This window comes from Ascaphus truei, chromosome 11 (assembly GCF_040206685.1).
Source record: "Ascaphus truei isolate aAscTru1 chromosome 11, aAscTru1.hap1, whole genome shotgun sequence".
Classification (NCBI taxonomy): Eukaryota; Metazoa; Chordata; class Amphibia; order Anura; family Ascaphidae; genus Ascaphus; species Ascaphus truei.
Genome location: NC_134493.1, coordinates 38,945,138 through 39,089,316, shown reverse-complemented (window position 1 = coordinate 39,089,316; position 144,179 = coordinate 38,945,138). Strand labels below are relative to the sequence as shown.

The 144,179-nt window shown below is 41.9% G+C and overlaps 5 protein-coding genes and 1 long non-coding RNA gene across 14 annotated transcripts in view; 3 read left to right on the top strand and 3 right to left on the bottom strand.

Annotated features, from left to right (window-relative positions):
- CIAO3 (cytosolic iron-sulfur assembly component 3) overlaps window positions 1-2,624 on the top strand; it is a 12,972-nt gene extending 10,348 nt beyond the window's left edge. The window contains exons 9-11 of the mRNA XM_075565768.1: window positions 55-192; window positions 802-959; window positions 1,522-2,624. Of these exons, the coding sequence (XP_075421883.1) occupies window positions 55-192; window positions 802-959; window positions 1,522-1,760 (535 nt within the window). The 3' untranslated portion in view covers window positions 1,761-2,624. The remainder of the gene's footprint in view (window positions 1-54; window positions 193-801; window positions 960-1,521) is intronic.
- A 150-nt stretch (window positions 2,625-2,774) lies between these two features.
- LOC142463256 (uncharacterized) lies at window positions 2,775-4,296 on the bottom strand. Its single transcript, XR_012787397.1, has 2 exons — window positions 4,144-4,296; window positions 2,775-2,909 (listed from the first exon to the last, which is right to left on the bottom strand). It is a non-coding gene; the product is annotated as an uncharacterized LOC142463256 (long non-coding RNA).
- A 3,928-nt stretch (window positions 4,297-8,224) lies between these two features.
- On the top strand, window positions 8,225-21,002 carry LOC142463254 (hydroxyacylglutathione hydrolase, mitochondrial). 5 transcript variants are annotated; one of them, XM_075565766.1, is made up of 11 exons: window positions 8,987-9,071; window positions 11,190-11,325; window positions 12,486-12,673; window positions 13,423-13,487; window positions 13,774-13,891; window positions 14,109-14,217; window positions 14,685-14,788; window positions 14,998-15,099; window positions 15,458-15,537; window positions 16,417-16,501; window positions 20,816-21,002. In XM_075565766.1, the coding sequence occupies exons 3-11, from the start codon at window positions 12,569-12,571 to the stop codon at window positions 20,834-20,836; spliced, it is 789 nt and encodes a 262-aa protein (XP_075421881.1). In that variant the 5' UTR covers window positions 8,987-9,071; window positions 11,190-11,325; window positions 12,486-12,568; the 3' UTR covers window positions 20,837-21,002. The 5 variants fall into 5 exon arrangements, with proteins under 5 accessions (XP_075421882.1, XP_075421878.1, XP_075421879.1 ...); XM_075565767.1 differs by lacking the exons at window positions 8,987-9,071; window positions 11,190-11,325 and adding an exon at window positions 8,225-8,249; XM_075565763.1 differs by lacking the exons at window positions 8,987-9,071; window positions 11,190-11,325 and adding an exon at window positions 8,510-8,916.
- Window positions 21,003-23,485: 2,483 nt separating this feature from the next.
- FAHD1 (fumarylacetoacetate hydrolase domain containing 1) lies at window positions 23,486-27,236 on the top strand. 2 transcript variants are annotated; one of them, XM_075565761.1, is made up of 2 exons: window positions 23,486-23,542; window positions 25,983-27,236. In XM_075565761.1, exon 2 carries the CDS (start codon window positions 26,098-26,100, stop codon window positions 26,758-26,760), a length of 663 nt encoding a protein of 220 aa, XP_075421876.1. In that variant the 5' UTR covers window positions 23,486-23,542; window positions 25,983-26,097; the 3' UTR covers window positions 26,761-27,236. The 2 variants fall into 2 exon arrangements, with proteins under 2 accessions (XP_075421876.1, XP_075421875.1); XM_075565760.1 differs by having other exon boundaries at window positions 23,529-23,609.
- On the bottom strand, window positions 27,082-51,534 carry MEIOB (meiosis specific with OB-fold). 4 transcript variants are annotated; one of them, XM_075565758.1, is made up of 14 exons: window positions 51,416-51,534; window positions 49,788-49,863; window positions 47,016-47,073; window positions 44,708-44,839; window positions 44,119-44,191; window positions 43,590-43,785; window positions 39,070-39,170; window positions 38,419-38,471; window positions 36,763-36,858; window positions 36,343-36,444; window positions 35,167-35,320; window positions 28,997-29,186; window positions 28,603-28,689; window positions 27,082-27,853 (listed from the first exon to the last, which is right to left on the bottom strand). In XM_075565758.1, the coding sequence occupies exons 2-14, from the start codon at window positions 49,854-49,856 to the stop codon at window positions 27,743-27,745; spliced, it is 1,422 nt and encodes a 473-aa protein (XP_075421873.1). In that variant the 5' UTR covers window positions 49,857-49,863; window positions 51,416-51,534; the 3' UTR covers window positions 27,082-27,742. The 4 variants fall into 4 exon arrangements, with proteins under 4 accessions (XP_075421873.1, XP_075421871.1, XP_075421872.1 ...); XM_075565756.1 differs by lacking the exon at window positions 51,416-51,534 and adding an exon at window positions 51,333-51,412; XM_075565757.1 differs by lacking the exon at window positions 51,416-51,534 and adding an exon at window positions 51,307-51,387.
- Window positions 51,535-73,098: 21,564 nt separating this feature from the next.
- Window positions 73,099-119,464, bottom strand: HS3ST6 (heparan sulfate-glucosamine 3-sulfotransferase 6). The gene is made up of 2 exons (XM_075565755.1): window positions 118,556-119,464; window positions 73,099-74,628 (listed from the first exon to the last, which is right to left on the bottom strand). The coding sequence occupies exons 1-2, from the start codon at window positions 119,326-119,328 to the stop codon at window positions 74,010-74,012; spliced, it is 1,392 nt and encodes a 463-aa protein (XP_075421870.1). The 5' UTR covers window positions 119,329-119,464; the 3' UTR covers window positions 73,099-74,009.
- Window positions 119,465-144,179: the final 24,715 nt, after the last annotated feature.

The window sequence follows — 144,179 nt, the reverse complement described above, 5'->3', positions numbered from 1 at the left end:
CAAAGAACGAAGCTAGACACACATTTTTATTTTTTTTTGGTCTCCTATGCACAGGTTCAGCAGCGTGGTGGAAGAGGAACCGTATGGACACAAGGGAGGTGGCTCCGGCGGGTATCTGGAGCATATTTTTAGGCACGCAGCTCAAGAGCTCTTTGGCGTCCATGTGGATGAAATTACATACAAGCCTTTAAAGTAAGATATCCTGGATGTGTCTGTGTGCAACATCATTCCGGATACCAAACATCTGGAGAACATTGTTACCCAACAGCCAGGATTGACTCCTAACCTCTGAAGTTGTATTCTTTTAAATGTGTGCTCTTTTGTTCGCACCTGTGTCCACTAATTCCCAGTTGTTGCCAAGCAAAGCATTCCCAGCAGCAAAAGGGTTAAAAAAAAAAAAGACTGATTATAAAAAGCTGGAATAGGGTTTCAAATAAATTGATGTGGACATTAATTGGTTTCCATCCGTAAACCATTCAGTTTATCCATTTTAAATTATGATTTGCTAATTGGTGTGTTTAGACATTTTGACAATGCTGTAATAAGCCGGTTGTCGAGAATGCATAATTTGAGGGGTTATGTCTCCCAGGGCAAAATGGAATGCAAATAATGGCTCTGTATAGATCACAAAGACACAAATCCTAAATAAAGTTCTGGGGTTTTTCATTGGTTCTGTTTTTTGGCAGCTGGAAGATTTTGATAAAATCCTCCCCTAATAAACCCCCGCCTCCCCCCCCCCCCATATATTTACACAATGGCTGTTTTTCATTTTACTCCATATGGGTCAACTTATTCGTTTAGGAACAAGGACTTCCAGGAGGTGACTCTGGAGAAGGACGGCAAAGTTTTACTGCAGTTTGCTTTAGCTTACGGGTTTCGAAACATTCAGAACCTGGTGCAGAAGCTGAAACGCGGACGCTGTTCTTATCACTACGTGGAAGTGATGGCCTGTCCCTCAGGTGCGTAAGCATCACTAATAAAATAACACCATATAGTAACACAGGAGAGAGAGGGAGTAGGTATGATGCCTTTTATTGGACCAACAAGTAGTTATGTTACAAGCTTTCAACCTCACGAGCCATACGGTTCTGCCACACCCGATGATGGACCCTGAGAGTTTGGAAAGCTTGTAACATATCTACTACATGTTGGTCCAATAAAAGGTCTTCCAAAGGTTGGTTCAATACCCCCTACTCCCTCTCTTCTGTGTTACTACATGGAAGAAAGGACCAACACAGCGACCCACCCTTCTTTGCCTAAGATAACACTTTGTAATTCTCCCACTCGCTCCTGTTTGACTGAAATTCCCCACTGAATTCCTTGGGGAGTTTTGGCTAAAAATGGCCAATCGGCCACGTTGACAAATATAGAATAAGCCACGTAGGTAACAAAATGACATTGATTTTTGTTTTAATATATTCGGCAATTTCTGCATATCTTGTCCTATTATTATCTCTTGACAAATGAGTGTAACTTTTTTTATATATTTATTTATTTATTTATTTGATCCCTCTTATTTAGGTTGTTTAAATGGTGGAGGTCAGATCCGAGCAGAAGGAGAACCCAGCAAAGTTTTACTCCAGAGGGTGGAGCAGCTGTACGATACAGCGAGGACAGAGACGCCGGAGGGGAATGCTGGCGTCGAGCAGCTTTACGAACACTGGCTGGGAGGCAGGGACTCTGCCAAAGCAAAGCAGGCTCTGCACACACAGTACCTAGCGGTGGAGAAAATGAACACTGCACTGAATATCAAGTGGTGAATGAATGAAAGACAAGTGACACATTTGCCCAGAGCCACCTAAATACAGAAAGGTCACCTCACGGGTGCTTTAGCAGTATGTCCAATGCAATTCATGGTCTGTGTTTCCTCTTGGTCCCTGTGCGTTGTGAAAATGTGTGTTTCATACAAGTGCAGCCTCAATTACGCGGTCAAAATATATGCATACTATATTATCATTTTCTTACAAATTTCCATCCTGATCACAAGCGCCGTTGTGCAGTTTTTTTTACCCGTCTTCTGTTGTGAAGAGATATTGAAGGAGAATACTTTATTTTGTCCTCTTAAAATTTGCTGGCACTGGGTTTTCTAAGCACAATCCACGAGTATATTTTTGTGATACCTGCAGCTTGCTTTTGTTGGTTATCAGCCCCAACCGTAGGCCGATTTTAATCCTGTAGATTTTATTATCGTACATTTTTAAGCCATTTATCCTCATTTACATTCTGTAAGGAATATATTCTGATTTATAGTGAATGTTGCAAATATGTTGCTCTACATTATGGAAAAATAAATGTTCTATATATATATATATATATATTATATATATACAGTATAGATATATATATCCCTCTCTCCCCCTGCACCTGTAACCCCTCTTATGCATAATGGGAATTAGCTGCTCAGTCATTGAATAGATTAAAGGTTGCTGCCTGTTTGCAGTGAAGTAGCTGTTCTGTAATCTGTCAATGCCTTAAAACCTGATTACTACCTCTGGGTACGCGATGTATATATTTTATGGAGCATTTAAGCTCATTGACAGTCGTGACCTTTTCATGCAGCTCTACAGAAATATTTGGATCTTGTAAATAAAAGAACATCTATTTTTCAGCCATTGGCATTTAAACTGTGACACATTTTCTCTGTTTTGTATTAATGAGATCTTGGCCTTACTGCTACTTGGACCATCTAATTAACACAAAGTTAGTCATTCAATTAGTATGTGTTTATTAAAGGAGGAGGAAGATTGGTCAATTGAAGAATGTCTGAGCATTAGTTTCTTATACATTGCGGTTTTATTAACATGTTAAGAAATAAGAAACCGCTTAACACATCAATAACCAGCTCCAGGTAAAGTACAAGGCTTAAAAGCAAATGTTTGGGTTGTATGCAGCTTGGACAATGCAAACACCTAGAAAATGATAAAGGGAATAATGGACATTACAATAGAAATGTACAAACACAGACAGCCCCTATAAGAACCCAAAACCCACCACACCATATGTGTCAAATTTATTTTTGGAGGTTTGTGACCCCCTCCCTCGTTTCAAGCTCGCTCATCCAACCTTTTTAATGGCAGTTCTTGCTACAGTAAGTACCTGTGACTGACCAGTCTATTAAGACAGTTCTCCCTCCAATAGAGAGGTTAGGAGAAGCTTTTGCGAGTTCAGTAGTATCAGGAGTTGCCAATGAGGGCGTGGTTTGCAAAGCTTAAAATGCTTTGGCCAAAGAATTTAACGAAGTGACCCTCACTTATGAAACGAAAATCAGATAAGTATCTAACTATATCATTTGACACATTGGATGTAGCACTGAGGCTTTTTGTCTTGTGTTATATTACATTACAATAGATAAATGCATTTACAGAAGAAAGAAAAAATCCATTCATGTTTTGTAAATAAACCCTCCACTGACCTGAACAGAAGGGGCATCTTTTCTGGATCACATGCAAACAAATACGAACGCTCGTGTACGTAACCTTGGATAAAATGTGTTCTGTTCTGAAAGCAGCATCCCTCTGCAACGGGCATTAAACTGTTAAATGAGCGTTGGGACTTTGCTGTGTTGTAGAAGTAGGTCTATAAGGAACTTCTCTGCTATAGATTCAGTCATTTCAATAGTCTCTTTATTATCTTACACATTACAAACCAGCAAACCCTTTTGATTTGATGGTTTGGAGTTAATATTGTTTGAATGTTATTCTCTTGTTCAGCGGTGCGCAAACTGGGGGGCGGGATATTTGTCTGGGGGGGTGCGGGCGGTTGCAGAGGTTCCGCGCTCCTCCCCAAAGCATTTAAATTAAATGCCGGGGGTCGCGTGAGGCCTCTGCAACAGTAACACTTACCGGGATTCAGACGTGTCTCCATGGCAACGCAGCGTCAAATGACGCTGCGGGGTCATGTAACGTGACTGGCGTCATTTGACACAATTTTTGGCCAGGTAGGGGTGTGGGGTGGGAGGCCAGGCAGGGGGGCGCCGCTTCAAAAGGTTGCACTCCCCTGCTCTCACTCATGCTTGAAGAGAGAAGGGGGGGGACAGGAAATCCAAGTACTCAAACCACTGGGCAATCTTTATATTTTATTAAAATCCACCGCAGAAATCATGTAACATACATTTAATAAGAAGGACTTAATTATTACACATACCACGGTGGGGGGGGGAAGCGACTATCCCAGCATGAGAAAGAAAGGGAACTTCAAGTGGTGCTCAAATAAAGGATTGCTAAAAGACAAAAAAGAAAGCACTCAATTATTATTCTTTTTCATTGAACCATGGATTGCTGCGCAGTAATGTCTGTGCTTTTGTGTCTTACGGCTCAGAGCAGCGGTCTTTAAAAAGCATCACAAGTGTTTGCTTTCATCTAGTACTCCCTGTTCAATGATAATCTTTCCCTGTAAAATGTGCTTCAATTTTGTTTAGCTGTAGCAAGTCTTCCCACCCCCCCCCCCCGCTGTCATTCTCTACGTCCCAATTTTTTACATGCTTATATTCAATTAGTGCAAAGTAATAATAATGTGGTTATGACGGAACCTGCCCAAAACATCGGTAGTGCAAATCTAGCAACATTCCAAAGCTGTGCAAAGTCAGTCCCTTTTTTTTTTGTTTCAATCTTTTTTATTGAGTTTTCAGAGATATACAGATTACAACAGTACAGTGGGAGCATTACATTAGGAACGCAAAAGTATACATCGTATTATCTTATCCTATTCCAATGGGAGAGACAAACATCAACCTTTGAGATTTAGCATATGTTAACACTATAATCGAGCGATCTGCTGGCCTCTTGAGTCTGTTCGCTCCTTTGTTTTACAGTGAAGATCTCAATATCAGTAACCTCTGAGAGGAGTTAAGAGTGGAAAGAGAAGAGAAAAGCAGAGAGAGGGGGGGGGATAGGTGGAGGGTAGGGGGGAGACATGGGAGGAGACATAGCGTCCCCTCTTTTCGATCAGGCAATCAAGCCCCTGAGTGGTTCAGTACCCTTATGTGAAGGGGTCCTCATCTTTTATTTATTAAGTAAGGGTTTTTACCATTTGCTATTTTTTATATGTTTACCTAGCTCTGAAGCCATGGTTCCCACGTCTTATAGAACTCTGCTGTAGTTTGTTTCAGCTGGGCTGTTAGTTTTTCCATGAACATAACTTCATTTATCCTTTTAGTTAGTTCTTCTGGAAGGAGTGTTAATTTTTTTTCCATGCCACGGCTATGGAACATCTTGCTGCAGTTAAAATGAAGTCGATTAGCCGCTTCATGGGTGGGGGGAGATTTTCGACTAGTTTAGCCAACACATATTTAAAACCCGAGACAGAACATGAAACACAGACAGAGCTCAGTGCTACATCCATTAACACAGATGCCTATATATATATATATATATATATATATATATATATATATATAGATATCTTTTTAATAAAATTGTCTTTTAGTTTAACTCTTTGGCCAAAGTGTTGTAAGCCCTTGAGCCCCTCCAAGGCAGACCACACAAAGATCAGTGGGTCTGGAGGTATTCTTATTTCTGTGGCGTCCGTAATTATGCTTTGAATTGTAGTCCAAAACTTCGGCACAACCGGACATGTCCACCGGATATGGGCCATATCTCCTCGAAGACCGCACCCTCTCCCGCATAGATCGGGAGTTCCCGGGAAGATCTGGCTCACTAGGACTTAGGTACCATTGGAATAACATTTTGTAGATATTTTCCTTCGTTGTCGTGCAAATTGAAGTTTTAGCTGCTGATTCCCAGATATCCTCCCAGTCGTTCCTATCTATCTCTACATTGAGGTCTTCAGCCCATTTTAACATATAATTATGGTCCGGTGTATTTACTGGCGACTCTACAGCAAAGACGGTCTCTTAAAGTGCAAAGTGAAGCAAACTTTGTTTAATTTAGATTTTTCTTATCCATGGTTGGAGGCTTTTGCATTCTTTATACCATGTATTTTTCAACCCTGTGCAATGCTTCTGGGCAAGTGAGGGTCAGAAATAGTTAAAGTAATAATAGTAATGTCCTTTATGTATCAAAGTACTTGTAATCTATCAGAGTATCTTAACTCCCCCTGTAGTGACTGCCCAAAATTATATAAACCAGCATGCAGAATGAGGTTTTTAGCACTATTTTGTTGCAGGGGGTGACTGACAAAACCAGGGGCCTGCAGCCTCTCAAAGAAGAAGAGCCATTTTATAAATAAAAAATGTCTTTCTTCAAAATATTCCGAGAGCCGCAACACATGCATGAATATTACACCCCCACACACACATATACTGTACACACACCAATAGACATATACTGTATAAGCATTACCATACAACACATGCATGAATATTACACCGCCACACACACATACATATACTCTACACACACTAATAGGCATATACTGCATAAGCATTACCATACAGCACATGCATGAATATTACACCCCCACACACAGATACTGTACATACACTAATAGGCAGTGGTCGACAAATCACCAAAAAATCTACTCGCCACCTAGTACCAAACATGTGCTGCTTGGGCCAATAGGAGCTCGCCACTATGTTAGATCCACTCGCCCGGAGCGAGCAAATGTATAGGTTTGTCGAACACTGCTAATAGGTATATACTGTATAAGCATTAACATACGACAAAATATGTTTGGGGAATAAAATGCATCTCACAATAATGAGTCCCTTTTATTTAGTTTTTTTTTTTATTGTTTTTCTGCGTGAAACAGTGTCATTTACAAATACACAATACATACATACATACATACATACATACATACATAAACACACACACACACTACCGCCCCCACCCCGAAAAAAACACCTACACGACCCCCCCCAAATACACACACAACCCCCCAAATACACACACACTACCCCCCCAAATACACACACACTGTACCCCCTAAATACACACACACTACCCCCCCCCCCCCCACACACACACACACATCTATAATCAAAAATGAATAGACGATACCGTTCTGTGGCTAACTAAATGCTTTTATTTATGTGAGCTTTTGAGATCTCTGATCTCTTCTTCCAGCGATGGTACATTGAATGAAGCAAGGTTTAACTTAAAAACAGTGCATATAAGAATGTTATCTGTGCCTGAAACCTAACACCCCCCTCTGTGTAGTGTGCGATTTACGACTTTAGGTGTTAAATAGTCCCTGAATGTTAGTGATGAGAGAGTGTGTGTATGTACACACACATATACACTTACAGTGAGCCTCTCTTCCTCACTGTCCTGCCGGTGGCTGCGGGGAGAGTGGGGGAAGGGGGGGGAGTTGACGCTGGTTGGGCCTCTTGTTGCCGCCGGGCCCGTCTCCCCAACTGCTGGCCTGTCTCTCTCCTGTACTGTCCCACGCCGGGCTCTGTGACGTTGGCTCGCGCCAGAAGTGCGTGTCCACCGGCATGAGAGGCCGGCCCAGCAGCTGGGGAGACGTCAGGCCCGACCAGCGCCGACCGGGTCACCCTGCAGCCACCGCCTGGTTAGTGAGGGAGGCAGCAGCTGGAGGTCGGCAACCTGCAGAGAGCCGCAAGTAGGAGTGGAAAGAGCCACATGCGGCTCGGGGGGCGCAGGTTGCCTACCCCTGGGCTAAACACTGTCAAGCGAGGAGCGCTGGGCCTGGCACTCGATCCGTTGGCTTTTTGAAGTTCTCCTTTTCGCAGAAATTTCATAACTTCCACCGGGTCCGTCTGACCTCTAAATTTCAGCATGAACTCTGCCCTGAAACTGAGACCAGCACAAATATTAAAGCCCTTGATATTTTTACCACCATTTCATCTTCTAGAACTGGACTTCCCAACTCCACTCCTCAAGAACCCCCGACAGGTCAGCTTTGAAGGATATCCCTGCTTCAGCACATGTGGTTCATTCAAAAATGACTAAGCCAGGGAGGGAGCCAGCTGTGCTCAAGCAGGGCTATCCTTTAAAAAAATTCCATATACACACACACACACACAACACACAACACACAACACACAACACACACACCATTAATAGAGTTGTCCCTACACACATCGCTATCTCAACACTTGGCCCCTCTCCCTATTTCCTGGAGGGGCTCCCACATGCCTGAGCTGGGTAACCTGCCATTGGTTCGCCCTCCCTCACACCCCCAGTGCATGTCAGTGACAGATAACAACACATGGCAGGCCAGAGAGATGTGCTTATCAGTAAAGACACGCCCTCCTTCGGCATCATGTGACTCCAAGTCGCGTGCCAGCCGTTGCCCCGGGGAGACCGTTGAGGTCAGCACCCGTGGTGGGTTCTCTTTTCTCTCCCGCTGCCCGGAGGGGGGCGGGACGCTGGGCGGACTCGGGAGGCGAGCACTGCCGGGAGGGGGGGGGGCGGGGAGAGATATTAGGCTGACAGAGCAAAGTCCAACGACGCTGATTGGCTCCATTGGACCCAGCCCCCACTCAGTGTCAACCACGTGACGGAATTGGACGTACATGCGGCCATTTTGGATTAGGGCAAGATTCCCTATTGGTTCGTAAAAAAAATAATTAAAAGCGTAAATAGCACAAAATCCCACCTTAGTTACCCGCTGTGCCTGAGCCCAAACCAATACGTACGTGTTTTATTTTCTTTCAGTGTACAACAGGTTAGCGATTGATGGTCTTGGAAGAGCAACTTGCTATGTAGGGAATATGTTGCCTTTATTTATGCGTTCTTACCCATTTTTTGACACTTTGCCCTTCTTAGCACCCACCAATGGGTATTTGCCCTGATTCAAAATGGCCGCTATGTGCCTCGGACATGCATTCTGCCCATAGAAATCCCGTTGGTTGACATTCTGCAGTGCTCATCCCTGATTGGTTACTCGGTATGGAACGTTCCAATGGTTGGCAGCGTCGCCTCCTGGCTGTCCTTGCGTCCCTTGGTTGGCAGTCCTCGGTTCTCGATGCTGATTGGCTGTGTGATGCAGGTAAAGCTTCTCTGTATTAGAGACCCACCCATTCAGTGAGTGGAGTTCCTGTTGTGTAATTTGCAGCCAGCCCCTTAGGATGATGCTCTTTGGGTGCAGGAGGAGGCTGTGGTGCGCACTGTCCTTCCTGGGAGCTGCGGCTGGGTGCAGAGTCGGTATGTGGTGTCATAGGACAGGAGGTGACAGGTCCCAGGAACTCCATGCAAAACCTTCCAAGCTTTAAATGCAACACATTCACACATTCTACAGGTGCAAAGATCAGGACTGGAACAGCAGGGGTTAAAGGCAGACAACAGTAACCCCCTCTTAAGGGGCAAGAGGGGGTCAGCACCTCAATGCAATGCTCCCCCCAAATATTGACACTTCTTGCACTTGCTGACATGCAAAGGGTTTCAGGCAGGCAATATTGTGACTGGTAGTGAGTGCAACTTAATGCAAAATCAATGTGACATAACCAGCTATGATCAGTTTAAACAGGCACCATTAACCCCCTCAGTGCCAGAAGAAGGCTGAGATTTAGTGCAGAGCATCCACCTCTACAAAAAATATTCACATCCAAAAGAAGTAATGACAGATGGGAGGCTTGACTTTCCAAAGTGTTGTTGGCCCCTCTGGCACTGAAGGGGTTAAATAATGCCGGTTAAAATTGTCGTAAAACTAATGATTTCATTGTCTGCTCGCAGTGAATGTCATTGTACATCTGAGACGAGGTATTAAAAAAAATCTGCCTTTTTAGCGCAGTATTTGACATTTTAACACATTTGTTATCAAAGGAGCATTGTAACATTAAAGGAGCCAACCATAGAACAGATGAGTTTGCTGTGTAAAGTTAAGTGATGGATGTTCTCCCAGACTTGAGATCTTCTAGACTTCCCATGTATAGCTCGCATCTCTTGCATGTACAAGTGCAGAAGTGATATCTGGTGCCTCTTGAGGATGGGGATTGAGCAGGTGCTCTGACAGAGATGCCTTTATATCGCCTTGAAGACAAGTTACTCGCTCCCTTTTGTACACAGGCTCCTGTACTGTACCACTCAGTATTCAGGGGTCTCCTGGTTTTATCCATACGTTTCTGAAATGTAGTTAAAGTTATTCTGCCCAGAACCCCCTAAAACAATGTGCAACTACTGTTTTTTCCCACCTTTTGAAGTGTGATGTCATGGCTACTGTAATATTCTCCATGAAATCATTGATCCCTGTAGAGTTTTCCTGGAGGAGTGAGCAGCAGGGCTGCTCATATCTGCAGCTTCACTGACCTGAGGCTGTCCCTAACACTCACTTTTGGAAACTTGTGTACAAAACTATTGTAAATGTTGTGACGGGAATTATAGGGCAAACTTGCAGACTGCAAATGGTGTCTGTGTAACGCAGATAAATGGGTAACTAGCTGGCATGATGTCTGGTGAACGCCCTCTGTGCTGATAGACAGTCGCTGTCAGTGAAGCTCTGTGTTTTATAATTTTACAATAAAACGACAAGTTCTGAAACAATAGCATAGGCTTTTATGTTGTAAGGTCTGGGCGCATACTTACCCTGTCTAAAAGTCCCCCATTGTTTAAAGATGTGATTACTATAAGCCTGAAACATGTCTGTTTATTGGTTCAGCAGGACATCAGTTGTGAATATCTTCTTTTAACACCTTTTGTGGCTTTGGTTGCCAAGCTGGACAAATATATATATATATATATATATATATATATATATATATATATATATATGTATGTATGTATGTAGTTGACAAATCACCAAAAAATCTACTCGCCACACAAAAAAATCTACTCTCCACCTAGTACCAAAAGTGTGCTGCTTGGGCCAATAGGAGCTCGCCACGATGTTAAATCCACTCGCCCGGGGCGAGCAAATGTATAGGTTTGTCGAACACTATATATATATATATATAATTATTATTTTGTTAAATAATTTGTTGTTGCCTACATATTGCAGAACAATTGCCTTTTGTCATTAAGAGTGCATCTTCCAGTTGAAATCCTTTCGTTTGTTGACCTGTTTGTAGACTTCTGTTGCTTGTAGCTACCAAACAACTAAAATATATAGCTAGAATTGCAACTTAAAATGCTTGTGCATATCCTCTATTCTTTCAGTATTCGCACCTGTAAATTGTCATTTTCAGATAAAGAGAGAATGGCCACCTTGGCAACTCCAATTATATTTGTGTGGTAACGTGATAGAAACACTGGAACGTTTGTGTTATTGTGTATGCCCCTGACCTTGAGACTGGCTTTTAATTCACATCTCCCTCTTTCTTCAAATAGCGAATTGAGGCAGACGGGATGTGACCGGAGCAAATGCATGAAGTGGATAGATAAAGGGTTATAGGTGGCACAGAAGTTGTCAGAAGAGGGGAAAGTGCTGAGTGCATCAGAGGGGACAGCTCCCTCCCTGTCAAATGTTAGCAAGGTTTTTATATCCTGGAAATTAGATGTTGTACACAAGGCTGTTCATAGTGCCGTGTTTTTCAACCAGGGTTCATAAGGAACCCTTGGGTTTCCTGTCATTTTAAAATTGCACCAAATACAGAACAATTTCCAATGCATCTGATTTTAAACTCGCTGTTAGAGTGCTTTGGGGTTCCGCAGAATTTCATAGGGTTCATTGACCAAAAAAAGGTTGGAAACCACTGGATTAGTGCATTGCCGATACAAATAAATGTACACAATGTATCTGTTTTGTTGCACTGTTTTAATTATAATTGCAATACAACCTAGCTAGGTTCATGATTTACCTTTTTTTAGATGCAGTATTGATGGTAATACTGAATACTATGTCAGGGTTTCCCAAACTTCTCCTCGTGTTCTATAAACAGAGCAGGGTTTGGGGATTACCAATAAATATATTGTCCACGTACAAAATAGATGCATTCCACTGTCCTGGCTTATGCTTTGAGTATTCCTGCAACCTAGTGTGACACGTGATCCCTGATGAGGTCTTTGAGGGGAGAAAAAAAAATATATATGTACTGTATGTGTAGATGCATCTTAAAATATCCCTTGATACTTATTCAGCACGTTGCCATGTTACAAGCCCCTCAGGCAGCAAAGTGGTTAATAGTAAAATGGGAATGGTATCTTGGAATATCCCAATTTCTGTGAGTTACATAAAGTTTATTTATAAATGTTTTACCAGGAAGTAATACATTGAGGGGTTGTTTTCAAGTATGTCCTGGGCACAGAGTTATGATGACAAATACATAGTTGCATTAAGTGAGCAGGGTTATACATTATATACAAGACATTGCACGCACAGTTAGAGATAATATGTTATAGGTGTACGTAACAATTACAGACTAGATTAAAATGAGACCGCTTTAGTTTTGAAAGAACTTAGACTGGTGGCGGCAGTGAGAGTCTCCGGTAGGTTGTTCCAGTTGTGGGGTGCACGGTAAGAGAAGGAGGAGCGGCCGGATACTTTGAGCCTTGGGACCATGAACAGTCTTTTGGAGTCTGATCTCATATAAGTTCTGCATGTGGTAGGGGTGAGGCGCTTGTGGTAAGCATTGTTGGTGAATACTGACTTGCTGTAATGTATTACTGTTGTTGTTGGGTTTTTAGGCTCTGCTTATTTAGGTACCAGCATCCAGCAGAACCAAACGGAGTCTGATTTCCGAAAATCCAAAGTGATCACTCAGTCTGACATGAAGGTTGAGCTGCTCCCAGCCCTCACGGACAATTACATGTACCTTCTCATTGATGAGGAGACCAGAGAGGCAGCTATTGTGGATCCCGTACAACCCCACAAGGTAAACATTCAGCTGCTTCTGTGACGTGCCTTTTTGATAATATTAGTAGTCTGTTTAATCTCCTTCAGTGTCAGAGGAACACAGTGTGGTGCCTTCTGGCACTGATGAGATAGGGGAGATTAGACGTATATACATATTCTATATCCTCATACACTACACAATGTTCATGTTCTGGATCGTGTCATCTTCATTTGTCTGCAAAAAATGATCTCTGGGTTAAAACCCACAGGAAACATTATTAACATCGTAACTCGCTGTGTAGAATGTTTTCTATGGCATTTTAAAACCTCCATGAGAGAGGCAGTAAAAGTATACATTTCATGCAGTGCCATGGCCTTGAATAAATTCTATCTAAGGGAATGCATTTCATACACCTGACACTGTTATTCTTAATTGATTTAAATTTAAGATCACATTTTAGCAGCAGATCCCAGCTTTAATATCAGGCCTATTCAGTCTGAATATTTTAAAAGGAATGTAGATCATTGGAGAGGAGTCTCGTTCATGTTCTGTGGTAATGGAATCCCAGGGAGTGGGGACTCGCTCTTGCAAATCAGTCATTCTATAAAAATAACGTTTTGGTCCACAATCCCAAAATCTCATTCACTTGGATCCTTCAATCTTGAAAGCCATGCAGTAATGGTTATATGGCATACAGTATACAAGTTCTTAGGACGGGAAGAAGCAGCTTACAGTACATGATTGCATGTTGGAAAATGAACATGGCTTTGTCTTGTTTTCTTTGTCAGGTTGTTGATGCAGTCAAGAAACACGGAGTCAAATTGACAACTGTCCTCACTACACACCACCACTGGTATAATCCCATTTGTATTCATTCTGATCCTTCTCTTGGGTGCTTTGATCATGTACTGTAACATCTGGGGAAATGGGGCCCACAGTCTCCCCCAAAAATGATTAGGTCCAATTATATGATAAGATGGTGCAGATTCCAGAAAGTGAGGATGCAGAATATTTTTTTAGCTTCCTGGAATCTTCAAAGGGGAGGCACTTAAGACATAAATGTCAGACCATATACACTGAAACAAATTACTTTTAGCAGTTATTCCAAATGACTGACCGCATCTTGGTATAATCTGTAGGGACCATGCTGGAGGAAATGAGAAACTGGTGAAGATGGTGTCTGGGTTAAGAGTATATGGGGGAGACGACAGAATTGGAGCGCTAACACAGAAAGTGTCCCATCTAACCACATTCCAGGCAAGTTCTTCTGACCCACAGAAACATATTTAAAGAAACAAATAGTAGCTTGTTTCTATAAACATCAATCTTTTTCAGAGTAGCTACTATATCCATATATTGCATGTCGTTTCTCTTTGCCTATGTTTGTTTAACTCTTCGCTGGCTCTTCCATCACTGAAGGGGTTGTGTATTTTTACAATGGAATGTTGTTTTTTCTTTTCCATGTGTTTTTTAGGTGGGGTCTCTTCATGTAAAATGTCTCTTTACCCCATGCCACACCTCGGGGCATATCTGTTACTTTGTGACTAAACCAAACAGCTCCGAGCCACCTGCTGTGTTCACAGGTAAGGCTTCGTGTTATTCTGTTATCGTGTAATGCAATGTGAGGTCTGTGAATTTCACCCACTCTTATCATGGCCAAATAAATTGCTCCCAGAGTTTAGCTCTAGTTATCCCAACTGCAGTGTCTCCAGTATTACCCAGGGTAGTCATGTAGGGCGTTTAAACAAGCTACAAATGTACTTTGATGATCCACAGGGAATATATAACTGTAGTCTATCTTTCCTTGTGTTGGGGCATCACCTTTATGTGAGAATCTAGGGTTCCGTTATATGCCAATTTCATGCATTCTTATTTCTATATATGTGTATATATTTTTTATTTTATTTTGATTGAATCAAAAATTACACTTTTATTATGTTTGTTCTGTACTGATGCGTGTTTTTTTTTTTTTTTACAAGAAAATGGGGTTTCATATGACTATGGAGACAATAATTGGGTGGTGACATTGTCCTGTGTCTCCACCCTGCAGGTGACACGCTGTTTGTTGCTGGGTGTGGGAAGTTCTTTGAAGGAACCGCTGAAGAAATGTATAAAGCTCTGATTGAGATATTAGGTCGTCTGCCTCCCGAAACGGTAAATTCTTCCTCCTTCTCCTCGGAAATGAAAGGGGATGGGGTTGGTGTTGGGTGTGTTACTACTTGCAACATTAACCCAACACCTAATGACATTATTACATATTTAGCTTATTCGGGATGCAACATGATCCCTGAAACTGGTTATTTTGTTGCTTCAGCATAAGCTTCGTATCATCAGTAATAATATCATTTTATTTTCTCCCAAAGAGAGTCTACTGTGGACATGAGTATACGGTCAACAACCTAAAGTTTGCTTGTCATGTTGAACCCAACAACGATTCTATAAAGCAGAAGTTATCTTGGGCCAAGGTATTCTGGATTTTATTTTTGGTTTGTTACACACTCCGATACATGTTCGAGTTGACAGCTATGTTCTGGTGACCTGCGATATGTATGGTGTTTACTGTTTCACTGCTGGGTGGGCCACCCACACTTTGCACTGCAATTTGTTGTTCCGGAAAAGGTTAATATTTGCACAATAATTACAGGAAAGATGGAATGACGAAAAAATGGAACCTACAATTGTAATTTTAATTTACTTTTATTTGGTCCAAGCAAGTCTACGTATATGGAAAGATAATGAATTAAAAAGCAAATGACACCTTTTTCTCCTTCCTGCTTAAATTGCTCTTTGTTCTATAGTAAGACAGTTTGCATTATCTTGTAGGACAAATACAACAGCGGAGAACCCACTGTACCTTCCACTATCGCAGAAGAATTTACATTCAACCCTTTTCTGAGAGTCAGGTATGTGTTTATATGTATAGATCAGGGGTAGCCAATTCCAGTCCTCAAGACCTACCAACAGGTCCGGTTTTCAGGATATCCCTGGCTTCGACTGAGCCACTGATTGGGCCACCGATTGAGCCATCTGTGCAGAAACAGGAATATCCTGGAAACCTGACCTGTTGGTAGGTCTTGAGGACTGGAGTTGGCCACTCCTGGTATAGTTTTAAAGAAGAAAATAAAACGAGCACAAATGAGTATGAGAATATTTCAAATGAATAGAAGCACACTATGCTCACTTACATAAAAGATAAAGGACGTGGGTATCCGTGTTGGTCCTTCCATGTTAATATAATACGTCTCCCACTTGTGTCTTTGTTACTAATCACTTTTTATTTAATTTTTTTTAAAATAATAATAGAAACAGAGCCCTCACATTTAATTAAGATGTAAGTATGTGTAGATATAGAGATCTCCAAAAGGTCGAAACAGATGTCTGTGAGTGATTTCACTGGCTTTGCATCTAATCCCATGCTGTGTGAACAGCGAGCATTAGCTTATAAGGGTTCCATGTAAACATTTCAGGCAAAAGGTGGCACTGTGTGCTGATTTGCATGTCATTTCCCAGAATCCCTTGCTGCAGTGGGAGCACTGTATGCTAGGTGATAATGGTGAAAGGCAGGGTGGCAGACCCGTATAAGACATGTGAATGTGCTCACAAGTGATATATTATTATTATTTATTTATTTTTTATTGGCTATATGCTAATGGTGGCGTTATATACACCAAATATTGGAATCTACGCCATGCTTTACTATGTGTGTAAGTTATACTATGTATTCTACTGCACACACTCTCTGTGCTGTTTACATGAATTTGCATGTCTTTTTGTATTGGCAGAGAAAAATCTGTCCAGCAGCATGCTGGCAAAGGTGATCCGATCTCTACAATGGCTGCAATCCGTAAGGAGAAGGATAGTTTCAAGGTGCCAAGAGATTGAATGGAACGCCGGCATTCACGTCCCGCCAATGTAGGGTATCGCACTCCCATCTGGCATTATCTGCCATTTAACTTGAATAGCAGTTGACATCGGATCGGAGACGGATACTTTGCACCAGCGCTTACTAAATCCCACTCTAAATTTGCAATACGCCCTTTCTGTTTCTAGAAGCTATTATTTGGGGTTGGTCTCATCCTTTTTTTGCACATTTTAAATTAAATGTTATGTTTAATACTTTTTTTTTTTTTTTCCCCAATTGTTTTGAAAAGCAAAACGCACTTGAGTTTTGCTAGTAAGGTACAAAGCATTTTGCGTAAATGCAAATATGTAACATTTGTTTCACTTGCTGTTTAAAAAGTACAAAACATAAATTTAGTTAAGCATGCATGACTGCATTTAAATATTGATCTAATTGACTATTGAAATAATACACTTTTACTTGTATCAATGAATCTCCTATCTATCTATTTTTTTTGAGTTTCATTGATGCAAGTAAAAGTTTATTCTTTCAGTGACTGAGAATCAAAGTGCATCTTATTCCATGTTTCACAATATCCTTTAACACCGGATTGAATTTGCAGAAAAATGCAATGATATATATATTTTTTCTTCTTTTGAGATTTTTAATTAATTATTTTTAAATGTTTTCATGCCAGCAATGTACACTGTTATTCAGTGTCACGTTTTATCTCTCTTCTGCTTTTTAAAAAAAATCTTTACTTGAATGTATATAAGCCTGGGACAGCACCAGCTGGGTCAAACATGCGCTAACCCGCTGTCTGTAGGCAGCGATCAGAAGCGCGGGGGGCATGGGCTAAATGGGGCGGGTGGGCGCGGCCATGAACTTGATAGGCAGCGATTAGTTTGAGGAGATGCTGAAAAGATGTGTCCTCAACAGAAGGGAGACCTGTAATAAGTGAGAGAAGATGGATCTGATGTGGTGGGTTTTTTTTTTTTTAACCTGAATGTGGTGCTACTTTTTGGCTTTGAGGAAACGTTCTTGTCCAGATTAAGCTGTAGTACAAACATTTAGTTGTGTGTGCACTTGAGGAAGGAGAGTTTGGAGTTGTGAAGTTGCTGCTGGAGGTGATGTGTGACATTAACTCTGTCAGGGGCCTCCAAGAAATATCTATATCTATGTACATACAACACTATATATAACTAGCATGTTTAGTTACTGTTTTGTGTGCCTGGATATATACACCCCCGCTCCCCTGTTCATGCCAGGCTGCCGGCGATCTCCTCTCTTCATTGGCTCAGCGCACCATGTGACGCGTGTCCGCACGAGAACACAATCTTGTTGTATCCCCTGCTGGCTGACGTGCACCAAGCAAGGAGACACCGGGGCCAGGTAGAAAGGTGGTGAGAGGCGCACGCCGCCATCAGCAACGAGGACCTAGCCTAAATGACCACTTCAGAGACCAGTGACGCAGCCTGCAGTTGTCTCGGGCATATGAGAAGTTGCACAACAGTCGGGGAGCTCTGACCATTCAGGGCAATATTTCACTACAAGACAAAACTGTAATAATAGCTTCTTCTAGAGTTGGGTTGGTGGTTTAACCTTGTTTTTGGAGTGGTGCACAGTGGTTAAGGTTTAATTCAGGAGTGGCCAACTCCAGTCCTCAAGAACCACCAACAGGTCAGGTTTTAAGGCTATCCCTGCTTCAGCAAAAGTGGCTCAATCTTTGAGCCACCTATGCTGAAGCAGGGATATCCTTAAAACCTGACCTGTTGGAGGCCCTGAAATTGGCCACACCTAACTTAGTCCTTTATGCAGTTGTGGACAATATCACGGAAGACAAGGTTATTTACACCTTTTTTACCGGGATCATACATTGAGCAAAACAAGGTAATGTAGTTTATTCGCATAAATTCACTAACACACAACGATACACAAATTACAGACAAAAAGACACACTTTGTGACTGGGGTCGAAAACTTGACTTTCCTAGGTGCAGGGAACTCTATGGGAGAGTTTTACCCTGACCGGGACCTAGTTCGGAATCTCCTGGAACCCAAATCGGCATAAAGTTCCACACACCCCCGCTACGTTCTCTTCTGAGAATTTGGTGCCTCCTGACCGCGAGTTAGTCCAAATCTCCTGGAACTCAAATTGGCATCAAATCCCAGCTGCGTCCTCTACGATCGTATCTGAGAAATTGGGCGCAAAAGTCGGGACTTAGACTCTGGCAGGCAGGCTTTTCAGGATTAATATTAAAGCCGGTTGCTCTGCTATTTGCGCCGAAGCAACTTTGAAAAGCCGCCCGCGCTCTTACTACTCGAGACTACGAATCTGATTGGCTCATCAATTCTTATAGTATTCTGAGTTTCATTCACAAAACTCAGCAGCCAATTAACGCGTGGGAAAATTCTCAAGCAACCAATCAGGGCCACGCCGGCTAGAAAAGCCGGGTCAGCGGGAAATCTGACATGACCAATGGACATGCCCAAGCTTGCCACCTTTCCCCCTGACTATCTCAATGACACTCTCCACCAGGTCTGGCAGCGCAAGTGGCATCCCGGAGGACTGCCATTGATCTCCGGACCTGGTACTCTGCCTTCCCTGCTGACCAAATGCTGTTCACACCTCTGGACTTCCTCTGACTGCTTTGAACTCTGATGTCCAGCAGACTTACAGGCGCCTATGGGTTAGCTCGGGCAGCCTGTTTGGACATCGGTTCCGAATGTAAAAACACACTACATTTCATAAAGCATATTTTTACTATATTTCTGAGTCTTGGGGAACAGGGACAGAACAGGAAAACTGTTGTAGTTTTATTTCTATCTGCCTTATTCCCCACACACTTTCTCATAGACTCAGTCTGGGCTTTCAGAGTCCCCCCTCAACCTTATATACAGTTGAGGGTCACCTGGGCACGAGCTGGGGTACCCCCCTTTACCTAGGGATTCCCTCATACAGGAATATATGTTTTATCCCTGTGCCCCATTCTCCTTTCTGGGCTGTGCTGATACAGGGTACCCTAGTGGTGAGTCACGCTTGCGTTTACAAGGGGAGGTATTGCCGGGACAATGTGCCTACGTGTATCTGAGAGGCATGAGGTACATTTATGGGGGAACTGAGAACTCCGGACACCAACCTCTTAGGCACATTTTGTCAACGGTTCCTCTGCAAAACCCCCCTTGAAATTCATACCCTAGCAATCCCTGCTCGCTGACATGCCCGGAAAGGGAAAAACACAAAAAATACTTTTATTACATGCAATACATTGTACTATGTCAATGTTACTGGGCCCAAGATATAACTCTTTTGGACCCTTATAAACACATCAGGGGTAACCAAATCGCACTTAACCTTTATTTGAGAGCCTGGTTACCCCCTACTGTCACAGTCAAATCCTCCTATCCCCCTGTACCTCAGTATACCCACTTTTATTTGGGTAGTAACAGCATCATTTGTTAATTTTCCCACTTTTGGACGGTGTCACGAGGAACAGAATTGCAGATGTGCTTCCAAGATGGTGTGAACGCCTCTGAAGGATCATTGTGTATCATTTTTAAATTGAAATGTGCTGTATAAACAAAATATATTAATATATTACAATACAAGTAAACTTTGTCTAATGTTAATAATGCATTTTTCTGATTCAGCTTCCTCTGCCACCTAATTGTTTTAATGTTCCTTCTACATTTTTTTTTTTTTAAATTTAATTTTTACACGTCTTGATGCTCTTGTGATGTTTTCATGATTACAGGGTTTTAATACACATCTATTGGTGGGGAATCATAATAAGAAAACCTTCGCCATTCGATCTTTGCTATAAATACATATGCCGTGTTTTTCAGATTGTAGCCTGGATGTACATTTAACCCATAGCTCAATTGAAAATGGCCATGCAATATTCTATTAAAAATAAACGAACTCATTATCCAGCAGCAAAAGGGATGAATGACTTGGGAATAAATTATTTGTGGTGGTGTTTTCCACTTATATATATATATATATAAAAAAAAAAAAACTGCTGAAACATAAGAGTGAATGTATGTTTTGCAATAAATAGCACTTCAGAGTACAATGGTGTCAATGCTGTTCTTTTACCTAAATTATCACAGGTATTTCAGTGTCTAGTGATTCTATATGACTTAATTCTTACTGCTACCATACCTAAAACAACCACAACTTCTTTGTAAGGGGCTTTTATTTTCTATTAAAATAAAATGTTCGCAGTTAAAGTGTTGGAGAAACAAGCCAGAGCCTTTGATTTGTCAAGCTCTCTATATTCCAGTTCAAACACCTTTCTGTATATCTTGCATCACTTAACAAGTGAATACTTTTTGCAGACTTCAGCTTCAAGGCTCTGATGGAAAATGCCAGCACCTCCCAAAATCAGTGACTACAATCAGCTTGAAGATATCTCTGTAACCTAACACAATAATCCTATTCTGCACGACATGCTCAAATTGCTATTGGGTCAATAGTTAATATAAGTATATCTATGTAATTAAATAAAGTTTGGCATGTGCAGACTGTGTGTGTTGATAAGGCTAATACATAAATAATCAATGATCACACTGGAAAAGAAGAAAACACATGTTAAAAAATGGTATCGCTTCTGGTTTATTGCTTCCTTTCTACAACAATGGGAATTCATTAGTCAGAGAGCAAATGGGCCATTAGGTATCCAGACTCTGTGGAAGAATCTCTTCAGTCAGGGGCTATTTTGCTATTCAGCTGAGGAGGCATTAACGTTATATTGGATCTGATAATAAAATGGTTTGCGAGAATTATCTGAAATCTGAACTGCCCTGTTCTTTCCTTGCATATAACCTCAGGTAACCCCCCCTTGAAATTAATTAGTAGCTAACTTGGCAGCAGCAGCAGCAGAGTCATGACAAAAATAAATAAATGAAACACTGGACGGAGTAGCAGTTACATGTCACAATATCACTAGCAGCACGGGGGGGGGAATGACCCAATAAAAAAAACAACAAATAACATGTCCTATGTATGGAGAAAGCGTGAAAAGAAGGGTGGGGTTCGATGGAAAGCAAGAGAAACAGGCTGGGAAGAAAGGGAAACCAGGCTGTACAGGCAGTCCTCGGTTATCAGACACAATGCGTTACTCAAAATGGCGTTGTAAAGCGAAACGTTGTAAAGCGAAACACGTTTTCCCACAGGAACACTGTTTAAATGAAAGGTTCCGTTCCTGAAGGCATTTTTAACACTAAAATACACCAAATATTTTATGCAGGCAATAAGATATGCAGCACACACATAAATTATATAGTGTATATACTGTATTATATATATAATATAACATAATAAATAATATATTATATAGTATAATATAATATTATATAGTATTATATTATATATATACGCTCTTACGACGCTTTGCAACGTTGTTTATGTGAATGTGTATATATATATATATACACACACACAACGTTGCAAAGCATCGTAAGAGCGTTGGATAAGCCATTTTGGCGTTGTAAAAATGAACATAGGTATGCATTGCATAGCGTTGGATAAGCCATTCGTTGTAAAGCGAAGCGTTGTAAAACAAGGACTGCCTGTATAGTGTACAAAGATTTCTTCATCTTTGCCGCTGTCTGTCGGCTGACGGCTCCCCTCTCCCTGCCGTGCGCGCACGCGCGGCACATCTATAGAAAGGCTGACTAACGTCAGCCAACTAAAAATCCGCACGCGCGTGCACGGTGTAGCACGCGCCCGCCACTATAAAACGGGCCTAACTCTCCCCAACAACTCCTACTGACTCCCCAAGGTGCAAGCTGGGGCAAAGATGCAGAATGTGATACATGTTATTATAATCTGTGCACCGTGTTAGTCTGGGGCAGACAGCAAAACATTTTAGTACAATGCTGTGATAGGTAGGTGCAGGGTAAAGGTGTCCTGCTTTTGCTACAAAATTGCCTTGATAAGTACACCTCTGAACTTTTTTTGAGCCCTGGGGATTATTGTTTCAAGTAATGTCTTTAGACCCTAGATGGTGCCTTTGAGTAATGAGTAAAAAAAAAAGCACTTCTGACGGAGTACATTAACTGCATTGCCAACAATGTTAATCGATGTTGGTCAGTGCAATTACACAGATGGGTTATGGACCACATTCATTTTAAATGCTGATTTTCACTGACTTTAAATACAAAAGACTTGAAACGTGTATGTAATTATTACAGTCAATGTGCTATTGACTCCGCTGCAATACAACAACCATATCCAATGTTGTTGTGTGAAAATAAACGTATCTCTTCCTGTGAGAATGATACAAATATACAGTAATATAGTGTACCTTTACTGTATTTTGACCAAAAAAACATACCCAGCAGTGTCTGTTAAATATTATAGATGGCATCACTTATCACACAAATAATACAGGAAGGTAATTTGATAAATCTTTGAATAACTATGAAGCTGTTGTACAGTAAAGTTAGCTGATTCTGTAGAGTTCAACATCCAGTTTAATAGTTTCCCTAAATTAAAGAATAAACTGACTGGGACCCATGTGATTCTTACTACCTCTTCTTCTTTCAATGGTGAGTGGGTACAAGAATATCTAAATCTGTTACTGAGCTAAAAGCAGATAATATGCACAATTATTTCGTATACGTTCAGGTTGCTTCAAAAACAAAAGATCTGTCGAATCCTCACTATTGTTTGTGGGGTTTTCAAAGTGTCCATAGTAGATTGTTCTGTTTCTATGAAAATAGTAACAATTACAGAATCCTTCTATATTTCATACAGTAAAAAAAAAACACATGCTTGAAGGACTGTGATCTGTGGTCTATACCACATTACAAACGTGTGCAGGGGGAGATCATTTTACTATGGCCCGCACCAAGTGTTTAAAATCCAAACCTAAACTTGTATAAAACATATATTTTCTACTCTTCTATTTGTATCACACGTTGATTAAGTTGCCGTTTCCGTCAGTTAATTGTACGTTGCTTTAATCATGAGCAGATACAACTGCATTACCCCTTTGCCAGTGTGCTCTCCCTGGGAGTTACTTCCTATTCCTTGGTGTCCTGCTGTGAGCTGTGCAGCTGGTGAGCAGATCCTTACTGAAGCTTTTATATCATGATATAAATGTATATGCCGTATGCAAAGCGAAAGGTGACATGCATGCTTTACAGCAGTGTGTTTTATTTAAGGGTGTTAATATATGGTCTTTTGCAATGAGACATTATTCGTGTATTAAGGTAAAACTATGGTTTGTAGGCCTGTAAGAATGCATGTGAAACGAGACAAGAAAATGTATTCTTATTGAATGTTAGTCTTGTACAATTTGTCTTGCTCTGTTCCACATCCGGCTCCCAGAGTCCCAGACTGGGTTAAAGTGCGTATGATCGCATGTTTCTCTTATGTAGAATTCCAGTCACATACATTCGCTGATCTAAATTAAACAGCTATAGGCTAAAGCACTCCAGGTTTTCCACTGTACATTAACTGCACGTGTTGTACATTTGTTTTTTATATCTCATCCAAGAAGCAGTTACTGTATGGATAACACTGCCCTGTTTCCAGTAATTACACACTTTAATGTATACACCTTCAACAGTTTTTTAACATTTTTTGTAGTTAGGGAACCCTATAATTATATTGTGAAATTCTGCAGAACCCGAACCTCTCTAATAGCGCGTCTGAGATCAGATGCATTGTAAGGAACTCAAACCCTTTCTAATAGCGCGTCTGAGATCAGATGCATTGTAAGGAACCACAACTCTCTCTAATATCGCGTCTGAGATCAGATGCATTGTAAGGCCTCGGACACGCTTACCGCTGGCGTGCTGAGGCGCGCTGAGGCTCAGGGAAAGCGGGTGCTTTCCCTGGCCTTGCGGTTGCTTACCGCAAGCGCTCTCAGCAGGCCGTCAGGGGGCGGGCGCGTCACTAGCCCGCCCCCGGCCAGTGACGTCACGGAGCTGGTTCGCCCTCATTGGGCGAACCGCTCACGTGACCGACCTGTCTCGCCGGCAAGCGGGGGAATTTTAAATTCCCCTAAGACCTGCGCTTCCGCAAGCGCGCGGAAGCGCAGGTGAGCCCCTACTAAAGCCGCTCTAATTGCGGCTGTAGGGGCTCAGTGCTGAGCGGGAGCGCGCGTCAGCACGCTTCCACCAGCAAGCGCCAAACATGGCCAAGGCCTAAGGAACCACAACCCTCTCTAATAGCGCCTCTGAGATCAGATGCATTGTAAGGAACCACAACCCTCTCTAATAGCGCCTCTGAGATCAGATGCATTGTAAGGAACCACAACCCTCTCTAATAGCGCGTCTGAGATCAGATGCATTGTAAGGAACCACAGCCCTCTCTAATAGTGTGTCCGAGATCAGATGCATTGTAAGGAACCACAGCCCTCTCTAATAGTGTGTCCGAGATCAGATGCATTGTAAATTCTTCTGTATTTCGTACAAAATGACCTGAAAATTGCCACAGAATCCTTTAGGGATGCCTGGCGGGCCCAAGGCTTCCAAGGAACCCCCACAAAATCAGAAGAGAATATACCGCTCACTAGTTAGGTGTAATAAGTATTGTAAATGTGATTTTAGCCCTAATGCCTAGAGTGGCACTGGGTGCTACCTATGTTCTGATTTGAAATGTATTATCAATAATAGAGGAAAAGTTGGTATTACCAACCAATCTCTAACAAGAAGCACATTTTATGGCGCACACCGTGGCTGTTTAAAACGTAACATTTAATAAACCTACAATTAATATAAATCAACACGTGCAAATACATTTTGTTATATTTATTGTGTGTATTATTATTTTTAAAAAATAGTTTACTAGAACCCCTGTTGAAAAACACTGACCTACAATTTTAAACTATTTGCAACAAAAAATGTGTACACATTTACTCAGGATCACATGCATACTTAATTATAAACTTGAATAAATAATTCCCCACTGCCGTGTACTTGCATAACAAACAGCACATGACTACACTGAAGGATTTCAGCATTTACCCCAGATATTTTCAGAGGCCAAAGTTTCAATGTCCTTAGCCATTGGTATGCAAGTTAAAAAGATCCCTTAATGCACACCATATTTGTTACTGCCATTACAGAATGTCACCAGAGAAACACAAACCATATCTTCCTTTTTAAAATAAAGTTGTAAACAGACTTCTTGTTGGAAGAATAATCTAAAAAGAAATGTAGATTCTTTACAGACTTTTGTGATGTTGGAAACTTGTGTTCAGCATCTCTGGACAATCTGCAGACAAAGTGCTAACATTCCACTCACATGAAACAAGATGAGAAACAGCACAGAGGGCTTTGGGGGGGGGGGGACATGATGACAAACAGCTTCTAACTTCTGCACATAGGCATATTCACTAAAGTGTGATAGCCATTTCCCTGTAACTAATTGACAAATTAATTTGAAGCAAACAATTCTTGCAGTTTGATGATCAGTTTGAGAATGTGTGATTGATTTGAAAAAAATAGTAAAACATTTGCACTTTTAACGTTCCTATTTCTTTGTTTTCAGAACCAGGAAATATCAGTTATGCTCAAGTTGTGTTTATAACCCAAGGAAATTTTTAAAAGATTACATTTTCTTTAGCAATCACATCAGGAGAGGTAAACAGGATATTTGCCATACAATGGCCTCCTATAAAAATCTAAGCAGTTTTTGGGAATGGGGTAAAAAAATTATCTGTGTTGGAAGAAATTATGCAGAACATGCCAAAGAACTTAAAAACGCAGTCCCCACAGATCCAGTCTTGTTTCTTAAACCACCTTCAGCTTATGTTAAAGAAGGTGCTGCAGTCCTCATGCCTTATTACACCAACAATCTGCACCATGAGGTTGAACTTGGGGTTGTTATTGGTAAGCGAGGAAGAGAAATACCTCAGTCATTTGCAATGGAGTACGTGGCAGGTTATGCTTTGTGTCTGGATATGACCGCCAGGGATATGCAGGATGAATGTAAGCAGAAAGGGCTGCCTTGGACATTGGCAAAAGCATTTGACACATCTTGTCCTGTCAGTGACTTCATACCCAAAGAAAAAATACAAGACCCACACAATCTAAAGATATGGCTGAAAGTAAATGGCCAGCTGAGACAAGAGGGGAGCACGTCTTCAATGATTTTTTCCATCCCATTTCTTATTAGTTATATTAGTAAAATTATAACTCTGGAAGAAGGAGATCTCATTCTGACTGGGACGCCAAAAGGAGTCGCATCGGTTCAAGAAAACGACGAGATGGTGGCAGGAATTGATGAAATAATCAGTATGAAGTTTAAGGTTCAAAAACAATCATAATGGAATGAAAATGCTGAAAGTATCTCAGTGCGGTTGATAACTGGAAGAAATTATTTGTGTTCATTTGATCTGATACATTTGAATGCCTAACTCATAATGGTGAGAAAAAAAAGTGAAATTACATGTAGCAAAGAGAGCCTGCCACAAGATGGCATACAGTATTTGATTTATATGCACACGGTGAAGTGGCTAAATCTATGCAAATTTCAAAATATGCAAAAAGATTGCTCCTTTAAATTATAATAAATAACGGATAATTAAATAATAACCTATTATCTTTAGAGGTGTTTGACAAATATTTACATATATATCAACAATACATTTATGAAATAGATGTGTTTATTGGTAAATTCTACATAACCACAACTTGTAATAAGCGATTGACAATTTTAAACATTTTGTTTAATACACAACAGAAAGCTCAAAATAAATTGATCTTTGTCCAGATTAATAACAAATGAAATCGTTTTGTCTTATTCATGTTTTTAGGCTGCGACAACGATGCCGCTGAGCGCGCTCATGCTTGGTGCGCTCACTTTAATGTAAGCTAATGAGCACGGCTATGCTGACGCTTTGTGCGCACGTGCACGTATGCTCGGCAATGCTCAGCGCTTGGGAAAATTGATTTCCAAGCGCTCAGAAGGGTCACATGACCCAAAATTACATCACGATAGTTCCCTCAATAACACGTTCCGATCTAGCCAATTACACACTCCCTCCCTTAAACGCCCCGCTCGCGCTCGCAAATTGCAGAAGGACAGCCAAGCGCTCATGCTTTTAGAGTTGGTAACGTCGCCGATCTCAAGCATGAGCGCGCTCAGCGGCAGCGTGGCCGCAGCCCTATACTTGTGCTAGTCATATATCCATTAGCAACTGTAGGCAATTCCACACGGTTGGTACTTAAATATTGAGAACAATCCTTCTCTACACTGCAACAAACTATAGAGTTAAAAAAAATACTGGTTCATCATTCAATGATGCTTTACATTTGCCCTCTTCTGGGCAAACGTTTACTTGCTTCAATGGGATCTGCCATTTTGCAGGAGACCACATTTACTCTCATTCCATTTCTTGAATTTGTTGACAAAACAATCTAAAATTGATTGGAAATGTTATTTAAGACGTCACAACCATTAAATACGCATATTTAATGCAGCTTAAAGTAATATCAAAATGTGCTTCTACTGATAGTCTTGATTTTGTGAGTTAGGTATGTTAAAGCAGCAAGCCCCTCCGCCCACCCCCAAAATATTTTTTTAATTTTATTTATTACTTTAAAAGAATTGGGGTGTCCCGTAGAGCGGATGCCTGTGCCTGTGTCACCAATAGAAAGTCGATGACTAATTTCCAGATGATGTTTCAGCTTTCGACAGAACTCAGCCTAGCGGCCATATTGTTCTCTGGCAAGGAAACGCAACATTAAATCTACCGGCAACTGGCAGGTCGCTGGAGCCGGTCGCCATGTGGTTGAGTTCCATGAGACCGGTGGAGCCAGAAAGATAATGTAAACATATCCACCAAAATAATTTGGGCAGCACAGACTGCTGCTTTAAGTATAGTTTTATTTTGTAACCCAGCCTTTCATATGCAACTAAACAGAGTTAACGTTTTTAATAAAACATTTTCCTAAAAACTACATTTGAAGACTTTCTGTTTACGCCACATTTCCAATTAAAAAGAACCCACTTTATCGTGCATTACTATTGGTGTTTTCAACATGAGTGCCATTTATGTCATTCCTGAGGGCAATTAAATCTCAATTGAGGTTTGAAATAAGAGCTCAAAATAATACTGAAGTACAAAATATCATAGTTATGACATATCTTTTACAAGCATGCTAACCTTTAAATAGATTTTGCAGCGTTCCAATAGAAAATTCCATTTCAAAGTTGTCTTCTGATCTTCTGATAAATTGAAAAATTCATCTACCTAAATCAAACATAAGGAAATTAATTTTGAAAAATCATTATAACAGTACAGTACTTCTGTAAAAGGAAACAGCAGCAATTCTAGAAAAGAATTAGAAGTACTGATATACACACACACATATATATATGTGTGTGTGTGTGTGTGTGTGTGTGCTTGTCCAACATTACCATGTAAATCCCCCAATTGACTTATTAATGCATTTGGGTCAGTAACTAACCAATTCCCTTAAAATAGGAGATTTCTATTTATTTTTTTACATATGTAATCATCTTAAATGTTCTATAAGTTAATAAATACAGATATCTACCGTGCATGATAATGTTTCCTCGGCTACGCTGCCAGATAAGTTACAAGACATAAGAGTGCCTGTGTGGTCAGTAAGGTCCACTATTAAATCAAAGCTCGTGACCACGGATTTAGGTTCAGTGGACATTTCATCGCAGAAAGTATATGTGCACACATCTGAAGGATCAGTTATTAGGTAACGACATCGTGAACTGTATGAAGAATGATAAACTTACATATATTTCTTGTTATACAATAACATTATTTATATATATATATATATATTTATCTTAATCACAAAAGAGTATTGATTTAACCTACGTAAAACACTTCAATTTAAAAAAAACACATAGTGTTATTTATTTTTGAAACCAATATTTTGCATATCATTACAAAGTATGGACTGACAATTCTTACATGATAATTTCTATACGTACTGTAAATAAATAATGTCCTACTGCATGTAGAATTTCCCCAATATAGAAGTATAATAGCCGGAGTAGATTGCCTTTAATTTTTAGAACCAAAATAAAAGGTTACTCCCTGAAAAAAGTTAATCTTTATACAAGATGCTTTCATGTGCTATAATGCCGGGCTTGAACATGTTAAGTTGTGCATTCAATTTTAGCTCTGTAGTTGAGATCCATGGGGAATAATTGCAACTCCCTTTGATTAGTTTACCCAACTGTTATCACATCATAACAATAACCTAGTTAATTCAACCCATGCAAATACTATTGTGCAGAATAGACCCATAGAAATGTGCTGACAGGCTTTCACCCCATAGGTGGCTGCATGCTTGCATCTAAGTGGTAGAGATACTGTAACTGGTTGAGAACATTTTAAAATGCAATGCACTTTATTAAATACAAAACTAAACTGTTAGCATCATCCTATATAATAAAAATGAAAGCACTGTATGCCTGTCTGCATCTTCCTGTGTCCCTAGGGGAAATCTCATTGGTCCCTTGGCCCGCCCGCCCCCGCACCTCTGATTGGCCTGAGGCGGAGTGACGACACACAGTGTCACACACACACACACACACACCACTCTCTCTCTCTCTGTCCTCTCCCACACCCCATCACACTCACCTCCCCCCCTCAGCTCCCCCCCGGTGCTCCGCTCAGCTCCCCGCTCAGCTCCCCCCCGGTGCTCCGCTCAGCTCCCCCCCGGTGCTCTGCTCAGCTCCCCCCCCCCATGCTCCACTCACCTCCCCCCCCGATGCTCCACTCACCTCCCCCCCGATGCTCCGCTCACCTCCCCCCGATGCTCCACTCACCTCCCCCCCGATGCTCCACTCACCTCCCCCCCGATGCTCCACTCACCTCCCGCCCCGATGCTCCACTCACCTCCCCCCGATGCTCCACTCACCTCCCCCCCGATGCTCCACTCACCTCCCCCCCGATGCTCCACTCACCTCCCCCCGATGCTCCACTCACCTCCCCCCCGATGCTCCACTCACCTCCCCCCCGATGCTCCACTCACCTCCCCCCCGATGCTCCACTCACCTCCCCCCCCGATGCTCCACTCACCTCCCCCCCCGATGCTCCACTCACCTCCCCCCCCTATGCTCCACTCACCTCCCCCCCGATGCTCCACTCACCTCCCCCGCCGATGCTCCACTCACCTCCCCCCCCGATGCTCCACTCACCTCCCCCCCGATGCTCCACTCACTCCCCCCCCCGATGCTCCACTCACCTCCCCCCGATGCTCCACTCACCTCCCCCCCGATGCTCCACTCACCTCCCCCCCGATGCTCCACTCACCTCCCCCCCGATGCTCCACTCACCTCCCCCCACGATGCTCCACTCACCTCCCCCCCGATGCTCCACTCACCTCCCCCCGATGCTCCACTCACCTCCCCCCCGATGCTCCACTCACCTCCCCCCCACCCGATGCTCCACTCACCTCCCCCCTGCCCGATGCTCCACTCACCTCCCCCCCGCCCGATGCTCCACTCACCTCCCCCCCCACCCGATGCTCCACTCACCTCCCCCCACACCCGATGCTCCACTCACCTCCCCCCGCCCGATGCTTCACTCACCTCCCCCCCACCCGATGCTCCACTCACCTCCCCCCACGTCCGATGCTCCACTCACCTCCCCCCCGCCCGATGCTCCACTCACCTCCCCCCCGCCCGATGCTCCACTCACCTCCCCCCCGCCCGATGCTCCACTCACCTCCCCCCCCGCCCGATGCTCCACTCACCTCCCCCCCGCCCGATGCTCCACTCACCTCCCCCCACGCCCGATGCTCCACTCACCTCCCCCCCCCCGCCCGATGCTCCACTCACCTCCCCCCCCCACCTGATGCTCCACTCACCTCCCCCCGCCCGATGCTCCACTCACCTCCCCCCCCGCCCGATGCTCCACTCACCTCCCCCCATGCCCGCTGCTCCACTCACCTCCCCCCACGCCCGATGCTCCACTCACCTCCCCCCCTCCCCGGCGGGGGGACAGGCAGCTGACACGCAGCACCTAAGATGGCGGCGGCCGGAAGGACCCCCTTCCTCCCTCGCGGAGTAACTAAGATGGCGGCGGCCGGAACGAGAGGTGACGTGTGTGTGTGTGTGTCACTGTGTGTGTGTGTGTGTGTGTGTGTCACTGTGTGTGTGTGTGTGTGTGTGTGTCACTGTGTGTCACTGTATGTCACTGTGTGTGTGTGTGTGTGTCACTGTGTGTGTGTGACACTGACAAAAACTGAAACTCCAGCAAAAAAGTATAAATAAACTTTTATTAAACTACATAAAACGGATACTGATCCACATACAAAAAAAGAGACCTCCTCCCACGCGTTTCAAGAAACAACTGCTCTTTCTCAAGAACACTACTTGAGAAAGAGCAGGTTTTGCTTGAAACGCGTGGGAGGTCTCTTTTTTTGTATGTGGATCAGTATCCGTTTTATGTAGTTTAATAAGTTTTTTTTATACTTTTTTGCTGGTGAGTTTTAATTTTTGTCAGGAGTGGCTGGTCTTCTGATCATTCTATATTTTTATCTTCTACCGATCGGAGAGATGCCATTGAGGGATGTTGAACACTTAGTCAGGTGCACCGCTAAGCCAGGAGGAAAGGGGAACGGTAACTAATTGTGAGTATATGGTATACTGTACTGGTGTATACTCCATACACTTTGTGGGAACGGAGTACTTATTGCAGCCGCAGCAGTTTTGCAGTGAATGACTGTTTTTCCACTGGCTTGACTGTTAGACAGTGCGGGTCTGCACCCGATCCCACCCCTATACTTACCTCCATAACAGGCATATTAAAACTCCTTTTATGCGCCTCTTATATTCTACACTATTATGGACTAGGCAATTTTTGCTGCAAGTGTGTCCTATAGGGCTTACAGATGGACTCTCTGTTTCTGAAGCTGTTGCTATTATGTTTTTCCCATGTACATAAACTGCAAGTATTATAGATGAAACGATGGACACTGTAACACCATTTCATACACGTTATTGGATGCTTGATACCCACCCACAATCTGCACTGTAGTGTTAATGAAGCAACTTACATTTATTGGAGCTTTTTCAGCAATATAAAAGGATAGATAAAAATCAAAACATAGCATCATAAAACAAACGATTAAATTAAGATAGAAAAATTGAGGAAAATATGATAACGGGGTAAAAGAATACAATGATAGGTGAAATTACTTTTCTATATTAAACAACAAGAGCAGTGCAATGTTCTTCTGTGTTAATGATGCATTAACACACCATGGGGTCACCACATTTCTTTAACAGACTTATTGCCCTCCCGCACTGTGTGGATATTGTCTTTAGCGCCTGCATCAGATATATTAGAAACTATTTCATGACAGATCAGAAATGGTGGTTTAATAAATGTACAAAAAAGTGCATAAAGAATGCATATTACTCTACAGTATGCAAGTACCCAAGGAAATGTCCACACATGCTCCGGCTGCAAAGATAAACTGATCCCACCCTAAACAACAGCATTCTTTGCCTATTTTGAAATATTTGGTTATGACTAAATCCAAGCTCTTGAGATAAAGCTATTTTTTGTTTACAGGTAGGGATTTATGACAATTGTTTTTCACCAGAGGTGAGACGGGGGTGGGTACATGCTTTCTTGAGTCTAAATTGAAGTATGCTTTTAAAAGTACCTTGTTATCTTCCATAGTAAAATCTGCATTTTGGCAAAGGAACATAATGTTAACAGAAGTATAAACAAATATTGACCGTTCATATCAAGTTTATGCTAGATATACAAGAATTTAACAAATGTTTTTGTTTTCTTAATATGACACTATATTTATAACAGCGAGTATAACAAATATATATATATATATATATATATATATATATATATAGTGCTGAAGAAATCATATGGAGAGGCTCTATGCTTTTTCTGTCACCTTTCCCTTAATAAAACTGTAACATTTATTGCAGTTTTGACATAAATAAATGTTTTCTTTATTCAGAGTTCCAGCATCTATTTTTCCTACAAAAACAGCAGCGAGTTTAATGAAAATCAGTGGAGTTGAAGTTAAGCATCATAATTTCCACATAACAGGCCTCCGTTATGAAGTTTTAATGTGTTTACAATAAAATATTTTATATTTATTTTGACTCCCTCGGGTACCACGTCTTTGAAGTCTTCAACTATTGTAATTTTTTGGACTCTAAAATGCATTTGAAGCTCTATTAATAGGGATCCTGGAGGCAGACACTTAATGAAGATGATCTTTAGTCCAGCAAAATGATGAGGACCTGGTCCATGTGTGAGCGGTATCGCTACTAAATGTGCGTTCTTGCTATTGTTTTGGGCCTCCCTAAAAGTCAGGTTTTCATTTTGAATATTTACTGTTGCTGCAGTGCGCCAAAATAATAATAATAATAATATATAAACAAACTCTTCTATAGTCCATTTAAAAAAAAATTCTAGTCGTACATTACTCTAAACCCAACATATTTTTTAAATATCCGGCTGTACTCCAATCAGGGAAGAAAGGAGCGGTGCACAACCGCAAAAAACGGAGGGAGGCTGGATCACGGAGCAAAACATTTATTAATCTACCATAACAATACAATAAAAATCATCTTCCAGGAATGGTGAGGACACTAGCGCGTTTCGCGTTTTAGGACGGTCAGTCTTCGACAAAGCACAAACAGCGCGAAATGCGTTAGAGTGTTCTCTACCATTCCTGGAAGGTGATTTGTATTGTATTGTTATGGTAGATTAATACATTTTTTGCTCTGTGATCCAGCCGTACATCCGGCTACTTGCTTTCCTCTGACGTGTGCATGCCAATGCCAGGGACTCGTGGAAGCTATCTTGTGGAGGTCGCGAGTACCCGATTTCCTTATTGACTTATTCACCTAAATCGCAGCTTACTAGACCCTAGCCCGTTGAGATCTGCCCCTGTATCACAGCCGGTAACATCGTGGGACATGTGCCTTTTCCTCAATAGGAGTTATTCCTACTGCATATCAATTATATGACCACACCACTTACCTCTGGTATCAACTATTATCCGAATTCAACATAGCAAACATTTGCTTGGGCTAAAACATTTATCTTTGTTACCCACATTTATTGTTATTTTTTCTGGTGCCCTGATACTGGACTTTTGTTCTGGAATACGCTATTTTTAAAATATTGTAGTTATCACAGTATTTGGAATCTGCCTCTGTCACTAGACCATACATATACCAAGATGGTCTTACTCTACTACTTTGTCTTACATAATTTGGACACTTTTAACCAAATCTGACTTTTAATACCATTTATTACATTTTACTTGAATTAATTTATCAAAGGATTCCGGCTGCAAAACTGAGTAAAAAATACTGCACCAGATTTATAAAAGCAAAAAATTGCCATTGCTTTCAGTAGAAATGTTCTATTCTGCAGACTTTGATAAATGTATTTAATGTCTTTGTTCTAAAGTCCTTAATGTGGCAAAATTATATGGATGGGGTTTGTGACCCAACCCCCCCTCCCCTCGCCCCCCCCCCCAAAAAAAAAGTCTTCATAATCTGCTTAGCTCAGCAAATCTTCTGTTAATGCCATAGGGTAAAACAAAAATTAAGATAAATATTGAAATGGTGAACATGAACATCCACAGTATGCTTCTGCATTTATACACTATTACATTGAATTTAAGAAGCGACTTAATAAGAACAACACTAAAATAAATATACAATAATAGAATGATAGTCTTACCATCTATTTCTAATAATTTTGCCAACATCAGAATCAACATTCAGTGTAGAAATATAAGCAAAAACAATCCCATAGAGTGGATTATTCTTTTCTAAACCATGTGCAGCTCTTTCTTTTATTTGTTGGACTGTGTATACATCATTTATAGACTCCACTAGAGGTAAAAAGATTATTATGTTTACGTATATTGTTGTTATACAAAAAATGCTTTATCATATATAACTGAAATACAACAAAGCTCCATGATTAAACAGAAGGAAATTATATCAGTCTGGAGGTAGTAGTCATATAAAAACATCAGTAAGTGAGGCCAAAAAACTATGGAAAAAAGTAAATAGCTAAAATGATAAAGAAGACTGTAAATTAAGAATACTAAGGTAATCGTATCTAAAGCAATTCAAACACATAATTGTTTGTGTCTGCACAAACTGGTCTACTTAATGTCACATGCAGCGATTTACCCATACAGTAGTTGTAACGTATGGAAATAAGATACAAATTACTGAAAGGATAAAGAGTTTAAATTAGTGTGCAACGGGTTTTACCCAATAATTGTTTTGCAGCTGCAGCAAATCAGCTCTTGTCAGCACTGACATTTTTTAACCAGTTTGTAGAGTGCATACTAGTCAAAATATCCCCACTGATGCACTGTCCTAAAGAGGATCCAATGTGTAAAACTGCAGCAGAAGTTTGAGGCATTATTCAGCACAAAGCATTTTACATCCTGCTCGCATATAATGGCACCACAATACCTTGGTTTTAAAAGCTATGCAGTAAATTGATTAATATCAAAAATACAAATTCCATGTTACAAATGTGACCTGCAGAATTTCAAAGTAATTATTTGTGGTGGACATTCATAGAAACTGTACTCTAGCTATCAGCCTTTTTACACTGAAAATCAAAGTACATTTTCTACGATTGGGTACTGTGGCCATAATTCAATATTTAGAATTAAGATGTCAGCCTCATTCCCTTGATGGGAGTGGATTTGTTCTCAAGCACAGAGAAGCAGCTTCACTGCATATTGAGTAATGGCCTTTCCCCTGTACTAAACCAGTGATTCAAACTTTGATAAATCCGACTTGTAAATGTGCATAGCCAAGGTAACAATGTGAGGTTATGTAATGGCATGCACAAGTAGCCTTTTTTATTTCTCACACATATTCCACTTACAGTTTACTGAATCTTTGGACAATTCCTCGTTTTCTTCAAAAAAGGCTCCACTTTGTGTGCAATCTCTAGCATAGCTTAAGAGTGCTCTGGATTCTTGTGTATCTTGTTTAAAAAAAAAGTACAAGGTGAATATTATATTAGCTGGTAGAAAATATATATTTTTAAATGGTTTGCAACAATATATTTGCCTACTTTATATTTTTAAATGCAAACATTCAATAATACTTAAGGTCTTGCACCTGAGCTCTCAACAGACTTGACAAAGAAAATCCAAAAATGTTGAATCTTAAACCAAAATTTACCGGGTCTGGTTTAAGCTCTGCCGACTGACTTGTCTTTAAAAAGTGTTTATCTATAAACATTTAACTAAAATGTGTAATTTAAAACAAATAGATAAAATAACAGTTTGCGAAAGCCTACCTGGGTTAGTTGTGAAAAGAGTTTTCGACACAACAGTTGCAACCATAGTATTTCGGAAGGCATCATAATTTATTCGGATGTCAGATGCAAATATGACTACACAAAGAAAATGGCATTGTTTCACATGATTTATTTGGGTACTAACATAATGATTTAATTAATCAATGTTTGTTTAATTAGTAGAACCCTAACATTCTATTTTCCCAGGAGGGTCTGGATCAAAATGGCCAGTAAAGCGCTGACATTAGCATTCAACTTATTTTCGTAATATGCAATTAAAAAATAGTTACATACAACATTACAGGCTCAGAAGGAGGGCATTAATAAAATGCTGCTTTCTGATTGGTCAAAATTCTGGGCAGTAATCTCCTAGTAATGCACAGAATTTTTGACGCCTCACCAAAGCCATACATGTGATCAGCGGCGGATTTCAAAATCCGCTGCCCCTAGGCACAGCTGTTGCGGCCGCCTCCTTACCTGCCGCCCTTCTTCTCCTTCTGAACCGCAGCGTCAAATGATGCCGTGAACGTCACCAACGTGACATTGCGCGGCGCACATTGCCCTGGTAACGTGAAGTAATTTGGCGCTGCGACGTCACGTTGCCATGGCAACGAGACCCATGTCACGTCTCACGTTGGTGACGTCCGCGGCGTTATTTGATGCTGCGGTTCACAAGGAGAAGCAGGGCGGCAGGTAAGGAGGCAGCCGCAACAGATAAAATGACTTCCCATTCCTGAAAGGCCCGAGAGTGCAGCAAAGTATATGAGGGCTAACATTTTTGCCACCCCAAAATTTTGCCGCCCTAGTCCCGGGCCTAATGCGAAATTCGCTACTGCATGTGATTCCCAGAGTTTACAATCTATTTTCTGGTGCCGGCGGCGCAGGGAGATAAAACGACTTGCCCAAAGTCGCAAAGATCTGACACCAGGATTTGAACCAGGCTCAATTGTCATTATTTTCAGAATCAGTGCCTTTACTCGCTATGCCTCTCCTCCAGCCACTCCTCCAACTTTAATCAAATTAAATGACGACTTTAATAAAATGTGGGGATGAGGCACTTATTCTCTTGGGAGCTCTCATTTTTTCCTCGGCACTTGAGTGTTTGTGGCCGATGAGGGCTGGGGGTTAGCCGTGCTGAGGGAAAACCGTGGCAGAGCTGTGGCTGACATACACACCGCAGCCAAGGCACAGGAAGGAGAGGGCAGGGAATCTGACATGTCATCTGAGCTTTCTTTGCCTCCTGGACCACAGAGACAGCGGCGATGACGCCCAACTTGGTCAGCGTGTGGAGCCCTAGTTGAGCGATTACACCATGGACCATGTCACCTTCTCTCCCAGGGGAATAATAGCTTACGCAGCTTTCCCGGCCGCAGGGAGAGAAGAAGCCGGAGACAGGGGCGAGGGTGACCTCACCAGACTCAGCACAAAACTAACAGCTTCCTTGAGAAAAATAAGTGGTTGCCCAGGGAGGGAATGAGCGGGCAAGGGCCAGCCGCGGAGGGAACCAACGAGAAGAGGATCCGGATCACCTGGGTGGTTTAAAGGAACTCTGCACCCGGGGCATTAATAGCCAGTTAAAGCCCTGTCCTGGGGGGATTATCTAATCAGGGATCAAGAAACGCGGAAAAGAAACCGAAAACGTTTAGTGCAAGATACCTGTTTGTCGTGGTACCCAGGTCTGTGCCAATTGAATAGATTCATTATCCCAGCTAGATGTTAAAAAAAAAATGTGTTTATAATAAAGCCAGCAATAACACCATTCATTATCTATCAGTTATGTATTAATTATTCATCCAATATTGTATCAAAATCCAAATAGGCATATTCTAATATGTGCTTGTCATCTATTCATCAGGAGTTAACCACGTCAACCCTCTTATCTTCAAATAAATATTAAATCAATATTATAAATGTATAACTCACAACTGCCCGACTGGCACGCTTGCTATATCCTGCAATCTTTTTGCTTCCTGGTCCTGTGATACAGTGACGGAAAGCACTGTACTTTCCAGGTAAATTCACGGATATTTTCATTTCTAAAATTCTGACCCCCACATTTTTCCCAAACAATTTTAGTCTCCATTCTCTCATGCGCAGGCGGTGTTTTTTATTTTTTATATTTTATTATTTCTCCCTTTCGGAAGTCTTAGAAAATGCTTCAAAGCTCACAGTTTAAAACAGGTATATTATCACTATTAAACTCTACAAGCTACAGAACTTATATACTCTCAACCCAATTGAATAGTGATAACTCTAGTTCCTATATAGTTAGGAATATATTTATCATTTTAAATCATTCTTCTTTACCATATCATTCCAAATGAAGCAACTACATCATCAAACAGCTTCACTTCACATCTCTGACCTCTTCTCCTATCGGAAGTGGTAAAATTCTTTAATTCTCCAACCTGATTGGAAGAGAACACACAATAAAATAATGGAATATTGTATAAATAATTAGCAAAGGCTGCATTGGATTGATGCTGTTTTTGCATCAGCTATTAAAAAAAAATAAGCTTTACAAAAACTCAATGTAAAGTTCATTAGACATTACATAGTGTGAAATAAGGTAATGATCTTTAATCAATCGTAATGGACCACAGAAATGGTCATATAACAGTTAAAAAGCACACAAATTAAATACTATAGCATTTGCTGAGAGTTCCTATCAGCCCATGAAACAAAATCAAATGCAGAAAGAAAAAATCCTAAGAACTTCACCTATAAGGTGTATGTTGATACTAAATCCCGAAAACGACATATCCATAGAAGGTGTGAATAAAGTATATACAAATAAAGCTAGACAAATAACGTATATACAATGAGGTGTACGCTCTTGCGTTCTTATACATTCATAATGAATAGGCAGATGCAGAAAATAGTCATGAAATAGTCTTAAAGAATATGGTACTTATTATGAGTTGCAAAACCCCCAAAATAGTGGTGGGTAAAAGGCTATATATATATGTGTATATATAACAGAGAAAGATAAGCAGACAGTATTGTATGTCTTTATTTATATAGCGCCATAAATATACATAGAGCTTCACAGTAGTAATACATGTTGTAATCATATAAATAACAAATAATATAAATAACAGGTCATGGGAATAAGTGCTTCAGACATAGAAGTAACATAAAGGAAGAGGAGTCCCTGCTCCGAGGAGCTTACAATCTAATTGGTAGGTACGAGAACGTATAGAGACAGTAGGAGGGAATTCTAGTAAGTGCGTCTGCAGGGGGCCAATATTAATTGGATACGGAATAGCACATGTAACTAACTACTCAATATAAAGTGTAATTTAGGTGTACTAGGCAAGAACAACATCTAGCCATAATAGTGAAAATTAGCCAAGATAAACAAACCAGGAGATGGCCTGGTATGAGGAAAATGGCTAATGAATGGGCAAACTTTGTTCAATAAATTGGTTGGGCTGTATGAAAGGTATTAAAAAGTCCAAGAAATCATAACAATAATCAAGTAATATAGAACTACGGGTAAAGTCTTCAGAAGATCCGGGCAGCTTTTTCAAGGAACAACCACTTCCTATCACGAAATCTATCAATCAAGAGGAAAAAGCGAACGCTCCATGTGTAAAACCAATACGACAATGTAATCATTGAAAATTAAACCGAATATCAGCTCTAGGAATGTAGTAAGAAGAATAATTCACAATAAAAAATATATAAAGCTGGAGCTTGTTCCGGGTTGTGGAAGTAATGTATCCAGTGCTAGGAGATGGAGAGACATAAGGTGGGGGTAATGATAGTGCAAATGTAGCGGGGTGCTTACACAGAGCGGGTGATCCCCACTAATATGTGTACCCCTATAGATGCTATGATAGTCCTCTTATCCCGTCTCTCCTGGCCCGCTGTGATGTGGAGTCACGCACTCACTAGGAAACAACTCCTCGCCTCTCCTTCCACGCTGCGAGTCTGAATGAGTCAGAACTCAGCTTCCTATACCCCCGGTGGCGTCCGTCCATCAGAGTAGATTCAGCAGAAAAGAAAGATCGATGTGACTTCCGCTCCGAGTGAAAAAATGTTGCAAACTCACCAGCTGATTTAGAACTTAAAATCCATTTATTCAGCTACATAAAAACGGACAAAGATAGGACATAACTACTCCTCCCACGCCCACTGCAGCGCTTTTTCAAGGAGGACACTCCTTGAAAAAGCGCAGCAGTGGGCGTGATATGTGTGAGTGGAAGAGTTATGTCCTATCTTTGTCCGTTTTTTTTTTACGAAGCCAGTGACCCTACAAGGTTGGCGAAATGCATTGAGGAGGAGTTCCTGAGCCAGTTGGATTCATCCTATGTTCGCGGAGCACTTTGGAGCCAGGGGAAGTGATGTCACAGAGTAAACGGCGCGATGAAGCGGAAGAGCAGAGCACACACAGCAAGGCTAACCAGCTGTACCATCCCCCCTGCAGGGAGGTGGTGAGAAGGTTATAGCACTATTGGAAGTGTTCATTTTTACCCATTGCCATAAAGCTGTGTGTATCATACTGATCTGCACTATTAGTTCTTTCTCTCTCTCGAGTGCTACCATCTGCTTTACTGAGGGGCACATTGAGAAGCTTACCACATCTACATATCCTCACCTCATTCCAGTGCCTGTTTTTTATTGGAATCCTGTAAGTAGGATATCCATAGAGCCAAGTTATCGCTTTATCTCTATATTGCTGTACCATCTACACTCAGTAGTTGTTTTTTTCCATTCTCTTCCGGCCGATATGCTCCCCCCGGATTACAAGAATACCATTCAAGTTTTTGGAGCCAGTGAAGACAGGATCCACCAGAGGGTTTGAGCTGGTTATCAGTATCCTTTTTATTATTGCACATGTATATCACAATATTTATTTTAGTAATTATACTGTAGTTAGCGCCTTTTATCACTATCATGCATTCACCACCTCAGGAAGACCATGACAACATTGTATTATTGTATTATTATACATCTCATATGTTCCCAATGTTGGCATGGGCTTATCATATATATTAAATTCAAACATGACTCTCTAATATCTATAATATCTGACCTATTTTCATCATCTATAGCCTTATTTATGGGTGGCTCTATAGTCCTGCAAATATGTAGCCTTCAAATAGACTGTAGTAGTTTGTTATTGATCGGGTGATATTATCTGTGTAATAAACATCTCACTAATTGTATTTTCAATATTGGTTTCTATATATAAAAATGGAAGATATTGTGTGTGTTTCAATGTTGTTCTCTTTTCACATTTCTTTCTTCATATTTGTTATATTGTATAAATGGGCTTGTACTTGTATATGAATATGAATATGTATATGAATTGCTGTGAATGTCTCTTTAATTGCTAAATGTTTGGGACTGCTGCCCATATTCACCTGGGTTACTAGAGACTATATGAAGTAACCAATTTCCTATATGGCAAATCCCCCTGACGAAGTCGTGAGTGACGACAAAACGCGTAGGGACGCTGTTGTTTTTACGCACTCTTACGTCATCACGTGGACGAGTCGGAGAGCATACTGTGTTGCCGGAGAACTCCTTCGTGAGGTGGTGCCACCCACTCTAGGTCCCAGATCAACAGCGGACGTCCTGGTGTGCGACGGGAGATCTGAATTGTTCCTACTTGCAGTGACGGAGCATGGCTATATCTCATACAATGCGAGCCATACTCCGGCGTTTGTGAGTGCAATGATTTTAGATTTGTCCAGTTAATTAAATTGTCTTATTGGTTTTACACATGGAGCGTACGCTTTTTCCTCTTGGGGGGGGGGGGAATCGTTTTCGAGCCACAATGTGGCTCTTCTTCTGGCCTGTTTCCTTTTACCGGAATAAATCAAACAATTAAAATTCAGATATTCTTTCAAAGAGTAACTATTTTGAAATCAATTGCAGTAGTGTTGTATTCACAAGCTACAGCGAAGATACTCACGTTTTTTGGAGTGTACAGCTGGGTATGCAGACCCAGGAGGAAGCTGTACACTCCACAAACCTCTAGTATCTTTGCTGTCCCCTGTGAATTTGCGATTGATTTCAAAATAGTTACTCTTTGAAAGAATATCTGTATAGATATTCCTTCAGACTGTCACAGGCAGACGCACACGAACCCGAAAGTGGCAGAGCTAACATTACTACATATATGCTGCCTGGCGCAAGAATATCTCAGTGGAATGAGACTATTAGATGCAGCCGTTTCTTTTAGCGTTAGGATTAGGGGTTAAGGGTATTTATGGGGTCAAGGGACAAATAAGGTTAGGGTTTTTAGAGTAACAGGGTAAGGTTTTTAAGGTAAGTACTTAAAGTTAAGGTTTTTAAGTTAACGGGTTAAGGTTTTTAGGGTAAGAAGGTAAGGGTTAAGGTTTTTAGCGTAAGGAGTTACGGTTAGGGTATTTAGGATAACAGGTTAACGGGGTAAGGTTTTTAGGTTAAGGTTATTAGGGTTAAGGGACACATTACCTGCGATGGCAAAACGGCTGCGTCAAAATGTCCTAAATTGTATTTCAGTGTGTTATAACAAAATTATGAATGTTGCCTTTGATACATAGAGCCCATACAACCTAACCAAAGTCAAAGGTTACTCTTCAAAATGAATGTTTCATTTGGGAATACAGTAAAATATTACACAGTTACCAAACAATCATACCTTTCTGTTTGTTAATGCAACAAGCAGTTGGAGCTAAGATTTAATTTATCAAATGCATAAACTGAAATTAAAAAAATGCTGCAAAGAATATACCCTAACACAGTTAAAAAAATAATAATTCCCTCCTTTTTAATTATAGCAATTTTCTAGTGTTGAAAATAGAGTAATTGCAAAGGGGACATGAACTTACCGATCTTACTGCTGCAAGAACATTAATAATTTTCCCATTTAGGCTCTGACCATTTGCAACAATATCACCCAATGAATAGTAATCTTGGGGATCTTTAGTAGGAAGATGCAACAGAGAGAGTAGGGTGTTGTCCACTTCATAGCTTGAGCAAATCTTGACTAAGGAATGAACCTCACTGATTAATAACCTGTAATAGCTAGAAATATAGTTCAGTTTGTGGTATGGGTTCCAACAATATTAACTCATGTGTTGTGTCAAAACAGCGCAGCCCACACTTGTTAGAAACACTGTCTTATCAGTCCCACCTGCAAACTAGCATTAATTAGTTATAACATACATAATGTGATCTATCATTTCTGTTCCCCTTAAAATAAAATATATATTATAGGCTTGGTATTTTCAAGAGACAGTTATCATATGTTTCCAATCTATGAGATGTTATAAAATGCCGTTAATCAGCTGCAATGTAAAGTGCACGTTACATGAAATATTTACTGTGAGCATTTAGAGCAGGAAGTTTATCATTTACCTTGGTGTTGAAGGATTAAATTTTTCTTCTTTCTCTACATCTTTTGTTTGCACAAGAGGATTTTCAATTATAACTGAAGGAAAATTGCAAATTTAACAGAATCACTTGTCTTTTTTACTTTTTAAATGATAAATATATATATATCTATATATCTATCTATATATATATATATATATATATATATATATATATATATATATATATATATATAAATTATATATACAAATGAAACACATGCCCTTATTACAGTCTAAACAGAGTAGAACCCTGACAATGTAGAATTACATTTTTAGTAGACTAACTTATTTATTTAGCCAGTTTTTCCATACCCTAACCCAGGGGTTCTCAACTGCAGCCCTCAAGACCCCCCAACATGTTAGGGTTTCAGTATATCCCTGCATCACACAGGTGGCTCAATCAGTATGATTAAGCTGCATGTGCTGAAGCAGGGATATCCTTAAAACCTGACCAGTTGGGGGATCTTGAAGGCTGGAGTTGAGAACGCCTGCCATAACATTTTAATTTGTATAATTCCTAAATAACCAGGTTTGTATAAAAAAATGAATGTCGCAAACATATTGTAACATACCACAGTCACCGACCCGGAAGCTGTCAGAAAGAGATTTGATGTATTCCTCCCCGCCCCAGGAAGATGCATTGATGAAGGAGGCTGGGGAATCTCTTATGGTGAAACTGAACGTGTACCTTTCTGATCCAATATCTAAGCAGATAGACTCAAGTTAAACAACTCAATTAATCAAAGTGGCACTTTTTCACATTAAGATTTCATTAGCCCATAGTTAATATACCCCATTATTCAGGGGTTCTCAACTCCAGTCCTCAACACCCCCAACAGGTCATGTTTTAAGGATATCCCTGCTGCAGCACTGGTGGCTTCATCAGTGGCTCAGTCGAAGACTGCACCACCGGTGCTGAAGCAGGGATATCCTGAAAACCTGACCTGTTGGGGGGTCTTGAGGACTGGAATTGCCCACCCCTGCCATAATTACTGTATTTTGCAGCGTATTGCACCAGGCTAATCTGTGCGTATGATATTAGTTACGAAGACTATAGAAGCATAAAGAGCACTAAGCAAAGTTGTGGATTTGCTACAGGTTCTGGTTTCTTTCTATGGCTCAAAACGATAGTTCTTCCTTCATATAGTTGTTTGTAAATAAGCTTTGGAGACCTCACAACAAAAAACATGGAAGCTTGTAATATAAAAAATTAAGTGTTTTTAAGGGAACTTTTTGCGTCTGCGACTGTGACAAAAGTTTGGAAATAATGAGTTACGGGTCTGTAACTGATATACCCACCTCCCTTTCGTTTTAAATCAGAATTCATCTCACAAAAGTGTGTGTCTGGATTTAAATGATTCAGAAAATGGTTGTGAAATGATTTGGCATTTAGCAGTAGACCCAAAGGAAATACAAATGGCAATACAGGTTACATTTTTTTTCCTCCCATGATTTAGCTTTTTTAATAAATGCAACAGTTGCTTAGCTGTAAGGAAATGTAATTATCTAAGCTGCCGATTGATCCGTTCACCCGCGATCGATCAGCACAGATCCTGCTTCCCCGGGTTCACTCAATGGCCACCTATTTCAAATGAGGGAGTGCTGTCCCTATGTAAATGGTTGCTATAGCAACCCAAGGAAGCGTAATACATTATAACTCATTAAAAAGAGCATAGAAAGCACGCGCGCGTGTGCGTGTGTGGGGGATAAAAAAATGCACATTATCTAAGGCTGCGCTTATAGAGCCAGCGACAGCGACGTCGCTTCAAAACAAATGTATTGAAGTTGTCACGTGCACTTATAGTAGGAGCGACGAGACGGCGCGACGGATTGGTCTCGATCGCTGGAAGTTACTTCAATTTGATTTTTCCAGCCACAGATGTAGAGGTGCAGCGCACAGCGATAAACTGGATCCACGGGACAGCAGCAGTATAATGAAAATAAAAGGTACTCTCCGACGAAGCGCCAGCAAGGCGTGAAACGCGTTAGAGACAGAGGTTTTTTCCTGCACCCATACCTGTCTGCACCATGACTTCTCAATAAAGAACTTTTATTTTCATTATACTGCTGCTGTCCCGTGGATCCAGTTTATCGCTGTGCGCTGCACCTCTACATCTGTGGCTACCCGAATCATTTCTACAAGCAGGAGCACGCTTTCCAGAAGGCACAATGGGCAAGGTCACGTGAGTTGTACCTTCAAACAGTACATAGAGGTATTTTATTGGTGTGTTTATATAAGTGTCAGTACCAGTCCACATTGGCAGTGAGGGGGTGGGGCTCATATATCTCCATCACCCACACTCACCAGGACATTTATTCAGGTCACAGACTACACACGCACCCATATATACCTCACTCAATCATATACCTTATACCCAGCCTATTTCCTTCAATCAAGAAATCATTGTTAATTACAGAGCATGTCACTTGAGCACTATATTTGAACATTGTTCTTCTACTTGATTTTTCCAGCGACCGCAGCGTGATGTCAGCGTCGCCGTCACTATAAGCGCGGCCTAATATTACACAACTAATATATATATATATTTTTTTTAAACACATATAGGGTTTTGAATGTATTGCAACTTTTTTTTTAAGTCAGAGAGACCCATAATTTGTCATTTTCAAACTTGTGCTGTATTTTAATTGGACCCACAAAGTTCCTTTTTATCATGAAAATATATAGACACATAACAAAAACATGATTATAAGTCTGTAAGTGCTGCAGTGTTTGAGAATAACGTATTAAAAGAATGAGGTCCTTTGCAGACACTAATTAAAATCCATCATTTACACCACTCTAATGCCATAAAAAAATAGAAAATATTACAGTGGCATGAAACCCTTAAAACTTTCTACAAATAATAAAACAGGCTTAACTTTTTCTGTCTGGAAATCCTTTGACATCTGTTTTCCCAATTACTATGCCTATTATGCTCTGAAAAAATAAAAAAAAGTTACGGTATACACAAATAAAACACAGATGTACTTAGAAAATTAGATTTCATGGCCTTGTACTTTACTAGTTAAAATACACATATTTCTGAATAGCAATTATGCAACTATGTTTGTTCCGCCCAAGCCTATAAATTTGTAGCATGTAGTATTAAGATTTTATGGAAACTATTACAAACTATAAGCACAAAAGCTGACAGTTGCAAAACGTAACACGATATAGACATTTTTCCCCTTGTTTCACTTAATCATTAAATTGAGCAAAATAACTTAGCTTCATTGGCTGTAGTTTATTTAACTGTTCTAATTTCCTGTGTCCCTCTGGTAATTTTTAGTTGTGTGTAAAGTTTTCAGATGGCACTGTAAATGGTTCTAACATGTAAATAGAATAACGGAAACATTACTTATTTAGATCACACCCAGAGATTTAAAACACTAGGACACTAGGCTGTCGTACAATTAGCATGCAGAGAATGTTATAGATGCAGTTAATTCTTCCTACTCCTTGGAATTATGAAGCCATTTTCATCTTATAAGATACTTAGCACTGTAGGTACCACCAGTACCGTACCCTCCAGGGGAAACAAAATGGAGGTTTAAATCTCCGACGTCACGCAAGTCAATAGAAAGCCTCTTCCTATTGGAACTTGCGACGTATGGGATTTAAGTACAAGGAAGTACCAGCGGCACCTTTCCAAATAAGCAGGGGGTCCCTGGAGGTGAAATTAACGAGGTTCAGCTCCAGCAACCCCCTATTTCCCATCCATTAAAAAAAAAAGGGATGGCCCAGAGAAGGAATTGCTCTTTTAATGTAGTTTTGTGTAACATGGCAGAAGGTGATATCACAACAGCATGGTAAAACATAATAAGGTCACCAATGTGACAACGCTCACTCTCATTGCAGTTTATGTCGCTTTTGCATGGAGAAATACAAGAAAAGCAAGTGTGGTGCTACGTGGCCCCCAGGGTTCTTAACTATTACTAGTGGGGTGTAGACTCTTGCCACCAACAAAAATATATAACTATACAAAAGCAAATGAGGTAGTAATCCAACGTATGTTTTAAAAAAAAAAATAGTTCAGTATTTGAGAGATGTAAACCGTGTTTCCATTCATTCTGCTTAATAAGTATTAACATTTTCAAGACTGAGATACAGATGTAGCAGATGTTGTAGCTCCTGTTAACATGATTGATTGCGTCAAAAAATAGCAGTAAATATTGTGGGGAAATGTCATGATGACGAAAATAAATAGAGCTGCATTACATTTTGTGTGAAAAATCATACCACGTTGACGCAATGCATCGCGTTAGCGGAAGCAATAACGATTGCTGCATGTGTAGACAGATTGTCCAGAAAAGCATGTTTGATTCTAGGGGCACATCTTCCAATAAATGTAGGGATCCAATAAGTCCCTGTAAGACACTTGTGGTGTATTACGTCCCCATATTTATAATCATTCTTATCCATTGGGTCTCACATTGTATGGTGTTATATTTATAAAATGGGCAGAAAATCATGTCAACTGAAACCTCTGTAGTATTTACTATTCTTTAGTAATTATTTTTAAATTCAAAAGTGACAAAAAAACGCAATAAGTAAATATGCATATTTGTCATGCTTGATAAACTATTGTAAACCATTAGGTCCTTACTTGAACAGAATTTGGATATTTTATTTTGCACATATTTTTCTTTTTAAATATAAGTCGTTCAGCAAACGTATAGAAGCTGCACTATTCCTGTAGCAGAGTAGCGTTGAGTTTTTTGGTGTTAAGTTTGCAATATCATTTATTTGACTACCATGAGAACTCATCAAAAGACGTAATGGAAACTTGAAGCATGAAAGCATTTACATTAAAAAAAACAACAACAACAAAAACAGTGTTGTCCACAACAACTTTCATATTAGGGCAAAAAAATGTATATCAAATCTACAAAGAATAATGTTAGTGTGTGTGTGTGTATATATATATATATATATATATATATATATATATATATATATATATATACACACACACACACACACATGGAATGGCATGGAAGTCTCTGCAAAAAAGACGCAACTAAATGGTAAGTGTCAGTGCACGTAAAATGAAGGATTGTTACAAAAAAAAAAAAACCCCGTCTGGCCTTGTTTATGATACGCTCTTTCATTGCCTGAGACAGGCACACACAGCAGGACTAAGTCTATTGCCGCATCCACTAACCTAGAATAAAAAAATAAACAGGCCGTGCGGGGATTTAATGTTCCTGCAACACACAAAACCATTGAGGAAAATTACTAGGGACAGCTATAACAGCTCAAATTTTGCCGTCAAGGGGAGAAAATGCCAGACGTCCCCTGCTGCATTATGATTTTTACTCTGCCGGGTCTGAGCAATTATCTATTCAGCGTGTAATCAGGCAGATACAATGGGGCCTCTCATGTGCGCCAACAAAGAGATGGTTAGTCAATAGGTCCCGTCCCGGGCACCATGACATGGACCTGGACAGCATCGGTTTTCATCCCCTGCAGTGTAAATCAAGAACGGTTAACAATTAGAGCATTGTGATTTGGGGGCGCGTTCGTATCGCTTTCCGGGGGAAGACACGCTGCTGACAATGAGGCCGATTGTGGCCCGTGGAGAGGGGATCCATGAAAGCGGATGGGTTGGTGCTGGATCCGAGAGCGATAACAGCGTCCCTGATACCTACGGGGCGGGAGAGATTAGGGTGCAGGTCGGAAATGCTGACAGATCCCTGATGGGAGGTGCGATACGCCATCTTCACTCTGCAAAGTGGAAGAGGGCACAAAGTTACAAAGTGCAAACCCTAACACCCCCCCCCCCCCAAAAAAAAAAACCTTTTCTTTTTTTTCCAGATAAACGCATGGAAAGTTATTAATTAAAAAAAAAAAAATATTCAGTACCCAACTTTATATTTAGGTTTCATTTTTTATACTGAGTATAGTGACAAGAAAACGTTACAAATATTTACTGTTTTTTTTTTTTTGCTTAGCAAAATATTCATTTTTTTAATGTGTATTTATTTTATCTCTCCTTTAAACTCATACAATATGCATGGGTTTAACCCTATGCCGGATGTGGTAACCTTTTATCCCTAAAAGAAGAAAAAAAATATCCCAAGCAGATATTTCTGAAGAGCTGAAAAGGTATCTAGATCTAGCACTAGGAAGTGTAATTACATGCAAAAAATAGATAATTATTGAACATATTGGTTATATATAATTCTCAATTAAAAAATGGTCGATGAGATTTATTTTTCCCTATATTCTAGTGCAAGAGTGGTCAACTCCAGTCCTCAACCCCCCTCCGCAAACAGGTCAAGTTTTAAGGATATCCCAGCTTCAGCACAGGTGGCTCAATTGGCTCATGGTCATTATGACTGAGCCACTGATTGATTGGTGGCCCTTGAGGACTGGAGTTGGCCACTCCTGTTCTAATGTTTTTATCATTTTCATTGTACAATACATTTGTTGATTTTGCTTATTGTTACACTGAATGTTAAATTAGTACAGAAACAAGAAGAGGATAAACCTAGGTGCAATCTGGCCCATCCCTGCCCCTATGTTCCAAATAGAGGCCGATAGTGATATATACTGTGGAAAAAGGATGGAGGCACACAAGTATTGATGCAAAATAAGCCAGGCGGCTTCTGCCTGAGGAAGGGGCTGTGTACCCAAAAGTTACTTTAGTTCTGCCAATTAACATACAGTGAACCTTAGCAATGTTTGCATTAATACGTGTGTACCTCCATTCTTTTCCCACCGTAGATCACTGCGCGTTTTCTGATACAAGTCAACAAAAGTGAGGTTTGAAGATGTAGTGCTACCAGCTCAAAGAGAGATGGGAATCCTTCATTGTTAATACATTGTAATACTGTAAATGGATAATTGATAGTATTTTAGACTCTTCGTTTTAAATACAAATTTCATTTGTATTTAAAACAAATGCCTCAGATTCCCCTCACTTCTCATCTTGCTCACAGTATGTTTTATTTAATATAATGTCTATTTCACCACCACTTGCGAGGGACACTGAATTCTCACGCCTACCAGGTTACAGTATGGGGATGGGACCAGAGAAAAGGCTCTATAAGCGTGTTACAAGTGTGTTACACTTGTTTTCTGCCAGAGCAAAGCGTGCAGTTTATGTACTGGCAGTGTAAAGGAGTACACACACAACCTGCCAACCCTCATTATTAGGATTGCAACCTCTTTTCACCGTCCTTTGATCCCACCTGTAATGAGGGACAACAAATGGTGACTGCCCCCTTATATTTTCCTGTCACGTCTGTCTCTTTTGTTTTTGTTTTTTTTTTACCGCGCTTTTCGGGCTCCGACAGCGCGTGCGCACTCCGTTTTCCCGCACTTCTTGTACCAGCGCGCGGGCTGGCTGGAGCATGTGACTCCAGCGCGTGAGCTTCCCGACAAGTTTAGTTCCCCCCCTGGGAGAGAAAGAGAGCGATGTGTGTGTGAGAATCTCCATGTAAATAAAATGAAGGCGGTTTCGTAGAAGTACAAAAAAAGAACAGCGTTACGTGTGGTTTCTCAGACTAACAAATCGACAAAATGCTATTTAATCCACCCATGTACCAGAGGGCAGTATTTTACCCAAAGGCTAATTAACAAAGAATCCTGATTTACCTACTACAATTATATACCTGTTTTATTGCTGGTTCAATTGGAAGAGCTATACACTGGAGTTTTACTATTTAGCTTTTGCCAGGAACTCTCCTGATATTAATATGGACATGATGCCTACAAATATTCCAAGTTCCCTCCATCTTGGGGCTCAAAGTTTGTCTTCTAGTCTTGTTTTCTGATTAGGACATTTAGAAGGGCATAAAAGCATACATTTGCAGCATGTTAGCCTCAGTATTAGCCATTGTCTGCTGTAAAACTACATCATATGAGGAGGACATGGAAGTAATGTGATCTAATGATAAAGTAGAATGGCTCCCACTTGTTCTATAATGTCACTCACTGCCAGAACTTCCCCTTAAACATGCTTTACTTCAATAGGATCACCCTCTTACATACACTATAAACTTTAATGGGATCGCCCTCTTACACACACCATACACTTTTAACGGGACCACCCTCTTATGCACACCATACACTTGAATGGGATCATCCTCTTGAAAATCGCAACAATAAGTAATTTAATATGTTATCACTAAGTAACGAGCTATGCAGTGTGGATCATTAGTGTTCATTAATTGCGTTGCCCATAAATGTCATTTGTGCCTCTGTACTCCATTCACATAGGAGACACATCATGCATGGAAGACTGCTAATACTTCTCATTTATATGGTATTTGACCAGAAAGGGGATGTGCCTTGAATAAGTTGCATATCATCACAAGGAATTTCAAATCGTTTACCAAAACACAGAGAAAAACAATAAGATCATGCTTTTTTTCCTTCTTTGTTTAAAGACCAGTGATATTCTTTATATTTGAACGTTGAAGTACAATTTATAGTCTGAGATGCTAATTGTATTGATTTAGTGAAAATATATATTCTGAAATAATAACACTGCAAGTCTGTTCTGTCTATTTATATGATCCAAAAACAAAGAAATAAATCCATCATATTAAGCTTCTACACCATAAAATATTTCTGCTAAATATGAAAAGTACTTAGTTGACCTTTAGACTGCTGCTGTTGAAAGGTTTAGCGTAGTTGGACTTATTCTGTGTTTCAACTGCATATCGGAGATCTTTTATTACTGCGCGTAAAAGGACAGAAAATGGGTTCCACCTGCACTTACATATTTATCGTGTCAATAAATTCTGTTTAATTAGCATACCGATGACAAACGCCATGCTGAAAAGCTGACAGGTAGTTTTGGATCACAGTTAAATTAGATGTCTAAATATTGCTTATATTCAAACAATCCAAAGAAATACGTCCAAAAGGCTTACTATCACTAAGCCTTTCAGTGAGTTGCCAAGTGGTATAATTGGCTAAGTCTACTTACTGTGTCAAGAGCAGTGTGGCCGATGTAAGTATCTGCCATATACTGGAAAAAATGAATGATGATGGTGATATGCAACCTACACGTTAATAGCCATTCACAAATATTTTTATTGGAAGCCAAGAGTGGCTAAACTGTGGCTTAACATACAAGTCTGTGATCTCAATTCCAGTTTGGGCCACTTACACGCCTTGTTATCTTGAGCAAATAATTGTTAATTCAAATGTCTGTGCATCTACAGTATATGTCTATGCAAAATGCCATATATGTGATATTATAATTATGATGTATAATATGGGTTAACACTCCCAAAATTGCAAACTGATGTGACCTGGGCAAAGTGCGTATTACAATTGCACTAGAAGATAAAAATACCACTTTTAATAAAATATAAAAATAAACTCTGTTACTGTTTGGATTGGCTTGAATATTCAGATGGAGGGCCACAGTAAAAATGCTAGCTCTGTGTTCACGATAACAATAAAATGCTAATACTGGAAATAGCCAAGCTCCTCAAGTGAACGTGACTAAAGTCTCCTCCAACATGGTGTATAGGGGCCTTAGGCTTGTTATATAGTAGGCGCTAGTGTGCGCCTGGCGTTGCGCGTGCACATTTATTTGGTAGGCTGCAAGCGGTGATGCGCGCGGTTAACTAGCGTGACTGATGTCACCATGTTAGGCCGCTCTGTGATTGGTTTGCGGTGCGGCAGCAGCGCGAAAATACAATTTTATTGTAATTTCCCGGGTCTGCTGCGCCACTGCTCACGGCCGTCCCTAGTATAGAAACGTCTGGCAACACAGCCAATTCTAATTGATGCGTGCACCGTAGCGCATGTGTGCGCACTATATTACAGGCCTTAAAGAGGCAATCCAAGCAGTTTAAAAAAAAAAATATATATATATTTTGTTTTAATATATGCAGCATTTGATTACCGTTGATTTAAGCTGCCGAACGATTGGTTCTCCTGTGATTGATCAGCATAATCATGTTCCCAGGATCCACTAAATTGCTGCCTTTCCGTTTCAAATCAATCCTAGTCAGTGTAACTCAGCAGCTACAATTTATTCTTATATTACTAAAGGAACATTATCTATTGTTACAGTTTGCAGCTCAAACTGCTGGGAATATTGACAACAAATGATCACAAACAGGAAAGTGTTACAAAGATCTCGCACTGCTGAGGAGATGGGCTAAAGTCTGCTATAGAAAGCAAAGGATGCTCAGTGTATTAAAACTTATTAAAAATGGCATATAGGATATTGCTTGGATTGCTCCTAAGTACAAACAATGATACATATCGGCATACATCAATATGGCCCATCAATTTGAATAGAATAAAACGTCTCTCTTTTTAATTATAACCAGATGAATGGCTAAAAATGACTTCAATAGTACTGTAATTTAATTTAATGAACCTGACATAGGCTATTCAAATATTGCAGGCATTTAATGCCCATTGTTGACACATGAGCTTGGTGGGAAATCAACAGTGATGACTGAGTAATGAAGATATTTTAAACAGCGGTGTGACAGGTGCTGGGGCAATGAAAGAAATCTGTATTGTGTTGTAGGTTATTCCATTTCAGTCCTCTTTTCACTGACCTGCTGATTAAGCCATTGTTAAGATCTCTCAACAGTTCAGTGTTACAAAAGCAAACCGCAATAAAATGGCATGAAATGACAGAAGGGGCAAAGCGCATATTTTTTAATGTTTGCTTAATTGGAATAGTCCCAATAAACAAGGCCTATTTTTTTTGTTTGTTCTATTAAATGCAACAGTTCCTTGCCTGTACTGCAATGTAATTATCTAAGCTGCCGATCGATCAGTGAAGATCTTGCTTCCCAGGCCATGCAGTATGCCCGCCTATTTCAAAAGAGGAAGTCAAGCGGTGTTGCATCCTAAATAGTTATTACTGTATATCAACTCAAGGCAGCTTAATACATTAAAAGTAATTAAAAAGGGCAGAAAGAGTGAAAGAAATGTAAAAAGAACGCAGTATTTATTTTCTAATACTATACAACTGATGTATTAAAAAATAATAATAATATAGGATTTGTAATGAAATGCTGCTTTAAGGTGGTTTGGAAAAATCTGAACACTAGATGTCAACCTTAGAGCTAAAAATGTATAATGTAAGGCATAGAAGCATCAATCGAAAGCCTTTCTGTCTTTTTGTCCCTAATTTAGGATTTGATGCTTGTAGAAAGTTTTTCTACAGCACATAAAGAGTGTGACCCCTGTACCCACAGAGGTCAAAGGGCTTTTGAAAAGTGGTGATTCTGTGGATGAATTGTAATATTGTAATAATGCTCTCCGGACATCATATTAGAAAGGTTTATACATTATCAGATTGCCCTGATGAAGCAAATCAAGGCGCAACGTATCTGGGGCTGATTGAGTGGTTGTAGACAACGTCAGATCCGGGGACTGGAACCTGAGCAAGATGCCGAGCTCAAAAGTAATATGGCGGATCCACACGTCCAACTAACTCATGTGCCGGACAGAGAGCTGCTGACTGTGACACTGCAAGGAACTACTCCAGAATTTGGAGTTTGTTACCTATTAAAGGAGCAATCTAAAGGAGGTACCGGTATCTTGGCAAAGTTTAAAGCTCCCGGGATTTTTTGGGGAGGGGGGGGGGGCCTGGTCAGAACTGTCGTTCTGGGCCCCGGGAAATATGTCTGCTGCCCTGTCTGTATTAATTGTTTAAAGTGGTAAATGCAAAAAAATCTCCACCAACCAGCATGGTGCGGGGGGGGGGGGGGGCAAGCATGTTCAGGGGTATTTTGACACGGGACGCACGGAACGCACGGAACGCAGCACAGAGACACTGCAAGCAGCAAAGAGCCATTGGACACTTTTTCAACCGTGCACACTCAGGGAAGTTCCACTAGTCTCTTTTTAACATGGGAATGTGCCAGAAGAATGGCTAAATTAGCCCGAAAATGTTTACCCTCCTGAACCACGCGGGTTGGTGGAGACTATTTTGTATGATTTTAAACCATGAATACAGTTAAATAAGGATTTTTTGCGTACTGTTTTGGGCCCCACATATAGCTATTATTCATGCACTTTCATAACATTCGTGAGCCATATAATTTGCTGACATTGAGAGACTCTTACTCTGTGCCACAATTATATTGGACTCCTATTCTACCACGCGGGGGCCATGCATGAAGATGCCAGCAACTTGTGGCATACAGCATGTCATTTTGTAATCTGAATTATACATACTCTCACTCTGGCTGTTCTAGGATATCAATCCAAGCAGATGCACTTGTTCTTTCTGAGAATAGTTTTTCTTCAAAAAATACCTTTGTACTTATGTGACCATACATCCATTGACCATCTGTAGATGCTTTCATCACACTACATTATATCATTTTTTATTGAAATCATTTGCTTACTTTGATATTTTTGAGTGCTGGGACCCCACACAATTCCACTAGTTAACAAATACATTTTGTTAGTATATAGTTGAGAAACTCAGGTTACACTTAAAGAATGTAGAGCAGTGTTTTTCAACAGGGGTTCCCCAGGTATCCCTAAAGGGTTCCCTGCAATTTTCAGGTTATTTGAAAGCGGTACGAAATACAGAAGAATTTACAATACATCTGATCTCAGGCGCGCTATTAGAGAGGGTTGGGGTTCCTTACAATACATCTGATCTCAGACCCGCTATTAGAGAGGGTTGGGGTTCCTTACAATACATCTGATCTCAGACCCGCTATTAGAGAGGGTTGGGGTTCCTTACAATACATCTGATCTCAGACCCGCTATTAGAGAGGGTTGGGGTTCCTTATAATGCATCTGATCTCAGAGGCGCTATTAGAGAGGGTTGGGGTTCCTTACAATACATCTGATCTCAGACCTGCTATTAGAGAGGGTTGGGGTTCCTCAGAATTTCACAATATAATTAACCATTAACCTTAACCAAAAGAGGCTGAAAAACACTGATCTAGAGGAATACGTGATCCTCATATATTCCGTTATATTATTGGCATACATACAGTACATACTATCTTGTGTTGACGTCACAGTCAGCGTCTTTCTCTTCAGGTGTTTGTGTCTCTCTTTTTTAGGGGGGGGGGTTATGAAATGTGTTTTTTAGATGTGATTTAGGGCAGGGGTGAGAACTCCAGTTCTGAAGCCCCTCCAACAGGTTTTCAGTATATCCCTTCTTTCGACTGAGCCTCTGATTGAGCCACCTGTGCTGAAGCAGGTATAGCAGGGTCCCCCCTGGCCCTCCTCACTTGCGCAGAGTAGCGGGTACCCCCGCACCATGTCAGGCAGTTCCAGGGGCGATCGCGGCTCTCGGCGGCATCAGTGACAGGGCGCCGCCATCTTGTGCGCGTTCGTGCATGCGCGGTGCGCGTTTGCAGTCGCGAAGGCCATTACACAAATGCTCAGGAAAGTGGCGCGGCGGCCATTAATCTAGCGCAGGCGCAGATAGAGAGAGGTAGCGGCCATTAGAGAGGCGCCCATGCGGTCCTCATAGGGAAAAGCCCCAGAGTGGACTACAACTCCCAGCAGCCTCTGGGGACTGCCCTATGATCCCTGTCACATGCAGTCAGACAGCCACTAAGGCTGACAGATTCTCATTTTGGATACATTGTTGTGTGCAGACAGGGAGTGTCAGTTAGGAGCTGGGACACAGAGAGGGGAGGGTGTGTTTGTGCAGGGAGGAAAGTAGCCTCCTGCACTAGGCCAGAAGTCTCCCCTTAGGCCCCAGCTAGACCCCACTTCCCTTCAGCTTCTGACTGCTTTAGGGAAGGCCCCTTAGGTAGGGACTTTGCCCTGTTAGCAGTCAGTTTAGTCAGTTCAGTCAGTGACACAGCTGCAGTGCTGTGTGCTCTGACAAGAAGGGTCAGTGTACAAGGAATCATTCTCTGCAGAGCAGAGACAGAGACTGTCTGAGCGGTGAGCTTGCTCAGGAGACCCCCATCGCTGAGGCTTCAGCGCTGGACACAGACGGGTCCTCTTCCACAGTTCTGCGGTACCCGGTTGCAGAAAGCACCGGGCAGGTATTATCCAAGTCACCAAGTGCACCACCTATACATTTCATCTTAGTGGGCAGCGCTGTCCCACACGTGGGTGGGGTTGTGAGACTCTTGGGACTTTGGGTACAAGGACTTTGGGAATACTGTGAGGGGTTAAGGCCCTGCGAGGTGTGTGGATAGTTGTGCTTAGTAGTGTTACAGGGTGACACTGAAGTTATGTACTGTTGATGTCATATTGCTGATGCATGTATATTGTGTTATCTGCCCATATAGTAAACCTGTGTTATATATACCTTGGTGTATGTGGTTCCATATATGTGGGTCCTGTGTAGGGGACATTCTACACTCCTTGAATCCTGCACAGGTGGAGGTGCTGTAAGTAAGATCGTTCCAGAGGATTCACCCCAGGCTCTCACTAGCGGAGGCTCAGACCTCCTGTGAGCCTGACAGGTATAACGCACCACACCTGGTAACATATAGGTTCCCGCTCACATACACTCTATATGCGATTGGGTTGGGGAATACCCGTTACACAGGGATATCCTGAAAACCTGACCTGTTGGAGGGTCTTGAGGGCTAGAGTTGAGAACCCCTGATTTAGGGTGATTAATTTGACTGTTTTTGATAATAAATTAACTTTATCTTGAGTGCTCGGCTTTCGGGGTCCTTTGTTTCCTTTTTCTTTAAAGGTTTGTTTGTGGCATTATCCATAATCTCAAATGGAAAGGAACTTTTTTTATTAAATAAATCACATTTCCTTAAAAATAAAGCATACTTAAAAATGTGTAAATTAAAAAAAATAATAGTAACCTAAACCTCCTGGGGCCATGTCATTGTGACCCGTTTCATTCATTCATCGTTGAGCTTTTCGTTATGGATGAGAAGAATAAATTAAGACTGATTAACTATTTTAATTTTGTAACATGGCAACATTACAAATGCTCTTCAGAACTCCAAACATTGTAATAATATCAACACAAATCAGTACCATATAACTCCCACGTATCATACAGTTACCAAGAAGCGTTACTATGTATAGGTATCGATATTGCAGACGTTATTTTACCATGATTTTACGTTAAATTAACTATTGTAAGTGCATATACAACCGCGCCCAGAACAGATGAACAATTTCAAAGATTATTAAGTATCTTTAAGCACATTTGCAGAGGGATCAACATTGTAAATGTGATATATTTTGTCGAAGAAGCATGCTAACTAGCTGATTAATGATAGCAGTTTCCAGCTGGGCAAAGTTTGAAAAAAAGGGAACCTTTGTGGTATTGCTGCTTAGTTTTTAGTTTATTTTAGTTTTGCTCATTATACATCTTTTTCTCTATGAACCATATGTTCCATAGCTGTTTCTCGGTGAATTCCATATGAAAGCAAATAAACCACTACCTAGCCAATAACATTAATCAATGCAGTGTTTACAGACATTTGTTTGCCAGCCTACCTCCATAATCTTATTTATTTAGTGTGTACTGTATATAATAAAATGATGGAAAAGGGAGCATACAGAAACAATGAAGAGACGCTGTTGTGAAGTGCATCAAAGCACAAATTATAGCATTATAGGCAAATACAGCTCAACCCCGTTATAACGCGATCCGTTACAAAGCGAATCCGTTTATAACGCGATGTAAGCGTGGCTCCCAATTTTCGTATGTATGGATACTTTACTACACGATTATTGGTATCTTAAATACTTTATTGTACAATGCACACAATTGTACATTATTTCTAACGCGATCCGCTTATAACTCGATGTGATTCTTTGGACGCCAAGCACAGCGTTATAAGGGGGTTGAGCTGTATATTGTATTAAATAGAAATGGCTTTACTGCCACATTGCAATGTGTAACAACATATCTTCAGGAATTTGACCATTCATTTAATCTCAGTGTGGTTGAATACAGACTAACCACATGGATTTAAAATAGTTTTAAAATATTTGCACTCAAAAAAAGGATTATTTCTGATATTACTCAGCAAGAAAAGTGATCTATATATCTCCATAGGCAATAAACCTGCAAAAAACTCCCCCGTTTAAATGTTTCTGAGATTTGCATTCACAATTGGAAAGCCTGCAATTTTTTCTTGGGGCGGGGGAGGGGGGGGGGGGGGGTATTTATTACTTTATAATTCTGGGATTTTCATGTTAGTCACTTTTATAAGACGATAAAAGACAGGAATGGATATGGAGAGAGCCTGGATCTAACCATGTCATTGGAGTTGACATGCTAAGAAGTTTCAAGCTGGGAAATCACTTTTGTGTGGATAAGTCCGTGCCCCTATTCAGTGAGAGAAGACAGCCATTCAACCGCCACTCCACTCATTTCTCCACTTTGATCAAGAGACCATTGAGAAACCGCACTTCAAGTCACAACGTTTTTTGAGTAAGGGATTTAATAGGCCTGACTCAAATGTAATAGAGTTGCTTTGTTTCCCGGTAAATTTGTGTGAATAAGTGAAACCACAGACCCCTCTCAAAAAAAACACCATGCCAAAGAAATATTTGGAGTATATGAATACAAAGACCACAAACAAAAACATGTTATAACCAGAACAAAAGCATGTTATAACCAGAACATATTTCTATTCATTCGTAAATGAAATACTGTATGTTTTTTTTTTAATTAAAAGCCTGAAACATTTTTTTGCTCAAATTTTTATTTCTAACATATATCATTTATCTAAGACGGATAAGACATTTGTTGCTATCATTATATATAAAGATAATATATATATATATATACATATATATATATATACATATATATATATATATATACATATATATATATATATATAAATATAATGAAAATATCACTTGTGAGCACATAAACATGTCTTAGGCCAGATCTCCGCTGGCTACTGCAGCGCCCGCTGCGGCGGATGCTGCAGGGACAAGATCTGCCCCGCTGCGAGGGGGGGCCGCCGCGCTGCGCTGACAGAAACTCCTGCTCTCAAGAAAATTGAGAGCAGGAGTCGCGATGGAGTGCTAGACCACACCCCGCGGCTGTTCAGCCAATGAGGGTGAAACTGCCGGGTGACATCACGGCCGCGCCCCTTTCACTCCCCTGTCACGCTCATCCCTGTCTTTCCCTCTGCAGTTCTCTGCAGACCGGAGGACACGGCTGCACGCGCCACCTGCCTCACAGGCGCGCGTGCAGCGCAGGCAGCGGGGCCGCAGCCTTAGACAGGTTTGCAACCCTGCTTTTCACCATTATCGCCTAGCATACAGTGCTTCCACTGCAGCAAGGGATTCTGGGAAATGACATGCAAATGAGCACACAATGTCAACTTTTGCTTCAAATCCAATCTGACATGGACCCTATATATATATTTCCCCTCATCCAGTGGCTCCCAGAGAAAGAATATTAGATTCCCCCAAAACATTAAATCAGTGTGGGTTTCACCTTAAAAATGTACTTGGAACAAACGGCACAGTGTTTTCCTGACCGGTCAGTAAGCAGACGGACATTGGGAAGTGATGCAGCGGCCTTTCACAAATCTGCTACCGCACTACAGTTTTTAGCTGATATATTTGCTGAAAATGACATTGTCCTGCAGATAATCAGAACTGAGGGCTTGTGATCTGTCCATATTTCCTGTAAACAATGTCATTGCACTGTAAAGGCACGTGTATTATATCACAAAGCAAAACTAGTTGTTGATATCACAGCAACACTGATATAAAATAAGCAGAGATGGTCTGCACTAAATACAGTCATACCCCGCATTAACGTACGCAATGGGACCGGAGCATGTATGTAAAGCGAAAAGTGAAGCACTACCTTTTTTTCCACTTATCGATGCACGTACTGTACTGCAATCGTCATATACGTGCATAACTGATGTAAATTATGCATTTGTAACAGGCTCTATAATCTCCCCGCTTGCGCACAGCTTTGGCACAGGTAGGGAGCTGGTATTACTGTTCAGGACGTGCTGACAGGCGCATGCGCGAGCTGCTGTTTGCCTGTTGGGCGATTATGTCACTTAAAGTGAGTGTCCTTAAACTGGGGTATGCCTGTATAATAATCAACAGTACTAATGATGTGTTACTACTGAAAATAATTATTTAACACATCAAATGAAAAAGTTGTCAGATTCTTAAATCTAAATATCACATCTACATAAATCACATCAATAAAAAAAAGGGACTATGGCATGTTAACATGAAAAGTAGGAAGAAGATATAAAACACTTGATATAAAACACTTGATATAAAAAAAAGATGCCATGGCGACCCGTCGCTAGAAGCCGCCGAAGACAAGGTAAGGGACTTACAGAGGCATCACTCGCTCCCCCGGCATTTAATTTAAATGTTGTGGGGAAGTGCGCAGGGCCTCTGTAAGCGCCCATCCCCCAGAAAATGTAGCGCCCTCAGTTTGCGCACCCCATACATAGTAGATAGTTACATAGTAACATCGTAGATATTTACATAGTTACATAGTAGATGAGGTTAAAAAACTAGGATGTCCATCAAGTTCACCCTATGCTAAATTTAGACGACAGATACTTATCCTATACAGGCATACCCCGCTATACGGACCTTCACTTTTCGGACACTCGCGAGTACGGACGTATTTACAATAGCACCATTCCCCTGTGTCCGTACGCTCGCTTCGCCAGTACGGACACTTATTCAGCCCTACAGACCGCCGTAATTGTGTGACGCGCTGATTCCCCTCGCTCTATTGGAAAACGGCAGCTCGCGCATGCGCCTGTGAGTAGGACACAGGCACGTCCTGAACAGCAATACCGGCTCCCTACCTCTGCCGAAGTGAAAAAAGGTAGTGCTTCACTTTAAGTAAATTTTTGCTTTACAAACACGCTCTGGACCCATTCCGTACGTTAATGTGGGGTATGCCTGTGTTACATACACGCTCTGGACCCATTCCGTACGTTAATGTGGGGTATGCCTGTGTTACATACACGCTCTGGACCCATTCTGTAAATTAATGTGGGGTATGCCTGTGTTACATACACGCTCTGGACCCATTCTGTACATTAATGTGGGGTATGCCTATGTTTCTATTTACAGTATTTTGACTCAAACGTATAAAAAACACTTTCAATATCTCCAGAACTGAGGGGTCCCCAGATGTTGGGGGACCACGAATAAACTCCGGGGGACCCCTAGGTTCATGTAAGATTAGAAAAAAAAATTAAAACAAAAAAGAGCAGCTGGGATTGTTGCTTTGTCTTGTATATCATTGTGCTGGAATTTTAAAGAACTACATTCGTTCAGCTATTTCCTGTAGGCCTTTCAACGGCCATAGCACTGGGGATGATTGCAGTGTCCTAAAAGTAAGCAACTGCCTTATTCACAAGTCTCCCATGGGGGCATCCATTAGTTTGATCCATTGACCACTTTCCATCTTTCCCTAATGTTAATGCATTTTAATAGTGAGGAAGATCAGTGATTTTCCTGGCACGGGATGGGCCCTTGCATTCTACCATGGAAATAATTTCTAGTTGCATTCTATAAAGGGGCATGTGAAAGCATCAATATCCAAGATGACTGTCTAATCCAAAAAGAAAATTAGATTGTGAACTGAATGAGTAAAATGCTGAGATATATCATTAATTCATCTTTACTCATCAATTTGTAACCTGCTTATAATTGCTAAAATGTCACAGAGGTGCACTAAGTAATGACTTTTCCGTAACAGACCACTTGATGATCATTGCTGATTGCCTTGCACAGATGGCACGGGATACTTGTTTCAATTTGATTGTTTGCTTTAAGAAGAGTAATGTAAATAGCCATTATTCATTGCTAAAGAACATTATTTATGCAGGAGTTTCCATCCACCTAAAGAAAGGCAGATGAATGCATACAAAGTAATGTTTGATTTGTCCATACTACTTTGTCACTAGTTTATTGACCTTTATTCACCAGTGCTCGGGGTACACATTGCTGAACCAGGATGTTGGTGCATATGGAAGTAATGAACTGAACAAGACTAGTGAATGAACTTTGCATCCAAAACGAGGATGTTTTGCCTATCTGTCCATGGTCCAAAATAAACGTTCCCCACAGATATTGTTCATCTATCTGACAGGGGTGGGCAACTCCAGTCCTCAATGGCCACCAACAGGTTGGGTTTTCAGGATATCCCTGATTCCGCACGGGTGGCTTAAACAGTGGCTCAGTCGAAGACTGTGGGTGGCCATTGAGGCCTGGAGTTGCCCACCCTGGTCTATCAGCTTTTGATAACAGAAAAACTCTTCTGCAATCAACAGTAAAATATTACTCCATAAAGTAGCCAATCAAAGACAATAAAGTAAATGCTTTACATACAAACTAACTTTTGAAAGGTATTTATATCAAAGTGTATCTAGAGAGGTGCACAAAAGAGTCCCTTTGTAGGCGCACCGCAGACCTTTATAGAATAGAGTGGTCAGGGGTGAAAAAAGTGGTATATATTTGGATATTCTTATAATTTTATTCCTCTCCATAGCTAACTTTTGAAAGGGCAACATTTAAGAGTGCCCAAAAAGCAGCGTGTAAAGCCATAGTGGAAAGACCGGATAGCAAGAGAAGTTGAAGCAACAATTTCAGGATGTGGAGCAGAAGGAAGTCAACATGATAGGCCTCTCCTACATTTGGGAATGCAGATTAGAAAGACGGATGCTGTATCAGCTCACATCAAATATACTGGAAGGTTCCTCTAACACTGATAAGGATTCTGTTAGCCTCTTTCTCTGCCGTGCCAGGACTTACAACATCCATGTGTTGACATGAGTAACATTGACTAGACCCATGAAAGGCTAATTGGGCTACTTGCAGCATATGGGCTACTGTAAGAGAGACAAACATTCCAAGCCCTATGTGCACATATGGCAGAAGCCTTTACTCCAGTCCAGGGGGAAGGCTTCATGAATTCCTCTCATTAAGTATTTGGTGAATGATCAGTTGGCAGAACAAGAAGGTGGCACCTTAAAGAAACCTTTCAACTTTATAAGCATGCTAAAGTCCTTTTTTTTTTTTCTAATTAGATGGCTGAACTCAAGTGACAGATGTTTTTGTGCATCTGAGGTATACCATCAACTGTAATTTCTGCAGATGTTTCACATGTGTAGAGAGAGCAAAAATGCCAGCATTATTTATTCTGAGGGAAGAATAATCAGCCAAGCCTAACAGAACAAGTCCAACCCGAGGCTACATGTTATGATGCTGTTAGCTTTGAACTGACAAGAGCATGTAAACAGGAAATAAGAGAGAAAGGGAATACAAGCTGAACTGCTAATTGTTGATAAGATGTTTGTTTTAAACCAAACCGCATTCATGCAAGGGGAGTTCAGTGCATATATTTCCAGCCGACCAGCCTTGTGCTTCATAAAATCCCATATCTTAAAGCATTTTAAGAAGTCCATTTTGCTCAGTGGCCAATAAAGGTGTCTCCCGGTTGGCGGCAGTTGCCTTATGGCACAGCACTGCTTAGATAATACGGCTCAAAGTTATTTACCTGGTCAAAGGCAATATCACTAGACCAAGGCTTCGCCTTTAGCTTTTCAAGCTTCACGATACATGAGGTTGATCACACAAACTGATGCCTCTGTCCTGTTATAATGATGTTTTATTGCAGATTCGAGAAGAAATGAACAATACAAATACAGGGACAGCTGTCATGTGAATGCTCTCATTCCTGCTGAAAAATACAGGAGACCTAAAAACTTTGAAGCATTCTACAATCAAACTGCCACATTGGTGTTGTATTCACCAAAGTCTCCCGGCTACACAACTGCAAATAAACCGGCGCAAAAAAAAACAGCATTGTACGGTATGCATCAAAGAACAGAAATAGTTTTTTTTCTCCTTTGATACATCTGGTGCAATTTATTTGCACCAGTTTTGCACCAGTTTTGCACCTGGGAGATTTTAGTAAATAACTACCACAGTTTTCTTCCCCATATAGTAAGCTGTTTATCAGACTGCACAATCCGTGCAAAAACTTTATACAATACTTCACCAGATTATGAATCAAGACGGTCCCATTGGTTTCAATGGTGCCTTTTGGGGGCGAGGGGGGGGGGAGGTTCCTCCAGTTTTGTAGCTAGCAGATTTGAATTAAAACAAACTATCTTGCAAGATGAAGTGTGTATTGGTATTAGTTTTTATAAATGTGCTGTATCCAAGACTATAGTGACTAAAGGATGCCCAGGGTGTCATTTGCTGCCTGACCCCATCAATATTTTATTACTTGTGCTTATATTTTTCTATTGATTTCTCTGCAGCTCTTGTTCAGCATTACTTAGTCATGTACAGATTACCAGCAACACCTTTTCTTCAAAAGTCGCACTATCAATCTATATATGGGAGTCAGAGACAAGATTAAAACACATTTAGGAAAAGCAATTCATTGATCTATACCCTCACAGGCCACACAAGATGGAGCTGGTGTTTAAAGCTAAAGCCCTAGAGAACTAATAGGGAATCGTTAGATAGTAAATGAGGTTGAAAAAAAGACATATGTCTGGTGCGTTCACCCAATGTACCCATCTTATATTTGTATTTATATTGAATTTGATGTGTCCCCTGTATCCAAAAATAAATAAATGAAATAACGTATGGCATATTGCATATGGCAGAGTTTAACTGGTATTTAATTAATAAAACTAAAGATGTGCAGGCTTTTTCTGGTACGTCATTGTTACCTTGTATTGGTTGCTCGGCTAATTAATTGCTATTTATATTAGTTCTCTCTCCTATCAGATAAATTAGGGCAGCAGCGTCACAATCTATAAGCTTCTGCTCATCAAAATATTATTTGCCATGTGCGTTTTAATATTTTTTTACTGAACGGGGTATTATTAAACATTCCTCCTTTAATAACATTTTGCTATGGTGGTGGGGGGAAAAAACAAGCAATGAGATTTTTTTTTCCGTGTATAAATCTGTTGCTTTTTCGGTCCACTTTTGCAGTGAGAAGTCCGTTTATAGACATCTATGAGCAAATTGCAGCACATTTACTGCAGTCTCCTGGCTGCAAAACCAGCGCACAACCAGCGTCTTACAGTATATCAATGAAAAGCAATCGCACTGAAAGCAACTGATGTTTTTCCGTTAAGAAATAGGATCTTTTGCACAGCGTTTGTCCCCGTTTTACAGCTGGAATACTTAAAAAGAAATTAAAAAATATATATTCTGTATGTTCATCAATATGTATATAGTCTGTTTAGGTTTTTTGGGGGGGTTTTGTCGTCTTTTTTGCACATCTTGTTTTTAATTGTTTCTTCTGCTGCACTTTATTCTATCTTTAAAATCCTTTGTCTAAATGTAAACTATTAATATTTAGTTATAAAATGTTGAAGCAGGATTCCAGCTACAGTCAGCTCCTTCTGGAATAGGGACACATTTAAATAGCGTGTGACTTCTTTTATCTCTGGGTAATGAATTTGTGGGCTCCTATGTGAAATGGAGAGTTCTTGACCTGTGCCAAAAAAAATGAAAGACTGAACTGATTAAAACAATATGCACGTTATGTGGGAAAACAAATGTGTTCCTCTGCAAAGTATGTATGTAATCCTGCAGAAAACCAGCCTTTCTTTTTCTTCTATTTTTTAATATCCTGGATAATTTTAGCTACTTCCTAGCCTACTGTAAAAATAGAATAAACGGGTGGTCCTATATTAGCCTTTGCTGCAAAAAAAGCATCTGCTGCACAAATACAAATCTGCAGAGAGCACAGACTAAGTTGCTTTGGAAAATGTACTCGACCCAACAGGAACTTGTATTTACTTATCCAGGTCTCCTGGCTGCAAATGTAGAGCAAAACAGGTGCAAAAATCGCACAGGTCTAACTAAAGAGAAGGAATCCCATTGGAATCATGGGGATTGTATCCTTGGTCACACTATGATTAACCCTTTGGTTGCAAGAGAGGCCTGCAATGCTTTGGTGAAGGGTTAAAGCCTGCTGCCCCTCCATTGTCTGAATTTTATTTTTAATTGCCAGTAAAAATAAGAGAGAAAAAACAAAGCTCAGTAAGGCTGGTGGGGTCGCCCAGTGGAATGGTAACATTATGCCCTGACTGTCATGGCTTTTTAAGCTGTCACTGGAATGAGGCTGACCTGGTGGCCTAACTGATCACCCCACCCAAAACAAATGGTGCGGTTCAGTTCCAAAGACCCCCCAGATTATGGAGAGGGGGAAAAAAATTTACAAATATGTGTATGGCGGATTTCTGCCTGAACACCATCCAATGTTTCAGTGAAATCTAACTCTTTGGAGTCTCTGAGAAATGTAATAAAACTAAAAGTTGCTGAGTTATATGAAACCGGAGCAAATGTCTACCTCAGGGGGCAACTCCAGTCCTCAAGGGCCACCAACAGGCCAGGTTTTCAGGATATCCTTGCTTCAGCACAGGTGGCTCAATCAGTGGCTCAGTTATGAGCCACTGATTGAGCCACCTGTGCTGAAGCAGGGATATCCTTAACACCTGACCTGTTGGCGGCCCTTGAGGAGTGGAGTTGGCCAATGGCTGAGTCACTGATTGAGCCACCTGTGCTGAAGCAGGGACATCCTGAAAACCTGTCCTGCTGGTGTTCCGTTAGGACTGGAGTTGCCCACTACTGGTCTACATCATGCCAGTTTAAACCTGGTAGATAAATTGAAGCATAAAACATTAAAAGATGAAAGAAATTATGTATGGGCAGAAAAACACGTGAGCAGAAATCTCAGTAAATATTTACTGCAGCGTCACTATGAAGCAGGAAAAAGATGGTCCATAGCATTGAATCCTCATCAAAAATTCATTAGAAATTCTCACTGTAACATTTTGCTTAGAGTGACTTCCATCTTAAAAGCTGTTTGGTTACTAATAACTGATACAGCATTGATAATATATGCATTAAGCATTCCTGTATGTCGAGCACAGTAAACATTGTATCCAACCATGAGGTTGTAAACATTCTCAGGGTTACATTAACAATGCGAGTGGGGCCTCACACACATGACATTAGCAGAACCACATTTGGCTGGACTGCGGTGGGCTGTACAGGCCAAACACATAGCAATTTGTAACTTTCCCCTGTGTAAACTAATCCTGGCTAGCACTGAATGTTGCCCTCTCTCTAAAAGTTTGACAAGGTCAGATTTCAAAAAAAGGTAGTGACTAGTAGACTCAGAGACTGACCCCATTGTATGACCCTGCCACAGAAGTGACTGTAATTGTCAGTTTACACAAAGGCAAAGCGTACAAGCCACCCAAGCCTTAGCTGTGCCTGCACATTTCCCTCTAAAAGGAGCAAGCCAAACAATATCCTACATGTGGTTTAAAAACAAAAATCAGTTCTGTAGTATCAGATAATACTTACTACCTTTTTTTTAAATTTAACTCAATGCCAATTTGATGAGTTTTAATATGCTGAGCATCCTTTGATTTCTATAACAGGCTTTAGCACACTTTAGCACACTTCCCCAGCAGTGCGAGATCTTTGTAACACTTTCCTGTTTGTGATCATTTGTTGCCAATATTCCCAGCAGTTTGAGCTGAAAACTGTAACAATAGACAATGTTACCTTAGTAATATAAGAATAAATTGTAGCTGCTGAGTTACACTGACTGAAGGATTAATTGAGACTTAAAGGCAGCCATTTAGTGAACCCTGGGGAAGCAGGGTTTTGCTGATCAATCACGGGAGAACTAATCGATCGGCAGCATAGGTAATTCGTTTTCAATAAATGTAATCAAATGTTGCATATATTGAAACCAACATTTTATTTAACTGCCGCTTAGAGTACCTCTTTTACAGAGCAACACTCCCAAAAATATTGTAGACAACGCTGCTTGGTTATATGTCCAGAATTTATATTAAAGTAAACATTTGCTCCACTATTCTTTAATCATTGTTTCATAAATTAAGATGTGTTTTACAGATAAATTACAGATTTTACGTCAGATATTTGAATTTGTCTCAGTTCAACTCACAACGTTTCCTTCAAGGTTTTAAATAAATTCACAAAACAAACCTTGTCCTGGAACCATTTGATCATTCAAAATATGTAGACTTTTTTTGTCAGTATTGCAAAACGCAGTAAATTTCTCCTACATTTTCAAATTTTTGACCTAAATTGTGGCCATTGTTGCGGTTACATTTGCTTTCTTAATAAGACATTCATGGTTGGTGTTTTTTTGGCACAGTTTGTTGTTTTCACCAGCTGAGAATGTCCAAACATCACCGGGAATGTGTATGTGTCCCACGCACCTCTACCAGAAATAATATTTCATGGCGCGCAAGTCACCCAGCTGAATTTCCACATCACCAATGTTGCATGTGTACCTGTGCAGTGCAAATTCTATTGTGTAGCAGCCCTTGAAATGAGAAAACATAAAATGAAGGGAACACCTTATTTCCCACTTTGGCTCATTTACTTCCTTGTGAGAGGCTCATTCTTTGTCCCAGGGTAATGAAGTGGGGATCTAAGCTGAACAATGCAATAAGTAGCTTCACTTTAATGCAATGAATACCAATACTTGACCATCCTGAGCCAAGGGCAGCAATTAGTTTTTAGTAAAGGGTTTGTGTAACACTTCAAAAGTCTTAATCCCTGCAACCATCCTTAGCTCCAGTCTTTGCTGAAGCCTATTGAGTCTCTTTAATGACGCTGCAAAGAGAGCTTTTCAATGCTTTTGGGGCCGTTTCACATGCTTTTAATAGCATAGTCTATATGGTATTGTGTGGCTATAGAAAAGGCCCCAACTAAAAGAAAAAAAGCTACCAGTGTAGCTTTCATTCACAAGCTGTTTGGAGCCCGGGCCTTGGGAATTTTACATATGAATGGGGCTGTGTTTGAATGTGGTCACTCAGCTGATAAATAGGATCACTATCAGTATTTCCAGAGTTTTATAGGCACTTGGGAAACTTTAAAGCTGTTGGAGGGGAATAATTTGGTCGGATGTCGAGCGTAGGAACAAAACTGAAAGAAGAAGAGCGCAGTCCATCACTCAGGGAAGCCAACCCGTGTGACAAGAAATCCCAGCGAGAGTGACATCCCACCCCCAGAGGGTCACAGACCACAGGGCACAGCAGCCTTCCAGGGGAACTCGTCCTCTAAGTAGGTTTACCCATGCACATGTTAGCATAACAGTCAAGCTACAGCAAAATCAGCAGTGCATCCCTTAGTAGCGATGCCAATATGATAGGAACAAGATTTGGGTAGTGGTTAAAGGTCTGATACTGCAGTGTTTTATTCATTTGGCCTCCTCTTACCTACTGCAACTGTGTGATAATGCTATTGTTGTTTTCTACTCTTTAAAGGTTGACATGCATAGCAGAGCATAGCAGATGTGTTTCCACTCACGACATGAATACTGCCGTGTGTAAAGCTCTTTGCAAATAAAAGGTGCAGTATAAATATTGTATATTTATACCGGTGTCCCTGACATTTTTCTTTCTACTGAGTCTCTATGACATACCCACTCTACTTCCACTCTCTGTCTCCTTGTTCTCCTGTATCCTTTCATTGCTACATCAAGTCTTTCACCATTGTCCTCAATTAGGTTCCAATGGTAAACAAACAGAATGTGTTGTATGTGGTAAACCTGGCGGTGCAATTGATTTCATGTCATTTGCGCCCTTTGTTTTGTAGTAAACAAATCAGTCTCCTGTCTAAAAAAAGACAAACTCCCTGTCCATATCAACCACGGGCATGAAACAGTAACCACTCCAATCACAGCCCGGAAATGAAGAAGCAGAAACCTTTGGAATAGTAATGTGGAAAAGATACATTATATGCAACAGATAACATGTCAAGTGCAAGATACGGTGGCTGTGGTAAGTCAATTGTTGTTGCTGTGCTTTGCGCTCTAAATTCTCATTTATTTTAATATTTTGCACAGAAAATAAAAGGGAGTTAGAATTCCTTGATTAGCTTCGACAGCCGAGCTGTAATGCAAAGCAGGCCTGTTAACTAACTCACGGAATAATTTGTAACTGTTAATCCACGCTGAAGGAAATTCAATAACGGTGGCATGGGAGTTTTCCAAGACATGTAATTGGCTATTGGAAAAGACAACAGAAAGTTACTAATCAGATCCTGATCATTGGAGGTTAATGAAGTGTCTCCCCATTCATTACACAAAACTGGTTCATTAAAATGGATCTCTTTCTGCTGGTGAGGTGCCCGTTGATTCACTGCAACTGCAATGCACAGCGAGTGATCATTTTGCCTTTTTTGCTTTGTTTATAGCAAATCATTTTAATTTAGATTACTGCTCTATTATCCAGAATTTTTTTTTTATTTATAAGACACCTTTACGCAATATATAAAAACATTTGAAGCCATTTGCAATCTGTATCTTAAATAGAATTATTGTAATACAAGTACCTTTACGGTATCTTCCTAAAAATAGGCATTATGTTTCAACGGTATAAATTGTATCTGGTTGGCATTATAAAACAATTTACAATATACACACAACCACAACCTTACTTTAAGAATCATTACATTCAAAATCCTTTATGTGTTTTTTTTTGTTTTTTAAATAAATCAGTTGTCTGGTATTAGATAATAAAAATGTCTCTCACTTTATCCCCCTTTTTAATGATTTTTAATGTATTAAGCTGCCTGGAGTTGCTATAGCAACTATTTAGGAAGCAACACCACTTCCTCTTTTGAAATAGGCGGCCATGCTGAATGGCCTGGGAAGTAGGGTCTTCACCGATGGCTCGGCAGCTTAGATAATTGCATTGCCGTAATAGAACATAGAATTGACTAGAGCCAATGCCCCGTTCACATTGGGAATGAAATGTTGGCAATTGAATAAATATTTTTTGTTGCTGTTTCATGAGAGTTGCCTTTCAAGTTACTAGTTTCAATGGGGATGGCCGCCCTTCTCCCTTTTCACTAATTCTTTGCTATGATTGTATTTCAAAGTGGTGCTGTTAACCAGGTGGCAGCTTTGTTTTCTTGATATGACTTGACTGTTGTTTAGCAGCTTTAAGTAATACTGGCCCTGTGGCTGTGGTGTAAGGAGTCAGTAATGTAAAACGACAAGAATGTATTGTAACAGCAGCTAAAAATGTCTTGGCTCGCACAGGTCTGCAGAACAGTACAAAGAAATGGAGGAAAAACTGTAGACAACATGAAAGGCTTGTTAAAATCACCAGCACTGTGTTTCCTTTTAAATAAAGCATCAGAAGTCACAGTTTTAAAACCGCCATCTACAGTATCTCCAGTTTATTGGCAGGTCATATAAACCTATATACCAACGGAGCCTTCCAGAAATGTGTTAGCTTTATTGTAAAAGGAGTAAATCTATAAATACAAACTTTAACTGTGTGGTCACTACTCAGATAGTCTTCAAATTGGGTTTACATTAAACTATCCAATCGTCATTAAAACATGCAGGGACACTATTTAACAAACATTTATGCACATGGATGGCACAATGAGGCATATGGACACTGCATTTAAATTCTAAACCGATTCTTGTTAACATACAACAGATAACACTCAAATCAGGTCAGATGTCATACAAGATTTATTTTATTTTTTTCTTGTGTGTCAAATATTGATCTCGACTCCTTTTAGAATACATTTTCTCTGGTCTGATATAAATAAGTATTACAACAATAGAAAGATGACAGGACTTCTGAGCCGTTTATATCCACTCCAAATGAGTGGAAAATATATGGAGTACTGTATTCACACTCTTAATGGGAATTTTTCCAACAGTTGGATGGAGCCAAATCAAGAGGCGAAGGCAAGGCTGCATTTATCGGGGAGCAAAGAGTTGGACTTATATACTTCGGGTGGGGGGTGTCAATTTAGTTCTGTGATATTGCATTATATATCTCTGAAACAAATGGGATAAACTCCTTCAGTGCGGGAAGGATCAGCAAAGCATATGGACATAGATCCCCCCCACTACTAATAAGATATTACAGTCCTTGTGACCAATCCCCAACACAGCCTCAGTCCCAGCCAAAGTCCTGCCCAGTCATTTGATAGAACTTCATGTTGAATGGTCTGTAAAACTCTTGAAGACGCAGCAAGACTTTCTTGTCAATGTCAGGGTGCGGACGGCCTTTGGATTTACCCAGGCATCGTGGCTTGCTGCTTCCCTCTGGTTTCTTCAGGCATGGGAAGCCCTTGGTTTCATTGAAGTAGAAATGTTTATCCGTTATGACCCTCTTAAGTCCCAAGAAGTCCTGGACGCGGCCCATTTCTCCAGCCGGATCGCTGACCAGCCTCTCTCCACTGACAAAGAGGAATTTAGAGAGGGGGAAGTGCTGTAACCAGTTATCCAGATGCTTAGCGTAGATGCCAATGCGAATGGCACTCCAAGAAGTGTCTATCAGTCCTATGCTGACATTTTTAAAGGCCAGCTCTTGGAAGCTGGGTAGGGACGGAGTTTTAGACAATGTCTGTGTATAGTCAGAGATCGCTCTGGTCACTGGGTTTCTGACTACCACTATGAGCTTGGTATCCCGGGACATGTTATAAATGCGTCTTGGAGCCTCCATGGTCACAAAGTAACTTGGTGTCTTCTCCATGGTAATCTGCCCCTCTAATGTCCGCGGCATCAAGTTCCTGAAGGAAGATAGAACAAGGGAGAAGACACATGAGTTTCTGTACTCAACATGAGGTACACCGATGCCTGAAAAATGTCATATTAAACAAAATAACAATACTATATTTTACTTACGGAGCCCATTTAATCTAAATGACAAATTTCACAATTATACGTCAGAAGCATCCATGCAGACCCATGGTTTTATGTGATATTACAGACTACTATGTTAAATTCATTCAACATATAATGAATATAAACACAACAGATAACCTCCTTTAAAAAATGAAATGCCATGATCTAATCTGTGGTTCCCGAGATATCACTGTGTGTGTGTCTGTGTGTGTGTGTGTGTGTATATTTCCTCCTGGACAGAAAATACCATCCTGGCCAGAAAATACCATCCTGGCCATGTTCGAACCTCGAACCGGAGCAGCCAATAGAAAGCTGCACCATCAGGAAATTACATTGCCATGTTCTATTGGTGTCCAAACGGATATATTTGTATTTTTTTTTTGTGTGTGTCTTAGTGTCTCGGGATTCAGGGAGCCCCTGGAAGTCGAGGAGCATGGACCAGCTCCAGGGGTTCCCATTCTTCAGGGAATTAAAAAAAAAAAACTATCCAGTTTGTAGGCGATGGCTGCTTTAAGAGTCAGTGATCCATTTCTGTGCATTTCCAAACTTACAGATGTAGTAAAATTCACTGTCTCTGGCACAGCTGTTGAAGAAGCAAAAGTCAGTGGCGCTGGAGACTGTTTTAAACCAGCAATACTACTTTCCTCTCCATAATTTTTTCTTTTCCTGTTTTTATATGTAAAGCTTGTGACAATGTATAAATCTATAAAAATCCTAATTGTGTGCCGACATAATGGCTGCCTTCCAGCTTTGCACTGCAGTCTGTGACATGCTGCAGCTGCAATGTAACATTATATTACTAAGTGTAACACATTATTGTTACAGCTTCCAGAGCAATAGACACGTCTGCTGTTCGGAACACAGCAACAGTTCTGTTTGTGATACTTTGCTGCCAAATGGTAAAGCTCAAAAAGGTGCATGTTTCAAACGAGGAAGTGGATATGATTTTCTAAAATGTTGCTGTAGCAACCAAAGTATGACCAGTACATTAAAAAACTCATTTAAAATTGCATTAGGAGTTTAAAAAAATACAGTAAGTATTATCCAATACTACAGAACTGATTTATTTAAAAAAAAACAACATTTAGGATTTTTCACGTTTTTCAGCATTACGGAATCCTGCTCCCTCAATAAAAATCCAGCGTTTTACAAGGTTCTCATTTTAATTTTAGTAGCTTAATAGATTGAAACATTTCTTAGCGATCAGTTTATATTATAACATTATACGGGGTGATTGTAACCATGCACGCGCATGTAGATGTGCTGCGTCCATCTATATCCTGTTACATTCGGCTGCGTTAAACTCAAGCAGTGTTTCAGTTGGCGTGAAAGAGAGAAGAATACCAATAGTGTTATTTTTTTTTTAATATAATGATTAAAACGAAAAAGCTGTGTTTTCACTTTTCCTGGCTCAGGGGACCTGCTAGTGGAAGGGGTCTGGCAGGGAAAACCTTAGCCAAATATAATATTTGTTGAAATAATAACCCATGCTGGGATTTCCCGGTGCATCAGAGGAAGGTGAGAAAGCGAAGGAGATTTGAATAGCCATTTGCTTCACTTGCCGTACAGACAATGTATCAAACATAGAGGAGCAATTGTAATCCAGTTACCAAATTCTGCATACTAGCTCAAAATTGGCATGGAGGGCACCTTGTACAGGTAGTCCTCCGTATCCAACGTTTCACTTTACAACGAATGGCATAGCCAACACTTTACAATGCAACCCTATGGACCGTTTTTCGATGCCAGCATGCGTTATCTGATGCCTGAATGCGTTATCCAACGCTCACGCCACTGATTAACATGGGACTCCCTTTACAATGGTTTCACTATCCAACGCTACGTCCAGAACGGATTCCGTTGGATAACCGAGGACCGCCTGTATCTAGGGATCTTAATGGCCCTTTTGCAGCTAAATTGGTGCCAAGATAGGTGTTTTGCACCTGCTATCTCCGTGGGGGTCTATTGACTGACTTCTCCGAGCTGCAAAACTAAAACAAAACAAGAGCCAACAAAAATGATATGTTTATCAGAGACAAGGAATCCCATTAAAAACTACAGTATTTGAGTTTTTCTTTGGTCAATCTGGCACAATTCTATTGCACTGTTTTTTCCCCAGTTTTGTATCGGGATATTTGATTAAATAATGCCCTCATTGGCTGCATATCCAGGTACTTAACACCTGTGTGGCAAAGTGTGTATCACCTTGGAATTTGGGGTGTATCAATACGATGAGCAATATCGTATTTGGATACATCAAATTCTGCATCTTTACATCATTATTTTGCATTATCTTGGCTTAAAAAAAACCTCTTTCAGGTCTGAACTTTTAAAACTCTCTAGTTAACAACTGGTATCAAGGGTTACTGCAATGCTTGGGACCACTTGTACTTGTTGCCACACGCCAACCTATTGAATATACAAAACAAATCTCTAATTCACGTCCCGTCTTCATGCAAAGCTTGAAAAATAGGCTCCTTGGTCTGACTCGCAACCTTTTCAAGACCAATTTTCATTAAAGTCAGTCATTGTTTCCTTTAAATTGCCTTAGTTAATTATTGATAATGCCCATTTGTATCTGATATACAATGTACTCTAAACATCGAGTTAGCATTAAGCTTCACTTTTCCGAGTATGCTGGAAACTTTAATTAAAATTACAGCTAATACTGTAATTACTGTGTGACCTTTATAGAATCTATCGCTGGAATGCAAAGCATCGCCTAAAGGTATTTAATGGGAATAAAAAGAACAAGACACATAACCTGTAGTAGAGGCTATATTAACGCTTTCATGGAGCAGATTAATTGTGATGTCCTGGTGTCACTTTAGTCAACTGATGGATAACATAGAAATGGGAGTAACATAAATAATGTTTCTCAGCTAATAAAAGCATCTGCATTTCTGTTTCATTCATTTTTACATATGCGCCATGCTTACCTACCCGGTTTCCACATTGTATACTTTTTTTTTTAAAGAAAATCATTCACATGTATTAGAAACGCCCCCTTTGACTTTATGATATTTATCTCTGCTTTGTATTATTAAGATGCTTGTGCTAGTCTCTGACATGTTTTTTTAAAATTAAAACACCCAAAATCCTGGAAAGTCATCAATAATATGTAAGCCTTCCCACTGCCAGATACTGTACCTCCTAGCATCAAAAAGGATGAAGCCATTATGTTTAATGGCACAGCCATTGGCAGCGCATTCAATGCCTACTTTGTGGGATGTGCTACTTCCTGATGATCGAAACCCAATTGTGATCATCATTCTGAACTCCAGACTGAGTGCACCCCAATAACAATATCAGCACCCCCTTCCAACTGTGCTCATACATTCCAATTTATCCAAGTGTCTGAACATGAGATTGTACTGGAGTTCCTAAAACTAGAACCAATGTGGGCCTGACCAATTGCAATTAAAAGCTCCTATGTCTCGGTCCCCCATATGATTGCTAAGACAATTGTCTCCCTAGCCCCTTCAGTTCCCTATATAAAAAGGGCAGCACCCTATGATGTGCGCTGTATGTCATGGGATTCTCCTTATTTTCTAGGGCACTGTCCCCTTCCGTGTACAGCAGCATAATCAGGGAGTGGTTTCAAATTGACAAGACGAATAAGTCAGAGTCAAATATAACATAAGAAAAACATTTGATTACGTTTAATGTTCTATTTGTAGTAATTTTGCTATCAAAACAAAATCACACACTCATTCTCTTTTTTAAGAAAGTAGAAACGTGATCTTGTACATTATAATATATATACACACACACACTACTAGTAATATATATATATATAATATATATATATATATATATATATATATATATATATATATATATATATATATATATATATATACGTATATTAATGAAAATATTGATATGAATTCATTTATTTCAGGTGCAACATTGAGTGAAATTCTCACAAAATGAGAATCAAGTGATTATTGAATATTTCAGATCCTTATCCATGGGCTAGCAGTTAGCAAATGCAGGAATACAACCTGTTTAATTAATTATTAAACATGTATCCAATTTATTTTTTTAAGAAGTGCACATGAATAGATTTTCCAAGGCCATGGTTTTATCCCATTACAGAAAACAATTGATTTCACATCACAGAGCATCATTACTGGCTGAACACGGGCGCTGTTCTAATGATTCTTAATGGACATGTGGAAGCATATGCTCAACTGAATTAGGTAAACACTTTTTACCCCTCTTTAAAAAAAAAAAAAAAACAGAAAGGAAAATATATAAAAAGACAGGAACAAATTGCAGAAATGAATCCATGTTTCCTGCTGCAAAACCTGAACAAGTCTGCTCCTTGCCATAAGAAATTTTGGGGATGCGTATGCAATATCTGGTACCAGAGACATTTTGGGCTGTGGAGAAACTGGGTCATGACTAATGTCAAAGAACAGGGGACCCCCTCTTGAGAGCATAAACAAATCCAAAGTAGGGGGTCTTTCAACATCAATGCTGAGCAGCGAGGCGGTAATTAATGAAAGCAAAGGGGAATGGCATTTGCCGTGGGTCAACTATTTTGATTGTTTAGTACTTTGCAGCAGAGAGATTTGGGGATGGCTGTGCAAAAAAAAGTAATAGTACAAAAAATAACCTCAGATGGGTCATTCAAAGTTATGTGTCAGCCAAGTCACTGCTACTGACATGCCCTTAACACGCACCATGTCTTCCTGAGGCCAGCCATGAGGGCTATTTGGCTCCTAATGGAGGTTTAGAGACCATACGACCTGCCAGATTGCTGTCCACACGCAGAGAGGTGGGGAAATGCATGTGTTACATATGTTTAGGTCTCGTTATTCCCTTTCATACAGATAAATCGACTACCAGATCCGTAATAATCTCTCCGATGGGAAGTACAGCCAAGATTCTTTCTGGGCTGGGAAATCTTTTTTTATTATTAAAGTTTGAATGACTTTAATCTTTCTTTGTTCCTTCCCATCTTTTACTTCATGCCACTTAAAAACACAGCAGGGTCCTTCAGGTCATTTTCTAAACTGTGCCTCATTCTTTTTCTGCTTGTGATTTTTTTTTTTTTTCACTTTGAGATTGCCAGCCAAGTTAAAGTCTGCCTCTCACCCCCACAGTACCGAGGCGGATTTAATTGCCTTTAAGCACAAGAGGCATATGCTAATGTCCTCCCCTAATGAGGAAATGATCCGTCTGGGATAAAACCCACTCCTGCTGACTTCAAGGCATTTCAATTAGCAACAAGGGGGATTGAGTAAAATAATTTTCATAACGTTTGCCCTTTGCCCCAGCCACCTAATTACAGCACTGATCAGACGTGGCCGTGCCAGGTGATCTGGAAGCCTTTCAGCTCACTTACTACTGTTGTTTTATACTTCACTGAAGGCCTGTAAAGCCCATTTCAATTCACAGAGCTTGGCTTGTGCGTGTTTGTCATGTCAGAAACACTTGGAGGACGAGGCCTGGAAGTAAGTGTGTGTTGCAGGTTGAATTCTAACAAGGTGGTGCTCAGCTCGCTCCTGCTCTCTGCTTTTCCAACTGACAAGGTAGTTAAATGACTTGCTGTGGTTCTCGGTGACTGCTATTTTCCAACAACATCAGCAAAAAGTGCCCCCCCCCAGAGAAGCAGGATTCCTGTGTATGAGGTTGGACCCGTAGCAAGACTCCCAGGCCATCCCCACTTCCCATGATATCTGTAGTACTCAGTGTGATCCCACAGTGCTACCTTCCCATGCACAATACTGGCCGAGCAGCTCTGTTTTGGGGCTTTTCATCACGGAAGAGAAAAGGGCGTTAGCTGCCTGTATTAAAAAAAAAAGTGAGAGATGGTATTACCGTCAATTTCCATAGACTGTTACATGCACGGCACCGCGAGCTCGTTACAAGTTCTGATACCTTGGATACCTGGGCACTGTTCATAGTTTTCTTCACTTATCCCACCACTCACTTTAGGGACATTATTATTTAGCGTTTAGTACCCTAATCCTTTGCATTATCTATTGCGCTTTACTCTGTGAATACTCTCACCTCCCCATCATTCTCTTGGACCTTCTCTTGGATTAGGATTTTAATTTTTTTTTTCACCAAGCCTCTCCTTTTAATTATTCCCACTCCATCAGGGGCTATGGACACCATTTATTGAATAGATTTGTAATAATTTCCCCTCTACATTGTGTTTTTTTTTGAGAGTGCACTGTAGTAGGGGCTTTTTGTGATCCCCTTGCATCACGTTTTGTTCTTGTTAGTTATATATATATATAACCATAATACTGAGTTAAGTTATGGTGAGTAAAAAAAGTGACAAAAACCCTCCACAGGAAAGCAAATATGTAAATATTACTGTATGCTCATCTGCATGTCTTAGGCAGGTCTGCAACCCCGCCTTTCCCCATTATCACCCAGCATACAGCACTTCCACTGCAGCAAGGGATTCTGGGAGATGACATGCAAATGAGCACACAGTGTCACTTTTTGCCTCAATAACCATTTTTAACATGGTTCCCTATAGGCTTAAGCTTGCTGCATGGTCACAGCTTTGAGCACAGCCAGGGTTAAGGTGCATACCCAGAAAACCACCCACAGACAGCTGTTTCGACCTTGATGGGTCTCATCAGTGTGGGGTTGATTTTACTGGGAATGCAAGAGAGGCTATGGGATAGGCTAAACCATAATACTTATATTAAATATGCATATTTGCATATATATATATATATATATATATATATATATATATTTTTTTTTTATTTTTATTTCCCTTAGTTGCACCAGAACCCCTACATATATTACCCATGTGTTCATTTAGGATGGAGAGAGTAGCTACTTTGGGTTTATTATTGTTACATGCAAATGATACAAAAAGAGGTGTGATTTATAGAGATTGTGAGCGCCTCTCTTCCAACACAGTGAATGAAATAAAGCCGCTGCAAATGAAGAGCATGTTAATGATCTCTCAGACATAGAAATGGGCATATTACTGGCAGGACTTGGTGCATACAGCAGGGTTAGCCTTTTACTGCTTTACCTCCTTTGGACCTATCCTGAATGCAAATTATGATGGTGTTAGTGCCAAGCACCTTCATTAATATGGAATTTATTGACTCCTATTTGAGTCGCCATTTTTTTAGGAAACAGGAAGAAGGTATACGTTGCAGAATGTTACAATGTATGGCCCCATAAAAGATCTCTTACATTGAAAACATGACATGATCAAGCTGAAGGAAGAAAACTAGTCAGAATTTTGAAAGCTGAGAATGTAACATTCTTCCTACAATTTCCCCTGACTCCTCAGCACGGTAAAATCCGAATTTATGAGAAATTAAAACTCAAAATATACATAATTAATGGATTACCAAATCCTACCCTGAGGTGAAAAGAGAATGGAGACATATGGGCAGAGGCGGGACTAGGGGGGGCGTGCAGGGCAATGTTCCTGGGCGTAGCCAATTAAGGGTTGTCGGTGAGGCTAAACACACAGATACCCAACAAGCTCTGAGAAACCCCAAACATTAACACATATATATATATATATAGTGTCAAAAGGAGTGCTAGTGGGCATGGCTAAATATATACAACAAAAAACAAACAAAGATGCCCAAAGCCACTTCCAATGTGACAAAAATACACAGTGCAATACGTATATAGTGATGAGTGGAGGATGGCAGGAGCAGAGCCCACCCTAGCAGTCTGACCCGGAAGTTAGTCACAACGTTCAGTGTCTTCCGCCAAGACGGGCTCCACTGGATTGAACAGGTAGGAACTCTGGAGTTTTAGCTGGGGGAGGGAGCACGAAATGGATCGAAGTGGGGGGAGGGAGAGCAAGAAATGGATGGAGGAGGAGGGGGGAGAGCAAGAAATGGATGGAGAAGAGGGAGAGCAATAAATGGATGGAGGAGGGTGGGAACAAGAAATGTATGGAGGGGGAGAAAAAATTGGAGGGAGGGGGTGGAAGAGAATGGAGGGAGGGGGAGTGAAAATGAGGGAGTGTATGGGGGAGGGGGAGAGAAAATGGGGGAGTGTGTGTGGGGGGGGGGGGGAGAGCGGATTGTGTCAGGCAAGTCCCATCAACATACCAAAGATTCACAAATACAGTTCAAATTGACAGGATTGTTTTGCCTTGGTTGGATTCTATAAATTGGTGGAATTTTCCCTGGGCGCAAAAATACCTACTTCGTCCTCTGCATATGGGAGACATATAAGCTAGTTCTCCATGTACCTGTGCCTATCTTCCCATCTCTTGGAATAAAGGAAGTAATGAGGTTTTGGCTCCCTCATCCCTATGCCATTCTCAGACTTCCTGATGTCTCCGCTGTGACAGGTATCTTCCATGTGACCCAGGGCAGCTGAGAGCTGTGATCTCCCAGTGACCCGTCTATGAGGATGAATGAGCACACATCACAAACAGACGAAAGGCCAGGAGACAGATAGGGAGTCATTTCAGAATTAAAGCTACAGTACATTTCTTTCTTACCCATCAAGCTATTGAAATCATAGTGTAAAAGGGCACGGACACCCACAGTCTGTTTCTCTGGCTTCTTATTTGTGCTTGTGAGTGCAAACATATTATCATATACATTGGTATTGCCATATGTTGCTTTAGCACTAATGTGGAAGTACTACGGTATATTTAGCCACGGAACACCTCAAATCCTTTAAACATGTGTTTCATTATTTAAGGAGTGTTAACAGCTACCTATTCAAAACTAGGACAACCCCCCCCCCCCACACCAAACATGAATAGAACACATCAACATGAAATGTAACAAATAGAAAATATATTGACTAGTTCAGAGGTTGAAAAAAGGATGTGAAGTTCCACCTTTTGCTAAGTTGTAAAACTCAAAAAAATATACAGAATTAATGGATTCTCGAAGCCTACCACGAGGTGGGAAGAGAGTAAAAACATATGGGCAGAGGCAGAACTAGGGGGTGAGGGATGAGCTGGGCAGTTGACTATGAAGCTATGTTCTACGTATGGCATTTACAAGATAAGCCGAGACTCGGAGATTGTGCCATATTTACATCTCTGATTTTGTTTGGTGGGGGGTGGGGGGAGGGATAAATGAAGCTCAATTCAGATACTGTATGCTGAGTTTTTCCTCAGAGACCAACATATATCACTAGAGGGCAGCACGTGACAAAAAGTATCTTCCGCCTCTACGAGCGGGAGCGCCGTGGCAACGGAGGCCAGCACCCCCTAGGTACGTGTATTTTGTGTGTGTGTGTGTGTGTGTGTGCGCGTTAATTGGTTGGTGCCCACCACTCTCTCCTGAACTCTCAAGTGTGCCCTTGGGCACAAATAGTTGGGGACCCCTACTCTATTTCTATAGATTCAGCCAGGCTATAAGATACCACCGCATGTGCTCTGACACTGAAGACAGAAACAGACATCGCACAACCCTGACCGAATCGTTCAGACAGAAGGGATACAAGCCAAAGACTATTGCCAAAATTATTACATCTGCACTAAAAGCCCCACGAGAATACCTACTGCAATACAGACAGAGAGAACCTACCACATGCATACCATTAGTGGCCACATACAACCCTACCCTAGAGGGTATACGAAAAATAATGAAAGATCTGCAACCCATGCTGGCAGAGGATGTGACATTAAAATAAATCTTCCCCAAACCACCCATTCTTGCGTTCCGGCAACCACCAAACCTCAAACAGAAATTAGTCAACAGAAAACTTCATAACGAACTTAAAGGCACTGATAGGCACAAAACTGTGCAACAACAACACGTTGCAAACGCTGCAAACATATATGCCAAGATCCCACAGCCAGTCAGAACCATGGAACACTCAATGTTAAAGGATCATACAGCTGCACATCCAGGAATGTGGTATATATGATTGAATGTAACAAATGTGACCAAGGATGCTACATTGGGGAAACAAGACAAAAGCATCAAGGCAGAATGAATATGCACAGACACTCCGAATACAACACCACGAAGAAGGAAGATACTGCTCACCAGTGGGACATCACTTCTCAAAACCAGATCATTTCATAAATGATTTAAAAATCAAAATCCTCAATGGAATGTTTAAATGCACCCAAGAATGGAAAACATTTGAACTAAGAATGATAAGACTCTTTGACACCAACACAAGAGGACTTAATGCGGATATGGGGTTTCTCACACACTATCAGAATTGTTTGTAATGATCCTGCCTGCCTCTCTGCAAATGTTCCTACCCATACCTCCCCCCACCCACACAACATCCCCGTCCCCCTCCATGCTGTTCCTTGTCAACGTTTTGTTACCCTTCCAATGTCTTCAAACATCACTTTCTCACCCCACCTTATCTACATCTCTGTTTTTGTTGTTGTTGTTTTTTTTCTGATTTCCTAATCTCTGGTTTAGCCACAGAACCCTTTATTAATCAGTATTGCTAACCTGAGGAAGAGAGAAAGACTCTCAAAAGCTTGTCCTAGGATTTCAATTGTTAGTCCAAATAAAAAAAGGTATCACGTAATATTGAGGTACTCATTTATTCTGCACTATCTCAACTGGACTAACACGGCTATTTCCGTTTTAATTATAGATTTAGAGGAAGACATAAATGTATAATACTCCAGTACAACTTGCCATGTACTGTGTGTCTGACAAGGGGACAAATCTTTCAGAATATTCAGGTCACTTACGATCTATTTTCTGCATATTTTATTATCTGTTCTGCACATTTATTCTCTAAAAAGATAACTAATCTTTTCTTAAAGCTGCAGAACAAGCAATATCCTGCATGTGTTTAAAAAAATAAATCAGGTCTGTACTATAAGAAAATACGTGTAGCATTTTTTAAAATCAACTGTGAATTATATTTTTAATGTAATATAATGTAACAAGCATTTTTGTTATTATATAGCAACCATTTACAAAGTCACACCCCCTTCCTCTTCTGAAACAGGCTCTGGCACACCCCTTTTTGAGCCCTGCCCTCTCTGTAGCAGTGCACCAATTGTATCTAGTGACTGCCTGGTCACATGATCTTCCCCACAGAACTTTGTATCATTTGGTCCTCTTCTGCTGCACTGACAGCCATTTAGTGAACCCCAAGCCGAATTTTTGCCGATCGATCGACACCTTAGCTAATTATTTATCATTGTGTGGATTTTCTCATAGTATAGAACTGATTTATTAAAAAAAAACACATGTAGGATATTGCTTTGTCTGCAGGGTTAAAATAAGAAACAATAATATATTGTGTGGTGCTGCACCTACACACACTGTCATTGCTACAGTTTTTCTGGGGTATTTTCCCTCCAGGGCAGTAAATTTGCCCACGGCCTGTGTTTTGTCAGGTCATTTCACCTTTCAGTGGAACCAGGCTCTAAATATCTGCGTTTTTGGCATTGCCTTTCCGGCTTTTATGACAAGCTGAAATGACTTGACTTACTGTCTGCAGAGTCGTAAAAAAGGTAAATTTGCTTCGCCATCAACCCGAGCCACACTTTATCCCCCCTCCAGAGGCCAAAGCAGGCTAATAAACAGAGAAAATAAAACTGGCCAGGGTTATCAGGTTTGAACCATTTCCGTGGTCCAGCCAGGCATGTCCCAATCTAAGATCAATTATTCCCAGCAGACACAGGAATTTAATTATCGTGTTAACCTTAAATACTCTTAAAACTTATTTCTTTGTCTCAGTCTGCCACATTCTTCAAAAGATTTCAAAAGGTTGAGTTTCACTTTCTAAGTCTTACCAATTGCCTTCATGTTTAATTTCACATCTTGGTGATATGAAATCTAAATAAAATAAAATAAAAAAAACCTTGACATTTTCTTTGATTGCAAACTTTTTGAGATATGCAGCAATTTGAAGTTCTTTGTAAGTAATAATCTGTGGGGCGTTGGTAGACAAGTAGTCTATAATGACATGTATTATGGGTGTAATTAGAATCTCCTGTCCACTTATAAAAGTGTTTGAGGCACTTTTCGTGCCCATCAGATCACCATTTTTTTAGTATAAACAAACATATTCAGGGCTTCTTGGGCAAGGCAACAAATCTTGGATTTGAACTACACTTTTCTACTTCCACTAAACCAGGAATAGCCAACTCCAGTCCTCAAGGGCCAGGTATTAGTGATATCCCTGCTTCAGCACAGGTGGCTCAGTCAGAATGACTGCACCACCTGTGCTGAAGCAGGGATATCCCTAATGCCTGGCCTGCTGGTTGCCATTGAGGACTGGCGTTGGCCACCCCTGCAATTAGCCACTCCTCTTACATTAATTACTCTTTCTGAAGGGTGTCAATCACCTTCTCTTTGTAGCAAGGAGAATGCCTCGTTTGTTTATGGTCTTAACTATGGAAAAGCACCAATAGCCCATGTACTAATAACTAACACAATCTTTGTAGTGTTTAGTTGCGCCAAGAATGTAGTGCTATAATTAGTACAAACGTGTATATAATATTAATAAATTGCGCGTGGTATCTATGAAAGTTGTTATATGACTGGTTACACAGCACGCATAATTTATTATCTGCAATGACGTACAGTATGGTGCATTGCATACCTGCTTGACACAATTCAAATTAAAACATAATAATGTGCATTTTTAATTTAGAGCTCTTCGACAACGTTTTTGCCTCAGTTTTGACTCATTTCTTTGATGCACATATAGAAATTATTTTAGCACATGCCATTTACATTTTTGCCTCGTGTTCATCATACAGGTTTGTGACAATATACCTGAAGGAAAAAAACATTTGTTGTTGCTTATCGTGCACATTGGAAAACAAAAGAAAAGATTAGTACATAGCTGCACACAAACGCAATGTATATTTTGTGGTTCTTGCATCAATTTAATGCCATATATTCCATCGGTGACTATTAGTACATAGATGCCATGGGGGTCATTTTCCCGACTGTGAAGTGGCAGAAAATCCCCATGGACCGAACACTTGCTGTGGAGTATCTACAATTTACCTGTATATGTGAATTCATACAACACATCAGCCTTGCTAGCTCTGCTGCGGCATGCACTGTGTGTAAATGAACTCTCCAGAGGTATGAGACGAGGTGAGAGAAAAAGTGGAAGATGAGACAGGAGCAGATTAAATATTTTGAATATGACCCTCTGGGTCGGCCATGAATGCTGCTTTACAGCTACAATATAAACTAATCCTGTAACAACTCTCAGATCTACTGTCCATAAACTTCGGGCAAAAATGACTGTGGGCCTTTTTTTTAAAAATACAGATTGCCGTCTTTCTGCACAGGTCCCCTGTTAGGGTAAAACACAATCAAACATGCTGACAGCCGCCATCATTTCAGTCTCTTCTTCAATCAGCAGATGCTATGAAAGCATCAACATAAATCCTCAGGGATATGAATAATTTCATTTTATTTGTATTTCTTCCACCAGAGATTGCATGTCTAACTGTAGATTGCAAGACTACATTGCGGCCCTCCCGCCCCCCCCCCCCCCCCATTGCTATGGGCAAAGCATTTTGGATCAACAATATAAGAAGTCTTTTTAAAAATAAAAAGTACAGAAATTATTTCTGAGGTTTATTTCCAATGGGGGGGAAAAAAAAACCTCTTGAAAACTTTGGAGCCCTGCACAGGTAGTATAAATGGTCTTTTATCTCAAGGATAATACTAATGGATTATACATGCTTGGAAATCATGCTGAATCTTTTACTGTCTCAAGCTGAAATACTTGTGAGCACTAAGCAATCCAAAGGGCGGACAGCAAAATCAAAAAATAAATAAAAAGAGCTTTCTGTAATAGACCTATCAGGGAGATGAAAAGACGCTTTGTCTTCTGTGCCATCAATATATTTCATTAGTTTTTGCAAAGCAGGGTTTCTATTAGAGACGAGCTCAAGATTTCGTCTGAACAGGAAGACTGAGGTTTAAAGGCTACTTGGCCTCATAATCTCCCTTTAAAGTGGTTATCTGCTAACCGCCTTCAGCGGCACAAACTTTCTTTTGAGGTTTTATTTTTCCTTATTTCCAAGCAGCGTTTTCCACCTTTGTTCTTGTTTTAAATTCACGTCTGCTGTCTTCAAACTTCCTAATAATCACTTTAAAGATTGGTGGTCACATGGACATCCCAAGAATGAAAATAAAGGGTCAACGTTTTGTTTTTATAGTGGTGGATCTGTCAAAAGAACTTAAAAATGGTATTGAATATTTTTTTTCCAACCCAGATTGTTATCACACTCTCTTTGACCTATGTAGCTATATGGTTTAAATTATTACATACTGTACTTGCTCATTTATGGATGGGAAACTTGGACCCTAAATGCAAAGATAATTCAGACGCTTCAGACAACAAAGAAGTATGGAGAGATGCATGCTGGGCATTAGCTGAAAAGAAAAGAATGGGTTTGAAACCAAACAAAAATCTGTGACATCATCACAAGCAGGAAGAAATAAAAATGGTGGTGGGGTGGACACATCGCAAAAGGAAATGATCATTGTTGGACAAAGATTATACTCGACTGCATTCTAAGAGGGATTAAAAGACCAAGACAACGACCAAAAGTAAGATGGGAGGATGGAAACAGAACATGTGTAGGTGCGACGTGGAGAAGAGAGGCTTACAACAGGAATACCTGGAAGACCACTGGGGAGGCCTTCATCCAGCAGTGGTTCAACAAGGGGCTGAAGATGATGAGGATATACAGGCGGTCCTTGGATATCCGCCGGAATCTGTTTCGCAAACCGCCGTCGGATTGCAGATCCAATGTTAATCCGCGGCAGTGAGCATCGGATAATCCATTACGTTGTCGGATAATCCGTTCCACGGATAACAGACTGACGTATAGCGAGGACCTCCTGTATATGTATGTGTTTGTAGATCTGTACATAATATTTTACATGTACACTAAACGTGTATTGAAGGATCCAGTCGCTTACAATCCTGGTGGGATTGGCACATGGTTTCAAGGTGCTAACACTGGGAACTGGACCAAGTCCTCTCACGTTAAAGCATGTGCTGGTATTATAGGTCACTCCTGCCTCTGACTACCTGTCCCTTTTAAACATTTGCACTTCTATCGTGAATACTGTGAGTGCTCATTTGCATGTCATTACCCAGAATTCCTGGCTGCGTGGAAGCACTGTATGCTAAGAGATAATGGGGAATGGCAGGGTTGTAGACCTGTCTGAGACATGTAAATGTTCCAAGTGGTATTTTTATGTGCTATACACTTCTACCACATAACCCTTTCTGTACTCAAACTACAGTATGTGTAAGTAACTTTAAAAAATATTAAATAACAATTTGCAGCACATATCTTGTATAAAGCACAGTAAATGTAATGTGGACCGGGACACAAATAACACATCTTGTGGAAAACAAAAAGGTAAGAGACCTTACTGTGGGATTCGTCTTTGAAAAGCTACGAACCATAGGTTAACATTATGAAACAAAAAGTTAAAATCGTGAAGGTGTTTCATGTCCGAGCGCTTTCACTGCATTGCAGCTTCTATATGTATAGGGCTGCACCTTTAAGTCAGTATAGGAACAATAAACACACAACCTCAGATTCCTACATAAGTTAACAACATGCCAGATGTGGTCTTCAAAGAATATCAGATAACTCAAAGCATTAAACTAGCTGAGAGCTCTGCTTTTCAAGCTCAAATGAAACCCAAGAGTCAGCCTGAAGAAAGAGAAGGGATCTGTTCTCGGTCTGTAAAACAGGACCATGCAACCTAAAGAGTTTCCTAGAAAATTCCTCTGAAGGAAATGCCTCGGGTTTATATAGAGCAGTGAAATTATGTCCCCACTCCCCTGCAGAAATGAGAATACAAAGGGCTAAATCTAACATATTGTAGCCTTGTGCTTTACATACCTCAAATATAATTTACCAAAGAATGATACTATCTTATCATAATACTCCTGACACTCAAAATTGATGTAGAAATTGCATCTCTTAGAACAGGTGATGCATTAACTCTATGTAGCAGAAGAGGCTGCAATGCCGTGTGTTCAGTCTTCTTGTGCAGGATGGAGAAATAACAGTTCTAACCAGTGGCATAACTAACATTTTTGGGCCCCTCTGCAAAAAATGTTTAATGGCCCTCCTCCCTCACTCTCACCCCCCCTCCTCTCCTCCTCCCTCCTCATCTCCTCCTCCTCTCCTCCTCCCCTCCTCCCTCGCTCTCACCCCCTCCTCTGCTCCCCCCTCCCTCTCTCAATTTCCCCCTTCTATCTCACTCAATCCCCTCTCGTCTCACTCAATCGCCCCTCCTTTCTCTATCAACCAACCTCTCCTTTCACACTCAATCCCCCTCCCTCTTCACACTCAATCCACTTCCCTCCTCAGACTCAATCCCCCTCCCTCCTCCTCACACTCAATCCCCCTCCTTCCTCCTCACACTCAATCCCCCTCCCTCCTCCTCACACTCAATCCCCCTCCCTACTCACACTCAATCTCCCTTCCTCCTTACACTCAATCTCCCTCCCCACTCAATCCCCCTCCCTCCTCACACTCAATCCCCCTCGCTCCTCACACTCAATCCCCCCTTACCTTTCGGGCAATGTTGGATGGGGGAGGCCTCTGGTCCTGTGTCGGTGGGAAGCTGGCGAATGCGGAAATTGGTCACTGCAAGGGGGGGAGGGGGGTGATTGGCATGAGGGCCCCGCAGGAAACAGAGGCACTCTAGCCGGTCCCAACTTCCAGCACGGCTGGCCTGGTGGGTCAGGCCCACCCCCCTGCATTTTGGGGGTTTGTGGTAGTGTAGTTACTCCACTGGTTCTAAGGCCGCACTTATAGTCCCGGCGACACGACGTCGTGTCAAAACAAACGTATTGAATCCATCATGTGCACCTATAGTAGAAGCGACGCGACGGAGCGACGGACTGGTCGCAATCGCTGGAAGTCAATGAAAATTGATTTTTCAGCAACCGCAGCGTGACAACCAACAGCCACGTGAGCGGTTCAGCCAATGAGGGCGAACCGCTCTTGTCCACGCCCCTGCCATGCCCCCACCACGCCCTCTCTCGTCGTCCCTTGTCTCTAACACTATAAGCAAAAATTGCTGCTACAACGGCGACGGATGACATTAGGCCGTCGCAAGGACTATAAGCGCGCCCCTAAGTCTGACGCTGTGCCTGTACCCTGAATTCAGAAACAACCATTTTACTTCCACTGAGTGATTTGAGAACTGCTCTATAGCTTTTCCTCACCGTCTTCTTGATTTACATTTGACCCACCAACAGTAGTATGTTACTATGATTGTTTAACTTTTTAAAACATACAGTACTGACTATCCTAATATGCTATGTTTCTTTGTCAACATAAGTAGGGGACATCGACAGCACAACCCTCCCATTGTATTTCCTTACTTCTAAAAGAGCGTGAAGTCCTCGGTGTCATGAATTGATAGCTTCTGTTGTCAATTTGAATAATAGGTGTTGCACACTATAAGATCCCCAAAATGTATCTGACCCTAATATCTCCGTATAAAATAAATACATTATGTCAGCTTTATCTTTAGTTTTCTGTCCTTGTCCCTAACCCTCACACCAATCTGTTTGGTTCCCAGGGGGGGCCTCCATTTGTGTATCAAATTAATGATCCAAGAAGTTTGTATTGTCTTTCCCATCAACGGGTCATTTGTGATGTATTAGATAGTTTATTTTTATCATGTATGTGCAATATTTCCAATGTATTTCTCCCATTCTCTCCCTTGTTTGCTTTCTTAAAGCTGCAATCCCGCGTACCTATTATTCCTTTTAACTATTGATTCCCCCCCCCGCGGCAAAGAGTACCATTTATGGCTCTGGAGTCCAACTGGTTCCCAAGATACTTACCGGTTTAGTTGCCAGTCTTTTCCTCCCCTTTAGGGAAATCAAAATGGCAGCCAAATCTGAGGGGACCCGCTGGCAAAACCAAAAACGACAAATAGACACCCGCACTCCTATAGTCTTATATCAATACTTATATATAGTGAACGGTGCAGCAGGGGGAAAGAGGCAATTGCCACAACTAGAAAAACTGGTAGACCAATAACCCAGACTGCGCCAGTGGACCAGTAGATGGTCCCCTACAGAACAGCACTCATTATCACTATTTGGGTAACAGTAAACGTTTAATAGCAATTATAGGCTCAATTAGAGCTTAAGAATGGTCAGTATGATATGATAGATAGTATTAAAACCACTTTTAATAAGTACAACATTAAAACATAGGGTATTAAAAATCTCCCTAATGGGAACCCAGGCTTCAACCAATGGAAGCATAAGCTTCAGACAGGAGAAGTCAGATATATTGCAAACAGTTACTAACCCCAAGAATAGGGTGGTAACCAGGCCGATGGCCTAGCAAAAATAGGGACCCACTAGGTAATAAGAAGTCGCAACATCATGTGGGGGGTGACGTTGTGGGGGGGGGGGGGGGGTGAGGGAGGGGGGGATCCCAGACCTTGAGCTTGAGGTCTCCCCGATTTGAATTCTTTACAATAATTTATATTTATATTGGGTGGGATTGAAGCTTTAAAATTGTACCCACTCAAAATAAAGAAGATCATTCCTGACAATATCCCACCGAGTAATACAGAATGCCGGCAAAGGCTCAGAATGGTGGAGGAACCCGTAATCCCCACTCTTACTTTATACATAGGGATTCTGGTTTTAACCAAAAAAACACAGAAAAAACACCACAACTGCTTATCTTACACTTTTGGTTAAAACCGATAAACACCAGATATTAAGCATGCTTGCCTATTAAATTAAATTGCAGCCATGGCCACAGGTAGGATACAAAGACATCACAGGAGGGAGGCGGGTGTGTGTGGGGGGGCGGGGGGGGAGTGTAGAAACAAACAAAAAAGTGCACTGATAAACACCAAATTCAAATGCGTGGTAATTTGTTTTGTCATTGTTTACACTGATATAAACACAGATTTTTTTAATAAAATGAAAACACCGGAAAAAAGACAAAAATAAACACCGGAAACCGGAATCCCTATTTATACATAATGTATATATGTATCTGGCAGCTTGTGTAACAGATGAACTCTTAAAACAACAGGACACTATTTTATACTGTGTTAAATTGGAAAAGCTGCGGTAGGTTTGGAGAACCCCAGTTGCTCACAGCCAGGGTATAGGAATGGATTTCAGGAGGCTGTGTGGTATAGTGTTACAGGAAAGGGCTCAGGATATTACAAAGGGTTGAAGCACAGGGCACTATTTATTATTGTAGCACTGCTTCTCCCCCCTCTGGGAGATCTTGCTAAAGCTACAGGTGTCATGGTGCTTAATACCTGTGAGGGTTCAGGAGAGAGGAGCGCCCGCGATGGTAATGGGAAACAGGACAGGCTTTTGATGATCCTCAGGTTCTTCTCATGGTGTGGTGCAACGCCTTCAGTTATGGCAGGCTCCAGGGTTACTGGAGACAGTCCCCACCATGATAGTCTTCAAGCATACCCTTACCCAATAGACTGTGGGCTCAGGCAGGGGTATATAAAACAGGATCTATTTATTAGCATCCCCTGCAGGTGTCATTACAGCGGATACTTTCTCTGGCTTCACAGGATTCCAGTCCTGGGATGGCCCTAGGCTCCTTAAGGGCTGACAGAAAATCTCAATCCCAGCCGGGAGAGATTTGGACTGCATGTCTCTACCCCAGAAGTGGGAGACCTGGACTGACTATAATTTAGAATGCTTCCTCCCTAAGGCACAGAGGGGGAGGGCACAAGGTCTGCAAAATGATTGGCTGTACACAGACCCAGTTCACCTCCACCGCTGTCACTCAGAGAGGCAGCATGAGGAGGGGGGGAGGGGGGCACAGGATAACCTGCCACTGCCTGTAGCTACTAGGATTTACGTGACAGGGGACAGAAAGTATAACCTGGACCAGCCATGGCTACACTTTCCTCTAGGTGTAAAAATCCCATGTCCTCACTGGGACCAAATATGGGTGCCATCCGTCAACCGGTTGCCTGAAATACAATAACAGGTTATATATCAGTTGGCATAGACATTAACCATCATCAGATTATAGCAGACATTACTATAGGATCATCCATTGATGACAACCAATTCTTCCAATGTAAAGAATGATAAGATCCTTATTTGTAAAATTTGGTGTCAGCTTTCTTTAGCACCCGCCCATCGGAATCCTTGGTCCATATAAAATATATTTTAGGAGAACCAGGTCTCTGTCGGGGATCCATCCAATCTTTGAAAATACACCGTCCCACTAACCACTCTTCCATAATGGAACAGATTGTGGATTCCGTTATAAATTCTCGGTGGCTGGTTTTGGACCGAAGGTACCCTAATACAGCCTGTTTAAGCCAATCAGACTTACTGGTCTCTATTTTATCCATAATTGGTTTGGGCACATAAGGAAATTCGTACCCATGAGACAGACGGTACCTGAGTATTATAGCCTGGTCAGCTCTGCTAAATATTAACAATTTTCGGCCAGTGCATTGGCCTGGCAGAACCCAAAATGGAGGTTCCTTAGGGTCCACCGCTTGATAAAGTATAGCTGGTCCCTTAGGTGTTAGTACACCCAGCTTAATGTCATGTACGCTCTTACAGAGGGCTTCAGCTGTGTCCTCCGGGGAATATTGACCAATATCCCACCAATGATCTACCACAGGACCTTCAAAAAGAAGGAACCTAGTCCTATTCATACTAGCGGCATAGCCCTGAAACCGGGTCCCACCATTTAATTGGTTCCCTGGGCAGAGGTTCGGGGTTTGGGCTACCGGACCTAGTGTCCATCTGAGAGGACACTCCAGACGTTGAGGACAGTTGAGATAGGGAAGACTGTCTGAAACACCTAAAAGGCCCAATGGATTTAGTCACAGGTATGCGACTCAAAGCTGGTATCTCCCCCTCCGATTCGTCAGACCAACCATCCATCCCCCAAAAATCCCAGTCCCTTAGATCAGTGGATAAACTAGGGGACACATCATCACTGGGAAAATTAGATAACACAAAGGTGGATTCAACAGAGGCAAGACTATTACCCACAGCTCGGGCAGGTGTAATAGAGATCATGGCACTGTCCTGAACAGGGGTGGCTCTGGAAGGGACATGGGTGGTGAGGGTCGGTGAGCAGAACCTAACAGTGTCCATGGCCAGTCCAGGGGGTACGGGCTTACCACGGCCCCAGGGTGGTGGTATTGGGGTGGCATCAGGGATCCGATGACCCCTTCCTCTGAGTGGGGTCAACTGGGTGTGAGAGGCAGCAAAGCACAGTCCAGCACTTACCACCGGTTCAGGCCAAGGTTCCGCATCTTGTATAGGCACCAACTTGGTGACGTCATCAGGGATGGCCGATATCGCAAGAGCCCCAGGCTGGCACTGGTCCGGCGGCGAGGATTACGTCACGTCCGGCCACGCTGGAAGTGCATCACACCGCTGCGCCCCGAACAAGGCCCCGCCTGGCTCTTCATCAGTGTAGGCCACAGCAGAACCCTGAGTAAGTAAGATGTGGGAGCTCACCTATCCGCAGGTAGGAGACGTCTTCTGGCTCCACAGGATTCACTACAGGCGGGTCCTTTGCTGCTCCAGTGTCTTCCTCAGGCATGGGACTCCTCCGGGGATCCGAATGCACCACAGCCTGTTGGATGGAAGCCTCTGCATTGGGACTCCACCTCCGACTGCAGGTAGGAGACAGTCTTTCCTCCGCAAGTCTCGGACGGCTTGCCTCGTCTTCTTCTAAGGAGGGTAAGGACACGTCCTCCAGGGAGCGACGTTGGGGCACCCAGCATTTCCTGGTGGCCATTGGCACGGAGCTTGCCCGCACCCGCGCCGCCAGGGGAAGTGCACCCAACACCCCCGGGGCAGTCAACTCACCCTCCCGGTCACCATATACGAGTTCCGGTCCTGGAACCATCAGCAACTTCACAACTTCGCAGGACAGGCCGTTTCTGGCACTGGACCACGGGGTATCCGGGTGCAATGGGTAGGGCCCATGGGCCCACGATATCATCTGCGGCAGGGACAGCGGCTGGGGCTGTTCTGTTTTTAGAAGAAGGGTACACGCTCCATGGAAGTTCTCACAGGGTATGCCCCAACAATCTCGTTTCATTATGAAGGGTATCCACGTTGCCTGGGACACTTACCTCAGGGTACGCCCCAACATAGTATTAACAGAAAGGTACATGCTCCCTGGTGTTTATGGAGGGTGTCCACACTCCCTGGTGTCACCTCAGGGTGTGCCCCAACATAGTCCTTATTTTTGGTAAGGGTCTAGTCAACCCCGTCCCTGGTGTAGCCTCAGAGAGATGTTCCCAGAATCTCAGATGCTCTATTAGAGAGGGTTGGTGTTCCTTACAATATATCTGATCTCAGACGCGATATTAGAGAGGGTTGGGGTTCCTTACAATATATCTGATCTCAGACGCGATATTAGAGATGGTTTGGGTTCCTTACAATATATCTGATCTCAGACGCGATATTAGAGATGGTTGGGGTTCCTTACAATGCATCTGATCTCAGACGCACTATTAGAGAGGCTTTGGGTCCCTTACAATGCATCTGATCTCAGACGCGCTATTAGAGAGGGTTGGGGTTTCTGTAGATTTTTATATTATAATTATGGGGTTTCTTAACCAAAAAAAAGTTGAAAACCACTGTTCTACACGAATATTGGGAACATGGCTGCAAAATTCAAATGGGACATACCTGATAAATTAAGTTTGTCACATGTGAACCAGGGACATACTGGTGGCAAAGGGCCCTCCCTCTACTTCAACTATATAACAGCAGTGAGGGTTTAGTTTCCCATCTGACTCCTCTGAAAACCAACTTCATACAATAAAAAGCAGGTCTGAGCAGGGTGGCTGTGTCCATGGTTCCTGATTGCGTGCTGAGGCGCGTGGAGGCTGAGGGAAAGCGGGTGCTTTCCCTGGCCTTAGACCGTGCGCCATCCGGGGGCGTGTCGGGGGTGGGGGCCAGTGACATCACGGAGCTGGTTCGCCCTCATTGGGCGTATCGCTCACGTGACCGGCCCTGCGCTCTGGCAAGCGCGAAAATGTTAAATTTAGCTAAGACTTACGCTTCCGCACGCTTGCAAAGCAAACAGGCCTTAGAAAGCAAACAACAGCATCCTGCAATCAGCTGAGGGCAGGCCAAGCATGACCACTTGCAGGCTAAATCATATGACTTGCTACCTCTCAGTTATGTCCAACCAATGAAGCTTGGACCTTGTGGGAAACACCAATACAATGAAGTCCTGTATGGTTTAAACGTCATTTTGCCAGAGTGGACCTTTCCTGTGAGTGGCCTATGATGGGAGTATGAAAACAAAGAGTAACAATGTATCATTGAGAGAGGATATATTGAGGCTCAAGTGCTTTGTTGACCCAGGAATGCCTTTGCTTAGCTGGTAAACCCTTCCAGACCAGTGCCATTTACTTAAAGCGCTGTGAGGCACTGCAAATTAATCACATCTGCCCGAATATCTGTCTTAAAGAGAACAGACATGATCCTTAGCAATGCCAAAGGGAGAATATTAAATGCTTTGAAGTTGAGTGGCTTGTGATCGCAAGCCCTGTTGACAATGTTGCCTGGACTGGTTATGCATTGAATTACCAACCTGCTGATGAAATAACAGCCCAGTTATTTATAAGACATTACTACATTTTTGAGACGGCTCACTTTTTGACTGGTTGGCAATGCAAATAGTACTACATGTGCCCCTGTAGTATAATTTGACTGACTCGGTAAGTGTCTCATGAAAATGTACCAGCTGCCCTCCAGCATTGTGCAAATATCATCTGACGATAACAGCAGTCCACAATATAACAAACCTCTGTGTATTTCAGTAAAATGGCAAATTGATATGATATTTCCTCATTTCCATTTCCCTTTTTTCCCAGGATATAAACTGTATTCGTCAGCATCATTGGACTAATCTTCTTTCTACCAAAAAAAAACCCAGCACAAAATAACAAGCCACCTTAACATGATACATCTCATTCTCATCTGTGTGTCACATCTATTTTCTTATCTTCCTGCTGCTTTTCCTTCTAGCCGCTTCCTGTGGAAGAACTTTGACACAAGTCATTAAACGACAATTTTATCATCAACTCAATGTCTTCATGTCCAGTCCGTAGACTGATAGAGAGATCCTGTTGTTTCATTCTGTGCTACTCATCAACGTCAGACAATTTAGCACAGGGAAAAGCAAAATCAAGGTCATACTAGTACAGTGGTACTCAACTCCAGTCCTCAAGACCCCCTCCCCCCCCCCAACAGGTCAGGTTTTAATGATATCCCAGCTTCATCGTATAAAATTAGAAACATATTTACCGAATGTCCCTATTTCCAATTATAACTGCCTATGTTAGGATCCCTGACCATCGTTACCATATGTGACAATGTTATGGCAATATCAAGGTATGATACATTTTCATATATTGCGATATTCTTTTAAAATTCCACAAAACATAAAAATTTTAACCAGTCGAAAGTAACACTTACTCAACACACAGATAATGTATATTTTGTATATTTGAAGCAATTAAAGGGAAATAAAAAGAAAGGTATACATTCGTATTTATACATCAGGCACCACCTCTTCTCATTGCTTCACATAATAACTCCCTGTATTACTTGCTGAAACTAAGGATACAAAAGCAGCTCAAATGAATACAAAGTGCCTTGATGAGCTGACAATAAGTACGTGATACATTTGAAGTCTGTTTTCTGGAATTTTGTAATCCATCTGCATAGCAGCAAAAGGTTAAGAGGCTGTTACTAAACATGAGCCTAAGGTCGTACTCCACAAAAGCTATGTATTGCCAATCCCTCCAGTAACATTGTATTCATACTTTTCTCTTGCAGTTAAGATGCTTGTCAGGGGGCTATGGGATCACAAATGTGATTTCCCCTCTAGAAGCAGGAACATAAACACCTCTGCCCTTTAGCACAAACAGGTCTCAGATTTTGGCAAATTGCGAAAATGAGGAGTAGTAAATTCCTTGAAATCTGACACAATTCCTGGTTTTTACTTTCCTCTCCCATCATTAAAAGACCAAAAAACTGGTTATGTAGTACTGATCCCGTTACCACCAATGTATAAATCTCTGTTACCCAACACTGCGTTCTAAGCTTGCAGATATTCAGCCCCACTGCACTAATCCCATCTGCCTTCCTCTTCTAATTAAATACCTTCTGTGCTGGAGAAGTCTGTTGACTTAAAATAATAGCTTATCTGAAACTGAACCATTGTCAACGATTCTATCCAAGGGCATCCCTCTCTTTACCAAATGTGTGGAACATGGACTCAACATTACAAAACAATTATAAGACATTATGGAAACACTTATGAGGGAGAGTGGGAGAGTGTTGGCAAAGTTTAGGGTACCTCAAGTCTACCATCATCAGCACCTAAGTAGGGACCCGGATTCACAACCAGGAAACATCAAGACTGGTTTGACGAGAATGACCAGGAGGTCCAAGAGTTAATAGACTACAAGAGGAAGACCTTTTATGCTTGGCAGAACCACATAATCTCCAAGCAAAATAAATTAAATCAACAGCACTCCGAAGCAGAGGTCCCTAGGAGGACCTACGACATGCAGAACAGATAGTGGGAAGACAACACAAAGGAAATACAACATCTCACCGACATCCACAATATGCTTATTTTTGTTGAGTGCTACCAAAGCTATCTAAGATGAAGCTTCCAGTCAGGGTAGAGCTAAAACTACCAAATGAACAATAAGCTGTTTAACCTCAACCAACTCTGATTAAGAAGCAAGATCTCCTAAATTTAAGTCATCGTATGCTGACTTAGAAGCGAATCCTTACATAGTTGTCAATGTCTTTACTGATGCATATGAGAAAATGGGACCGACACTCAGAAGACTAAGATCCCCCAACAACATTCTTTCAATGATCGTTTCCCATCTCTGGCAATTCAGATTCATGGTGAGAATCTGGAGAACGTGGAACATTTCCCATATCTTGGATGCCATATTTCACAGAAGGCTGGTATTGAGGAAGAAATTAAAAAATCGCCTCAAATATGCAAGTGCTACCATCATTCGCCTTAGGAAATGGGTGTTCAAAAAGTCCACCATCAGATCCAAAACCAAGCTCATGAGCCTCAGCCCACTTTACAGAGCTGAGACTTGGATAATGTATAGGAGAAAACCTCAAGAGGCTGGAGAAGTACCATCAACACTACCAAATCTTTTAAATACAGTCAGGAGACAGACGCATCAATATTAGCATCCTCTTACAAGCGAACACCACTAGCATTGAGGCGATAATCATCTGACATCAACTGTCTGATTCTAGATGGCAAACTCAAGTCTTATTCTACAAGATCAGGCAAAGGCATATACTCAAAAGGAGGATTTGATAAGACAATCATAGAAGACAATCATGCTCAACTGTGAGGTAATTGCCAATGATGATGATGACTAATATCATCTGCCTTCTTATCCTATGAAATGCCTTTTGTGGTGGTGAAGTCTGTCCGTGTAAAATAATATCTTATCTTGTAACCCATAGCCATGTACTGTACACAATAGATTCTATGTATCATGTGATAAATGCACCAATGCATCAAGGTATTTTACAGTCATTTTTGTTGTGTGCATCTTTGGCATCATCAGTATAAAACAGGAGAAATTAGGGGTAGAGTACTGTAACTTTATAAATGTATACATATGCTTTCCATGGCCCTCTCCAGAATATTGAGCTCTGCAGTTAAAGCGCTGTGTAAGGTCTGAGAGACTACAACATGCTTGAGTGATGTTTGTCTTGTTCAGATTGTAAACATGAATACTTTATACATTACATGGCATCATTTAACCTTCAAACCCTGAGTTTCCCCATGTATGGATGTATCATTTTATAGCTATGTGTTTTACCCAGAAGTCATGCAATACAAGAATATGACGTACATAGTCTAGGAAATTAACAGAGTGATACACATGTTGAAATATGGCCTACTCCTGGTTTGACCTCATATCACAAATACTATTGTATACTATATCAAATAATAAAGGCTATTGCATCAGTCATGACATCGGAAATGTAATGTTTTAGGAAAGTGGAACCTTACTTAAGCTTTAGAGGACATTTAAATTGATCAAAACACCGGATATTATGTCAATTATTATAATACAGTATTATAGTAGTGGCTGCAGGCTTATAACGCTTTGGCCAAAGGGTTTAACTAAATAACCCTTACTCCTGAGCAGATAAGCACTGAAGTATTGTACTATATGTTGTGTCATTTTGTATGTTGCGCTGGGCCTGTTTTTGTTTGTATATCTTGCCACGCTCAGTAGCACTGCTTTTTGACACTAATATATATGCTGTATATATGATGTGAGGGTGGGTTTTGAGGTTCTGGAGCTTGCTGGGTTATTGCAACTGTTGTTGTTTGGGAGGTGTGACCCCTCCTCCCCAGGGTTTAAAGCTTGCCCCGTCTCACTTTCCAATTAGCAGTTTTTATCATGATCCTGTGAATCACAGACCCAGTACAGTCTTTCTCCCTCCAGCAGAAAAGAGAGGTGAATGAGAATTTTACCAGGTAGTGTTAGGACCTGCATACTGGTCATGCCGTGAAGTGGCTGCAGGCTTATAACGTTTTGGCCAAAGGGTTTAACTAAATGACCCTTACTCATGAGCAGATTAGCACTGAAGTATTGTACTATATGTTGTGTCACTTTGTATGTTGCGCTGGCCATTTCTGTTTTTATTAGTATTATACTGTAGTAGTAATCTTCTTCACAAGACCTGGACTGCCTGCCATTCTCTCTATACCAATGTTTTTGCAGTTAGTGCACCCAGGCAATATACCAGCATCAGTGGAGTGCCACTATGATGATGTGTGTATGTGTGTATGTGTGTATGGATCCCTAGAGATCCAATATACCGTCACAGCACAAGAGATAATCATATAAAAGTGACTTATTGGGTCCAAAATGCACATATATGCCCGACGTTTCGGTCCCCAGGGGGACCTTCTTCAGGGGTCGAAACGTCAGGCAGATGTGTGCATTTTGGACCCAATAAACCACTTTTACGTGATTATCTCGTGTGCTGTGACGGTATATTGGATCTCTAGGGATCTTCACAGACTATTTACCCTTTACCGTGCACCACACCTGCTTCGGCTGAGGATTTCTTTCAGTGAGTGCTGCCATAACCTCCCCCTCTCTCTCGTTCAGAGAGTCTGAGGCACAACCATATACAATGCATTGATAAGCGCTGTACAGCACCTTGAAACGTACAGCATGGTACATTGAACATACAGGAACATCGGTACTCCTCTGTAATTAATGTTAAACTAATAGTCCAATGTTTTGTTTCCAAATGGAACCTTTTTCAAGGACCAATATATTTACCATTTGTTACAAAAATACCTGTGTTTCGTATATATATTTATTTTGAAGGAAGAAAGTGCCTGTTGCTTCTGTACTGTTGTAAAACAGGAGATGCCCACGGGTAAGTTTTCTTGAGATTAAGAGAACCACAGTTATTCATACGGAGTACAATGAATTTTATTTGTGTCATTCCAATGAATTTGTTTGCAAAGCCACGAAGTTGGCCAATGAGATCTGGGAAGATTTCAAACCCCCTGTCAGGGAGAAATGTGAACTTTAAAGGTGAGGCTTGTTAAAATGTTGCATTGCAGCCTCTGCTTTTCATGTTGATGATGGTACTTTGATGATGGGACTTTGACATATGCCTTAGCCTTTAGAAACCATTCACTCAACGCAGGAAAATACTTTCACACTTCTAGAGAGATCCAGACAAGATATTCTCTAATATATGCCTCATGTCATGTAACTGTTGTGCCATTTGTCTGCCTAGTAGTACAAAACCAGAAACGCCTTTATACAAAGTATTGCCACTTAATTTTACCCCTCTAGAGTCAAATAGGGTGAATGTGCATGAAAAAGTAACACATCTTTAGTTTCAAATCAGCTATAAGAAAATGCACAACACTGACCATGATTAATTAGATTCACCATCATTATTTTCAATCAACTTATCGCCTTAACAACAACAAAACTTTGTGGAGGATTTAACAATTAAATGTAATATAGCCATTGAGGACAAAATAAAATTGGTCTTCAAAAATATTATTTCATTTTTGGAATCAAAGAGACAGAAGTTCTATGACAATGTTTTAACATCCTGGCACAGTACCTAAAGGAATAGGATTAGATGGTGCTTTAAATTACTTGTTTTGTGTTGTTTTGGCTAACAAATGTTTGAAACCATTTGAAGAAAAGTGAAAGATCACACGGTATAAATGGAATTAGAATCGTGAGCCACAATGAACTACAAACTCATGAAGATAAACTGCTTATCCAACTCAACCTAATCTAGCTATAAAGTGACTTCTATGTATTTGGAAACCTAGAAGTTGTTGCATAGAAGAGCAGTTCTTGATCATTACAAAAAAAAAATCCAAAGTGCACTTTCTTTACATCTCACAATGTCTGGTCATGACAGATCCTTGCGGCTGACTAGATAAGTATCCAAACAAGAACTGATACAGCCAATGTCAAAGTCTCCTGACCGGCACTGCACGATTAATAAGAAGCCAAAACAGATGGGAAGCAATGAAATTGGATACACATAGTGCAGTGCTGCTTCAGCGCACTCACTGCCCATATGGTATCATTTAGACTCATCTCTGGTACAAACAAAAACAAGAGGCTTATTCCTCTATGTCCATCCACACAAACCCAGCAAGATGTTGCCTGGGGCTTTCTGCTACTAAACCATCAGGCTGCTTCATTCAAGAGAAAGGAGAGTGGAAGAGGCAGAATGATCAGAGCATACATCGGAGGTGGAAGCAGTCATTGTTATACTAATGTCAGTGATATTAGACAAGTAAACTAAGCTTGTGCTTCACGCATAGTGGGGCCTGTGTATCAAGGCAAAAGTGGTGCAATTCTGGAGCCAATTAAATGTCCCAGATGGATCAAGAAGTAACATTTCCTTTGGAAGCAGAAGGATATTTTCCTTTCTCACGTAGTGCAATTCTTTTGCCCCAGAATCGCCCCACTTTTGCACTGATACATATAGCCCTGTATTTTCTCTTTGGAGTGGTTTTAATCCTTTTTCTTACAAAAATGTTGCCTTCATTACATACTCCATCAGCGTATCTGCAACATGGCCTAACCCATGTACTGCTACACAGACCAGCTACACAATGCTTTCCAATGTACTGCAGGCCTCACTGGCACATGGGAAATAAGCCAAATCCAAAACCAGGGGGCTTGTAGACCTGGCCAGCCATGGTCCAGTAAAGCTCCCTTCTCACCCATCCATAGGTGCCATACATCACAAACCTGGGCAGGGCTCACAAAATGACACACATTGCATATTTTTGACTGTGGTCCCTTTGTATTAATGTGTCAGTTTTGCACCAGCTGCATCCGTTAGGGATTTGGGAGCAGTGCTTGGAGCAGGTAAGGGGGGAAGTGTTAGGAGTAATAACACAATGGGATAAATCAACGTTTGCGTCAAATATATCAGTCAGTTTATAGTTAGTACTAACCTCTTTTCTCTGGGAGGTTAAAGAGTTACAAAGTGTTGAGGTAGCAAAGGGGTTAAAGCTATCTTTAACTCCAAAGGGACTAGTTAACTTGCATTAAGCATAAAGTGTCAATATACAGAAGGGTATTGACAAGGTACTGACCAAGCTGCCAACTACTCAGGGCAATCTCTGAGAAATTATTGACCGGTTAAAGCAATGAATGACAGGATTGATAAGAGCAGGGTTCTTACCCCTAATTAATCAAAACACATCCAGCCCTCTTCCCATCATGGGAAGGGCTGCCCTCTTATAGTGGGTAATCACTGTGCTACTTCACATTGGACTGCTATTGGGAATCCTTCAGTCACAGATCTAACATGTAACAATGATACCTCTGGGAGACTTGCACCAGTTAAACACTACTCTCCAGGGACTGAATAACAACTGTTAACAGGTGAACATGTGAATCAATCTCAATTAATGATGCTAAATGAAGGTGCACTACATGAGCAGAGAGACAAGGGACCCCTTGTACTAAGCGTCACAAATGGCTTTCTTGGTGCAAAATTGGAGCATGGAAATATAATTTTAAATTGTCTTGTGCGCTCCTGTGTATTAAAACAGACATTGCTACAATCTGCTCCATCAGCGTCGAAAATGATTTCCTTCGAGTTTTTTTACACACAGAAGCTGACTGCACTGGGCGAATACTATGTACTCAAAAATAATGTTTCTGGGTGACCCAAAAAAGGAAAAAGCAAGTTAATTCAATTGTATTAATCAGGTGTGCAACATGACGCCGTGTGCCACAAAGTATATCAAACATCAATCTAATTATCATACGCAAGTCACATAACGACTTTCAAACACACAGCGCACGGTTTCTTAAGGTTTGTACTACTTTTTAGTACTAGAATGGTGATACACAATAAAAATTCAAATATGGTCCTTTTTCACAGTATCCCTGCAGAACCCAAACCTAGTGTACCACACACTATATATATATATATATATATATATATATATATATATATATATATATATATATATATATATATAAATGATAAAGAATCACTGGCACTCCAATAAAAATTCAATAATGAATAGGTGCATGTCCCATATAAATAATAAAAGTATACATTACCGCATAGCAGCAAAAAGGAGACAGCACTCCGGTGAATGAAAATAAATGTATTAAATACAGCACATAACTCCAACGTTTCGATCCCACAGGGGGATCTTCCTCAGGGGGGTGCCGGGGGGGGGGGGGGTGTCAGCAAGCCAGCCTCACACTGATGATACCCATCAAGGTTGAAACATGTCTTTGAGTGGGTTAACTGACTTTGCATCTCCCAAGTCCTTGCTTAAAAGCTGTGTTTAAAGCAGCATACATTGGCTAAGGGTTGCTCATGTAATGTGAGCATGAGATAAAAAGTGGCACTGTGCTCATTTGCATGTCATTTCCCAGAATCCCTTGCTGCAGTGGAAGTGCTGTTTGATGGGTGATAATGGTGAAAGACAGGGTTGCAGACCTGTCTAAGACATGCAAATGAATATACAGGAATATTTACAGTTGATATATATATATATATATATATATATATATATATATATATATATATATATATATTTGTGTCAAAGGGAAGGGCTTCTGGAACTGTTACCTAAGCATTGGGGCTTTTTTTCTTATTACATAGAACCCAGAGCGTGTGTGGAGAAGAAGAGGAAATATTTTCTTTATCCTAGAAGGCCTTTTAGTAAAACCCAGTGTGTTTTGTGGCATATTCTAAAGATTTGCATCTGTGAACATCTGAAGAAGAGTCTTTATCTATGGGTTAGGCTGAGATTATAGTAGACGGAGCGCATGGCGTTGCGGGTGCCTGTCGCCCGAGCGATGGGTGCACTGAGGCTGGAGGTGATGGGGAGGCGTGGCGGACGTGTCACCAGGCTGATTTGCCCTCATTGGTTGAACCACTCACGTGACACGGCCGGCGTGCGAAAAAACAAAATCATTTGTCTTTTGAAAAATCTGCCGCTCGGTCGCTCTTCATTGCGCCCGCGCACACTATGGCCGGTCCATATCAGCTTCTGCACTTTGTTTGCACAGTACGCGGAATAGCACGCGCCCACTATAATCGCGGCCTTAGAAGCTATAAAAGCTCATGTTCATTCAACATCTATGAAGAACCCCGTGTTGGTTTAATAAAACTGTCCAAAACCTATTCACTCACTCATACAATCCACAACCACATATAATCCTGAAGAAGGAACCACTAAAGCTGTATTTACAATGACCCATAATCCAATCATTTCAAAAGACATATATGTCGCCTTTGTTGTCACAGAATTCTGTGTAATGGGCCTTGCTACACAATTCCCAGTGTTGCAAACACATCCATCCATTCCCAAGTATGCTACAAAATATTAGGTTTCCAGTCATTCTATCCATTCATTGCAATGAGTTCTGGTTTGTACATGTCAGTATACTTGGGGGATTTTTTTTACAGTGTAAACTCTTAAAGTTTATGGATTGGGTTTCAGGCCATGTCAAACAATTTCAAATAAAATGACACCTAAACGTCCTGGGGGTATTTGCTTGGTATATTCAACTGCCTATAGCAGCCAGACTTGCTAACATATCGAGACAGAGACAGACAGGAAAGCTGGTAGGACACAGTATCTTTTTGAGTAACCTAATTCCATTTAGAGACAGTTTGACACTAAGAACATTATCAGAACTTCTTTTCTCTCTTGGGCACAATGACAGAGACATCATTACACATCGCTACTAATCTTCTAAAGCTTAAGAAGAGATCATGGAAAGAGTAGCCTCTTAAAGCACTGAAGATTATATTTTAGAAGACAATGGAGTGTAGACAAACATATATATTGTTGGACCTTTGAGACAATGCTCAGAGGAAAACATGACATGTTATAGACGCCATCAATTTGCTGCATGTAAAGAATTGGTGTCAAACAGGCGCATTCTAGGGTTTCACCTGCAGCCCTCTGCGGCTTCACATGCGGCCGTCAACCGGTTACCAGCCCGGCAGTCTGCTCTCTCTCCCCAGTGCAGAGGTAGTGGAGATGTTGTTGGTGTGATTCGCAGCTTCTTCCCACTCCTTGTGCTGCCTAATTATATGACTGTGCTTATCACTAGTGCCCAGTGTAAGGCGAGGGGAACAGAATTCATCTGCGCGCCGGCATTAAGCAGGTGACCGGTGGGGAACTCATACCCACGGCTGCCATGTTCCTCTGCCTGTGCACTATATACAGTATATATATATATATATATATATATATATATATATATATATATATATATATATATATATATATATATATGTTGCAGACCTGCCTAAGACATGCAGATGAGCATACAGTTGTATTTACATTTGTATATATATATATATATAATATATATATGCAGCACGGGATTCTGGGAGATGACATGCAAATGAGCACACAGTGTGTCACCTTTTGCCTGGAATATCCATTCACCTGGAGCCCATTTAAGCTGATGCATCGCCGTTCACACAGCTTTTCAGCACAGCATGGGACTAGCAAGCAAGTACAAACTACTCACAGATATGTTTCAACCTTGATGGGTATCATCAGTGGGAGGTTGGTTTATACTTGCTTTGAAATATTTCTAGGCTGGGTAGGTTTACCATATCACATTTTAAGTTATGGTGGGTGAAAAAGGCAACAAAAAACCTCCCCCGTTAGCATATAGCCAATAAAGAATATCACTTGAGAGCACATTCACATGTCTCAGACAGGTACTTGTACTTGCTTTGCTAGTCCCATGCTGTGCTTAAAAGCTGTGTGAACGGCGATGCATCAGCTTAAATGGGCTTCATGTGAATGGATATTCCAGGCAAAAGGTGACACATTGTGTGCTCATTTGCATGTAATTTCCCAGAATCCCTTGCTGCAGTGGGAGCACTGTATGCTGGGTGAAAATGGTTGAAAGGCAGGTTTGCAGACCCGTCTAAGACAAGTGATATTCTTTATTGGCTATATGCTAACGGTGGAGGTTTTTTGTTGCCTTTTTCACCCACAATAACGTAAAATGTGATATATATATATATATATATGTATATATATATATACGATACCGTTCGCACGAGAATCAGCAGACCTTCCTCATATATATGTGGGTAGTGTGTGGCCCTTTGGAGGGCTCAAGGGACACACATACGGCCCTTGAGGCATATCATGTTGCCTACCTCTGATATAAAGGCATACTATTAATATGTAATGGGGTTCCTGTATCATGCTACATAAGTAGCCTTTTGTTATATGTAGTTGATGTATTCTGATCAATTAAAATACCCTAACATCAATGTATCAACGCACTTTGCATATATTTCATGATAGTGAGCAATTTGGGTATTGGTCACATGCAGAAGGACGATGGATTAAGGAGAAGTTTCTTGATTCAGATCATAGTGAGGTCTCAATTTCTGAGTGATTAGGCATCAATGATAGATAAATACGTGTCTTGCATTTGATGCACTTATAGAGAGAAGATTAAACTTATGACACAGCACTCAGGAAAAACAAATCAAATATGTAATGGTCTCTTACCACCCATTTTAGCATTTTTTTTTTGAGGGGGGTGGGGGGAAGCTCTCTTTTCCATTTACAAAATTATGAATAATAAGTGATAGAATATGCACACTTATGTTATTGTGTCTATTAAGAATTAAGCGCATTATACAAGAACAGTACTGTAGGTTGCATCCTAGACTTTTTAAACATTGCTTACAAATGTGCTTACTCGGGGGCGTCGGGGTGGGGGGGGGGGGTATATTGATAACGGTGCTCTGTTTATTTGATACATATGGAGAAAGAGTAAGAATCTGGGTGCAAAGAAATGGGAATACATTTGACTTGAAAAGAGCAATCACAATAGGTCATTTGTTTTTGTGTGGCGCCTTTTTCAACCATAGTGTTCTCCAGGACTGAACACACTGTAAACGGTATACAGTACTGCAAAGTGTTCCGGAAAATGTATTGACATTGCTTTGGGAATTCCCAGCTTGACAGGCAAAGCTATTTCCATGAATATGTCTGTGGAGAGCCTTGTCTATGCGCATGAAAGACATTTCTCACACCGTCCACGTTGCACTCATTACATGTTTTATGTCCTTGACTATCAAAGGCCTGCGGGCCCCACCGGCAGCAAAACGGTTAATCTATAAAACCGGAGGTCTGCCACCGGAAAGAAGCAGCCAATTCCTATTCCTGGCTTGTCAAGTTGGGCTGTTTTGTCGCTCTGTGACGCTGTTTTTCTGCCGTTTGTGATTTAGTTCTAAAAGTATTTCCATTCTACCCACGCCTAGGGCCAGATAAAGAAAGCTCCGTTAAGTGATTTAACCTGACGTTAAGCTAACTTAATGTCATGTTAAGCCGCACTGCTTATCTTCAAAGGCCAATAACGTAACATTAAGTCGTGTTTCTGTCCCGGAAAGAGCATTGGGTTAAATAACAACGGCCATTAGTGATAATGAGATGCAAAAGAGGCGTTCCCTCGAAACGCGCGGATCCACTAAAGTATGTTAAGGTTAATGCAGGGACTCAGTGTCAAGTTACTTCAAACCCTGAAAAAGAGCAAAAACTGTGGTGATGGTGGCGATGACAGTGACTGTGGTGGTGGTGGTGATGGTGACAGTGACTGTCGTGGTGGCGGTGATGGTGACAGTGGCTGTCGTGGTGGCGGTGATGGTGACAGTGGCGGTAGTGACGGTGATGGATTCGATAGTGGGGACTGTGGTGGTGGAGGACCACTGTGAGTAAGGCTAAGACATATTTAACGTCACGGTATTGGTAGCTAATGCAACATTATTCTACAATAACACAATGTTAAGCCGATGCTAATGAGATGTAGCATGACCATTGTTCCTGCATATACTGTAACTAGCTTTGTGGATATGCATTGACCTGCGGGAAAATAAAGCCTGTTACTGTTTTAGGTAACGTCCCATTATGAGCCCTGATTAAACAGAGCTGTGTGGATCTGACTCAGAGATTTCATACAGGGTACATGCTTGCAATGCCCAACTCCAGTCCTCAAGGGTCACCAATAGGTCAGGTTTTCAGGATATCCCTGCTTCAGCACAGGTGACTCAATCAGTGGCTCAGTCGAAGACTGCACCGCCTGTGCTGAAGCAGGGATATCCTGAAAACCTGACCTGTTGGTGACCCTTGAGGACTGGAGTTGGTTACCCCTGCAGGGTACATCATCTCCCAGCAAAAAGATGCTGTGAATTGTACAACAATGTATACTAATCGCTTAATGATTACGGGGAACAATACTAATACATATAATGCCTTTAAAGAATTTGTAATGTTTGTCCCAAAGTTTGAGATACTTAGGCCCATGTTTATTAAGCAGTGCTGTACAATATGACACCTTCCTGTGCCAGCAAACGCTTTACAGTGAATGGGTTATTTAAGGGTCTTATAGAATTGCTCTGCTGAGTAAATCTGGGCCAAAAAGTTAAATACATTTGAAACATTTGGGCACAAAAGTGAAACTTCAGAATGATATGTAATATTACTGCTGTTACCAACTTGGGCAAGAATGATGCAAGGAGCACAAAGTCACCGTGATTTTAGGAGAGTTACCTATTAGGATTGCCTTTAAAAAAAAAATCCCATTCATTAAATAAAGACATACAATACAATACAATTTGTAGCCGAGGATGCGGAGAAATGATCTGTGGCTCTGAGGACGTCCGCACTGAGCTGTGGAGGCGGCTGGCTTCAAAGAGATGGGACATGCATTGCTGATACAAGGTTGCCATAAACTTATCACCTTCTCAGTGTCCTACCACAAAGTATTTAGGATTGACCTCTTCTCCTGTTACAAAGGGTATGACCCTCTTGTTAGCTCTAATAAAAAGCTGTATCCAAAATAACAAGTGCCCAGGGCTTAGGTCATCATAGGTCATCCAGCTCACTACTTAATGCTCATCTTGTTGGGGGCCCTATACAATATTTTGTTATCTATTCTACGTGGTTTCTGTATAAACGGCAAGTTTAGAGCTAAACTGATCCAAACAGTGATGTTCACCTTGTGCCTCTAATGATCAATGGATCAATGTTCTATTTTGCAATCTGAGAAGTACCAATAAGAGGAGTTATAGTCTGGATAAGCACATATTGTTGCCTAAAAATGCCCCACACCTCTGGAATTCCCTTCCCCTCAATATCCGACCAGCACCCTCTCTCTCCACCTTTAGGACTTTTCTTAAAACTCACCTCTTTAACGAAGCACATGGGCAGCTCTGCTGGCTGATACTATTCATCTCGTATGCACCGACCTTGTCCCCTTGCAGACACACTTACCAGAAAACCCTACCAGTGCCACCAACGGGGTGGGGAGCCGGGGCAGTTGCTCCAGGCCGGAGGCTGCGGGGAGTCTGGCTAGCCGGCGCTGACAGTTGCACCTGACCTCTGGCAGAGCGCCAGTGCCGCTCAGTGTCCGGTTGCCGGCCCCCCAGATTTTCTCCCCCACTGCAGCAGGCGCCTCTCCGTTGTTGTTGCGGTCTCCCGTGCAGGCCCCGCCCCAGCGCCGGAAGTTCGGCAGCTTGTAGGCACTGCAAAGAAGACGCATGCGCGATGTGCAGCAGAGGAGGTGATGTGAGCCTGAGGTACAAGTGGGGATGTGAGATGCAAGTGGGGGGGGAGGGGGGGAATGTGAGGTACAAGTGGGGGGGGGGGGGTGAGGTAAAAGTGGGGATGTGAGGTACAAGGGGGGGATGTGAGGTACAAGGGAGGTGATGTGAGATACAAGGGGGGTGATGTGAGGTACAAGGGGGGGGGAGATGTCAGGTACAAGGGGCTGCGAGTGTGTGTTGCATTTTATGTGTGTGTTGCATTTTATGTGTGTGTTGCATTTTGTGTGTGTGTGTTGCATTGTGTGTGTGTGCTGCATTTTGTGTGTGTGGGAGTGGGGGGTAATTATTGTGGGGGAGATTGAGGGAGCGGGATGGAATGAAAGGGGGTAATTAAGTGATAGCGGAGAGAGGGGGTGAAAGGAGTTGGGGGGATGGGGGAGAGTGAGAGAAATACACATGGAGAGGGGAAAATATAGGAGGTGGCTCACGAGGGTGTGAAAGGTGGGGACTCGCAAGGCCGCCAACACGTTGGGGGGGCCCCGGTCTAAACTCTAGTCCTGGGCCACATGAAATCTGTCGGCGGCCCTGCCCCTCCTACTGTCTCTGTAAGGTCTCCCCATTTACACTTAGATTGTAAGCTCTTCGGGGCAGGGATTCCTTTTCCTGTTGCTTTATGTCTGAAGCACTTATTCCCATTATGTTTTAATATTATGTCACGTGTATTGTGAAGTGCTATGTACCTGGATGGTGCTATATAAATAAAGACAGATATACATACATACATACATACATACATATTATAATGGGATGAATACAATTCTGCCTCTCTGTGCATCACTTTTTAATCCAACTTTCTTTATCAAAAACTGAAGGGGTGTAAATTCGACAGAAAATGGCCCCATGTGTCAACGGGAACTTTTCTTTCACACATATACATGGATCTCTATAGGGTCAATTACAAAGGGTGCACCAGGGAACACATGTTGTACATGATATCAAATGGTTTTGGTTTGCTCAGTGGGATTTACCAAGGGGTTTCTATTCATGTTTTCCCCAGATTGCAAGCTCTGCGCCCCTGTGTGCCAGCAAAATGACATGCAAATGGTCAAAGGAGTTGTGTTTTGTGCAGCTCTGAAAGTCCTCCCATGCACAACAATGAAGAGCAATTTATAGTAAATAAGGGGTTAAATAATTTGCTTGTTGCCATAAGAATTTGGATACTCAAGTGGATTCTACAAAACATGCACAAACGTCTCAAGATTCTTCATTTACTATCAGTTGATAAACCGAGTCTTCTCTTAACCGAGGTCGAAATAACGGTCTGGGAGTGGGGTTACTGGCTCTGCACTTTTTTTTAACCCAGACTGTGCTGGAAAGCTGTGTAATGCGGCAGGCATAAGCTCATAGGGATTCGTGTTAAAATGTATGTGAAGCAAAAGGTGACACTGTGTGCTCATTTACATGCTATTACCCAGAATCCCTGGCTGCAGTGGAAGCACTGTATGCTAAAAGATAATGGTGAAAAGCAGGTGTGTCTGAGACACGTGAATGTGCTCACGTTATATTTTTATTTGCCATAACCAAGAAACACTTGAAAAACAAGTCAAAAGGGAAAACACGACAAAGCTCCATTACCTGTGTACTTGGAAAATAACCTCCAATCTTTTAGAGGCAACAAAAATCCCAAGAACCATGTTTTATTGCGTAGAAAACTAGACCAAGACTATATGATAAATATCTTCACAGTGAGGATTATTATCTTCGATTGTTATTTTATGATTAATATTCATCAATACTTTGTAATGTATTCACTATATTAATTTTATGAAGAACGCCTTCACATTTTGTGTGACTACTAAATAATGAATGTCGCTGTATTATTTCAGTTTGCTCTTGACGTGCAAAGAAACAAAGTCTATCTATACATAAGATATATGAACTGAACCAAAAGCACGTCAACATTTTTTTTTTAAGTGAAAAAAGTGGGATCCAGACATTGACAACCCCACAATCTCCCTTCCCAGCCCTGCAACCCACTTGGGAAAAACACGCAACAGATGCATGGGTGGAAATGAAACCCAACTGGTGTTAAGTGCCAGGGATACCTACTCTATTTATTTATTTATTATACTCTATATTTAATTATACTCTAGGTCCCTCTTCTGAGCTACTGTATCGTAGGCACACATTGCTAGCACACTGCTGGAAAGAATTGCTAGGAAGTAGGACTATTATGTGTCCCAGACACAGAGAGATCCAAAATAACTGTTCTTCTGAAATACCCAAATAAAATTGCTCGCACAAAATTAAAAACTTCCTCATGTTCGGCCTAACCACTCTGGTTTGCTATTTCCATGAAAAAGATTCCCCCCCCCCCCCCCTTTAATATAGACCTTTAAAGCTCTCTGGCTAGAACACACGCAGAAGATCAAACAGTATTAATTATTCCAATACTAAGGGAAACGTTTGATATTGCAGACACTTTAAAACGGAAAACATTTTCTGAATGCAGAACATCTGCTAGTCAGAAAAGTAGGAGCAGAGGCAGAAGCCAGCATCTGTGCGGGGACGCTCTTCAGTTTGGGACAGGGCATAGGAAAAGAGCCTTAAATGCGGTTATTGTTATGGCTTTTATCTGTTTGCCAGCTATATGTTCAGCTCCCATGCATTTAACCTCTTTACTTCCAGAGGCGCCTGCTACACATTCATGGCAGCAAAGGGAGGTCATTTTGAATCTATAATTGATGTAAATCCACAAAAAGTTTCAACTACAATCTACTGGTTTAAAAAGGCACCTTAAAAAAAAATATATATATATATATTTATAATATAAATTAATATATGCAGCCTTTGATTACCTTTATTGAAAACGAATTATCTAAGCTGCCAATCGATTTGTTCTCCCGTGATCGATCAGCAAAAATCCTGCTTCCCAGGGTTCACTAAATGGCCGCCTTTCAGTTTCAATCAATCCTTCAGTCAGTGTAACTCAGCAGCTACAATGTATTCTTATATTACCAAAGGAAAATTATCTATTGCTACAGTTTGCAGCTCAAACTGCTGGGAATATTGGCAACACATTATCACAAACAGGAAAGTGTTGCAATGAACTTGCACTGCTGGGGACGTGGCTAAAACCTGCTATAGACATCAAAGGATGCTCACTATTTTAAAACTCATTAAAAATGGCATTGAGTTGAATAATAAAAATTTAAATGGTAAGTATTATCTAATACTACAAAAGTGATTTATTTACAAAAACATATGTAGGAAATTGCATGGATTGCTACTTTTTTTTTTTAAATGCCAGAAAATCATATTTCAGCTCAATTGCTATTTAAATGAATGGCCCTTACTAATACTAAAGGGGCGATACAATAATCTGCAATGTTTATATAAATTCTTCATCACAATGATATGATAGTCGCATAATCAATGCACAGCAGCACAATTAGATGTTGTGAGATAATACGTCCGTCATCTTTTAAACTCCCTAAAAAATGTCATTGGGCTGCATAAAAAGTTATGGAAAATCAGTCATTCTAGAAGCCAGAAAAATATGTGTGAAAAAGATACATAAATATGTATTTTGAAATTGTGTCTCAGCTTCTATGGTGAATTGGAAGTCTTACCCCATGGAATGTAAAGAGAGTTCATAAATAAATTTAAATGTACATATTAATTGAAGCAGAAAGCCCAAACGTCTCATCACCTGAAAACCAACACATTCATACCCCAAAGGTGCAGTGTAGAGGAAAGTTTTAGCATGTGAAGGATGTTGGAATAATGTTGATCCACTGAGTAATCTGATTGCCATTATTTGGAGCCAGGAAGGAATTTATATTTTCCCTTATATAAGACAGCATTGGGTGATGTGTAACTGGGGTTTTTTGTTTGCCTTCCTCTGGATCAAAATACTCTAAATACAAATTTAGGATAAGTATCTGTCATCTAAATTTAGCATAGGTTGAACTTGATGGACTTGTCGTTTTTCAACCTCATCTACTGCAGTATGTAACATGCAGTGTATACTCAAAAATGTGTCTTCATTACAGATACTGCTGTATAAGTATAATATTATTTATGTAATCTCCCAGATGTAATATTTCTCTTTTAAAAACCATAAACATAAAAATCATAATTGGGAATAGCATAGTCTCCAGTTTCTTCCAAAATATGTGTTTTGTTCAAGTTTTTGCATGGGTAATCCAATAGAATTAAACTATTTAAGGTCCATGATGTCAGCAAAACCACTTTGTTTATAGCTGAAAAGGGACACAAGATGCTTAAGAAACTTGGATAACAAGTAGAGAACTCTACCTATGGCAATCTGTAATCAATGACATGTTATTCGTATGTCACCTACATCTTCCCTTGTATTGAGCAATAGGATGCCACTCTGTACAAATAATAATAATAATAGCTATTATTGTGATAATTATAGCTGTGCACTAGTCATAAAATGAAAATATATAGTGAATACATTCTATCGTATCTGCTTATAAATTGCTGGTGAATAGTTATTATAAAATAATGATCATTGGGAAATAATAAATATCTCCTCCATGTCAGATGCTGGTTCTGAATATATTCCCTGGAGAATCACTATAGAGAGAAGCACAGAGAGTGTTCCTCAGGACACGGGTATTAGCAGCCCACAGATCATGTCCCAGGAGAACACTGGGACTGTAGCTCCTCGGGGCAGGGACCCCTCTTCCGAAATGTTACTTTTATGTCTAAAGCACTTATTCCCATGATCTGTTATTTATATTATCTGTTATTTATTTGATTACCACATGTATTACTACTGTGAAGCGCTATGTACATTAATGGCGCTATATAAATAAAGACATACAATACAATACAATACAACACTGCCGTTTTGGGCAGGTCTTGATACCATTTATTAGACCAAGAAGTGAGATCTTCATAGATGCTCTTATATGCAGCTGAAGAGTAGACTTTTGTGACATGATAACAACATCTAGAAGAAGTCTGACCTGCACAGAATGGCAGTATTATGGTTAGGTGGGGCTGTAGCGGTTAGATACAAGTACATAATAAATTATAATTAATAATAATAATTGTTTGTTCTTGTAACTTTACAGAGACATTTTGCAGACACAGTCCCTGCCCCGTAAAGCTTACAATCTATGTTTTTGGGGCCTGAGGCACAGGGAGATAAAGTGACTTGCCCAAGGAGCTGACACAGGTAATTGCACCAGGTTCCCCTGCTTCCCACTCAGTGCCAGAGTCAGTGTCTTTACTCACTGAGAATGAAGTACTTTCTCCAATGTGCAATCAGTCTAAGCTACACTGAGAGGGTTTACTATTCACATTCATTCTTAACTTTGTTTTTTTTTCTATTACACATGTTTTGTATTCAATGAAAAAACAATCATTTGGACTATTACAATGAAAGGTACTGTAGCAGTGAGTGTGGTGTAGGGACAGGCAGAGCAATGTATGTATGAGGGTTGTGAGTACCTGGTATAAATCTGCTATAGCCCCATTACCTCTCCCATTATAACGTGGGAAACATGTTTTGGCCACCTGTGGGGAGCACTTGCTAGTGTTAATGTTTTAACCTTTAATTGCCCCTGGGTGCTTTGCTGGCTCCTCTAAAGTAAGGAACCACTGAACTTACAATAGGTTTTGCTGACTATCCAAGCTATTGATTCATACACATGTAATACCCAGTGAGTGCTGGGGACCTACAGCAAAGGTTCTTACCTGTACCACTCCAGACCCTTGTCATAGCACCTGTCAAAAAAGTGGGGTTCGGCCCCCAGCGCTCTGACATCTGGGTGTATCCTCAGGAACTCCAGCAGGGCCCGGGTTCCCCCCTTCTTCACCCCCACGATGATAGCCTGGGGAAACTTCTTACTCCCAAAGCTATTGGAGATAGAGATAGCACCGGAGCTCAGCGCGGCTCTGTGCGCAGGGTAGGAGGGTGCTGTCCTGTTTAATGTCGCTGCGGAGAACACTGGGCCAGAGCGCAATGAGTCCTCAGTACTAGACGCTAATAAACCTGTGGAGCCAGAGCTCAGAGAGTCCTCAGCGCCAATGATCAGAGATCCAGAGTGTAGTGAGTCCTCAGCACCGGTGATAACTGTCCCCGCGGAGCGCACAGACTCGGCGGAGCCAGAGCGCACAGACCCTGCGGAACCAGAGCGCACAGACACTGCGGAGCCAGAGCGCACAGACCCGGTGAAGGCAGAGAGTAGTGATTTCTCAGAACCGATGATCAGCGTCCCAGCTGAGGCAGAGCGCACAGACCCAGCGGTGCCAGAGCGCACAGCCGTGGCAGAGCGCACAGCCCCGGCGGTGAGCCCCGGGCGCAGGGAGCCCGTGCCTGGCTGGGACTCACAGCAGGAGGCGGTCAGGCAGTAGAAGAAGTAGGTGAAGAGAAAGATCATAGTCAGCAGGAGGGAGACTTTGGGCTGAGCCCTCAGTGCCCCCAGGTTTCCAGGCACGATCCGAGACTTTAAGATGCCACATCCCATGAGTGGGGCTTGGGACCTGTGCTGAAGGGGGCAGACATGGCACTGCTCTCTGCCCAGAGGTCCCACTATTCCTTGTGTTACTTTAATCCCCTTTATTGAAGCGGTGTAATCCTGGGCAGGACACAACCTGCTCCTCTTTCATATCTTGCTTTTTAAAATCCAACAACATGCATTGCAATAAACCAGCATCATTTCTTTTCCAAGCCACTTAAAAGGAATGAAAACGTCTGTGTGATCCCAGCTGCCAGCACCTTGTGCAAACCCTGCGCTGCGCTCTGTACAATCCAGGTGAGGGCTGAGACACACAATGTTTTTGTGACAAGTGATCCACAGGCAAGCACCACCCACCTCCCCCTGTGAGAGGAGAAGGCTGGGGCTCCTCTTCGTATGGCTTTGCACTGCTTGTGTTTTCATGTCTGGAATAAAACGTGGTTTGTGCTTGGTTTGGGGGAGTGTCAAAACCAAGGGATTCCTCCCCTTTAACGGATTTGACTCAGAGATTTGCCAGCTCCTCCTACAGGAACCAGGGAAGACCCTCTCCATCAGGTACCCAGGATGAACCCAAACCCCTGGGCAGGGCACACCTGTTCCCAGCAGCCTGTCATTCAGTCACATCAGGGTTTTTTCCCCCTTATCTGTCAACAATATCACTATTTGCCCAAAATGACAGATTCGGACCAAGCTTAATAATATTTGTGTAACAGACCAACAGAATAAGTGCATTTCCCAACAGCTCAGGCACTTTGGCATCCAATGATTGGCGCATCCCCTCTTAAAGGATGATTTGGAAGGAGGGAGGTGTATCAGTGCTATGAAAACTACACAGAGATAAAAATCTCTAAGGTATGAAATAACTGCTCTAAATCTCCGGGAGAAATATGTTCTGGGTTTTTTTTTTTATTTCTTTCTTCCTTCTTTCTTTTTTTCTTTTTTTTTTTACATTTACTCCTACAGTTAAGGGATTAAAAGAAGGTTAACATCTGAAAGCATTGTGTTCATAATGATTGCAGGAATCCTGTAAAATGTGTTTGCTTGTCACTCATGTGCAGCGCAGCCATGGGATTATATGTATACCGCAGAGTTGTATACGGTACATCTTGGGTTTTGCACAAATCACAGTAGGAATGTTTAGGGAAACCACTCCCAGTACACAGTCTGGGGAATGCCCTGGGAGATACTGGTTTTCACTTGCGCAGAATAAATATTTAAACTGCTGAAGCCTGCTGCCAATGGGCAGGTTGTATATGATTATTTGTCTCAAAGTGCAATCGTTTTTAAAATAAACACATCAAATGTAAACCCTCCTCTCAGACATATTCAGTACTCTGTGATGGGCTTTCTTCCAGCCTGCTCTTAGAAATCATATCAAATGCTCTTAACCAATTTACAGCAAAATAACTACCAAGGCAGACAGATCATTCATTTTATATGCCCATGGAATAAGTAAAACATACAGCTGTATTTACCAAGTGCAGTAAGGCATGGGGCTCATCTTCAGTCCTCAAGCCCCCCCAACAGGTCAGGCTTTCAGGATATCCCTGCTTCAGTACAGGGGGGCTCAATCAGAGTCTCGGTCTAAGACTGAGCCACCTATGCTTAAGCTGGGACTGATTGAGCCACCTGTGCTGAAGTAGGGTTATCCTGAAAACCTGACCTGTTGTAGGGGGGGAGGGGGGTGCTTAAGGACTGGAGTTGAGCACTCCTGCAGTAAGATATAAAGTAACTTTAAACACAATAAAGCCCATGTATAGCAAATGGCTTTGTAACAACTAACAAACAAACATTTGTTCAGCTTTGTGTGCATTTTCTAGCATTATCTTCTGCTCTGAGTAATTCAATAACCATAGGTAAAATAGAGATTACAATGCACAGACCTATATTCATGAATGAATACATTTAATACACTCAGACTAATATGTCGCCTGCATATGAATTAGGGTAACCTACAGTGGGTGATACTTCTGAGCGACTTGTAGAAGGAGGCTGCATTTATTCATATGTACCATTAATAGCCTCATACTAGAGCAGGGCTGCACAACACGCGGCCCGCGGGCCGCATGCGGCCCGCCTGGCCTCTCTGTGTGGCCCTCGATGAGATTTAAAAAAAAAAAAAAAAACTTTGAAAAAATTTTTTTTTTGAAAAAAAAAAAAAACTTTGAAAAAAAAAAAACCTTTGAAAAAAAAATGGCGCCAATTCCCTGCGGTCCCGGCGCGCATGCGCTAGGCCCGCTCCGTCCGTCCCCCCCTTCCCTGCTCCCAACGCGGGGCGGAAGGGGAAGCAACATGCAGCTCCTCTGCGGGCCCGCTCCCCCCCCCCTGCTCCCAACGTGGGCCGGAGGGGGAAGCAACACACAGCTCCTCTGCGTGCCCGCTCCCCTCCCCCTTCCCTGCTCCCAACGCGGGGCGGAAGGGGAAGCAACATGCAGCTCCTCTGCGGGCCCGCTCCCCCCCTGCTCCCAACGTGGGCTGGAGGGGGAAGTAATAATTAAATAATTCAGCTCCTCCAGCGGCCTGCTTCTCACCGCTTCCCTCCGCGGCCAGCTTCTCGCGTCCCCCACGAGCTCACCTCCCGTGCCCTCCTCCCCCCCCTTCCCCCAACCCGCGCCCCCAAGCCCACCTCCCGTCCCAGGCAGCTGCCGCAGGGATATCGGGGGCAGGAGGAGCAAGCGTCCGGCGGCAACCTGCACCCACCCGGGTCAAGGTAAGTCACTGTCACTGTTAGTCACTGTCACCCAAGTCACTGTCACCCAAGTCACTGTCACCCACCCAGTCACTGTCACCTACCCACCCACTGTCACCCACCCACCCAGTCACTGTCACCCAGTCACTGTCAAGTCACTGTCACCCACCCAGTCACTGTCACCCAGTCACTGTCAAGTCACTGTCACCCACCCACCCAGTCACTGTCACCCACCCACCCAGTCACTGTCACCCACCCAGTCACTGTCACCCAGTCACTGTCACCCACCCACCCACCCAGTCACTGTCACCCACCCACCCACTGTCAGTGTCACTGTCACCCACCCAGTCACCCACCCACCCAGTCACTGTCCCACCCTGTCACTGTGTCCCACCCTGTCACTCTTCCCACCCAGTCACTGTGTCCCACCCCGTCACTGTCACCCACCCAGTCACTGTCACCCACCCAGTCACTGTCACCCACCCAGTCACTGTCATAGTCACTGTCACCCACCCAGTCACTGTCACCCACCCAGTCACTGTCACCCACCCAGTCACTGTCACCCACCCAGTCACTGTCACCCACCTATCCACCCAGTCACTGTCACCCTCCCAGTCACTGTCACCCACCCAGTCACTATCACCCACCCACCCAGTCACTGTCAAGTCACTGTCACCCACCCAGTCACTGTCACCCACCCACCCACTGTCACCCACCCACCCAGTCACTGTCACCCAGTCACTGTCAAGTCACTGTCACCCACCCACCCAGTCACTGTCAAGGTCACTGTCACCCACCCACCCAGTCACTGTCACCCACCCAGTCACTGTCACCCTGTCACCCAGTCACTGTCAACTGTCACCCACCCACCCAGTCACTGTCACCCAGTCACTGTCAAGTCACTGTCACCCACCCACCCAGTCACTGTCAAGGTCACTGTCACTGTCACCCACCCACCCACCCAGTCACTGTCACCCACCCAGTCACTGTCACCCTGTCACCCAGTCACTGTCACCCACCCACCCAGTCACTGTCACCCTGTCACCCAGTCACTGTCAACTGTCACCCACCCACCCAGTCACTGTCAACTGTCACCCACCCACCCAGTCACTGTCACCCAGTCACTGTCAAGTCACTGTCACCCACCCACCCAGTCACTGTCAGTGTCACTGTCACCCACCCACCCAGTCACCCACCCACCCAGTCACCCACCCAGTCACTGTGTCCCACCCAGTCACTGTGTCCCACCCAGTCACTCTTCCCACCCAGTCACTGTGTCCCACCCCGTCACTGTCACCCACCCAGTCACTGTCACCCACCCAGTCACTGTCACCCACCCACCCAGTCACTGTCATAGTCACTGTCACCCACCCAGTCACTGTCACCCACCCAGTCACTGTCACCCACCCAGTCACTGTCACCCACCTATCCACCCAGTCACTGTCACCCACCCAGTCACTGTCACCCACCCAGTCACTGTCACCCACCCAGTCACTGTCACCCACCCACCCAGTCACTGTCACCCACCCAGTCACTGTGTCCCACCCAGTCACTGTCACCCAGTCACTGTCACCCACCCAAGGGGGAGAGTGATGTGAGGTGCAAGGGGGGGAGAGTGATGTGAGGTGCAAGGGGGGGAGAGGGATGTGAGGTGCAAGGGGGGGAGAGGGATGTGAGGTGCAAGGGGGGGAGAGGGATGTGAGGTGCAAGGGGGGGGAGAGGGATGTGAGGTGCAAGGGGGGAGAGGGATGTGAGGTTCAGGGGGGGAGAGGGATGTGAGGTTCAAGGGGGGAGAGGGATGTGAGGTGCAAGGGGGAGAGGGATGTGAGGTGCAAGGGGGAAGAGGGATGTGAGGTGCAAGGGGGGAGAGGGATGTGAGGTTCAGGGGGGGGAGAGGGATGTGAGGTGCAAGTAGGGAGAGGGATGTGAGGTGCAAGGGGGGAGAGGGATGTGAGGTGCAAGGGGGGAGAGGGATGTGAGGTGCAAGGGGGGAGAGGGATGTGAGGTGCAAGGGGGCAGAGGGATGTGAGCTGCAGGGGGGAGGGATGTGAGGTGCAAGGGGGCAGAGGGATGTGAGGTGCAAGGGGGCAGAGGGATGTGAGGTGCAAGGGGGCAGAGGGATGTGAGCTGCAGGGGGGAGGGATGTGAGCTGCAGGGGGGAGGGATGTGAGCTGCAGGGGGTGGTGGGATGTGTGTGGGGTGTAGGGGGGTATTGTGTGTTTGATGTGGAGGGGGGTATTGTGTGTTTGATGTGGAGGGGTGTATTGTGAGGGGGAGAGATGGGGGTATGAGAGATAGATGGGGAGTATCGCAATGGTTGATAGTGTTGGGTTCTGGGGGAGATATGAGGATGATGATGGGTGCTGGAGGAGAGATGATGATGATGATGATGATGATGATGATTTTACCCGTGCGGCCCAATTTATTTTTCCTTGGAGCAGTTCGGCCCTTCGCACTTTACGAGTTGTGCAGGCCTGTACTAGAGAGTCACAATCACTGAAGTTACCTACTAAAATGTTACTTTCTGTCTTGAATCCCAAATGGTAAGTCATTGTGGTCCTTATCCTAAAAAGACAAAGGAAGCGCACAAAGGATTCCTAACAGTGCCGATTAACCTTTTACTTGTTTGTGACATCACAGAAGTATTATTTACATCTCCTTGAGATCCTGCTTTTAATCGTTCCGGCTCCGGCAGGAGAATCCCGAGTCATTACATATATATATATATATATATAGGTCTGCGGATGTTCTCTTGGAATGTTTTCTCTTTCTAAGTTGGCTGCAATTCCGCAGTCATTTTCTTGTGTCATGCTACAGAAGGTCATGGGTTGAAGGTGTCACTGTCAAACACTTTCTTCCATGCCTTGCGACGGAATGCGGAATCTGCACCTGTTTGGACAGAAGTACTGGGAGGAGTGCAGACACTATAACTCATGGGTGCTGCCTGCACCCACAGCAAAAAATGCAGAACACAGACATCACCCAACTGCTCTAGTGATAGAAAGACCTGCAACACAGAACTTAGGCCCAGATGCACAAAAGGGTGCTAAGCTTCAGCATGCCTTAACTCCCCATTCATGTGAATGAGCACCCATTTGTGGATCTGGATCAGATGTTCTTCAAAAGCCTTAGCAGTATCTTTCTACACTTAAGTCTGCTTTTCTCGTTTGGACTTAGTCTCAACTACTTGGGGTCTAAAGCTTATTTCTATTCAGGTTAACTGACTCCATTGCATGTTTGTAATGATAAAGTGCAGAAACAAGGCACATTGTGCAGTGTATTCCGAATGAGTCTGAACCACATTGTTCAGTTTTACGTAATGGATTGATGGATAAATGCAGAAAAGCGTATTTATAGGCACAGCGCCGTCTTCTGCCTGTCTACAGGAAATGCAAAAATTCTTCTTGTTTCAATGTAGCAATCTTTCAATGTATCACATCTCATGCAGGTCTCCAGCCTGTTTGATACAATTTCACAACTTTCACAGTTTCCCGACACTCATAGAAGGAGAAAAAAGACACCTTATTTGAAACATCCCATTATAAAATGTGTTTTCCTTAACTTTTCCCTAATCCCTCCTGTTCACACTCCCACAGTCACACTGAGCACAAAATTGGAGCAAAGAACCTTGATATACTGAGAATGACGTCGTTTGGCCCCGGATACATCAAACTGCAGAAAACCTAAAAATGCGGTATTATCGCCAAAAAAGTGCGTTATTTTTATAGTGCAATACATCAACGTAGTACCAGCAACAATTCCGCACTTTTGATCAGATCCGTACATTTTTTTTGATCCGCTAAATAAAGAGATATAATACTGCATTTTCGGGTATTCACGGCCATACTGTACGTCACGTTTTAATATTTTTCGAACAGGATTGATGCCAGAAATATGCTAAATATTTTATCACCTGCGCCAGGGCTGGCGTTAGCCGTATCTTTCCTCCGGGTGGCGGGAGGGGTTAACCCCTTGGTTACCTTAGCAGCTAGTAAAGCATTGCATGGCAATCGCAGGCCTCAAACGGGTTATTGATATGTCAATCATAGGCTTCTGTAATAATAGTTATTATAGGAACCTATGATAGAAATAATATCACTGGGATCGTAATGCGGTAATTAACGCATAATTGATGATTGTGTTAACTCCCTCATCGTGATTTTGCCCTGGAAATAGCACCTGGTAAATTATTATCGCAATCATCATGAATACCATCTTAAAATTGCGGTAATAAAACCCGTAATTAGTTTTTTTTTAATCGGCTGCAATATTAACTCCCCTTTCACAGAGATTGATGTATCCGGGCCTTTGTGTAAATTTCTGTCCAAACTTGCCCACATTCCCCCAATATGTGCGGCTTGATGATCCCAGAATATAATAATAATATCTCCCTGTGACTGACTACACTCTCATTATCTGCAGCAGAAACACCAGGAAAACAGCTGATCTGAACAGAGCTCTGTATTCGGAACCATGAACAACAAGCTTCCATACACTCTCTGTCATGAATCTGTGAATTCTTATCAGCACATCACATAGATCAACTCCAGTCCTCAAGCCCCCCCCATCTCCCCTCCCCCACAGGTCAGGTTTTCATGATATCCCTGCTTCATCACAGGTGGCTCAATGAGTCCCTGCTTCAGCACAGGTAGCTCAATCAGAGGGCTCAGTCTTTGACTGAGCCTCTTATTGAGCCACCTGTGCTGAAGCTGGGATATCTTGAAAACCTGACCTGGCGAGGGGTCTTGAGGACTGGAGTTGAGCCCCTCTGACGTAGGGGGTATTACATATTACGGCTGCGGATTAGGGTTTTACGTTTTCACTGAAAAACATCGGGAAAACACAGCTGACTGATCACCTCCGACTTCCAGTTAAAACCGATAATTAACGGAAACTGAGTATTATTTGAAAAAGAGAAAATTTGCGCCAAAAAAAGTTTTTTGCCTACTATTCAAGGTGTGGCTTCAGTCCTTTCCACAAACGGAGTATTATTTGAATCCACCTCTTGTAGTCACCGACTAACCACTAGGAGACAAAGGCCCACAAAAGGGAAGGAGAGAAACTAAAATAAAAGTGCATCGATAAACACCAAATTTAAATGCCATTTTTTTCTATTGTTAGCACTGATAAACAATGATATTTTTAATAAAATGAAAACACAGGAAAAACTGGAATCCCTAATTATGGTACATGAAAAAACTGAAGGGACTCTACATATATCATACTAGTCTTGCATCTATGTATCAAACAAATGTACATTAATAATACTTAAACATAGATATGGTCTTGTAAATCAGACAGAAATGTGTTCAACGCATTAGCACGCAACCGGAAAAATGGCTCCTGTAAGGTCACTTTTGGATGTCGACTTGGATAACCCAGCTATTGTGAAACGTGAGAAAGCTGATCGCCCATTTCAAGAGAATGGAAAAGTGATGTACAGGAGAACTTTCCGCTGCAGAAAAGGAAGGCTTTGGTGTAATGGAACTAGGACGGTGCTTGAGCTGCTCAAACATAACCAGGCAGAATAATTGGCATCAGGTACAAGTTCCGGAGGAGACACAGAGAGTAAGAAAAGCAGAAACCGGGAGAATTTGGAACAAAGATATTAGAAGAAGAGAAAAAGAACAAGGAAAGCTAAAGATAGATATTGAAAAAAATGAATGGGAATGAAAGAAAAATGAATGGGAACCTAACAAATCATATTATTGGAAATAATACACAGACTGGTGCAAAAAAAGTAATAATATGTATCCCCTTTGTTATTATGTATCCCTTATATATATTACAGCTAATTACAAATGGCATTAAGAGTTGAATTTAAAAAAATGTAGTAAGTATTATCTAATACTAGAGAAATGATTTTTTGTATTTTTTTTTAAACACATTGGATATTGCTTAGGTTGCTCCTTTAAATGAAGGATACAATATTGGTTTTAGTACATAATTAGGGGTTTTGTATCAAAGTTATCTAGCTATAAAACTGAGGCAAAGAACAGCGTCAAATTTATGTCAGGGAAAATAATAATTTTCTCTGCTAATTATAGTGTTATGTTGTGCCTTATTTTTGCACCAATTTTGCACTGGAAATCATTGATACATAAGACCCACTAAATAACACTATATTTAATAACACTATATATAACTATATAGGTAAAATTAATGTATTACAGTACTATGCCACTTTAACATAGCGGATGTTTGATAATATCTCCATTTGTCTTGTTTTGGTTGTGTTTTTTTTCTCCTTATTGTATTGATGAATTGTACACATGGCCGACCATTAGGCCATTCTGATTGGCCGTGAGGGGTATTTAAAGATGAGCACTATGTCTTGAACGTGCCCCCAAGATGAAGCACGTGAGGTGCGAAACGCGTTGAGGTTATGTTGCGTAGTGCGCTGTTACGCAATACATCAGTATCCATTTGATGTGAAGACCCGACGAAAAACCCTACACAAACACTGATTATTCTGTATACAGCAGGGGTGGCCAACTCCAGTCCTCAAGGGACACCAACAGGTCAGGTTCTAAAGATATCCCTGCTTCAGCACAGGTGGCTCAATCAGTGGCTCAGTCGCAGACTGAGCCACTGATTGAGCCACCTGTGCTGAAGCAGAGACTGATTGAGCCACCTGTGTTGAAGCAGGGATATCCTTAAAACCTGACCTGTTTGTGGCCCTTGATGACTGGAGTTGGCCATTCCTGGTATACAGGAACGCTCCAGCACATGGAGCCCAGTGGATGATGCTGGCTGTTTACGCTCGGGGACTTTACTTGGTAATCGGCCAAGGGTCTATGAATATACTTTTAATTGTAAGTGTTCAAATGTTCTTTTATTGACTTTATAATACACTTTTATACTGATCTCTGGTGCACTCTGCGTGTCCCTCTCTCACATAACACCTAATACATTACAAAAGCTGCAGCGCCCCTTTCAGTGTGCAGTACACAGTGTGCTCCAAAGGTTGACACCAATAGGGTATTGGACCAATCTCCATGCTATGTAACACCCCCTAACATCCGCCAGCCTCTGCCCTGAGCCCCACAGTTACAGAGGCCCTGTGCTCTTCCCCAAATAATTAAACGGGGGTACAGCGTGGGGCTGTCTCTTACCTTGTCCGGCGGCATCCAATCCTGCAGCGTTTTGTTGTGACGGCACCCTGGCATCATATGGTGCCGCGTTGCCATGACAATGTCACGTCACATGACGCCGTAACGGCGTGACACTGCGTGGTCTGAAGAGGAGATGCCACGCCGGACAAGGTAAGAGGCCCCGCAAAAGCCCCACTGCACCGAGTCCCGCAAACGTCCTAGCCGGCCCTAATATTCCCCATCCTCAAATGGGATCAGCTGTCTGGCTGGACCATACGCAAACCTGAGGCATATTCCACCCCACAATCACTTTACCTTTGGTTACAACATTGTGCCTCATTCCCTTTAGAGTGTAAGCTCTCTGGAACAGGGCCTCATTAGCTTCTGTATCTGTTTGTGCTTGCTTGTTCTTATTTGTATTGATATGTAACTCTGTTGATGTCACATGATGATCAAATCTGTGTGCCCCCTTTTGTACCGCGCTGCAGCATGTGTTGATGCTTTACAAATAAACAGTAATAATAATAGTCTATTTTGCACCTCACGTGTTCCTATGTAAAGGTTTACGCCTGATAACGTGTGTCGAAGTGATATGAGTTTAGGTAAAGCTGGGAGAGACCCGTCTGTAAGGGCTGTGGATGGAGCTTCCCAAACAGCTGCATGTTATCAGTAATCTGAGAGAATCAGAAAATACGACCTGTATCCATTTCCCCGCAGAATAAACACAATCTCTACCCTTATCATCCCCTGTGGTATACATTCCTGCAATAAATGGCACAGTTCGGGAAAATTGCAGGCACAATGGACCATTGGTCCTCGGTGTATCACAGCTGTTAGAAGTTTCCTTATAAACTAATCCTAACCTTATTAGTGTATAAATCTAGGAGACAGATAAGAAAAATGTAGCCAACAGAGGCTGAGATGTCAGGTCCTGTCAGCTGAGCGCGGAATCTCATGGATTCTGTTACTGGAAAGAGAAGTCTTATCTTGTTTGGCATCAGTTTCATTCCTGAGGGTTCCTGCCGGATCCTTCATGACACAAACCTTTGTGCAGCCTCGTGGACCCTGAATAGAACAGAAACTGAACTACTACATGTATTAAACCCCCCATCGATGGCAAAAAAATGGGTCAAGGGTGCAGCCCCAGTTACAGTGGAGGTGCATCAAATGGAACCCTACATCCAAAAGCCCAACTTAAGACATTCGTACCTCGCCTAATGAGTTGGGGTTCTCAACTCCAGTCAACAAGACCCCGCAATAGGTTTGGTTTTCAGGACTTCCCTGCTTCAGGACAGGTGGCTCAATCAGTGGCTCAGTTTTTGACTGTGCTGAAGCAGGGATGTCCTGAAAACCTGACCTGCTGCGGGGTCTTGAGGACTGGAGTCGAGAACCCCTTGGTTAAGGAGTTAGTCTTGTGATCTCAAATCTTGTCCGCTCAATTTCAGTTGACCACAACAGGTTTTCGCCTGACACATTTTAATCGCCCGAGTAAGATTGTGAAGCGAGCTTTACTTTCTCTGCAAATATTGTCATTTTGGCTATTTTCGTGGTGGGATGCGAATGCCCCGAATGGTCCAGTTTGGCCAACGTTTCACCCATCTCTATTTACCAGTTGTGTAATACAAGGGGTGGAAAAAGAAACCCTATTATTGCCCCATTGCTTCTGTCTTCTCCTTTACCTTTGTACAGAGACTGGGCAGCATGCCACCCGTGTTACAATGGGTTTCAGCTCCTGCGTGCTTGTGTTGCTTTCCACGTGTGGTCTTATCTTGCCGTTCTAGTTACCAGGACTCATCTGCCATCCCTATAATAAATGAGTGACTCCTCATTAATACAGGAGCCGGGGGAAGCTGCACATTTATCGTCTGTTGCCAGTGGTCTTTAAGGGACATGATTTGCTGTTGCAATAAGAGTCAGCCATTTACTACCATTAGGCTGGGAGGACTAAACTTTGCATGACCTCTATACATCATATACACCGGACGGGGGGGGGGGGGGAGGAGGAAGGGATATTGGGGCAGCTGCCTCTTGGAAATATTGGGACACATTGGAGAGGTACAAGTAGCTGTGGCAGGAACCTGTAATTCACCACCACCACCAGATTGTGCGGTGTAAAAACCTGCTTCATGCTACATTTCCTCTCTTGCCTAGAGCAGGGCCACCAACAGACCATGTATTAGGGGTATCTCTGCTTCAGCACAGGCTGCTCAGTTGATGACTGATTGAGACCTCTGTTCTGAAGCACGGATATCCCTAATACCTGGTCTGTTGGTGGCACTTGAGGACTGGAGTTGGCCTCCCCTGCCTTAGAGTCTTCAAAGCCGGTCACAGCTTCAGGGACATGGAAGCAAGGTTCAATCCAAGAACAATAAGGTACCAAAGGGTGTGTGTATGTGTTCCATTTGTTCCAACATATGTCTTATTTGTACACTGTTGCCTTTATCATATATTTAGAGCAGGGTTTTCTTCTCTCTTTTGGCAGGGCCTCTTGTCCCTGGGTCCACCTTCTGCTTTATTTCACATTGTTTATCTGCCTCAGTTGCAAGACACTGCAGATATAGTTGGCGGTTTATAAATAATAATGACGAACAGTGGGCATTGTGTACTGTGCAGAAGTGTCATAATCAGGGAAGTGAATGAACAGGTTTCTCCTTGCTCAGACTTTGAATCCCACCCAGATAATTCAGTCTCTCGGGTGACCCGACAGCTGTTGTCCTCTCCACTGACCTTCTGCTCCCTGTCTGCCCTTCCTCATCTCTATGATTAATGCTCACTACGGGACACCTGTCCTTTCCAAACATAGAGGTGAGGAGAAGCTGGCACATGACCAGTGCTGGACCCGAAGGATCATTTTTAGAGGGGCGGGGGAGTCTCTGACTCTTTGTTTGGATGTTTTCCACCTTCCAATTCTTCTCATTTTCTCTATTACCATCTCCTGCCTTAAACCTCTCTCACTGACTGCCTCGCACCTCTAGAATGCCCTTCCCCTCAATACCCGACTAGCACCCTCTCTATCCACCTTTAAGACCCACCTTAAAGAAGCATATGGGTATCTCCGTGCATGATACTATATACCTCACACATCAACCTTGACTCCTTGCAGACGCACTTACCAGAATGCACTCCTACTGTCTCTGTACACTCTTCCTACTTACCACTTGTAGTGTAAGCTCTTCGGGGGCAGGGACTCCGTTTCCTAATGTTACTTTATGTCTGAAGCACTTCTTCCCATTATGTGTTATATTATGATGTCACGTGTATCATTGCTGTGTACATTAATGGCGCTATATAAAGATATACATACAGCCCACATTGTTTCTTCCCAGTTCCCTCTATGCCTGTGCTGGACTGCTAATAGATATAAGCATGAGGGACCTCTACCCCAGCACTAATAATATGGCAGCGTCAGCAAGGTACTCTTTTTATAAGGGAGATTCAAATGGAATCTTAAAAATGTACATTGACCTCGCAGCCACGGGGAGACAGATCAAGATTTTAAATCTCTCTCCCCAATTTAAAAGCCAAGGTGAATTACTGTCAGCTGTAGCACCAGCATGATGAGAGCTACCTTTATAGGAGTTAGCTGGGATGGGTGAATAACTGGGGACCAGAAGAAGGTGGTTAAGCATATTATTATTATTAATAAAAATATTATTATATTAATATTATTAATAATATTATTATTATTATTGTAGCAGGACAAGGTGATATTACATCCAAATGCCATTTTGCCTCATAATTGCTAACTGTGAGGAAACTATACACAAACTCAGCATTTGATGTGGAAATTAAACAGTACCCCAATCATTTTCTGGCTAAATGAAGCTGAAACCCCTTAAACGTTTGCTGCAGTGGGATAATATGGGTTGGTCCTTAGTTGAGATCATTGAAGAAATTAAATGTAAAGAGTGTCATATACTTAACTACTTGCAGTGCACATCTCAATAAATGCCATCGTCCAAAAACAGCTTATTCCTTCAGAAAATCACGCTGTCTGCAGGTGAAGTCATTAACATGCATCTCTCTCCTACCATCCTCAATTCCATTGTACACCATGTTATTCCTCCTATCACTCATGTTGTTTGAAGAGCAAACAAAAATCCTACTTGTGAGTATATTCACACGTCTCAGACAGGCCTGCACCCCGCCTTTCCCCATTATCTCCCAGCATACACTGCTTCCACTACAGCCAGGGATTCTGGGTAATGACATGCAAATGAGCACTCAGTTCTTTGAAGAATAATGCTGGCTGCCCCATGCTGTGTGGGATATTTTACTTGGGGCTCGGGTCCTTGATCTTACACAGGAGCAATAGACCCAGAAGGAGAGCGTGTTCTGTATTTCCTGCCCCAGCCCTTCCAATGTGGCGTTGGTGGTGTGATTTTACGATAATTAAAGTCAGAGACATCGCAGGGACCAATGGAAATAAATGGGTGTGATCTGATTTTGCTTCTAAACGTCTATTTTGGGCAGAAGTTATGGGGAACTACATAACTGAGAGCTATATGAAGTCTGGTTTTAAGGATATCCCTGCTTCAGACTGAGCCTCTGATTGAGCCACCTGTGCTGAAGCAGAGACTGATTGAGCCACCTTTGTTGAAACAGGGATTGAATGAGCCAGCTGTGCTGAAGCAGGGATATCCTTAAAACCTGACCTGTTGGTGGCCCTTGAGAACTAGTGTTAGCCACCCCTAGTCTAGAGACTAAATCATGTACATGTATTACATTACACTGGACAATGTAACCTGGTATCTATAGGTTCCAACAGGATCTAACAGCAGGAATGAGAGCGCAGGCAGCTCAGCGGAACAGGTGACAGGACGGGTCTGGAACGTCAGAGCATTGTGCATTAACGGCCAACGTTTAATAACTTATTTGCTGGTCATTCCCTGTCGAGAGTAGTTTAGTATTATAGTTTTGCAATGAAATCTCAGCTCCACTGAAATACAGACTTCATTAAAACCAGACAATGAAGCCCCAAGTGTTTGTGTGAACGAATTATGGTGCAATAATCCCCAGTGTTTTATGTCCCCCGGTCGGAGGCAGCATTTCATTTCATGGCATATCCCACATGCTCATTGTGACCTGCTGACATTTCTTCACATTATATAATAAGCATCGTTCGGTTTACCCTTATGCAGCCAGGATAGGGCAGGGGCAAAGGAAACCCCTATACCTCACCACAAAGAATAGGTACTCTGAGTAGTTAAATTAACATCTGACAAACTCACACTGTGGTGACATATTGTTATGGGACCTTTGTACTGCCTTATTGACTCCTTTCTAATCAATTTTAACAATTAGGCCACGGAAAAATGTAATCAATTCAAATAAAAAAACCATTAGGCAGAGTGTACCTGAATGGCCTGTAACATAGACATGTCAATGGTTGCGTTATCCTCCGCGTTTCACGGTCGGTGTGAATCACAGATAGGGTTGCCAGGTGTCCAGTATTGAACCGGACTGTCCTGCATTTGGATACTCTGTCCAGTAAAAAATGAGAGGTACTGTAATACTGGACATGTATGTGTCCAGTATTTTCCTCCCTGGACATAGTGACCTGACGCACCTTTCACCATTGAGTCCAGTATTTTTGGAGAAGCCACCAGGCAACCCTAATTCACAGAGCAGAGAAATGTTTCATGTCATTTACCATAGATTCATTCCGCACATATCCCAAAGTCATCAAAAACCTTCCACCTCCGCGGCCAGTGTGCAGCTCCGAAAACGTACATCTGTTTTCTATACATTCATTTTTCTGTGACGTGACCAGTGCTGGCCAAATGAAAACCACACCAGCACCGTTGACCTCTGCCCTAAAGGACTTACACTCAAGTTTTCCTGTGGAAGAAAGTACACCCTTATAGCGTTCTACCTAACAAGTATCTTCAATACACCCAGTGACTATAATTATTTAAACAATTAAAAATGAATATACTATCGAAATCCTAAAATTACATCCGCTTTGGATAATTAGTCCAAACAATTGCAGGATGTTTTAAAAGTCTCTAAATTATACATTCTGCCTGGAAATCCCATGGATTCGCTCAAAAATCAAAACTTCAAGCTCGAAAGTTGTAGTCATGCCAAGGGAGAACTGCAATTTTTTGGAGACTAATTCTCATACCTAATGGGGGGGAATAAAAAACTTTCCCAAGGATCTCACAGAGACGGTCTGACGGATTATCTGGTTCTCACTCTTATGACATATATGAAAATCGCATACATAACCTGTATATTTAAACATATAATTTATGCATCCTCCTTTTTAGCAGTCGGAAGATTCACAGGTATAAACAGGCAAAGAAGGGTGGGGGGGGGGGGTCGTGTTGGTCCTTTCTTCCATGTAGTAACACAGGAGGGAGCGGGAGGAGGGGATATTATACCTTTTATTGGACCAACAAGTAGGTGATATGTTACAAGCTTTCCAACCTCTCAGGGGCAGGACCTGATGAAGGACTCTGAGAGGTTGGAAAGCTTGTAACATATCAACCACTTGTTGGTCAAATAAAAGGTATCATACCCCCCTACTCCCTCTCAGTCCTGTGTTACTACTGTTATAAACATGCATTTTGTTGCAGAAAACCATCCATTGGATTAAAACAATTTTTTCTGCATGATAGACCCCTCTGGCAGTGAAAGGGTTAAAAGGACACCGTGAGCGATTTGACCCAGTTTCCCAGTGTTTTACGTCCCACCCGTGCTGGGGTAACAGTGGGCAGATTATCTTGAAATGACCTCCGTATATTATCCACCCTGAGAGCCCCTACTGTCCCATTGAACCAAATGCAGGATACTTCCAGGCAGCGCCAGTTATTAGAAAACAAATCTTTCTTCTGACCTCTGACCTACAGACAACCCCGTCCTGCATGCAGAAGAGGGGGCTGGAATTAACCCCTTCCCTGCTAGGGAGATCTGGGCTGCACTGAAGGCATTTTCAACAACAATACAGCTGTAAATACAATTTTATTTCCAATTATCCATAGGAAGACTACACACAGAAACTGTAATAAGAAACGTTTTAAAGTCCCTCTAAATCAGGAACCTTAGATCAGGGGTGCGCAATCTTCCCCCCCCCCTCCCTGCGCCCCCCTCCTTACCTTGGCTCCGGCATTCTGACGTCATAACAGCAACGCTGCGTCACGTGACCCCACTGCGTCATTTGATGCCGCGTCGCCAGATGCCTTAAGAGCCAAGGTAAGTGAAGTTACAGAGGCCTTCATCGCTCGCCTGGCTTTTTATTTACATGCCTTCGGGAAGCGTGCGGAGTCTCTGTAACCGCCGCGCCCCCTGCAGAGAATCTTGCGCCCCCCAGTTTGCGTACCCCTTCCTTAGATTATTGCGTTTCATTGTTGTTATTTAAGCCGAATAGAGATGTGCAACACTTTTGCCCATATCTGCAAATCTGGCTAAATTTGATCTTTGTTTGCAAAAAAAAATCTCGCGAGGATATGGCAAAGTTCGGGTAGAGTTTTTTCGGACGGATCACATGACCAAAATTAAGTAACTAAAAAATGAAACATTTGCACGTCTCTAAGGCCGTGCTTATAGCGCCGGCGACGGCAACCAAAAACAAACGCATTGCCCCCGCCGCGTGCGCTTATAGTGCACGCGACGGCGACAAAGTGACGGAGCGACGTCGCCATCGCGAAAACTGGTAGCCGGCAAAATTAGATTTTTCAAGGGCTGTCGCGTCACGTGACGGCCCTTGAACCAATCAAATTGCCGGAAACATGCGACGCCGACGTGTCGCCGTCACCATCGACGGCACTATAGGCACGGCCTAAAGCTGAACTTTGGTTGCTTTTATGTATTTCAGCTATTAAATACAAGAATCTAAAATAATATTAAAACCAGTTGTGGAGCAAGGTACCAGTGCAAGTTTAAACAAAAGGCTCCCTTCTCACCCTGGGGCCCAGCCTGCAGCACAGACCAAAGTCTCAGAATGTCTCCCCGCTATATCATCCTGGATAGCCTCCGCCGACTCAATCTTAACATGTCAAAGACGGAGATCCTCATACTTCCTCCCAAGCCTGGCCCTACTGCCCCCTTCTACAATACTGTTGGCTGTACTATCATACACCCAGTATCACAAGCACGCTGCCTAGGGGTCACATGAGACTCCTCTATCACAGTCTCCTCTCACATTCGCAATGTAGGTAAAACCTGTTGATTCTTCCTCTGTAAGGCTGGGATTATACACTCCGCTTGCTTGGGAGAGTGCGAGCGCATGCCGTGCAACGCGGCTCTAGCACAAGCGATCTGTAAACTCTCCTGGAAAGCGAGGTTCAGGTGATAGGGGGCGTGTCTGGGGAGTGGTGGGGGCACGGCTGTGACGTCACACCGCTGGTTTGCCCTCATTGGCTGAAATGCCGCCGTGATGTGACCATCGCTCGGCCACCGCGCCAATAATCTTTGTCTTTCGAAAACGTGGTCACACTTACTTTGGGAGTGGGGTCAAAAACTAGACTTTCCTAGGTGCAGGGAACTCTATGGGAGAGTTTTACCCTGACCGGGACTTAGCCCGGAATCTCCTGGAACATAAATGGGCATAAAGTTCCACACCCCCCGCTATGTTCTCTTCTGAGAACTTGGTCCCTCCTGACCGCGAGTTAGTCCAAATCTCTTGGAACTCAAATTGACATCAAATCTCAGCTGCGTTCGCTACGATCGTATCTAAGAACTTGGCCCCAAAAGTCGGGACTTAGACTCTGGCGGGCAGGCTTTTCAGGCTTGAAATCGAAGCCGGTTGCTCTGCTATTCGTGCAGAAGCACCTTTGAAAAGCCAGACCACTCTCTTACTACCGGAGACTACGAATCTGATTGGCTCATCAATTCTTATAGTATTCTGAGTTTCATTCACAAAACTCTGCAGCCAATCAACACGTGGGAAAATTCTCAAGCAACCAATCAGAGCCAAGCCGGCTAGAAAAGCTGGGTCAGCTGAAAATCTGACATGGCCAAGGGACATGTGTAAGCTTGCCATCTCTCTGCCTGGCTATCTCAATGCCACCCGCTGGGACAGGCTCCACCAGGTCTGGCAGAGCAAGTGGCATCCCGGAGGACTGTCATTGATCTCCGGACTTGGTACTCCGCCTTTCCCCGCTGACCAAATGCTGTTCACACCTCTGGGCTTCCTCTGACTGCTTTGAACTTACCGGCGCCTATGGGTTAGCTCGGGCAGCCTGTTTGGACATCGGTTCCGAATGTAAAAAAGCACATCACATTATTAATGTATATTTTACTATACTTCTGAGTCTTGGGGAACAGGGGACAGAAAAGGAAAAATATTGTAGTTTTATTTCTATCTGCCTTATTCCCCACACACTTTCCCTTGGACTCAGTCCGGACTCTCAGAGTCCCCCCTCAACCTTATATACAGTTGGGGCACCCACAAACCCTATACTGGTTGTGGGTCACCTGGGCACTAGCTGGGGTACCCCCCTTAACCTAGTGATTCCCTCAGCTACAGGAATATATGTTTTATCCCTGTGCCCCATTCTCCTTTCTGGGCTGTGCTGAAGCAGGGTACCCTAGTGGTGAGTCGCGCTTGCATTTACAAGGGGAGGTATTGCCGGGACAATGTGCCTACATGTATCCGAGAATCAGGCATGATTCCCCGGGTACATTTATAGGGGAACCGACAGCTCCGGACCCCAACCTCCTAGGCACATTCTGTCAACGGTTCCTCCGCCAACCCCTTCCCCCATCCCCCCTTGAAACTCATACCCTAGCAATCCCTGCTCGCTGGCATGCCCGGAAAGGGAAAAACACGAAAAATACTTTTCTTACATACAATGCAACAGAATGGTACATTGTTACTGAGCCCAAGAGCTGACTCTCTGGGACCCTTATACACGGATCAGGGGTAACCAAAACGGGCTTGACCTTTATTTGAGAGCCTAGTCACCCCCTCCCGTCACAATGGGATAACAAGGAATCATTTGCAACATGTGACATCCATTTATTCTAATGGAATTAAAATAATAAGATAATTCTTCCCATCAACAGACCAGCAATTTACTCATGTCCTGCTCAAGTAAAAAAATAGATCTTCAAACAGAGAGCCATGCGCTTTCCTTTATTCGCCATGCATGTGCATTCCTTTCCTCCAGGCAAAGTGTAGTCTGGGACTGTAAGGTAAGGATCAGCGGTTAAAGTTCAGGTTAAAGCCAACAAGCAAAGGAAACACAGGCCGTGCTGTAATATGGAAACAGTTGGAGTACAGAAGACAGGGTGCATTTATATTAAACTCCTATAAGCCTCTCCTTAGCGGGACGACAGGGGGCTTTAACCCCTTCTGTGCCGGTGGGACCAGCGACTAATTCTGCAGTTCACAGAAACCTGTTGCAGTCCCTAAAATGACGATTTAGTACAGGGGAGACCTTTATTTCAGGCATGCCAATAAATGGTAATTTTTGGGGTTTGTATGGGTTTACTGGGTATCTGTATGCCAACAAATGGACACACATTTTTTGGCAGGCCGCTGTCCAACTCTCCCTCCTCTCTCACTCTCACCCACTCCCCTCCTCTCTCACTCAAATCCTCATCTCTCACTCAATTCCTCCACCCTCCTCCTCTCACTCAATTGCCCTCATCTCTCACTCAATTCCTCCCCCCTTCTAGGATTTTTTATCTTAGGGGCTGCGGGGAGGCCTCCAGTCCCGCGGAAGAGGGGAGCAGGGGCCTTGTGGGCAGATGCAGAAATTAGGCCCAACTTCCGGGGGGGAAGGGGAGAGGTGGCGTGAGGAGAGGCTGGTCCCTGAGTATCACGTGGGCAATTACAAATGCCACAGAGGTGCCACCCCTTATGTAGTGCATTACCCAACAGGCAGCAATAAGAGGACAGCCCTTCCTCATTGTACACTCATTCTCACAATAGAATGTTGTGGTATATACAGGGATGAAGCAGACGAGGCAGCACCCTAATCAGCGAGCCCTGCTTTTATATTATTTAAATAATGATGCCCAGAGAACAGGGCAATACTAGCAATTAATACCTCAGCCAAGGAGTTCAAGTATAACCCAGTTGGGGTATTAATGGCCAGGTAATGCTCTCTTCTATTATTAGTGTTATGGGCTAAATTTGTTCTCATTCGATTTTATTTTCATCTAAAATTTTAACATTGACAGCTGTTAGGGGTTGGCATTTCTGGACATTCCTAGGCCACTAATGAATATTAAACGTCAGTGCGTTTGTTTTCGCAAGGTTTTCCGTTTATATTATATGAAGGAGTTGCGCTGCCTGGCAGCACAGGAGTTAATAAGAGTTAATAACAGACGGGTGATATGATCTATAGAGATGTTTATAACAAAAATACTCCACGATGTGAACCATGAGATACCGCACCGTGTTATGATCTGGTATATATATATACCTCCAAGCAACTGTGAAACAAATATGAAATTACTGTAAAACAATAAAAACGCTGATGAAATAAAAGAAAACGTTACTTTAGGAGACAAAATGAAAGATTGAGAGTTGCAGTGGGGTGAGACTAAATGTTTAGCGCTTGTCCAAGGGGCAAATCAACTTAGCCCGTCTAGAGTTTATTTATTTATTTATTTTTTAATGGTGTTTTAATTAACACCAGGTTAATTAGCTTCCATAATAAGATTCAATCCTTAAAGTAATTGTCTTACTTATTTGTAACGTGTGAAAAATGAATAGGAATTGCATTTTGTGAGACATTGTAATCAAGACTTTCAGCTGCTTCTGTTTATCTGTTTGATTAATGATGTATGTACATCTTTATTTATATAGCGCCACCCAGGTACATAGCGCTTCACAGCCGTAATACACAGGACAATATAATATAACACATCGTGGGAATAAGCACTACTGACATAAAGTAACAGTAGGAAAAGGAGTCCCTGCCCTGAAGAGCTTACAATCTAAGATGGCACCATAATTACTTTGTAAACAAAAGAACAGAGCAAGGACATGCAGTGTTAATGACTACACAATGTCTTTTAACCATTTAATCCAGGGGTTCTCAACTCCAGTCCTCAAGACCTCCCAACAGGTCAGGTTTTCAGGATATCTCTGCTTCACATGTGAAGACTGAGCCACCCGTGCAGAAGCAGGGATATCCTTAAAACCTGTCCTGGGTCTTGAGGACTTTGGTCCTGCCCTTTTAATTGATGGATTTAACTAAACTTAAAACGGTGTATTGTAGCTCTTATCCCATTCAGTACTGCATTGCAGAGAACACCAGCAGCTAACTAAGTAACAGTCATTTTGCTATCTTAACTAGAGATGGACGAACCAGTCGAAATCCGATTCCAGGAAATACCCATGTTTTCCATTCATTGTTACAGAGTCAATCCGCGCTGATTAATCCAAAACCGCCACTGGTTACAATCCGCTGGCGGATTTTAAGAATTCAATACGTAGATTCAGCAATCCGTTGACGGATTTTACCAATCCAATCCGCGTGCGGATTACAGAATCCGCGGATGGATTGTAAATGTTGAGAAAGAAAGAAAACAAACGCAAAAGGCGAATCGCCCTATTTGAGACTCATCTGCAGAACTCCGGGGACCAACAGAACCGGCCGATCTGGGGCGGGTCCAAACCCGCAAAAAAAAATAATCCACCCATCTCTAATCTTAACCCCATTACAAATAGCTGTTTTCCTGTGGGAGAGCTAGAACATGGAATAAAGAGAAATGAAGTTCTTTTCAGGGAAGAGGAACTGCACAAAGCCTTAATTTTGTCCAGATGCTGTTGGGTTTTGGCAGGTGTGCTCTCTCTGGAGCAGTAATGGCTTGCTAATGGGATGAGTAGTTTTAGGTAATTAGGCTACGTTGTGCGTGTCAGTTAAGCCAGGCAAAAATAACAAGGCCCCTTTCTTTTATCGGTTACACAAATTTCAGAGGGGAGGAGAAAAATCTCCCAGAACACGGAGGACAAATATACAACGTTTCTCGAGATAAAAACAAATCGCCCTGAGTGTGTTTCAGGCAGCACAGGTCCACCTGGTTCCGAGAGTCGGCCCCGAAAAGCGAAATAAAACAAAACTGGTTCAAGCTATTTTCTATATTGAATTTGACATTGAGTCCCGTCTCCTAAATGAACAGAAAACACCGAGCATGACAGCACATTTCCAACTGGCCTAAGCGATGTGTACTCAGAGAAGAAAGACCCCGAAACGTTTGGGGGGGTCTCTCCCAAAATGATAGCTGTTGACTGTTTGGCTCTAAAACTGTATCCTGATGAAGAACCCTTTTGAGGTTCGACAGCTTGTAACGTACTAACTCTGTTGGTTCAGTGAAAGGTATCGCACCACCTTCTCCCTCCTCTGCATTCTACTACGGAATACTCTGCAAAAAACACAGTAAATTCATAGTGTAGAAAATAATGTGTACCATTCATTTGACCCTCTGCCATTCTCTCTGATTCCACCTCATCTGTCTCAGATTGTTATCCTGGTGTTTACATCGGTGTTAAACTTAGATACACTTTTGTAGATCAGTATTGGGGACCTGAGGAAGAACTCTCACAAGCATGTCCAAAAATATCAATCGTTAGTCCAACAAAAAAAAAGGATCACCTAATACTGAAGTGCTCATTTAGCTTGTCCTATTGCAACTGGTCTAACCCAACTATGTAATCCATGATAAAAAAAATTCTATTTGTTCCACTATCTACCCATTTCCCCTACTTAGTAAAAGTTAATTGGCTGTACTATGTCTAAAAGCAAACTGCATAGGATTAATTTGTATCTATAACAAGTGTTCAGGAATTGTGTGTGTACTGGGCACCTCCATGTCTGCTGGAAGACCGTTCCATGCACACAGAAACAGGGGACCCTATAATGCAGACAGAATGACCCCTGTTGGTTATTGGGGTGGGTTAGAGCAGGGGGGCTCAACTCCAATCCTCAAGACCCCCTAACAGGTCAGGTTTTAAGGATATCCCAGCTTCAGCACAGGGAGCCCCTGTGCTGAACCTGGGATATCCTTAAAACCTGACTTGTTGAGGACTGGAGTTGAGCAGCACTAGGTTAGAGGAGATATTCAATGGAGGTTAGAGGCCTATATTCAATGGCTACGTTTTAACCCTTTGGACATTTCTCCTGGGTAACTGATTGGGTTGTTGCATAACTGTTTGCCAAAGCCTAATGTAAGTGAGTGCTGTTACTGTAAGTCTAAATATCTGACTAAGCCTATTGAACAACAACAAAAAAAAAAAGAAGCAGGATAGACAGACAGGATAACACGGACACTTAGGGAAATAAATCAGCACCAGTTTAAGCTAATCCCAAATTATTCTGCCTCAACCTGTCAGCAATTATATTTTCAAATGAACGCCCCCCCCCCCCCCCCCCGTGTCTGGCAGGATTTAAAGTTCATGTTCTCACAGCTTGTCAGTATATGACAGAGAGAGGACTCCACATGTCCAGGAATGAGTGGCGAGGTTACTTAACCCCTTCTTTGCTTATTGAGCTTGCACGGCAATCGTTGGTGGGGTATTTGGACACATTGTCAGCTCTGGTTGAGTACGTGAAGGGCCTGGACATGTTCTAGAGCTCATCCATGTGCTCTCACCTTGCAGGCTGGTGCACTAGCGATACAGTCCCAGTTAACATCAAGTGAAATACTGTCACCCTTTTAAACATTTGTTTCATTGTATTTAAAATCATTTTATATTTAGATAAAACGCTAAACTTCAGATTAGCATGAGGATATATGCTGTGATTATGTAGGTGTTATAAAGCAGTTTTTCAGGAAACTCACACCAATTTATTAGAGGTTTTTTTGCAGGTAAAGACAAACCCTCTGAAGTTTTGCAAATAAAAATAAATAAAATAAAAATAGGTACCATTCTAGTTCCTGTTATGGTGCTGAATGGAGGTACGTCCAAGTAATTCCTAAGGAAGTCCCCTAACCTATGCACCGCACACCACACCAATATAACTCTCTAACAGGTATAGCTGGTCTTAGGGGACATAACAACATGTAGTGCTAAATAGGTGCAGCTGGAGGGTATGTAATAGTGTATAAAGCTAATAAAACTGGTGCAGTTTGTATCTGAGGTTCTGAGATCTCTCAGACTGAATAAGAAACTCTCA

Bases quoted from the DNA above. Each gene is read 5' to 3' on its own strand.
- HS3ST6 (XM_075565755.1), bottom strand. From the start codon at position 119,328: ATGGGATGTGGCATCTTAAAGTCTCGGATCGTGCCTGGAAACCTGGGG. The intron at 74,629-118,555 runs GTAAGAACCTTT...ATCTTCCTTCAG, and splicing joins AAGGGTCTGGAGTGGTACAG to GAACTTGATGCCGCGGACAT.
- MEIOB (XM_075565758.1), bottom strand. From the start codon at position 49,856: ATGGCGTATCGCACCTCCCATCAGGGATCTGTCAGCATTTCCGACCTG. The intron at 47,074-49,787 runs GTAGGTATCAGG...TTATTTTTTCAG, and splicing joins ACCCTAATCTCTCCCGCCCC to AGCATAATAGGCATAGTAAT. The intron at 36,445-36,762 runs GTAGGCTTTCGC...TTTTTAAACAAG, and splicing joins TCTTTTCACAACTAACCCAG to ATACACAAGAATCCAGAGCA.
- LOC142463254 (XM_075565763.1), top strand. From the start codon at position 8,817: ATGGAACGTTCCAATGGTTGGCAGCGTCGCCTCCTGGCTGTCCTTGCG. The intron at 12,674-13,422 runs GTAAACATTCAG...TTTCTTTGTCAG, and splicing joins ATCCCGTACAACCCCACAAG to GTTGTTGATGCAGTCAAGAA. The intron at 15,100-15,457 runs GTATTCTGGATT...ATTATCTTGTAG, and splicing joins AGAAGTTATCTTGGGCCAAG to GACAAATACAACAGCGGAGA.